Here is a 144,179-nt window from a genome sequence, read left to right as displayed (position 1 = left end):
CAAAACCAGTCTTAAGTCGCTTTTAAAATCAAATGATCTGTTCATCCAATTATTTATATCTCTTATCGACAATTAATCGATCATTCAATAAAGCTAATATTTGTGTGTAAATTGTGCAGGAATTTTTATTAAAATAAAAATGACAGCCAAGTTTAGAGCCACATGAAACCATGTGTATGCAGAAGTCATACACTCTTTGTTTAATTGTTCATCTTTCTGTATCAGCTCTAATACTCACCCATTTGTTTTTCTAGATCAGAGATCTTGCGCCGATAGTGAATCACAACAGCAGCTACAACTGCAGCCGCAAGTAGAATAGCTAAAACAATCCCTGTTGTAAAACCTGTAGACTGAGTTGAATCTGGAATAGCTAAAGACAGATTTGTGTGGGTGAACATACTTGGCAATAAAGCTCTTACTTATTCTGATTTTCATACAATGATTGTGATTATATGAAAACACTGAAAAGATCATGAATAAATAGGCAAATTAGGTCATCCGGGGTCAGTGAAACATTTTATTTTTATAATTAAAATTTACATTTCAGTTTATGTTTTTAGTCAATTTGTTTTATGCTTTTTTAATATAGCTTTTAAATATTTTAACCTCAGAAGTCATTTTAGGACTTAAATATAAACTTAATGTATTTATTTCAGCTACACTGTTGTAAAAGCTGTAAAAAAAAAGGTTAGTTTATTTTAAGTTTTTCCAAATTTTAATTCAATTATGCTATTTGCCATTTTTTGTAAGTGCTTGTGAAATTTACTAGCAATTTCTGAGTGAATACTGTACTGATTTATTTTTCATTAAATGTATATCATTTATTTTATTTCATCTTTATTTCAACTACAAAAAAAAAAGTTGTAATCATTCGAGGCTTATTTAACAATAACAACACTGAAATCGACTGAAAACTTTTGTAAGATTTAAACTACCGTATTTTTCGGACTATAAGTCGCACTTGAGTATAAGTCGCATCAGTCCATAAATACATCATGACGAGGAAAGAAACATATATAAGTCGCACTGGACTATAAGGCCAGCGACACACTGGATGCATGGCACAAGCGTCTCAGCTGTGTGGCGTGTCTGTTTTTAATTCGGCTCCCATGTTAACAGGTTAGAGCTTGCAGACTGCCTGCGTGAGACGCGCATCTCAGGCGCAGCTCGAGCCGCGCGGAAAACGCGTGCATGCTAGAAATAGAACCGACGCCTATTTTTCACGCGACACACGCGCGTGTTGGAAGCATTTCAAGGCAAAATATACTAGGAAAATATGTTTATATGTAATTTTGTACACAAATACATATTAATTCATGACATTTTGATATTTGAAAGTCTATAGGTTGGCATAAATTCAGATATAAATGTAATTTAAAAAATAAAATATATTATTATAGATTTTCAAATATTGCACCTGTCAAACAAACTCTATTTTGCTGTCAATACTGTTGACGGTGTACTATCAGTAGGCGTGTAAAAAAAAAGTTGATGTTGTCATGAAGACAATAGCCTGGATTTTCGGCGGCCTCCCTCTACGTCACCTACAGCAGCAGCAGCGCACCAGCGCCGCGTGCAGGCACGCTTGTGGTGTGTAAAGACACAGAAATCGCGAAGCAGCCACCACGCTTCTGGCACGCAGCAGAGACACCATGCATCCAGTGTGTCACCGGCCTCAGTTGCATTCATTTAGACCCAAGAACCAAGAGAAAACATTACCGTCTACAGCCGCGAGAGGGCGCTATATGCTGCTTAGTGTAGACTACAGGAGCACTGAGCAGCATCTCTGGCAGCATAGAGCGCCCTCTTGCAGCTGTAGACGGTAATGTTTTCTGTTAGTTCATTTCTCTTGGTTCATGTCAAATTAATTTTGATAAATAAGTCGCACCTGACTATAAGTCGCAGGACCAGCCAAACTATGAAAAAAAGTGTGACTTATAGTCTGGAAAATACGGTATTTACATTCGAAAAACATCATATCATCTTATCACCCAGTTCTGTCAATTATTTGTATCTGTAACCATATAACAGTTGATTAAGTTAATCAAACACCAAGTATTCCTAATCGGTCCAAGTATTCAAATGCTGACCTTACTAAAGTCTGCCAATACTTTGAAATGTTTGCTTTATAAAGACTCACCACTGACAGAAAGAAGGAATCGCTGCGAGCTCTCGCTGCCTCTGATCTGTACTTCATAAAGTCCAGAGTCTGTGGTTCTGGTGTTCTTGATAGTTAGGGATCTAGATTCACTGAGCTTCAGTCGGTCTCTGAATCTCTCATCAGCATCATTTAATGAGATGTTGTTTGATTCCACATCAATCTTAGCCAGGAGGAGGCCTTTATCTCCAAACCTCCACACAATCAGATCATCTCTCTGTACTTCAGAAACATCATACTGTAGAGTGACAGAATCTCCCTCCATCACTGACACCGACTTCACTCCATCCGTCTCACCAACCACATCTGAAAAACAAATAAAATCACAGCTGGAATATTTTAACACTCCTTTTACAGTACAGTTTTACAGCAAGTGACTAACCAATGACCGCAACATTAAATATCTTGATCGTAGTCTGTCTTCTAGAGATGGAGAGTTTATATTGGCCTGAGTGTTTGATTCTGGTCTTTCTGATGGTGAGAGTTCCAGTCTGTTGATCCACCTGCAATCGGCCTCTGAATCGCTCATCTTCGGTAACATAAAATGAAGTCAGATCACTCTTTCTTGTTATTTGAGATATGATGGAGTCTTTAGGTCCAAACAGCCACAGTATAGTATCATCGTTCAGTATTTCAGTGAGATTTGTGTGCAGAGTAACAGAATCTCCCTCCATCACTGACACGGTCTCATCTGTTTCTGCACCAAACACACCTGCAGAACAGAAATGAACAATTATAGATATAGATATTGATATAGATATTGATCTGGTAACCTAAGAAACTCCTAGGAAACCTAAGCCTTTTGAAGCTTGTTCTGGGCAATTAATAAAAAAATATTACACAATTCTGACTTCTTTTCTCACAGTTTAATGATATAATTCACAATTCTGACCAATTCTGAAGGGTAAGATTGTGAGGTCAGGCCTATATCCTGCAATTCACAATAGCACTCTATTTCAAGTTTATATCTTCTGTGAAAAGGTCAGAATTGCGAGTTTGTCTCAAAATTCTTTATTTTTCACAATTGCAAGTTCTTATTGTGCAATTCTGACTTTATAACTTGTGAGTATATATCCTGCAGTTCTGAGAAAAGAAGTCAGAATTGTGACTGTAACGGAAAATTTACTTTATTTCATACAATTGGCAGTTTATATCTTGCAGTTGCAAGTTAATATCTTGAAATTATAAGAAAGAAAGTCAGAATTGTGAGACATAATTTTTCAATTGTGATTAAAAATTAATTCGAGTTGATGCATAGACTTTAGTCAGTCCACAGAACTGAAAATTATCTATACATACTCATCTATGCTGAAGACATTATGTAAATTAAACAATTTGGGGTAAATATAATGTACTTTAATGAAAGTGGTGCTCTCTCTACTTTCCATTTAAGATTATTTTGCTTAATACTTAATCTTCTGTATCTTGCAGTGTACTACTATTCATCATAGGATATACATTATCACAGCTGCATGTCAAGATTACTTAAACAAAATGTGAAGTAAAATGTCAATCAGCAACAAATGAAAAAATATATAATTTTTTTTAAATAGTTAGTTGGTGCCACCCTGGACACCTCTCCACTGCTAATATTGCCTGCAGTATATGCATGATTAAACCTAATGTATTAATACAGACACATTCCACATTTTCTTGAGTTTTTTGTTTTGTTTATTTATTTGAACACAATTGCATACAAATTTCAGAATCATCTGTTCGACTGTATATAGTATGCGCCAATAAAATGTAGGTAGGATATAGTAAATTTGGTTCTCTGTTTACCTTGGTACTTTAAACCACATGAAACATTTTCTGCTGCGTCTTGCTGCATAACACAGGATGTGTGCGTGAACATATGTAAGAAATTTTAGCAGATGTTGACAGTGGCTAAGTGACTGGAATGCATAACAGTACTTGCATTGATGTCTAAAACAAATCAAAAGTTGTTTAAAAGTCAAAGACAGAAATCCACTTACCATCCAAAAGCAATGAGAAAAGATACTGTAGTTACATTCAAATAATCAATGAAGGTTTAGGCAAGATATAATTTGGTTTCTCTAATCTCCACCGTGGTAGTCTTCAATGTGGCAGATACTGTGTTTACTTTACATGAGCTAAATATCACTGTAACCTTTGACACTGACTGAACTGTGTTTTTTTCTAGCACAGATGTAAACATAGTGTATGTTAACCTAAATTTGGAAATTTCTTATTTCACTTATCAGATCAACTGTCTTTTAATGGAGAAAAAGACTGTTAACTTAAAGCGTAACATTGTTAAGGAAACCTAAGCCTATGAAAGCTTGTTTCAAGTTTTTATCGCACAATTCTGTTTTTGTTCTTTTCACTCACAGTTGTCTCACAGTCATCTCACAATTCTAATGTATTTCCACACACTTCTCTGGCTTTTTTTCTCAGAACTGCATGGTATAAACTCGCAATAACTAGTCAGAATTGCGAATTTGTCAAAAAATTTGGACTATTTTTCACAATTGCACATTTTTATTTTGCAATTCTGACTTTATAACTCACAATTGTGAGATTATATTCTGCAGTTCTGTGAAAAGAAGTCAGAAAGGCAAGTTTTTGCAAAAATTCTGACTTTATATTTCATACAATTGCAAGTTTATTACGGTGGCTGAGAGAGCTAAACACGCTGCAACTTAAGAAAACACCAGCAAATTAAGAAAACATCTGCAAATCCTCACAACACATACATATAACGAAACGTGCTGCGAATCCTCACAACACAAGCACATTAAGAAACAATTAATGAAGCTTTGCAAATTTATTTTCATTAACCTTGAAATTATATTTAGCTGAGGATATTAAAGTTAGCCATCTTAAGTAACGTTTTACATTTAATCATGTAATTATTCTGCTTATTTAGGCTAATAATATCCAAAAGATAAAGGAATCATGCAATCAGGGTGTTTAAAAAAAACAGAAACAAAAAAACTCATCTTTCAGTTCACCAACAACTCCACTGACCAGTAACCACTGCACGATAAGCAAATCCCAGCCGGGTCTGACACTTTTTGGGGTCTCCTTGAAACATTTCCATTGTGGTCAGTGCTATTTGCAGCACGTTTGTTAATTTGCATGTGTTGTGAGGATTTGCAGTGCGTTTCGTTATATGCATGTGTTTGTGAGGATTTGCAGCGCATTTAATTGATGCAAGTGTTTTAAAGATTTGCTGCATTTCTTAATTTGCATGTATTGTGAGGATTTGCAGCACATTTCATTAATGCATGTGTTGTAAGGATTTGCAGCGTGTTTTCGTTAATGCATGTGTTGTGATGATTTGTAGCGTTTCTTAATTTACATGTGTTTTGAGGATATGCAGCGCGTTTCGTTATATGCATGTGTTGTGAGGATTTGCAACACTTGTGTTGTCAAACTGATGAAGATGTTTTTTTTTTTGCTGGTGTTTTTTCTATTTGCATGTGTTTTCTTAAATTGCAGCACGTTGATCTCTCTCGGCCACCGTAGTTTGTATCATGATATCTTGCAATTCTGGGAAAAGAAGTCAGAATTGTGAGATTTAAACTTTCAATTATGAGGAAAAATTCTGAATTGTGAGTTGTTTTAAAATTCTAATTTTATTTCTTGCAATCCTATATTAAACAATTTCACAATTCTGGCTTTATTTCTTTAATTCAAATGTATAACTTGTACATTTTAAGAAAAACTAAAAGTCAGAATTCTTGGATGTAAACTTGCAATTTTGAGGGGGAAGTCAAAAACCACATGTCCTGCTTCGTCTTGTTGCAGAACACAGGATGTGCACATTAACATATGTAATACATTTTAGAAGCTGTTGATGGTGAAATGCGTAAGGTTGCTTGCATTGATGTCTAAAACGAAACCAAAAGTAGTTTAAATTTAATAGAAAGAAATCCACTTACCATCCAAAAATATTAAGAAAAGATACTGTAGTAACATTCTCTGTTTGTTTGTTTTTGTAGAGCTGTGTAGATTCCTTATGTTGCTAATACAGATAATCGATGAAGATTTAGGCAAGATATAATTCGGTTCCTCTAATCCCCACTGAGCTCGTCATTCATGAGCCGCACACAGGTGACTGCAATGACTCACAAAACACACTAAACTAACGGAGAGACAACTAAGAATCGCGACTTTTCTAAAATATGTGAATGACACTTAAGCAGTGCATTTATCTTTGAAAGACAGTGACGAGCAGAGCAGAGCACTCGCCTGCTGCAGACAGACCAATCAGCATCCGAGTGGGCGTATCCGCATGCATGTAATAGCCCCGCCCCTTATTGAACTTGGTCAAAGGCGTTGGCTCATTTGACTTTTTCAACAGATATATTGTACTAATTTTGATATTTAGGCACTTTTGAAATTGTGTTTTAATACACTACCAATCAAAATGTTTTGATCAGTAAGATTTTTTAATGTTTTTTAAAGAAGTCTCGCCTGCTCACCAAGCCTTATTTGATCCAAAATAAAGCAAAAACAGTAATATTGTGAAATAGTTTCATTAAAATGTAATTTATTCCTGTGATTTCAAAGCTGAATTATCAGCATTATTAATCTAGTTCATTATTATTTCAGTGTCACATGATGCTTCTAATTCTAATATTTTGATTTGCTGCTCAAAAAAATTATAATAAATTATTTTTATTATTATAATGTTGAAAACAGATTTAGTTTCTTTCATGAATGGAAAAATCATTAAAGCAGTATTTATCTGAAATAGAAATCTTTCGTAACTTTATAAATGTCTTCATCGTCACTTTTGATCAATTTAAAGCATCTTATTGTTACAGAAGGGTTTTATTTTCAATAAATGCTGTTCTTTTGATTTTTCTATTCATCAAATAATCCTGATGTACTTGACTGTTTTAAATATTGATAATAATAATAATAATAGCAACAACAAATATGTTTCTTGGACAGCAAATAAGCATATTAGAATGATCACTGAAAGTTCATGTGAAACTCTGAAGACTGGAGTAATTATGCTGAAAATTCTGCTTTGAAATCACAAGAATTAATATTATTTTGTCTGCCTGTTAGTTCATTTATATGAAGGACATTCTTCTTTTTATAAAGCTGATCATCATTCACACAGATTAAAATCAATGTTATAATATTCAACATGCATTTAAGCTCATTTAATTTTCTCAGTGTACAATTGTCCATGATCCAGTCAGTAACTGTAACTGGTCCACAGATCGTGGTTTATATTTTACTTCTGTTTACACATGAAATAAATACTGAAGACACATTACTGGAGAGGAACAAATCAGTTCAGTACCGCATCAGCTTTTTAAAGCTACATGAGTTTCTACTCAGAGTCTACGGTAAGAGAATTACAGTATAATTAGCCCTTCGTTTGAATAATATCTTTGCCGTTGTAATACTTTACATTGTTCGATTCATTTCAAAATTACTTTAAGATACCAATGTGTGTGTTAAATGTATGAATGGAAACACAACAAGCATCTCAGGTCTAAACAATTATTGTTATACATAATAAAAATAACAATAACAACTGCTGTGATTAAGAAACTAAATTTTGAAGAAGAAACTATTGAAGTACTAAATGAAGTTAAAGCAGCTCTGATCCACAGATGAGTGTTTTATGTTTCACTTCTGTTTGCACATGAAAGTGAATGTTGAAGAAAACACAAACTGAACTTTTATTGTTATTCATCTTTTATAAAGTCTTGTTTAACTACAATTCATTAGACATTCATATTAAAGAAAACATCAGCTATATAGATTTAAATACAAATTAAAACACGTCCATGAGACCATGTATATTTTTTGTGTGTGTGTGTTTTCATTGCCAACTCTATCAGCCGACTTCAGGTATGTCACGTCAAACGTTTATTTATAAGAACAGAACTCTCTTGAATGTGTTCAGGCATGTCAGTAGCTTTTGTTAAAGTGCAGAAGCTAAAAACCACTGTTAATGCATAATGCAATCACAATCCACACACCTGTAAAGAGCTCAAGCATTTAAAAAGCACTTAAAAGCTGAATAAGCATAACATTGTCGTTGATTGGTAAATGGACAGTCATTTAGTTATCAATATCATCGTTCTTGTTGTGAACAGGTTTTTAGTTTAAGGAGACACTGAATCAGTTTTGGGCCAAACATGGTGTTGATTCATGTTACCGCTTGTGGGTGCGTGATAATTGACAACATATTCTAGTTAAGTCCAGTAAAAATGCTTTTATCAAAACTTACATTGTATTTACAGATACTGTATACAGCATGACCTGTTTGTGCTTGAGGACTGGGTGAATTTGCATGCATTTTCTTCTATGATTTAACAGGAACAGAGAACGCACAGCAGATATGTGACAGAGAAGTGCTTCTCTAGAGATCATGAGTCCTCAAGGCAACAAAACATAATGGAGAATCACATAATCAGAATTACCTATAATTAATTAATTTTTAATTACCTAAAAATTACCTATAATTGTTTATGTTAGCTATGCAATCTTAGCTAATGTTATTTAGCTAAGCAAGGGAAGTGTCTTTTCTGACCCCAATGTCAATAATTTCACAATTTCATATAAATACTATTTCTTATTTAATATTGATAGGCTACTTAACCAATTGGAAAAAGATGGGTTTTGAAAAAAAACTGTGATGTATGATACTGTTGTGGACATCTGTTGCTTATTTTGCTAAATTTTTCCTATTCAAGTCTCCTTGCCATTCTGACGTGTTAATGAAAATTACACCAAAACCCCAATTTTCAAAGCATGAAATTGCAGTTCTTTTGGAGGAGGTGGAAAATAATAAAGCCCAGCTATTTTCAAAGCTGAAAAACTGCATTACAAATGCTGACAAAAATCAAATCTGGGCAGAAATCACTCAAAAAATAAATTATGCTGGATAAGGATACGAAGAAAGCCCAGAATAAGTCAGGAATAAGTGAAGGGACTTTGCGAGGGAAGCAAACAAGACTGATGGGGTATCAATTCAGTTCGTCCTCTCCCTACAGTGGAAGAGAACGTTTTGGCCATCCTGAGGCCTGTTGCAATGGAAGGGTCCTTGATGGTATAGATGTGCATCAACCAGGCCTTTGCCTTCAAAGTTCAAAGTTCAAAGTTTGGTTGGCTGAAGAGGGTGCATGGCTTTGGTGATAGCTGGCTGCTTGGAGACAGAGGATATCCTCTTCGCCCATACCTCCTTACACCTGTGCAGCATCCAGCCACCACTGCACTTTAAACCATTTGTTTAATATGATATAATTTCTGTTAAATATTTGGTTTATTTGCCAATATGCTATATGAGACATATGTCTTTTGAAATGTTTCTACAAAGATAACTATTTGACAACTCTTTTTTTTCCACACAAACTAAACGATAGCTGCTTTCCAATCAGTCCATTAGTCCAATTCCTGAACGAATGATTTAAGAGAATCGGTTCTTCTTAGTGAATCGAAAAACTATAGGTCAAACAGTGCAGTCTGACTCCCTTTTATCCAAAGTGACTTACAAATGAGGACGAGAGAAGCAATCAAACCAACAAAAGTGCAACAATATTTAAGTTAAATAATAAATATGTTGCACAATATTATAGGTAGATTCAGCTCCTGGAGGGTCACCTGCAGCGTTTTGTTCTAACCCCAATCTAAACACACCTGAACCAGCAAATCGAGATCTTCAGGATTACTAGATTACTTCAGACTGGTGTGGTCAAACTGGTTGCTGCGAGACTCAGGACACCGGCCTTTCAGAATCAGAGAGAGAGGTTAAGATATCACAGTTTTTCAAGATCAGCGCTTACCACTAAAAAAACCCTCAAAGAAATCACTCTCATACCACAACACTTATAACAGACAATTAAAAACATATTTTTAAAAAAAGCTTTTTCCCACAAAAGAAAACGCAAGTTTTTGTTGAGCTTTGTCACGTGCATGCATGATTTCTGCATTACTGTGAATATTTTCATCATAAACAACAAACTGCAGATACAATGGAAGAGATTAATTTCGCTTCATAGCCAGCTTCACTGGTTGTAATGAAAGTTACTATAATTTGTGTGATAAACTAACATCATAAGCTGACATGTTTGTCTGAAGACAGAATATGATGTGGTGTTTGTCCAAGCATAGACTGTTTTTTTTTATATTCTCGTAATCGACATTAGTAGTCATTATTACAATATTAAGAGCAATAATTAACAAACAATTTTGTAAGATTATAGAAGCCAAATGAGTCCCTGTTTGTTTTTTAAAGTATATACCACTTTAAAGAGTTTGTTGTTATTGGTAAAAGTCTATATTTGATCGATTTTAGTAATTGGCTTAAATTTAAGTATTTGACTTAAAAGATAACACAAACACAATTAATAAGGTAGCCTAATTATACAAATGATAAAAATGAAGATTCAGTCCCATGGGGCAAATATTGCCCCTTAATGGCAAAGTGTGTTTCTGCAGAAGTAGGCTAAAGGTGCTTTCAGGGTTTGTATATACAATTTGGGAAGCAATGTTTATGATGTCAGGTGTGTTCAGGTGTCATCTTTATTTTAAAAGGTTTTCCCAAACTTTGAAATTAGGGATTTGTTCATGTGTAGTGTAGCTGAAATATTAATGTTGTTTCAACATTAACTTGGTACATCAGATGGCAACACTCTTTTATTTTGACATTTCAGTTAATTGTATTTTCAGTGTTTTAGAGTCAACACATTGATCCAGCAATATTATTATTTTTTTAATTAAATATTGATTCAGGAAACAGTGATGTTTAATGAACATCACAATATTAATTTGTTCATTTCAATGCTGATTCAACAGTGCTGTAGACTGAGCATCACTGATTCAATATTCTGTTGAAATCACAACCTTGTTTCTGAATTAACTTTGGATGCAAAAATGAACCAACATCACTTTTCTTGTAATATTAATTCAATGCAATTAGCATTTGTGCATTAACATTGACTTAATATGTTTCAATGATTTCTTGCTATCTGGGGAGCGTTTTGAGCCTCCTTTCAGCAGGAACACAATAGAGATTGTATGGTAAAAATATATAGTATTAGGCTGGAGAGGGAAAATGACCTTTTTTTATATATTTGCCCGTTCTAGCACAAAAATAAACAGTGGTGGACAGTAACGGAGTAGCTTTACTTCGTTACTGTACTTAAGTAAATTTTTCAAGTATCTGTAGCTACTTTACTGGAGTAGTTTTATTTTGAGTAACTTTTACTTTTACTTCACTACATTCCAAAGCATAAGATCGTAATTTTAACTTCACTACATTTCATAAAACATATCGTTACTCCCTATAAAATATCACGTGCTCCGACACGCAGAAGCGGTGTCTGATTCATCATGAACGAACTGAGTCTTTTCAAAATAAACTTTAATCGGATCGCGAATCGCACCAAACGATTCGTTTACGAATTAGAATGATCCGATTGCAGCTGTTCAGGAGTCGACCACTCACTGATTCAAATGAACCGTTAAGTGCGAGTCTACAGAAGTAAGAAGCGGGAGATCTTGTGAGTGCGCGTGCGTCTGATGTTGCTAAAAGTAAGTTATTAATGTCGAAATTTAGGATTAATTATTGTAACTGAAAATCATATTTAGGTCAAAATTGTCAGTTGTTTGGGAACTAAATCAGCTGTAAAGAGTGATCTGTTTAAGCCCACTGAAATGCTGACATGCAGACACATCAATCAGCGTCTCTGTGTTTTAGGTTAAAAAATAAAATAAAATAACCTTAAACTAACACAGATAAAATAAAATAACTCATGCATGTCCAAATTCCCCGCTACCGTAATATTAACAGTTTTATTAAAATGCTACCATGACATCTGTTTTTATATTGTGTATTAACAGTAACGTTGTACATATGTATATTGTTTGGATTAACTAGACGAGTAACGTTAGACAGACATGAATGTTTATTCATAACAGTACTGAAAATAAGTAAATATTGTAGCTGATGCTAAATGTCTAGCTAACAAGCTGGTGCTAACTTGAGGTAATTTTTATAAATAATGTCCAAATATTTTTTGTTCAACCACCTATATATATGTATATAGATTACATCTAGGGACAAAAGAAAGGATGTGATGTTCAGAACATGGTAACTAGTAATTATCAAAGAGGGGAAGAGATGCACCCCGTTTGGCCAGGGGTGTTTTTACACCACAGACAAGGTTTGAGAAGGAAAAAATCATTATGAAAATATATTTATATTTTCCTTAAAATGTTCTCCCTAACTTCAGGCCTTATTATCATGTCATATATAACTGTGATGTTCTGTAAAACCACAAACTTTAAAACACTTTCACAGATCACAGATTCCAAAATAATATTTGCTAGCACAACTATTAATAGTTCTAATAATAAATCATCATATTTTCATGATGCTGAAAATACAGCTGCACATCACAGAAATAGATTATATTTTAAAGAATATTAAAATAGAAACCATTATTTTATATATTTTATTTTGATAATTTAGAATTATTACTGAAATACAACCTTTTTTTTGTTTCAAACAGTTCAATGAACAATAATAAATGAAGTACCTGGAGCTGACAATGAAGTAAATGTATAATAATTGGCAAAAGATGATTAATTTAGCGCTGTAAACGCGCGTGTGAGTGGCGGAGACACGCCGCAGAGCGTCAGACGCGCGTGAGGACCAAACACAGCAGAACGGTAGGAAACTTCACTCCTCTTATTATTTATCTTTTACTATAGCGATTTATTTTTAGACACGTGATCTGAGTCTTTCATAGATTTGTAGAGTTATTATAGTATAGAGTTATTAGAGAAATTGAGTTTTTTCTTTGGTCGAAGTTTTCAGATCGGCAATTCGGAGCCTGTTCGCGACTCGGTTGATTCAGATCGGCACTTCGGAGCCTGTTCGCGACTCGGTTGATTCAGATCGGCACTTCGGAGCCTGTTCGCGACTCGGTTGATTCAGATCGGCACTTCGGAGCCTGTTCGCGACTCCGTTGATTCAGATCGGCACTTCGGAGCCTGTTCGCGACTCCGTTGATTCAGATCGGCACTTCGGAGCCTGTTCGCGACTCGGTTGATTCAGATCGCCACTTCGGAGCCTGTTCGCGACTCGGTTGATTCAGATCGGCACTTCGGAGCCTGTTCGCGACTCGGTTGATTCAGATCGGGACTTCGGATCATGTTCGCGACTCGGTTGATTCAGATCGGCACTTCGGAGCCTGTTCGCGACTCGGTTGATTCAGATCGGCACTTCGGAACCTGTTCGCGACTCGGTTGATTCAGATCGCCACTTCGGAGCCTGTTCGCGACTCGGTTGATTCAGATCGGCACTTCGGAACCTGTTCGCGACTCGGTTGATTCAGATCGGCACTTCGGAGCCTGTTCGCGACTCGGTAGATTCAGATCGCCACTTCGGAGCCTGTTCGCGACTCGGTTGATTCAGATCGGCACTTCGGAGCCTGGTCGCGACTCGGTTGATTCAGATCGGGACATCGGAGCATGTTTGAGATTTTTTTTTAATTCAGATCTGGACATCGAAGCAGGAAGTGTTTGTCAAACAGTTAATTGGTCATAAATTAATATTTGGACTTGAGGCTTTTTTTTACTTGTCGATTCAGCATGTACATGGACCCACACACAAAGGTGGACACACTCTAGACTTAATCATCAGTAGAGCTCTAAACTTTTCATCCATTGTTATTAAGGACGTTATTCATAACCGTGCTGAAAATAAGTAAATATTGTTAGCTGATGTTAACTGTCTAGCTAACAAGCTTGCTGGTGCTAACTTGAGGTCATTTTTATAAATAATGTCCAAATATTTTTATTCAACCACCTATATATATATATATATATATAGATTACATCTGGGGAGAAAAGAAAGGATGTGATGTTCAGAACATGGTAACTACAGTAATTAGTATGGCCGTTTGGCCAGTGGTGTTTTTACACCCCAGACAAGGTTTGAGAAGGAAAAAAAATCATTATGAAAATATAATTATATTTTCCTTAAAATCTTCAGGCCTTATTATCATGTCATATATAACTGTGATGTTCTGTAAAACAACAAACTTTAAAATACTTTGTTCTTACTGGTGAAAATCAGATGGTCATCTCTGTTTTCTCTCAGGTACATCACAGTGTAAGCTTCACAGTGAACATTACTCTCGTAAACGTAGTCCATATCAACAACAAAAATATATCTTGACTCCATATAGTGGTTATTTTGGGGAAAATCCCAGGTATTTTGAGCAGTAGGATTATAAATTTTTTTTTAAAAAATGTGCTAATATAAAATTAAATTAGCCTATATAAAATTGCAAACATCTATCTTTCAGTACTTTTTTTACTTAAGTACATAAAAAATTTAGTACTTTTGTACTTTCACTTGAGTAAAATTGAAAAAGGAGTTCTTTTACTTTTACTGGAGTAATATTTTATTATACGTATCTGTACTTTACTCAAGTACTTGATTTGTGTACTTCGTCCACCACTGAAAATAAATTATGATGTTAATTTATTATGAAATACCTTATGCTTAGAAACAGGGCTGAAGTGGGGCCTATTTTCAGTCCATGATTTTAATGCCCAAGACCAGTATATGGTTGGCGCAGTGGAGAATACGCATGCCTTTGGTGTGAGAGACCCGAGTTCGAATCCACTGTGAGACACCAATGTGTCCCTGAGCAAGACACTTAACCCCTAGTTGCTCCAGAGGCTTGCGACCTCTGACATATATAGCAATTGTAAGTCGCTTTGGGTAAACGCGTCAGCTAAATGTAAATATCACACTGAACTTTTAGAAAACATTCTAAAGTCAAATGTTTTAATAGGCACAGTGGAAAGTGAAGTGAAAAGTCAAATAAATAAAAATGAATATAAGATATGGATTAAACAATGTGTGCTGCTCATCTATAAAGTGTCATAAACACCACTTTATAAAAATTACCAAGAGTAAATGGAGCAGACCGAATCTATTTTGGGAGTCCACTTAACCCATAAATAAACACACCTGAACAAGTTACTCAGGGTCTTCAAGATTATGGATAGCCTCAGGCAGGGGAGTTTCAGGGCTGGAGTTGCGCCAGACCTTGGATCTTTAAAAATGCGGTTTCATGAAGAGCTTTAAAAGCCTCCTGATGCACCAATTCAGTCCATTGTGAGACTGCAGGTCGAGAAGATGACAGCTCGAGTGTGCTGCGCGTTGATCATTGTTTTGTTGTGTCTCTCTGTATTCTTGAACACAACAGATGCCAGAAGTCTAACCACAGGTGAAATCTTTTAACTTCATTAGAAGAAAATATGAAAATGAGTAGGCTGCACATACAAAATATGACTTTAGGCACATGTCAGAACAAAAAATAGTAGGCAGATGTCCAGCTGAAGTTAGACTTGGTATGTTGGTGTCATTTAACTAGCCTAAAAAGTTTATATCTAAACACAATGTTGAAAATGGGCATTGTTTATTCATTTATTTATTTATTTACAGTAAAACAACCCGCTCCGTGTTATGAAGACAAACTAGGCATGTATGCCATCACTACTGAAGTCTTTGTTGAATTTTCTAAATGATTTGTTTAACAATTCTATTCAATTTAGCATGGGGGCTAATTATAACTTATAACGTTAATGAAGTACTACTTAACAAGCCACTTGTTCAAATAGTCTGATCGCATGGTTTTAATGTGTTCTGTCTGTTTTGCTACAAACTTACTTTGATTAATTTTTTCTTTTTGTGTGTGTATGAAAATGCTTAAAATGTGATTTATATATATATATATATATATATATATATATATATATATATATATATATATATATATATATAGGTGCTATATACTGTAGCATCTTTGTCAAATAGATTCAGAGGTGCCATATTTCTTCAACAAAAATGGTGCTCATTTTGGTATTATATGGCACCTATACCTAATTATTTGACTATATAACAGGAGTTTATATATGAACACAGGGCCTCATTCATAAAACACATGCAGAACGTTTGTGTGTGTAAAAGCCATTCTGACATAAAATTTTGAATTCACGAAAATGCTCCTATTTTCAAAATATTACGAAAGACACCATGTGTAAACGGCCTGTAAGACGTTGGGTGTTGTTTTTTCGCTAAACTGATGACACTGCATTTTGCCATTTTGATGCAGTACCATAATATTTCACAAGTTCCTTTCTTTTTTTTTTTTTTTTTTGATAAACTGAAAACTGTTCAACTGTAAAAGTACTTACAGTAAACCCCAGCGCTCGCCCTATTCAGATAGTAATTGTTTCTCAGGGGGGAGGTAAGTGATTTCAACGCTATCTCACGACCAATTCATAGGGTAGAGTGGGGGAAAACGCCCCCCTTAAGGAAAATGTGACATCATAGTGAAACAAAACATAAATGTGACTAGAATTGCCATCCTGGTTTTGAGTGACTATGGCAGGAATTATTCACCAAATATTAAAATTGCTCAGCCTTCATAATTAATTAGTTTTTGGCTGAAAATATTTTTTGTACAAAGGGGGCGTTTTGCCCCAGCGGTGGGGTAAAACGCCCCCCAAGGTGGGGTAAAATGCCCCCTTTCTTACAAACCAGTTTGCTTCATAGATCAACAGCAAAATGAACAGACTAATTTTTAATCTCTAAAAGTAAATCGCTCTGATGGCATTTTGTATAGCTTGCTCTGTATAAGCACCACGGTTACGTTTTCTTTTATATGTCCGCATCTATATGGAGAGAAAAAATACATATATGAGGTTGAGATTTCTACACTAGGCCTTTAAGGGGATTGATAATTGATGTATTTGTTCACCACTATCACCAAGAAAAACAGAAAACATAAATAAATATTAAACTTATAAATTTGTATATTTATGTAGTGACATACATTCAATAAATGCATTAAAAGACACTATGTTTTATCATTGGGTCACCTAACCACCTTCCATCACTGAGCTAACTGTGCTATCAAGCTAGCCTAATGCTCACTTGAGGTATTTTTTTTTTCTTTTGTTCAAATATTTTGATTTTACCACCTAGTTATACTGCATTAAGTGTAAAACAAAGGATTTGATAGAAAGAAATATGTTATCATAGTAATTATGATGGAGAGAAACTATGCCATCTGGGGGGTGTTTTACCCCTCAGCGTAGGGGGCGTTATACCCCACAACCTATGACTTTTTCAAAAAATTTTTAATTTTTTTAATATAATTATATTCCTTATAAATAGCATATCTTCTCAAACTACATAGTTCACTATTCATCTATCATATATCACTGTGATATCCTGCAGAACAATATTCTCTTAAACACTTGTTTACTAATATCTGAAAATTATAGCGCTAACCATGTAATCCTCTTCTCTTCAAATACGTCGCTGGTGTCAGCTTCTCCAAGGAGATTTGTTTATCCCCGTAGTCAAACGCAGTGCATAGCAACAGTGGAAATGTATATTGACTCCCTCTAGTGGTTATTTTAGGAAAAACAGGTGGGGGGCGTTTTACCCCATGGGGGCGTTTTCCCCCACTCTACCCTACGTATTTTACGAGGTGGCTTATTCGTACGAATTTGTACAACCTCACTCGTATGATTTTATAAAATTTGTGTAACGTTTAGGTTTAGGGGAGGGGTTAGGTGTAGGTCATTCGTACAAATTCATACGAATTGTGCAACTCGTAAAATACGTACGATTTGGCAAAAATTGTATGAAATCCCCGGCAAAATTACCTACGGTTTCTTGACAAACACCGACGTCGTGTGGTAATTTAATTGCCATCCGAATCCACATCTCTGAGTTTACATGAAGAAATGCATTCAAAATTCAGTACTTAACCCCCTTTTGAGCACTCCTGAACACTGTAAGTACGTTAAATGTGTATTATAAATGGATAGCCTATATAGATCGCGTATAATGATATGCAACTAGTGCGTCTTTTTAAACAGGAGATTTAAATAATCAAATAATAAACAGGATTATATATTATAAAATATGCTTGGAAAAATACAAATTACAATTACAAACTGAATCTTTAACAAATAAAGCAGTGGATTTAAAACAAATGATTCATTCACAAAACGTTAAATATTAAATGTTATTATTCAGATTTAGAATTTAACAGTTGATAAAAGTAGGCTAACAAATGTTTAGTCAAATCTGAGGTCCAGTGTCTTTGATTATGAAAACCCCTGACATATATGAAAACCTTTCAAACATAATTACTTTTATTCGGGTTTTGCATTTGGATATATATATTTAGACATTATCAAAGACTACATAAATACATACAAACAAACAAGTAAATATATATACATACATGCATACATACTGACCTTAATGCAGAGCAGTGAAGAAACAGCAAAACAACTCTACAAAGAGAGAAAAGTAATTTGCGAGTCCAATAACATCTCAGAGATCCTGTCTGGTCCCCGCCGTAAGCAGACAGGGATGGATGATTACGCAATGGATTCCACTGGCAACCAACTTAAACATCATCTTTCGTATCCATGTCTTGACCGCATGATAAGTGAGCTGAGCAACAGATTTTCTAGTGAAGCTCATGAAGGGCATTCAAGCTTTCAATCCATCAGCTGATGACTTTCTTAGTGAGGAATCTCTAAACCCCATTCCAACACATTACAAAATCCACCTTTTGTTCTTTGCAAAGCTGAAATTCTGGTAGCAAGTAACAGGTAAGAGTTCCTGGCAAAAAAAGAAGAAAGAGGGTGCTGTCTCTGACATGGCCAGTGCTTACAAACTTTTTGATCGCGACATGTTTCCAACCCTGAGCTCGGTATTTCAAGCAGTTCTTACAATACCTGTCAGCAGTTCCAGCTGTGAGCGGTCATTTAGTGCATTTCTGTCGTCTACATACATGGCTTAGGTGAACAATGGGCCAGACGAGACTCAATCATTTGGCTTTCTATCAATTGAAAAAGTAAAACAATCTTGAAGTAGCAGTGTTTGGAGTGTGTGTCGAGTCGTGTTCTCATGACAGTGACGGTCCAAATGATGCGAAGTGCTGCAGCAATGGATGTGGACATCACTGTATGGCTTTATCTAAGATGTGATACTAATGCATTGGCCTGCTTTTCTTCCATTACAGTGACCTTGGATAAGGTGTGTGCCAATCAAAGTGACTGTCTAGGTTTGATGTGCTGCAGAAATATATGTACACGTGAATGTACACCTCTATTTGACGTAAGTTACATTGATGCACCACAGACAAAGTTTCTTAAGTATTTTATCATTTCTCCTTGGCATGGACCTGAATTTGGCCCATAGCATCATTTAAAGCACATTTATTTTCAAAATAAAAACTAATGTATATAACTCTATTTTAAAATAAAGCTTGTTCTTGCTTTGAGTGTTTTGTGCTGTGTGTCTGAGATTTGACGGCCACTAAATGGACAGACTAAATCTGACTAAATCTGACTATCTGTATCCTTGCAGTGGTCCTGATCCATAACTGACTGAAGTGCTGAGATCTCATCCATGATGATCAATGTCCCGTCAGACAGAAGAGCTGCCCAACCACCTGTGACCATGTAGCAGCTAACCATGTCAATTTAGCCATCAGGAATAAGTCTACGATTTGGTGGTTGTGCTTTCTTTTTTCTTTTCTTTTTTTCCTCCATGCTATACAGAGTTGTTAACTGTAAATGTCTTTTACATTCATAAAGATCTGAGTTTAGTAAAACTTCTGTGTGTATGTGGTTGGGGTGTGTGGCATGGATGTATCTAATGCAAATGAAAGGCAGTCTCCAGTTGACTGGCAGAGATGATAAAAGGTGATTGTGATGCCAATAATACCCTGTGTGAGAGTGCTTTCACTGAATTTAATGGGACTATAGTTGAGGAAATAATGGGTAAAATGGGATTAGTTTGTCGTATCAATGGTAGCAGTACAAGACTGGATGTAGTGGATAATTGTAACTGCTGTATTTTTCAGTTTTCTTGGTTTTTATTTTGTGTTTATGTAACTCATGTATTATTGCAAATCAGTTTTTACCATGAAGATTAGATGCTGACATGCCAATAACAATAAAGGACTACTACTACTGGATGTAATGGTCAGAATCATCTGTTTTTGTTCAAAAGAGATTATTCTCACTATACGTATTTCTAGATATACATCTATATATCTATATGATTTTATGTTTACTCTCATTGTTAATCTGCATGTTATTTTCACTATTAAAGAAGAAAAAAAAGCTGATGAATGGTGGAATATACCACCATATGCATAAAACCTGAACACAAAACAGTGTCATCTGCATTCACTTATATATCAGTAATCACTAATTTGTGCAATAAATAAAGAGAAAAAAGTAAAGTATATATAATATTTATGAATAATATATATATTATATCCGGGGACGGATTAATGCACGGCTACCGGGCACTTGTCCATGGCATTAGACCAAAGTGGGGCACAGCCGAAATACTGCTCCTCCAGGAATGCGGTTTCAACTGTGGCCCCTCAGGATTTTATGCAAAGTGGATTTTAGATTTTTTTTACATTTTATTAATCATTTTTATAAAATAAGTGCTTATTTACACTTACTTTTTAATGTCTTGTTGGCAGAGGCTATTGAGGCTCCACCAGCTCCACCCACAAACGTGGCCATTTCATTCATAAACTCAACAGAATCTTGTGATTGGTTATATCAATTGGTTAGATCAGCACCAGCCAAAAAAAAAGCTGATGCCGTGCCGATCATATATATATAAAGAGAAAAAAGTAAAGTATATATAAAATCCACTTTGCTTAAGTTCCTGAGGGGGCACGGTTGGAATGTGTGTGTGTGTGTGGGGGGGGTCATTTTGGCTGGGCCCCATTCTGAACAAGTGCCCGGCAGGTAGCCTGTACGGTAATCCGTCACTGGGGTGGGGTATGCAAGCATATATATATATATATATATATATATATATATATATATATATATATATATATGCACACCGGTTTGATTAAATAAAGTTTCTGTTCAGGTTTTATGCATATGGTTGTGTATTCCTGACAGTATTTTTTTTTCATCTAAAATTAGACCCCCTCCTTAAAATAAAAAAAAACAAGCAGAGAAATATCGCAATGTTTCACCTTTCTTACAGTATCATCACATATTGCAATATACTGTATCATAACCCATGTATTGTGATACATATTGTATCTACAGATTATTAGTAATACACAGACCTAACGAACCCTAACAATATTCTTTTCCATCTTCAAAGTTTAAGCATCAGCTTTTTTTCTTCTTCAATAGCTGAAAATAACATGCAGTTTAACAATGAGAGTAAACATAAAATCATATAGATATATAGATGTATATCTAGAAAATACCTATAGAGAGAATAACCTCTTTTGAACAAAAACAGATGATTCTGACCATTACATCCAGTAGTAGTAGTCCTTTATTGTTATTGGCATGTCAGCATCTAATCTTCATGGTAAAAACTGATTTGCAATAATACATGAGTTACATAAACACAAAATAAAAACCAAGCAAACTGAAAAATACAGCAGTTAAAATTATCCACTACATCCATTCTTGTACTGCTACCATTGTTAAAACAAACTAATCCTATTTTACCCATAATTTCCTCAACTATAGTCCCATTAAATTCAGTGAAAGCACTCTCACACAGGGTATTATTGGCATCACAATCACCTTTTATCATCTCTGCCAGTCAACTGGAGACTGACTTTCATTTGCATTAGATACATCCATGCCACACACCCCAACCACAAACACACAGAAGTTTTACTAAACTCAGATCTTTATGAATGTAAAAGACATTTACAGTTAACAACTCTGTATAGCATGGAGGAAAAAAAGAAAAGAAAAAAAGAAAACACATCCACCAAATCGTAGACTTATTCCTGATGGCTAAATTGACATGGTTAGCTGTTACATGATCACAGGTGGTTGGGCAGCTCTTCTGTCTGATGGGACATTGATCATCATGGATGAGATCTCAGCACTTCAGTCAGTTATGGATCAGGACCACTGCAAGGATACAGATAGTCAGATTTAGTCAGATTTAATCTGTCCATTTAGTGGCCGTCAAATCTCAGACACACAGCACAAAACACTCAAAGCAAGAACAAGCTTTATTTTTAAATAGAGTTATATTCATTATTTTTTATATTGAAAATAAATGTGCTTGAAATGATGCTATGGGCCAAATTCAGGTCCATGCCAAGAAGAAATGATAAAATACTTAAGAAACTGTGTGTGTGGTGCATCAATATAACATACGTCATATAGAGGTGTACATTCAAGTCTACATTTATTTCTGCAGCACTTCTGACCACCTGGACAGTCAGCAGCAGTGGCACACACCTTATCCAAGGTCACTGTAATGGAAGAAAAGCAGGCCAATGCATTAGTATCACATCTTTAGATAAAGCCATACAGTGATGTCCACATCCATTGCTGCAGCACTTCTAATCGTTTGGACCGTCACTGTCATGAGAACACGACTCGACACACACTCCAAACACTGCTACTTCAAGATTGTTTTACTTTTTCAAATTGATAGAGTCTCCTCTGGCCCATTGTTCACCTAAGCCATGTATGTAGACGACAGAAATGCACTAAATGACCGCTCACAGCTGGAACTGCTGACAGGTATTGTAAGAACTGCTTGAAATACCAAGCTTAGGGTTGGAAACATGTCGCGATCAAGAAATTTAAGCACCAGGCATGTCAGAGACAGCACCCTCTTCTTTTTTGCCAGGAACTGTTTTGCTACCAGAATTTCCTCTGGACAAAGATGGATATTGTAACTTGTTTTAATGAGATTTAGAGATTCATCTGCTGGATTGCAGCTGATTTGAAGGAAGGGATCAAATTGATGCCGGAGCTTCATTAACTCCAATAAGTTCCCCTGATTTCCACTAGAGTCTGCTTCTTCATGTCCACGAAAATAAATATCCTACTTCCCTAGAAAGCTGATCACAGCAACAATTCTGTTAATAATTTTAATTAACTTGTTTAATTCCTTATTCCAAAGTCCCTAAATCATCTTCTTTCAAACTGCCTTCTGTGCCTAGCTGCTTGCCTGCTCTCTCTAACTCATCTGCAATAGAAAAGTAAATACACAGAATAATGCATTCGTATATAAACAGCTAATTTCTGACGATAATAAAATGCTATATTATCTTTAGTTTAAGATAGTCCTACATTAAAAAATTAAATCAAATGAAACTTTACACACAAACACACAGACACAAACACACACTGTACCAGTGTCCAATAACTGAATCCGTAGCAGCTCATCTCCGTTGCCATCCATGCCACTGCCATCTGGAAAAAAAAGTGAAATTTACTTGTTTGTTTGTATGTTTTTATGTAGTCTTTGTTAATGTCTAAAATATATATCCAAATGCAAAACCGAATAAAAGTTATTACGTTTGAAAGGTTTTCATATATATTTACTCAGGATACTACAGTCATCTAGTGGTTAACTTTGACATTACAATTGCTTTTCTTAACTTATTTGCACTTAATATGCCTAATCTAACAAACGTTTGAGATTTTAAATAGATTTGCTCAATTTTTTACTTGTATACTGCATTAGTTGAATAATAGAAATGTCTTATGCCTTAGGCCTTTAACAATTTATATTTTATTTAGATCCATCTTTAGGTCTATTTATTTTAAGGCCTTTATGTCTTGGGTAGGGAATGATATTACAGGCAATATTTAAAAAACTCACATATATCAGGCGTTTTCATAATCAAAGATAAATTTGACTCAACATTTGTTAACCTATTTTTATCAACTGTTACATTTAGCAGAAGCTTTTATCTGAAGAGACTTACAGCGCATTCAGGCTATACTTTTTTTTACAGCTTAAGTCATTTGTGGATTAATGTGTATTGGTGACGCGAACCGTTTAAAACGATTCAGTTCGATTTGGTGAACTGGTTCGAAAAGATCCAGTTACATCATATTCAGATATCACAAACTGCAGAGTTTTGAACTCTCTCATAACAGACATGGAAGAGAAGACAATGCTGAATAAAGTCTATGCTATTTTTAGACCAAAATGTATTTTCGATGCTTCAAAAAATTCTAACTGATGATGATGTTTTTCTTACCTTTCTGGACATGGACAGTATACCGTACATAGGTTTTTCTGTCTGGAGGGACAGAAAGCTCTCGGACTAAATCTAAAATATCTTAAACTGTGTTCCGAAGATAAACGGAGGTTTTTGGGTGAAGTAACCCTTTAAAGTGGTTTTCCTATTATTACAAGCCAATGATCCACTTTCAGTGCCATTTAGCACCATTTTTGTTAAAAGAGTGTACCATCACAAGCACATGCACATTTTAAGCATTTTCATACACAAAAAAAGAATCAAAATATAGTACGTTTGTAGCAAAACAGAGAAAACACATTAAAACCATCCGATCAGACTATTTGAACAAGTGGCTTGTTAAGTAGTACTTCATTAACGTTATAAGCTATAATTAGCCCCCATGCTAAATTGAATAGAATTGTTAAACAGGTAAAGTACAAATCATTTAGAAAATTCAACAAAGACTTCAGTAGTGATGGCATACTGTACATACCTTGTGAATCTCCATCCAACGTAAAGGGTTGTTTTACTGTAAATAAATAAATAAACAATGCCCATCTTCAACATTGTGTTTTCCTTGTACAATGAAAAAATATAAAGACCTTACGATTTAGATATAAACTTAGATATACTCATTTACATGTTTTCTTCTAATGAAGTTAAAAGATCTCACCTGTGGCAAATGCTCTGGCATCTGTTGTGCCCAAGAAAACAGAGAGACACAACAAAACAACGATCAACGCGCAGCACACTCGAGCTGTCATCTTCTCGACCTGCAGTCTCACAATGGACTGAATTGGTGCGTCAGGAGGCTTTTAAACCTCTTTTGAAACCACATTTTTAAAGATCCAAGGTCTGGCGCAACTCCAGCCCTGAAACTCCCTGCCTGAGGCTAGCCATAATCTTGAAGACCCTGAGTAACTTGTTCAAGTGTGTTTATTTATGGGTTAAGTGGACTCCCAAAATAGATTCGGTCTGCTCCATTTACTTTTGGTAATTTTATAAACTTTATAGTGTTTTATCTCAGCAGCACACATTGTTTAATTCATATCTGATTTTCATTTTTATTTATTTGACTTTTCACTTCACTTTCCACTGTGCCTATTAAAACATTTGACTGTAGAGTGTTTTCTGAAAGTTCAGTGTGTTATTTGTTATTTATCTGTAAATCACTGGGCTGGTCTTGGGCATTAAAAGCATGGACTGAAAATGGGCCCCACTTCAGCCCTGTTTCTAAGCATAAGGTATTTTCCTAATAAATTAACATAATTTATTTTTGTGCTAGAACGGGCAAATACAGAAAAAAAGGTCAAAATTCCTGCTTGCCAAGTATTCATGCAAATACAATTAGTTCCAGTGATGCAATGCCCGATTGCGCAAATGCTAATTGCATTGAAAAGTGATGTTGGTTCAATATCATTTTTGCATCCAAAGTTAATTCAGAAACAAGGTTGTGATTTCAACAGAATATTGAATCAGTGATGCTCAGTCTACAGCACTGTTGAATCAGCATTGAAATGAACAAAACTAATATTGTGATGTTCATTAAACATCACTGTTGCTGAATCAACATTTAATTAAAAAAATAATCATATTGTTGGATCAATGTGTTGATTCTAAAACACTGAAAATACAATTAACTGAAATGTCAAAATAAAAGAGTGTTGCCATCTGATGTACATATTTGCCCCATGGGACTGAATCTTCATTTTTATAATTTGTATAATTAGGCTACCTTATTAATTGTGTTTGTGTTATCTTTTAAGTCAAATACTTTAATTTAGCCAATTACTAAAATCGATCAAATATAAACTTTTACCAATAACAACTGTTTAGAAGGGCATATACTTAAAAAAAAAAAAAAAAAAAACAGGGACTCATTGGGCTCCAATATTATGAAAACATTATTCTTAATTATTGCTCTTGATATTGTAATAATGACTACTAATGTCGATTAAGAGAATATAAAAAACAGTCTATGCTTGGACAAACAACAATATTCTGCCTTCAGACAAACATGTCAGCTTATGATGTTAGTTTATTACACAAATTATGTAACTTCCATTACAACCAGTGAAGCTGGCTATGAAATTTTATCTCTTCCATTGTATCTGCAGTTTGTTGTTTATGATGAAAATATTCACAGTAATGCAGAAATCATGCATGCACGTGACAAAACTGGAATTTTCTTTTGTGAGAAAAAGATTTTTTAATTAAATTGTCTGTTATAAGTGTTGTGGTATGAGAGTGATTTCTTTGAGGGTTTTTTTAGTGGTAAGTGCTGATCTTGAAAAACAGTGATATCTAAACCTCTCTCTCTGATTCTAAAAGGCCGGTGTCGTGAGTCTCGCAGCAACCAGTTTGACCACACCTGTCTGAAGTAATCTAGTAATCCTGAAGATCTCGATTTGCTGGTTCAGGTGTGTTTAGATTGGGGTTAGAACAAAACGCTGCAGGTGACCCTCCAGGAGCTGAATCTACCTATAATATTGTGCAACATATTTATTATTTAACTTAAATATTGTTGCACTTTTGTTGGTTTGATTGCTTCTCTCGTCCTCATTTGTAAGTCACTTTGGATAAAAGGGAGTCAGACTGCACTGTTTGACCTATAGTTTTTCGATTCACTAAGAAGAACCGATTCTCTTAAATCATTCATTCATGAATTGGACTAATGTCACTGTCAAACGTCACTGTAAATGGTCAAAAAGTGTGAGATAAGATGTAAGTAAAACAATTAAGGGTTTACATTAGAATGTTGAATAATCTATATGCAGTGATGGAAACGTTTTGAATTAAAAAGACATATAATTTAATCTTGGTATTTTTATTTCTGGTTTATTTTTATCCTCCATCTCAGACACCTGAATCATGCCCTCAAGAAAAGGTCATTCAGGTTGACTACACTGAAACAGATCCTTGCACAATTTCGCTCTGGAGACTGAAGCTTCGGTTGTCATGACAGGCAAAATGACAGCTGATGGATGGATGTGACAACTTCCTGTTGCAACGAGCACAGCAGGTATATTTACCTCATAGAAAAAAAGCACATAGATTGAATTTCATGTTGTGTTTTTATTCATCTTGGTTGTTCACAACTTGTGGGCTTTTCCTGGTTGAGTTATACTGAAATGCTTTGCTAATAAGAGTCTCATGAACGCCCATTCATGCACAGAGACCAACAGTCAAGTAAGTAATTTTTTTTTAGTGGCGAAATAACCCTTAAAACAAATTTTTCACCTGAATTGTCATTTTCTTATACTCATGCTGTTCCACAGACACCATGTATCACCATGTATGACAACCACACAAGAAATAAAAAAAAAGACTATTATGAGTAAACTATTATTGTATTGTAAATTGATACTTGTTTCTGATATTTCACCTGTTAATAGTTTTGATAAATGGATGTGAAATGATTCAGTTTTTATCCCCAATTTTACAGGAGCACTTTTACTGAAACCATCCACAGATTATACACAATGGCGAGAGACACACCCCAAAGCGGATGAGGTTCTGGCATCCTGAACAGCTCTGAGGAGGGACTTGTCACTGCAGCAAATGCGTTCCGTTAAACCTCGAAACTTTAATGTATGTTTGGCTCCGAGAGGTTACCATAGGACAATAAAACGAAAAGATTGGCTGTCGTTGCTGTTAATCGTTCACAAAGTCTACAAACTCTCAAACAGCTGATGACGCCGAATCTTTTACCAGTGACTGGAATTTGTTTTGGAATTGTACCACGTGACCAGCAACAAGCGCAGTAGACAGAAAAACATTGAAAGCCTTTCAAACACTTCTAATTGTTCTTCTTATCGCACAAGACCGCCGCACGTAAGTTTAATTTAATACCTCCTCGATTACAGTTATTTGGCAAAACAGGCGGAATGTGATATGCGTCATTTAGGCCTGTTTTTATTCCGGAGGATTAAGAACATGATTATAGTTTTTAGAACCGGTGATGTTCAGATTTCTTTTGGCTATAAATACGCAGTGCGCTGTCATAGACATGTAAACAATACCGACGCTGTATTTTGGGCCGAAATGTTTTTTTGTTTTTTTTTCGTAGTGACTTTTATTTTTATAATGCCTAAACTCCGAAAGTTGGACACTTGAGGAGTGAAACCGGTGTCATCTTCACCAGCTTGATCTGTGATTTTTTTTCACAGCAAAGCTCTTGTCTGTAAACCCCTTGGTAAGTCCGCCAGTAAGAAATGTGAAAGAAAGGCGTATCTTCATGTTTAACGTCTATTACCAATAAACACGCAGACTGCTGGAATAAAAGAACATTGTTTTAAATTGAGCTCGATTTGTGAAAATTTTCACAATAGCATTTTATCACGTGGCCGTGTTTCTCTTTGCTCTACCCCCCGTTATTTGTCTAATATTGTTATATGGTTGCTGTTCCAATGAATAACGGTTTCCAATTTATTAGGTAAATGAACTATGCATTTGTACTTGGCTTTTAACTATTGAACTATACTAATAACTATTGAACTATTCTAATCAGTCTTAAAAATTTGGTCAGTTAACCATCCCCTGATTCATTTACTGTACATCACTATTTCGATTCGTGAAAAACAGTGCAGTTATGGTCAGATAACATTTTCCCAGGGTCACTAACATCACTTTTCTTATCTGTGAAAACTTTCAGTTAAGTACAGATCAGAATTGGTAGGGTTATTTTAAGTGTGAGCCAAAATCATCACAATTAAAAGAACCAAAGACTTAAACTACTCCAGTATTGAATTTATTTAATACATGAGTTTCACAATTTGAGTTGAATTACAGAAATAAATGAACTTTTCCTCGACATTCTAATTTATTGAGAAGCACCTGTATTCATTTTAAGCTTCTATAATACAAAAATGTATCATTTAATTTCATGGTTCTTACCCTGTCTTTATAATGATACGTATAAGGATTTTTTTTAAACATCTGTATACAAGTATATGCATATACTGTTGTTTATTTAAATCATATTATTACTTTTATATATTCTTATTCTGTTTTTTATTTTCTTAATTATTACTGTTTTATCCTGCAATGTATCTAAATCAAATCAAAATCAAATCAAAGTTTATTTATAGAGCACCTTTTTAAAACAGCAGGTGTTCACCAAAGTGCTGTACATACAATAAAAAGTAAACAGTAGAACTAAAAAGCACAAAAAGAAATAAAATATTATAAATAAAAACACAATAAAATATGCAATAAATACAATAATGATTTATAACACACACTTAAAAGAACTCCTAACAGGTAACTCTCATACTGTGTTATATGCTGTACTATACAAATATGTTTTTAAATGTAATTTAAAAACAGCAAGTGAAGATGCCTGCCTAATGTACAAAGGTAAATTATTTTAGAGTTTCGGGGCCGCTACTGCAAAGGCACGGTCACCTCTGCTCTTTAATCTTGCATTGGGGGAGACTAAAAGCAGTTGCCCAGCAGACCTAAGTGCTCTGGATGGAGCATATGGCTGTAATAGATCTGAGAGGTATTTAGGAGCAGTGTTATTTAATGATTTAAAGACTAAAAGTAAAATCTTGGAATCAATTCTAAAATGAACTGGCAACCAGTGAAGGGAAGCTAATATAGGTGTAATGTGGTCTCGTTTGCGTGTCCCTGTCAATAAACGTGCAGCCGCGTTTTGTACCCTCTGCAAACGTGTTAGAGATGCCTCACCAATGCCTACATAGAGACTATTACAATAGTCCAGGCGGGATGATATAAAAGCATAGATGACCCTCTCAAAATCAGTAAAAGATACAAATGACTTGACTTTAGATAATTGCCTTAACTGATAAAAACACGATTTAACGAAATTAATCTGTTTATCTAGTTTAAAGTCACCGTCCATTAAAACACCTAGGTTTTTTACAACGGGCTTCACATATGGCTTTAAGTCACCAAGATCTACATCAGGGGTATTGATGGTACCACCAGGTCGAAACAAAATTATTTCAGTTTTATCTTCATTGAACTTTAAGAAATTGGAGGCCATCCAGGCTTTAATATCCTCAAGACATCTCAGCAAAGGTGCTATAGAGTTTGCATTGTTTCATTTTTAAGGCAGACAGAGTTGCGAGTCATCTGCATGACAGTGAAATGAGATGCCATGTTTCCTAAATATGGACCCTAAAGGTAATATATATAAGGAAAATAAAATGGGTCCAAGAATGGAACCCTGAGGGACTCCACATACAAGAGATGCAGTAGAAGACACAAATTCCCCAAGACGTATCGAGAAAGTTCTTTCACCCAAATAAGATCTAAACCATTGTAACGCGGCACCATTTATACCAACACAAAAATATAGTTTATAAATCAGTTCCTGTATTTTTTTATTATTTTTGCTTATTTAATATTCTTTTATTTGCTTTACTACACTTTATTTTTCTTTCTTCACCCTCTTCTTTGTTTATGTATGTATGTACAGTGGGTATTGAAAATAATCTCTACATTTACATTTTGTTGCTATGCAGCCTGAAATGAAGATGGACAGTTTTTGATTTGTTTATTCATTGCAACTTATAACATCCAAGTGTAAGATATAAATCCAACATTTCAGAAAAAAACAATCACACAGTTTGAAAAGGGATCATCGCGTTGGGTATTGTTTTCGTCTCTTTAATTACATCTACTTTAATATTTGTCCACTCACTCTTCTTTGCAGAATTGCTCGAGTTCAGTTAAATTTCATGATGACCATGGGATTTCACTTCTCCAAACACTCTGTGAGCAGTTTTGCTGCGAGCTTTGTGTCATTGTCATATTAGAAGGTAAACCTTGTTCCCGTTGACAACTTTCTGGCAGAAGGCAGTAGATTTTCCTCAAGAATTTGACATTATTTTCCCCCATGCATTTGTCTTCCATCCGGACAATTGCTCCAGTCCTTGCTGCAGAGAAACACACCATAAAAGGATATTACCACCTCAGCTGTCACATACTTAACTGTGAAAGTTTTCACAGATCAGAAAAGTGATGTTAGTGACCCTGGGAAGGGTAAGCTGACCAAAGTTCAACTGTGAAAGTTTTCACAGATCAGAAAAGTAATGTTTGTGACCCTGGGAAGGATCAGCTGACCCGAAAGTGAACTGTGAAAGTTTTTACAGATTAGAATAGGGATGTTACTGACTCAGGGAAACCCTTATCTTACCACAACTGCACTGTTAATGTTTTTCACGAATTGAAATAGGGATGTAAACAAATAAGATGATGGTTAACTGACCAAATGTTTAAGATCAGAATAGTTAAGGATCAAGAAGGGTAAACTGACAAAAGCTAAACTGTGAAACTTTGGCAAATCAGAATATTGAAGCCAAATACAAAAGCAAAGGCACAACAACCAAAACTTTATTGTCAAACAAAGTGCACACGTATATATATAAAAATGCATATATACAGTACAGACCAAAAGTTTGGAAACATTACTATTTTTAATGTTTTTGAAAGAAGTTTCTTCTGCTCATCAAGCCTGCATTTATTTGATCAAAAATACAGAAAAAATAATAATATTGTGATATAGCTATTATTACAATTTAAAATGATTGTTTTTAAATTTATTATACTTTAAATTATCATTTATTTCTGTTAAGCAAAGCTGAATTTTTAGGATCATCATCACATGATCCTTTAGAGATCATTGTAATATGATGATTCATTATCAAAGCTGGAAACAGTTCTGCTGCTTAATATTTTTTCAGAACGTGTGATACTTTTTTTGCATACTTCGCTTTGGACAAAAGCGTCTGCTAAATGAATAAATGTAAATGTACTTTCATGAATAAAAAGTAAAAAAAAAAAAGTTGTTTTTAAATATAAATATTTTGTAATAACAATATACACTACTGGTCAGTAATTTGGGGTCAGTCATTTTTTTTTCCTTCTTCTTTTTAAATAAAATCAATACTTTTATTCAGCAAGGATGTGTTAAATTGATAAAAAGTGATAGAAACATTTTATTCATCAAATATATTAGACAGCAGAACTGTTTCCAACACTCATAATAAATCAGAATATTAGAATGATTTCTAAATGATCATGTGATCGACTGGATGTTACATGTGACACTGAAGGCTGGAGTAATGATGCTGAAAATTCAGCTTTGCATCAAAGGAATAAATTATTTTTTTAAAGTATATTCAAATAGAAAACTATTATTTTAAGTTGTAATAATATTTCACAATATTACAGTTTTTTCTGTATTTTGGATCAAATAAATGCAGGCTTGATGAGCCGAAGAAACTTATTTCAAAAACATTAAAAATAATAATGTTTCCAAACTTTTGGTCTGTACTGTACTGTGTGTGTGTGTATATATATATATATATATATATATATATATATATATATATATATATATATATATATAAAATGTACTATATAGTATACATATATACTGTATATGTAAGTTCATTTACCTAATAAATTGGAAACCATTATTCATTGGAACAGCAACCATAGAACAATATTAGACAAATAACGGGGGGTAGAGCAAAGAGAAACATGGCAACGTGATAAAATGCTATTGTGAAAATTTTCACAAATCGAGCTCAATTTAAAACATTGTTCTTTTATTCCAGCAGTCTGCGTGTTTACGTTAAACATGAAGAACGCCTTTTTTTCACATTCCTTACTGGCTGACTTACCAAGGGGTTTACATACAAGAGCTTTGCTGTGAAAAAAATCACAGATCAAGCTGGTGAAGATGACACCGGTTTCACTCCTCTAAGTGTCCAACTTTCTGAGCTATAGGCATTATAAAAATTAGAGCCACTACGAAAAAAAAAAACAGATTTTGGCCCAAAATACAGCGTCACCAGAATTCAGAAATCATAGATATTTGGTATTGTTTACATGTCTACGACAGCGCACTGCGTATTTATAGCCAAAAGAAATCTGAATATCAAACGGCAAACTATCTTCATTGCGGTTTCGAACCGAACTTTCGAATGCCACAGATATTAAAACTTTACGTTTATTGAAAAGCGTTACTGTTAACGAATAATACATAAATGTTGTTCCTTCATTATCTCTTTCATTTCAGGCTATTTATGTGAAATCCAAAGTATTTTTAAATCAGACCGTTAGATTTAGACAGACATATGTGTATTTAGTTTTTGTAAAAGAATCATGTAACAAAAATCAGCTTTGTCTAAATGTAAAATTTTGCAGTAGGCCTATGTCAGAGGAGCAAGGAAAAGAGTGTCCTTGTGAGATGAGTCTCTCAGAGAAACAGAGGTAAGACTGCGTTTTATACACAATGTCACATTTAATAAAAGACTAATGTTCTGCTTTTTCCTGTAGATGTTTTGAGAAGTTTTTGTTCATTTTCTCACCCACTCATGCACAAGTAGGACTACATTCAGTAGGCTATTACGGATACAATAGTTATAATGTTTTTAGTATTTTAGTTGATTCTTTCTAATATACATCTGGTCACACGATTCGTGGTAAAGTGGAAATTGAGCAGTTATTAGGATGTGTGAGTTCATGTACAAATTCAGTTTAGAGTCTATAGAAGAATAAAAGCAGGAATGATTTAGGAAGGAAACTTGTCTAGAGTCAAACAGAGGAATGCAGGAAATAGTTGGTGTGCCTTTTTGCCTTGTTCTGTTTGCACAGCAAATGTCTTCAAATGAGACTCAAGTATCTCCTGTAGTAAAGTGTTTTGCTCTTTGTGTCATTAGTGTGCGATCAGGCTCATATGTGTTCAGCTCTGTGTCTATAAAGAGTGACCAATCAAAAGGTGAACCACCGGCATTCAGTGAGAAAAAAACATCATCTACCAAAAGGTATTTTATGTCTTTTACATTACATCATTGTGTTACTTAATTTCTCCTCCAAGTTTCATGTGATCGAGATTAAATAAAATAATAAATCACAGAAAAAGACTGGTAAGCTTATACTCTGTAATAAACTCTATAGAGCTTCTTTCCTTTCATCCAGTTACACAGGGAACCACTAGGGTGCGTAAACTTAAATGGAAAGACACCATGCAAGCAAACTTAAATACATAGCATTTAGCTATGAGAAGCACAAGTGTATGACTATACTGACTTTTTGTCATTAGTGAAATATGCAAACACTGAAATTATTTAAAATAAATTATATATTTGTTTGTATACCCATTTAATTATTGTGTTCTGAGCTGCTGAACAACAGGTTAAAATACCTGTTATCAAATGCGTAATTTACTATTACTTACCAGCCCCTTTGTTTTTTGTTTTTTGTTTATAGGAAAGAAAATAATATAATTAGAGAACTAGTTTATAAAGGTATAGTTCACCTAAATTTGAAAATTGTCATTTACTCACCCTTATATCATTCCAAAACCTTAAGACGTTCATTCATCTTCAGAATGCAAACAGTGGCGGCTCCAGACAATTTTGATTGGGGGGGCAATGGGGGGTCCTGGTCTTTTCAAGGGGGGTCTCATGAAAACCAACAAAAAACCAACAAAAAATACAGTGGACATGGCTAATAACTGCATATTTCTGCTAGTAAACAACAAAAACACCTTTGCAATGTAAACAAATGACAGGCTACATTTGTTATTCATATCCTTCACACTGCACTTTCATGTCAGGTATATTATGCATTTTTATTGACATTGATATTTTTACATTTATTTCCAGATAGATATTATTGAGTTTACAGGTTAAAGTGGTCTTGCTGTTGTAAACACTGTTGCTATTGTAGAAAAAATATTTGCATCACATTTAAAATATAATTATATTTTAATTCATTTCTGAATTGTTTTTATTTTTAATGATAATTCAGAGAATGAGAAAATCTGAATAAGCCTTTACCAGTGTTGTGATAATTATTTTTACGTGTTAAAAATAAATAAGTACTGTAATATAATAAAAGTTTATTCAAATAACATAAAAAAGACCAGACCCCTCGATGCCTGTGAAACTTTTCTCCCTCAAACAGCAGCACGCTAGCGTTACTTCTACACTACAGGCTACACACAGCAATATAAACAACATATCTGCATGTTCTCACATCACATTGTTCTTGTAAAATAATAATAAGTAAATAAACACCAAAATCACTTCGCTGAGAATGAAACACCACTTACCAGCTGCCACGATGTTTAAAATATCCTCTAGCAATTAAAAAATGCGCGTGCAGCATGAGGAATCTTCCCGGTTGGATGAGGTCGTAGTCAGGTGAACGGTCATCATGTTGGTCATTTTATTTACGGCTAAATTATTATTAATAAATTGTACTAATATTATGATTGGGCGTGGGCAGGCATTCACAAAAGTGTATGTTATTACAAAAAAACAATTGAGGAAATTTTGCTTTGACAAAAGGGCACTTAAGGGGCAAAGGAGCAGGTGCTCAAGTGAACCGGTTCTTTCGGACAATTCGATCAAATAAACCAGTTGAAAAAAAAATGGTTCACCGGTTCTTTTGCGCTCGATGTAATGCGGTCATTGGCGATGATTGCCCTTCATTCAAGCCTTTGGTTTACCCGCGCTTATAACATTAGCACAGAATCAGTTCAGAATCAATCACCAAAAGAATCAGTTCGGTTCAGATGCGCTCTGTGTCAGTCTGCTTCGCGCTGAATCACGCATGCGCAGTTATCAGCTCATCGGTTCTCGAATCGGACGCGTCCGACAGAAACGGTTCTCGGTTCAGTGTATGAATAAATGTCGAAATAATTATTATTTATTATTGTTCTGCGTAGTTTTAAGAGAAACATTTTTGGATCTTTATCCCGAGTATATATATTTTTTAATCAGGAAGAGGCTGGGGGGTCAAATGGGGGGTCAAGGCATTTTTTGGCAGGGTCTTGAGACCCCCCAAGACCCCCCCTGGCGCCGCCGGTGAATGCAAATGAAGATATTAATAGTCTGTAATTTTTGTCCATCCACTGACAATCACTGAAAAAATATTTAAGTTTTAAAAAGTAAAAAATATATAAATACATCTTAAAACTAATACATATGAACTGAACAGTTTAATCCAAGAATTCTGAAAAGACACAATTCCTTTATGATTAACAGATATTATTTTATTCACAAATCAAATTTTGCATTTTTATGTATAGGAACCAGCAAGGTTTGTTCTTGTGTGTACGACTGAGCTGCTGTTGACCATATTTGATGTGCTCAAAGTATGTGCATTGATCAATGTTTATATGTGAATAAAAGCCAAAATTACATGTATGCACCATATAAAGCACAGCAACAATGTGAACATAAACAGCTAATACTTTCCTTTTCTCTTTGTTAAAATAAGTTAAATAAGAGAAAAAGACTTCTCTAATATAAAAATTCTATTTTCTTTTCATTTTACAAACTAGCATTCAGTACGAGACATTAGGTTTAGGCATCCAGACTCACAAGAACCATTTCAAAGAAAACCTCCTGTGGATCTTCCAGGTAGGAAAGAAATACGTTTTCAAAAACTAATAAATTTATAGCATAATAAGTAAATATTTTATTGAACAAAGCATCCCATTTTAGTTTGATTTTATATGTGTGTGTGTGTGTGTGTGTTTAATGTATGAATATGTAATTTTGTTTGTTTTGTATCTTTTTCTTGCATTGTTATTAGGATCTTGAGAGTAAAGTGATCAAGTTTCTGAAGGATGAGCTAGAAACGTTTAAGAAAATATTACAAAAAGAGAACACACAATACTTTGTGAAGGACTTTAATGAGAATAGATGCATTATCAGTGAAGCAGCTCTTGATCTCACACTCTACTTTCTTAGAAGTATGAAGCAAGATGAAGCTGCTGATACTCTAGAAGGTAAGAGACTCATGGACATCTGTCATATTGTCACTTATAAATGTAGGAAAATTAGTATAAAAATATCTGAATTTTATTCCTGTGTTTAGATGAGCTGTTCTTCATTCATCAGCTAAAATGCAATCTGAAGAAAAAGTATCAATGTGTGTTTGAAGGAATTGCAAAGCAAGGTGACTCTATACTTCTGAATAACATCTACACAGATCTCTATATCACTCAGGGTTGTAGTGAACAGGTCAATACTGAACATGAGGTAAGACAGATTGAGTCCTTTTCAAGGCATAATGAATCACATGAGATACAAGTTGAATGCAAAAATTTATTTGAAGCAACCGAACAAGACAAGGAGATCAGAACTGTAATGACAAAAGGAGTTGCTGGTATTGGAAAAACCATCTGTGTGCAAAAGTTTGTTCTGGATTGGGCTGAAGAAAAAGAAAATAAAAACATCAGCTTCATATTTCCTCTTCCATTCAGAGAGATGAACTTAAAGGAGAAAGAAACACAAAGCTTGATGGGTCTTCTAAATGAGTTTTTCCCAGAGACAAAAGGACTGAACCTTACAAGAAAGAATAAATTTAAAGTTTTGTTCATCCTTGATGGACTGGATGAATGTCGTCTTCCTCTAAACTTTGACAGTAATGAGACATGGCATGATGTATCATCACCAGCTTCTCTAGAAGTTCTCCTAACGAACCTCATCAAGGGAAATCTGCTTCCTTCTGCTCTCATCTGGATCACCACCAGACCAGCAGCTGCCAGTAAGATTCCTCCTGACTGTATTGACCGGCTGACAGAGATACGAGGATTCAATGATGCACAAAAGGAAGAATACTTCAAAAAAAGATTAACAGATGAAAATCTGGCCAAAGAAATCATTGGTCACATTAAACAATCAAAGAGTCTCTTTATCATGTGTCACATCCCAGTCTTCTGCTGGATTTCAGCCACTGTTCTCCAGAATATTTTAGAGGAGAAAAGAAAGAATGATTTGAAAAACAATCAAGCTGATGGTGCCTCCAAAACACTACAGGAATCAAATACTGAAGACACTCCCAAGACCCTGACACAAATGTACACACACTTTCTTCGCTTTCAAATCCTGCAGAGCAGACGAAAGTATGATGGAAAATACACTGCAGATGTTTCCTGGGATAAAGACGCCATTCTTTCACTGGGGAAACTGGCATTTGATCAGCTGGAAAGAAACAATGTGATCTTCTATGACACAGACCTGGAAGCCTGTGGTATTGGCATCTGTAAAGCATCCGTGTATTCAGGCATGTGTACCCAGATCTTTAAAAAGGAAACAGGTATCATTCTTGGTACCATGTACTGCTTTGTTCACTTAAGCATTCAAGAGTTTATTGCAGCCCTTTATGCACATCTGTTTCTAGACATCAACAAGAAAATTGTGTTTGTTCATGAGTCTACAGAACAGGAAAATAAAGATGAAACCATGATTGATTTGCTTAAGACTGCAGTGGACAAAGCACTCGAGAGTGACAATGGACACCTGGACCTTTTCCTTCGCTTCCTTCTTGGTTTGTTACTCCAATCCAATCGACAACTCTTACGAGGTCTGTTGACACAGCAAGGCAACAATGACAAGAGCAAAAAGGAAATAGTTCATTACATCAAGCAGAAATTAGAAGATAATCCATCTCTAGAGAGATCCATCAATCTGTTCTACTGTCTGAATGAACTGAACGAACAAACTCTGGTGAAAGAGATTCAGATCCACCTTAACAAAGGAAGTCTCTCATCTGCTGACCTTTCTCCTGCCCAGTGGTCTGCTTTGGCCTTTGTGTTGTTGACATCAGATGAGGAGATGGAGGAGTTCGAGCTTCAGAAATTCAAGAAATCAGATGAGTGTCTCATTAGATTATCAGCAATCATCAAAACATCCAAAAGAGCTCTGTAAGTCATTTAATAAAGTCTTGTTTTTGCACTCATCTGGAAAACATTTCTCTACATTAATCAATGGTTATTCTTAATCATGTTCCATGTGCAATACAACTATTTGAAAATCTGGAATCTAAGTTTGCATAAAAATCTAAACCCCCTAAGTTGTCCAAATGAATTCTTAGCTATGCATATTAAAAATTAAGTTTTGATGTATTTACATTAAGAAATGTACAAAATATCTTAATGGAACATGATCTGTACTTAATATCCTAATGAATTTTGGCATAAAAGAAAAATCTATTTTTTTCTTTGGCTATTGCTTAAAATATACCCCAGCGACTTAAGACTGGTTTTGTGGTCTAGAGTCACACACACACACAAACACACACACACACACACACACACACACACACACACATATATATATATATATATATATATATATATATATATATATATATATATTTCTTTATGTATTATGTAGAAAATTATGTTCTTCAGCAAAACATGCACTTTAGTCAGCAGTGGAAGAAGCATCACATTACAACACTTTGGTCCATAGTTATTTCCACTCCAGCAACGCAGTTCTCTTCAACTCTGCAATAGAGGACATATACTTTTACAAAATCTTAATCCTTAGATTCTGTACTTCAAGATGCAATAAAACTAGCACATTCAAATGTATACCTTATTGTTATTAAAGCTTAACACATATTTTATTCAGACAAAGTTGCTTGTTTTTATCTAACAAGATGGTCACAGAATAATAAAAGAAGAAATACAGAAAATATTAGTTTTTAAGAGTAATGCCAGTAATGTTCATGTATAACTATTAGGTGAAAAAAATGTATTTAGTATTTGTATTATTAAGTATTTTTATTTACTAAATGTATGTATTCAGTCTTTGAATTCTGTGATGTGATTTATTTCCTTTGTAGATTAAATGAATGTAACTTAACAGAAAAAAGCTGTTCAGCACTGGCTGCAGTTCTTGGATCAGATACCAACCTGAAAGAACTCAACATGAACAATAATAATCTGCATGATTCAGGAGTGAAGCTACTCTGCACTGGACTGAAAAATATACAGTGTGAATTGGAGATATTGAGGTAAGTTGTGGGAAAACAGATCATTTTTATTTATATAAGATATTATTTCTAAAATGTATATATATGTATGTGTTGTACATTAAATAGACAAATTATGAATTTTACATTTTATCTCTAAAAATATGTTTAAAAATATGTGTAGTATTAGGGACAGTTCACAGAAAAATGAAAATGAAAAACATATGTGCGTATGTAATCAGTTAGCTCCAGACTGGATAGCTGCTTTATCACAGAAAATCTAATTGTAGTTCTAACTTAAAGCAACACTTGCCGCATTACCGCCGAAATTACCCGGAACATTTGTATCAGGAACTTTTTTCCCCATGAACTTTTTTCCCCCCAGACCTGTTGCTTTCTGCGTTTCCACCACGGTGTAAAGTACCGGGAAGGTTAGGCAAATAGACTGGTGACGTAGGTCTGTGCGCGTTTCTTAATACTATAGTACGCAATTTTGGACATGCATCCTCGGTAGTTCAGACTTTGTGCATTCGACTCTGGAGTGTGATGTCCGCGATGACGCAAATCCGGTAAATCTGCAAACAGCAGCGTACTTGATAACATCAGTCAGCTCGCCTTGTCTACTGCTATTTTCCTCATTGCACATTTACAATAACGAAAATAGGATATCAAATACCACTGCCTACTTTCGTTTTCATTTAAACATAATAACAGCGGCAGAAATGTACTTAGTTCAGGGAAATGTGTGTATATATATATATACAGCCATTACAATGAAACAAAATATTATATAAATTTGCCTTTTTTATTTTAATTTTAACATATAGATAAATTGAATATAGACCAAAGATAACCAGTTAAATTTACCCAAAATGAATTATATTTTATGTTTAACCACTAGAGAGACAGAGGTGAGAGTGCTCTAGGCAGATACATGAGGACTGAGCTCCTGCTGATCGGGTGGAGCTCACCGTCTCCGAGATCGGCGAAAAACATTTCTAAATAGGCGTTGTCTTTTTCAATAAACCACAGATTTGAGTTTTAAACAACTACATTCTCACCCGAAATACTTTTAAAATTACATTTCATGACACAATAACAGTAATAATTTGAAAATAATCCGAATAAATGGTGGTTGAACTCAACCAATGCTGCGTGAATTCAACCAATCAGGATGTTTAGCGCCCAAGTCCCGCCCCCGAAAGTTCCGGAACTTTGAAAAAGTACTACCTCGCCAGCAGGGACTTTCTGAGGGGCATTTATTTTACCCGGAGCTTAATTTAGTTCCTGCGGTGTAAACACACAGAGTACCAGGCCAAAGTCCCTAGTTCCTGGATAAAGTTCCTGTGGTGGAAACGTAGCTGCTTGATTTAAGGCTATCTATTGCATGAAGTACTAAGTTATATAAATAAACGTGACTGGACTTTACTGGAGTACCTCATGCAAACATCCACATCGCTGTAATCAGATGTGTTTTAAACTGCTGTTGTTGTTTGTTGTTTAATTCATTATTGAGAGGAAAATGCACAGTATATATTTGGATATTCATCCAAACACTACTCAGCACCCTCAGGTTCAGATCTGCTCCGTTTTCTGCTCTAAACTGAAGCGCTGTATTTTTCTTCTCTTGAATTGCATCAGGAGACCTGAATTACAGTCTTGCGCTACAGCGCCACATTGGTCAAACCGAGTCATTGCAGTCTCTTACATTATTTATGAGTTCAAACAACTGCTGGGCAACAAAAATATTTGTACACATTTTTTTTTTTTTTTGTCGATCAAACCCATTAGACGTTCCTTCATCTCTGAAACACAAATTAAGATGTTTTAATGAAATCTGAGACTTCTTTCCCTTCACTGGACGTCCATGAAACCACAATTTTGATGCTTCAAAAAGATTGTTAAAGTAATCCATATGAACTGAGCATTTCATGTGGGTCTTCTGAAGAGAAATTATCATGTTATATGATCAACAAATTCAATTTAGTCACATATATGGAGCACATCAGATATGGTAAATAGAAGCTCAGCTTATTTTAATAATGTTCTAGAATAACTGGTAAGTTGAATGTTACATTTTTGTTTCTGTTAAGGCTTTCAAACTGCGGTATCACTGAAGAAGGTTATAAAGCTCTGGCTTCAGCTCTGAGATCCAACCCTTCACACCTGATAGAGCTGGATCTCACAGGAAATGATCCTGGACAATCAGGAGTGAAGCAGCTTGATGATTTACTACAGGATCCAAACTGTCAACTGAAGACACTGAGGTGAGACGAGATGAAGTAATACATAATACGTAATATGCAGGCAAATTATTTCTAGAAATATTATTTCATTAATACCATCTATTACATCAAAGGGACTTTACGATAAACCATTTTACCTTTGATTTGCTCATTAAAATAGGCTGCTATTGTTTGTTGCACCGAGTTTTAGAACTGAACTGAATCTTGCTTTATCTTCTCTTTCTGCAGGTTTTTGGGTCCTGTTGCAGAGGAAGCCTGTCAGTATGTGACTGGAATTGTGGGTAAAAACTTGTTACTTTTGAGACAGCTGAATCTAAGTGAAAGTGAAATAGGAGACACACGAGTCAATCAGATTGCTGCTCTACTGCAGGATAAACACTGTAAACTCAACACACTGACGTGAGTATCTAACATCTTTCATCAGAACTTTTTACATTTTAGGGTTGTATTGAATAATTTGCACTGTAAACATTAAGATGTTTTTTTTTGTAGCTGAGTGCTAAAAACACAATGCCTTAATAACCAGGGAATGAAAACATTGTACAACGTTGTACAACATGCGTACACTTTGCTTATTACACACACACAAATGTGAAGTACACTTTTTACATTTTTATAAAAAAAATTAAAAGATTTAAAGTGTAAAACATTATCATTGTGTATGTAAATATAAAAATCCCTACATGTCATAATGGATAATCATTGCATGCATCAGAATTACATGCACAAGCAGATCCGTTCCCTCACAAGAGAAGGGTTCAGCTTTTCCACTTGCCAATTCCGCCTTGTAAATAGTTTATCCGCCATGGCAATGGGAGATGACACTCTGATTGGTTTATGGCACTCTACTCCAAATCACACCCATTACTCATTAAAGAAGATTAGTCTGTAATGTTTCTGTTTGAGCATAAAATAGATCTGCAACGTTACAAAGCTCAAAGTCTCCTTCATTCAGAAGGAGATATTTTATTTAACAGAAATAAAATAAAGTAGTTTTCAAAAACTACAACAAACAACTCGTTTGGACTATAACGCATATTTTCCGGGATTTGTGATATAACAAATATCAACGAATGAGACAAGACCTGGTTGAGATACACTAGAGAAGGCAAAGAGTGTTATTATCACTATGTTGGAGACATGCTAGGCTTTCCCAAGGCAGTCAAACTTAGTGGTTACAATCATCTGGGTTTAAATCATGCTCATTTATTAATATGATTTTGATGCAATATTTACAATGAGCTGGCAGGCGCTATGGTAAGGGGAATGACATTTCCCAACTAGGCGCCAAGTGGAGCCAATAATAAGACACACTGGCCCAGCTAAACATTCAGCTGCTCAGCTGTTTTGAACTTCTTTGTACACCTGAGCGATGAATGAATTTTAGGCTCAATATATCTCAGGGCTTTCGTACTCAATGACTTATAAAGAGCTGGAGTTCACATTAAATTTGTGGAAATTTTTTCACTTAAGTGATTTTGTGATCTGGCAAAATAAAGATCAGTCTTGTTCTCTGTTTGTTATGAAGATGTTATATCATCACCATAATGAAGAGTTTGTTTGTCTCATTGCTCCAAATGTAGGTTAAGATTCTGTTATTTGACAGATGAAGGTTGTTCAGCTCTCACTTCAGCACTGAAATCAAACCCATCACAACTGAGAGAGCTGGACCTGAGTGGAAATCAACTAGGAGACTGTGGACTGAAAAACATTTGTGATCTACTGATGAACCCACAATGCAATCTGGAAAAGCTAGAGTTAGTAACATTATACTGTACAGCAGTTACAGTGTGATTAAAGTTCACTGTTATTTATCTTAAGTACACAGGGTCAAAATTGGCATTTCCTCATTGTTCACACTGTATATTAAGCATCTTTGACTAGAAAGTAATTATTTAATTTAAAGACTTTAATACAGTGTACTGGTTGTACATTCTGGTCTGCAGAAATGTTATGAAATACACATCTGCTGCTACAAAAAACAAGTCATAAAAGTTTATTTTATGATAACAACTGACGGGGATGTACATTTTGACTTATTTATCATCATAGATCTGAGTCATTGCTCCTTTCTCTTCAGGCTGTGTGGATGCAGTATTAAAGAGAAACACTGTTACCTTCTGAGTTCAGCTCTGCGTCTAAACCCATCACATCTGAGAGAGCTGGACCTCAGTGGGAATGAACTAAAAAACACAAGAGTGAAGCACTTATGTGACGCACTGAAGGATGCACACTGTAAACTGGAGAGACTGAGGTGAGGAACATTCACAACACATAAAGTGTTTATATATCTGAGTGAAACAATGAAGTGTTTGTTTCATTTCTCCCAATGCAGGTTAAGGTACTGTGATATGACACATGAGTGTTGTTCTGCTCTGACTTCAGCTCTGAAATCAAACCCGTCACACCTGAGAGAGCTGAACCTGAGTGGGAACAAACTAGGAGACTCTGGAGTTGAAAACCTCGGTGATCTACTGATGAACCCACAATGCAATGTGGAAATACTAGAGTTAGTAGCATTATACTGTACAGCAGTTACAGTGTGATTAAAGATTACTCTTTAGTTATTTAATTTAAGACAACATGGCCAATTGCATCATGTATAGCACTGCAACTTGCATTTCACAAACTCTTTTTTAACCCGTGAAGATGCTCAAGACTTGTATTAGACTCGAACACGCAACCAACTCTCAAACCATTAGACCAAAACATTATCAGTGAGTGTGTGGTGTTCAGTCCTGAAAATTTACACATGAGCTTAATATGGATCTGATTCATTGTCTTTTCCCTTACTGTCTTCAGTCTGTGTGAATGCAGTATTACAGAGGAACAGTGTCTCACCCTGAGTTCAGTTCTGAAATCAACACACCTGAGAGAGCTGGACCTCAGTGGGAATAAAATGAAAAACACAGGAGTAAATCACTTATGTGACGTACTGAAGGATTCACACTTTAAACTGGAGAGATTGAGGTGAGTAACAAGCACACATAAGAATGAAAATGCTTGAAATCATCAGTCTAAACCAGACATTTCAAGGCCCTTGATGTGGTTTCAAAGAACAAACGGGTGTGATGTACTTTCAAACAAAATCTTGACTTTGTCTTGGTTGTTTGATACAGCTCGCAAGCACAAAATTTGAGTGAAGCATGAGTGGATATTTTTTAGTGAATGGGATGCAAAACTACAGTTCATACTCCCAGTGCAAATGCTGTATTCTGTTAATATAGGTGTATATACAATGATTTTGCGATGTGGTGAAATAAAAAAAAATCTCATTCACTTAATGTTTCCATGAAAGTTAATATAACTGTACAGAACATTACTCTGATTTCTCTTCATGTAGGTTCAGAGGCTGTGATTTGACAGATGATGGCTGTTCTGCTTTGACTTCAGCTCTGAAATCAAACCCATCAGACTTGAGAGAGCTGGACCTGTGCGGAAATCAACTAGGAGAATCAGGAGTGAAAAACCTCAGGGATCTACTGATGAACCCAGAATGCAATCTGGAAATACTAGCGTTAGTAACATTATACTTTACACCAGTTATAGTGTGATTAAAATGTATTATGGATTGATAGTTCAGTTTGTGTATCAGTAAAAAGAGCTTAAAAATTGAAGCATTTGAATCTTTGTGGCTATAAAATTTCATCCGCTGAAATCTGACAAATCTTTGCCGTGAAACGACAAAATTTAGAAAAGACTAACATGAATGACAACAGATTTCTTTGACATAGTTGCATGGTTTTTACAGTACTTTTCACTAAATAATAAGCAAAATGTGTATTTAGTAATGGGTAAACTAATCTCTAAAATGACAAACTTAATTGTGGTTACTGTACAAAATGAATGTGATCACATTAAGAACTGAATCATTGTTCTTTCTGTTTCTGTCAGTCTGTGTGGATGCAGTATTACAGAGAAACAGTGTCTCACCCTGATTCTAGGTCTGTGTTCAAACGCATCACACATGAGAGAGCTCGATTTGAGTGGGAATGAACTAAAAAACACAGGAGTGAAGCACTTATGTTACTTACTGAAGGATTCACACTGTAAACTGGAGAGACTGAGGTGAGGAACATATTTACATACAAGAAAAAACGTTTAGCAATTGCCTCAAAAAGAGAATTTTGAACTTTGGGTGAAAGTAAAATGATCACTCTTCCTTTGTCTTTATGTTTTATCTCTTTCTAGTCTAAATGACTGTGCCATTACAGATGTTGCTTGTTTGGCTCAGTCTTTGGCTGAAACAAAAGCACTACCGTTTTTAAAAGAGCTTGATCTGAGTAACAATAACATTGGAAACTCAAAGAAGCAGCTCAGTGACGTGCTACGAGACTCCAACTGTAAACTGAGGTGTGTAAACATCTTTTAAGCCACAATCAAACACTAATTTGAAATTTATTCCACAATCTCTTCTGATGCTCCCTTACAGCCTAGAGAGAGAGCACTGGTTTAGCTGGAGAGCTGGTGTGAATCTCATAAGTAGTTTTGGTGGATGGATTACATCATTATCTAAAGCACGGGGACCTGTGAAATCAGCAGTACATGATCAGTCAGCATCAGGTGAGGATCCTCGGAAGAGCTTTACTATAGTACTGTGTACATGAGGAAAGATAATTATATGTGATGATGTGACGTCTGTAACCAGAATCTAAAATGTTCACAACTTAGTATATGAGCACAAAAATGAAAATCTGTGTTTGTATGAGTTTTAAATCTTTGAGAATAGTAATGGCAGAATGAGGATTTTTGGTGAGATGTTGCCAAACAATTCATGAATTCAAACACTCTAAAAAAAACCTACAGCTGCTTCAAATGTAAAGACATTATACTAGCTCTTATATGTTAATATTTAAAAGTATACTATACAAATGAAAATATTTTGCTTTAATGGAAACATACAAGTATCACATATGTGATGCTGCATGAGTAATGTTGTTTACAGTAAGTATTCACACAAATGATCATTTATTTATAGGTGGAGCAGAGGAGGAAGAACAGCTTTAATCAATCATTTAGTGCGTGGACAAACTGATTTCTTTTGCCCTCAGAAAAGACAAAGTAAGGCTGAATTTCCTAATAATCTGACCTCAAGAATCTTCATCCTGGAATAAATCAATAACAGTCTCTGAAATCATTCATCTGTAGAAGAGATAACAAGGAAAGAACACAGGACACCATCTGGCTCAATCCTTTCTTAATTTCTTTCTTGTCTTCTTCAGTGTTATCCTTTTTATTCGTATAGGTATAATTAAACATTTTATTTTAAGGTGAGATCTTTCTTTATTTTAACCTACACATTTTAGAACAACACAAAGCTGTGTCTAATACAAAGTCAAGAAATTTGTCACAAACTTCTCTCACAATGCCTAATTCTTGAATTATTTTGAGAATAATTCTTTAGGATTATGAATTTTGTGTTTCATGCTGATCCTTTATGTAACCATATTTCTATGTCAGACCTTGCATTTTACTGACTACTGACAAATTAAAAAGAAATGATACAAGAAAAACATGAAAATGTAATAGTGTATTTTATTTAAAACTACATATGCGTTGGTGGATTTTTTTTTTTCTTTCTTTTTTTTTCTCAATGTTTTAGCACGGTTTAATCCCTGCATAGTAATGTATATTATATATATATATATATATATATATATATATATATATATATATATATATATATATATATATATATATATAATACAGTTAAACTGTTATAAAAATGTTTCAGGGAATATGTCTTATTCAGAGTGTTTTCACAAACAGGGTTTACAAGCAGCATTGCTTTAAAAATCTAAAGAATTCAGTCTAAAAGCATATGTGTTTTTTTTTTATCATCAATGTGAATCATAATAGTTTATTTGCAATATCCATGTAAATTTAGTACACTGCCATAACTGTTTCACAGCATATTAGGATACCCATTGTCAATATGGAACAAATGTTCAGGACAGATAATATTACAATAAGAGTGACGTTTCTTTCCCCATTGAAACCTAAATCATCTAAAGCCAAATCAATGCCCTGGATAAATGACCATACACTTTATCTCAGATGAAAAAGTAGACAAGCAGAATGTAAATGGAAGAAGTCCAAACATAAAGTTGAGGATGAAGTCTTGCTGGTTGCATTGGCATTTATTTTAAAAAGGCAGATACTTTTCTGAAATGTGAAATATATATCATTATTTTTGTTTTATACATGTACAAAAAGTATTTTCATCACTTCATAACTTTATGGTTGAACCACTGATGCAGATGGATTATTCTGATGATGATTTTCATACTTTTCTGGACCTTGACAGTGTATTTTACTTGGCACTCTATGGGACAGTCTCAAGCCTCCCGGTTTTCATTCAAAACATCTTAAATTGTATTTCAAAGATGAACAAAGCTTTTACGGGTTTGGAACAACATGGGGGTAAGTGATTAATGACAAAATTTTAATTTTGGGTTGGAGTATCCCTTTATGCTAACTGAGACTTGTTAAAACACTTGTATATCATTGCTCTTTTGTTGATTTTAATTGGTTCGATTGTGCTCCTTTGTAAGTCTTTGGATAAAAACGTCTGCTAAATGTAAATGGTAACACTTCACAATAAGATTCATTAGTTAACATTAGTTAACTAGTGTAGTTAACATGAACTAAGAATGAACAATACTTCTGCAGCATTCATTAATGTTAATTTCAACATTTACTAATGCTTTATTAAAATCAAGCCGTTTGTTAACAGTTAATGCACTGTGTTCTAACGTGAACTACAAATGAACGACTAACATTAAAAAGATAAATAAATGCTGTAATACATGTATTGTTCGTGCTCATGTTAGTTACTGTCGCTTGTCGCTCAGTTGTTGTTGTTTTTTTCTGTTATTTGGCGCAAAGTATATTAAGATTGAGCGCTTCTCACAAGCTATTACTGTGACTTGACAACAAACACTTCTCCCCTCTTCAAATACAAAAAAACATTAGCCCTTATAAATATAGTGTTTCTTGATAAAAGAAAACGCTGTACTTATTCAATCAACAGTTCTTTTATTTACGTTAGACTGCAAACAAGCTGAGACGCTCCAAACTGTGCGCCGCACTTCATTTGCTAGAGAGGCGGGAACTCGGGAAGAATAATGAGGTTTGACTGACAGTTTGAGGAGCCAATGATGTTACGAGGTTTATTGGCGGTGGCGTCACTTTTACCGGTCCAGGATCAGTGATCATTAGCAGTTATATTTCCGATTTGAGCGTGAGTTTCAGAACTGCTTTCGACAATGTATCGTTAGAGACTACTTGTCTTTTGTTGATCAAAAAAGAGCTTAGCTACTGTAAAGCTGTTTTTACGCTACCACTACGCTACTGAGAAATGTTTTTAAACTATAGCGTCACTCGGCTATACTTGTAGCTACTGCCCATCACTGACAAAGTATACCACAAGAACAACATACAGTATGTTCAGTATCTTAAGGAAAGAAATTACAGAAATGACAGGGTAAGTTGCATTTTCGAAATAAAACTGTAGATTTAGGAATTTATTATAGGGATTTGAAGTGTGTATCTTTTTCTTTGTGGGGAAGGGACCTGTTAAATAGGCTATTAAAAATTATTGAAATGCTATTTTTCTGAAATATTTCATAAAAGGATTTTATGTAAATATGAAACAATGGATTGAACAGTAGGAAACATTTACAATATGTGTATCTTTTAAAAATGATCCAGAAACAGGGACAATAATAAATGCCATGTTGACCATTGTTAGGTTAAGAATGAACATTTAGACATAGTAAATTATACTGTATATACATAATACTTTATACATTCCAGTCCAGTGGATGATCACAAACAGAACTTTGATTTTGTCATGTGATCTGCAACAATCTAGAATTTGGCTGACAGAGCGAGAACAAAACCAAAAGTTTTCAAAAAAATCTGGATTCAGTTCCCTGAACACAAGTCCCTCTGTACTTCTGCAAGTTACCTTTAATACTTACATTTTAGTTATTTGGAGTATGAAGGGATTTCAGCTTGATTTAAATTTCGAAATTGTAGGCCTATGCCAGTTCCAGGAGTAGCCTATACCTTTTTTTTTAATGCTTTACTAATTAAATGCAATAAGAACATGTGGTATTACACATTATCAAATTAACATTAGCTGCCAGAGAAAAATAGAGAGGATTTTAAATTTGTTTGTTTGTTCCAAGAGATTTACATATAATTTAAAATAGTGGAGGGCGATATGACCAAAATCTTATATCATGAATATTGGACAGCTTCCCCTTTAAGACCGAAGTCCGGATCCAATTTACTGTTACATATGCACTTTCTCTAGCAACTGTTTACATTCCCTTAAGACCTAAATTACTGTGTTTATGAGGATACTTGCATTTGGATGCATGTAAGTGTTTATGCAATCGTTTAATGCCAGTAATGTGGCAAAAATGCTCACAAGCTCTATTAGCAGCTGATGCACGGCTTACACACTCCTCTCACACAGAAACAAAGACAACATACATTTACATTGACTTAACATTGAAATCATTTGCGCCAGACGCTCTATGCGCATTTGGTCTGAACGAAGCATAAGAGGTCGCTTTCGACATCACTGGTCTTTAGCCGCTTAAAATTGCTGGTATTTTCTGTCTAGCTTTCGCAACGCATACTGCACTGCACGGAATTCTTTATTTTCTTTTTCTGCTTGGTTGTGAGTTTGGTTACATCTATATTTTTTAATTGTTTAATTATTTTAAAATTAATAGTGTACATATTTGGTTAAAGTCGATTACCTATTTTCATTTTCGAAACTTTTTTGGTTGGTCTGATCGATTGCGCAATCGATTTTCGAACTAAAAGTGACAGCCCTAGTCATTAATGACTCACCCTCATGTCGTTCCAAACACGTAAGACATGGAGGTTCATCTTTGGAACACAATTTAAGATATTTTGGATTTAGTCCCCGAGCATCACACAAGGTCCCCAGATAGTACTAATCCCATGCAGAAAGGGCTTATGATATGGTTTTACTTTACATAATCATAATCAGGTGTTATAAGGCTAAGTATCACTCAGTGTGGTTAATTACCTAAACATTGAAATAATTTAAAAACAAGCAACTTTGCTCCCATTGAATTGAACCTCTGTAGATTGACCTGATTTTAAAATTTCTTTGGCTTTTGTAGTAGATCAAACATCAAGAAAAACGTGTCCAAAACACTGTCTCATTATAGTTTGAATGGTTTTTGTTTTGATTAAAGGGGGGGTGAAATGCTCGTTTTCATTCAATATCCTGTTAATCTTGAGTACCTATAGAGTAGTACTGCATCCTTCATAACTCCAAAAAGTCTTTAGTTTTATTATATTCATAAGAGAAAGATAGTCTGTACCGATTTTTCCCGGAAAAACACGACCGGCTGGAGGCGTGACGTGTGGGCGGAGCTAAAGAATCACAAGCGCCAGTAAGCTTTTGCGTTGAGAGCGTTTGGAAGCTGTGACATTACCGTGAGGAAAAAAACATCCAAAACAAACCATGGCTAACAGTCAGATTCAGCGTATATTTATGATCCAGAATCAGATCCAGAGGCTGAAATTTAACAAGAGCAGCATCAGCAACGACGTCTCTATGTGGTATGTACTGAGCGGTTTTGGAAAATGACTAAGTTCCACTTTATGTCGTCTTTTTTTTTTCTTTTTTTTTTTAAGCTGTACATGTGGAAAGTGCAGTTTGATGACAACATTGCATGTTGTTTACTTGATGTGCTTTCCCGCCGATAGCTAAGTTAACAACACAGAGATATTTGAAGCAGTTTTACTCACCGCATGCGCTTCCAACACACGATCATGACGCTTTTTCGTTGGGACTGCATTATCCTTAAGAAATAAACGATGTGCAAATCCGGCGTCAAACTGTGCCTTTTTTGTTAAACAAGCATCTTCGAAATGCAGGGAACAAACAAAAACACTTGCACAACTCCGTTGATGCTCTGTAAAAATAAACTCCATCCCCTGGTCCCTTAATGCAGTTTTTTTTTTTTTTTTTGGTAATCTGTGCAGGGTTGTCTTGCCCTGGCAACCAAAAACACACTTCTTTTGTGACATTTTGCGACGCTCTCGCTCTGATCAGTGAATGCCTGTGCTCTCAGTGCTCTGCTATACGTGAGCGCGCGCTCTTCCGGCAGACGTGCCCTCAGGACCCATATAAGGAAATTCCGCTCCATCTAACGTCACACAGACTCATACTCGAAAAAAACTTTCCGAAACTTGTGACAAACCGGAAGGAGTATTTTTGGAACAGAAATACTCCTTCAAACGTACAACTTAATTTTTGAAACTTTGTCCATGTTTAGCATGGGAATCCAACTCTTTAACAGTGTAAAAAACTCAGTATGCATGAAATAGCATTTCACCCCCCCCCCCCCCCCCCCTTAAACTTTCCTCCACTTAATTTTTGACAATACTCTTGATTACTTGATTTCATAGACATTATTTTAAGAGAACTGAACAGAACTGGACGATGACGTCAATAAATCAAAAATTGACTTTATAATTGACTTTTTAGAGCTAATTTACAATAGAATTTAATTTTGTTTGCATTATTTACAAACTATTTTCCTGTTTAACACTGAAAAGCTGTTTTGACACAATCTGTATTGTATAAAGTGTTATAAAAAAGTGACTTGACTTGACTAAACTGTAAACACAAAACATATTTATATAGGATGGAGGGACTTTTCTGAAGTGTTATTTTTTTCCTTTGCTATTTGTTTCAGTAGGAAAAGATCAGTCTCAGAAACATCCAGCTCTGTGTCTGTGGAGAGTGATCATTCAATAGGTGGTGTACCAGACTTAAGTATGGAAACAACATCCCCTGCAAAAAGGTAATTTCATGTGTCTGATAAGCTACTTCACTCTTTAATGAACTCAACCTGGAGATTCTTTCCAGTAATACAATTGCAACTAAACCGAAATATATAAATCCATCTAGTGTTGTCACGGTACCAAAATGTCAGTATTCTGTACCAATAAGAGGTGAAAATCCACGGTTCTCAGTACCAATTTTGGTACCAATCCAAAACACAAAAATATGCGAATATAAAAAAAATATTTTTATCACTAAAAATAAAAAAAATAAAATCAAAGATGAACTTATTTTGACTGAAAAAATTGACTGTTTATTATTGTCCTCTTTTCAGAGCTGCTTTACAATAGATTTAAATTTTGTTTGCATTATTCACACACTATTTTCCTGTTTAACACTGAAAAGCTGCTTTGACACAATCTGTATTGTATAAAGTGCTATAAAAAAGTGACTTGACTTGACTAAACTGTAAACACAAAACATATTTATATAGGATGGAGGGACCTGTATTCTGAAGTGTTATTTTTTTCCTTTGCTATTTGTTTCAGTATGAAAAGATCAATCTCAGAAACATTCAGCTCTGTGTCTGTGAAGAGTGATCATTCAATAGGTGGTGTACCAGACTTAAGTATGGAAACAACATCCTCTGCAGAAAGGTAATTTCATTTGTCTGATAAGCTGCTTCACTCTTTAATGAGCTCAACCCGGAGTTTCTTTCCAGTAATACAATTGCAACTAAACCAAAATACATTAATCCATCAATAGTTGTAAAAAGTAAAAATTCACAGATATGTGTTTAATTAGCATTTGTAGCATTAACTTATAGGGCCCTATCATACACCCGACACAATGCGACGCACGGCGCAGCACAAGTATGTTTGCTAGTTTCAGTCCATCGCTGTTTGCATTTTCCCATCCAGCACCACGTCGTTTAATTAGCAAATGCATTTGCGCAAATTTGTGCACCCATGGCGTGCTAGTTTGAAAAAGAGGTGTGTTCAGGTGTGTTCAGGCGCATTGCTGGCGCATTGCTATTTTATTGAGCTGAAAATAGACCGCGCCATAGATCAACTCAAACCTGGTTGACTCAGACCTAAAGTCTGGCGCAATGTTTTTTCGAACATGTTCTGTTTGCTCAAACATGAGCAGCTCCATTTAATCTCAGTGACGTTTTCTGTCTTAGTGCTTGCCAAATTCCGCTGTGTAAATAGCAAATCCATCATGGCACGAGTGCAACTGGCTCTTAAAGGGAATGGAAGATGAGACTGATTGGTTTATTGCACGTTACGCCAAAAAAACACCCATTACTCATTAAGAGTAATAGGGACACCTCATTGAAAGTAACGTGACGTGACATACAGCCAAGTATGGTGATCCATACTCAGAATTTGTGCTCTGCATTTAACTCATCCAAAGTGCACACACACAGCAGTGAACACACACACACACACACCGTGAACACACACCCGGAGCAGTGGGCAGGCATTTATGCTGTGGCGCCCGGGGAGCAGTTGGGGGTTCATTGTCGTGGTATTGCCGGCCCAAGACTCGAACCCACAACCCTAGGGTTAGGAGTCAAACTCTCTAACCACTAGGTCACGACTTCCCCCAGTATACCATGCGCCCTGGTGCACCTACTGTTTTTCCATCGTTAAAATAGCAAAAATGGATCTGGACACGCACTGAGTGCACCTGCGCTGTGCGCTTTACACTTTGCGTTTAGATCGTTAAAATAGGACCCATAAAGTGACTGAAGTACCTCTCTGTTCTTTGTGTCTTTAGTGAAAGTTCAAATTCAGAGTTTCTTTTTTTTTATGTTCCGGGAAATTATGGTGGAAACGCATCATTGGATGCAGGAGTGTCCGGCTCCACTGGAAATAACTTTCCAAACAGTTCAGAGATTGGTGCCTTTTTTGCTTGAGGATTATTATTGCTGAATGCCACATCTAACTGCTTCACGTCATAGTTCAGACGCGGGCCGGGCCTCCCGCCTGTTTTAGACTTCTCCTTACTTCTCGACTTCTCGAATTTCGGTTCCTTGCCGCTTGCTTAGTTGGGGTCACTTCATCTACAGCGATATCGTTGACTTGATTGCAAATAAATGCAAAGACACTATTTAAACTGAACAGAGATGACATCACTGAATTCAATGATGAACTGCCTTTAACTGTCATTTTGCATTATTGACACTGTTTTCCTAATGAATGTTGTTCAGTTTCTTTGACGCAATGTATTTTGTTTAAAGCGCTATATAAATAAAGGTGACTTGACTTTTATATTTTAGACATCCATCAAATAGTAATGATGGCCTGTCTAGCCATTTCCTCATTAGACACGCAGAGAAGAGCATCTTCACAGATTATGATTATAATGAAAGTTTTTGTTTTAGATTTGTTTTATTTGGTTAAGTAGTCATTTAAAGCTTTCTATAGATATATTTATTATGTCTGTGAGGCATGTTTTCACTGAGTGTTGGTTAATTTTTGTATGAGTTATGAAGGATATCTGTCATTCTTCACAAGGGAAAGCGGCTGCATATCTAGTGCCATGAAAACATCTATTGCCTTTGTAATTGTTTGAGCACAGTCAGAGTTAGCTTGTAGCTTCATTCTGAAGGCAGTGGGAAAAGTTACCTGTTTTTGATGCTTCTTACGTGCGCCGCTAATATCAATGCTGAGGTGATGCGCTTGCATCTTAGACATGTTTCCTGTCGTATAAGTAAGTTTTGAGAAACAGTTACGACAGATTGTGTGTGCTTTGTCTACAACACAAATTCCATTCCTGTACTCCACTATAAAACCAAAATGTTCCCACACAAGAGACTTAAATGTGTCCGGGGGATCTGCAATCTCAGACGGAGCAGCCATCCTGCGTATACTGTAGGTAACCGAGTGTGACGCTCATTCCCAAGTCACGTGACATGACATGCACTTGGAAAACAGTAACTTTGGAATATAATATTTAGAACAGCATTTAAAAAGCTCTTATTAGTCGTTACCAATACAATTTAATCACAAAGTGATCCAAAAAAAGAAAAAAGGAATTTACATAAACACCCTTCATTTTCTGCTTCATGTAAAACACCTCACTCAAAAAAAAAAGTGCTCAAAATACTTAACACATTCACATGTTTCAAAGCATCAACGTGCATAATGAGTACAAAGGTTGGCTGGCAACATGAGGCTGGGAAGTGATGTACAAAATAAAAAAGTAAAAAATAAATGTAAATAAAACAAACTTCTAGCCAGTCAGTTTCATAACCATCATTTAGTCTTAATTGCGCTGGCCGCTAAGCGGTGGTACAGCAACTGTGTCGACGGGATGTGACGTCTCTGTTCCCTCCTTCAGGGAACGATGGATACCATATGAAACAGAGACTTTCCCTTTCAGTCGGTCACTGTTGACATCACGTTGGTGACCGACGAATTGGGATCCCTACCAACGCACTCTAAAGCTATATTGTGGACTATACACATACAAATACTGCTTAGGTCTCAATATGTAACCCAGCTTTCCACGGTTCTCACAGATTAATTGTGAAAGGCCGGAGCCAGACGTTCCACCATGTCTGGCTCCCGAGTGTGATGGGGGAACTTAACAGGGTGTACAGTACGGACACTCTGTAGCAGTTTTAGCAAGCCAACACTAACCAGGGCCTCTCGGTGCCACTACCCGTTGAGAACACAGGAGGATACCGGCTCTACACGAAGGCTATAGAATCTAGTGAACTTGTTAGATGTCGCCCAGCCCATAGCTTTACTAAAATCTGTCAATGAAGCATTACAAGCCAGCACCCAGGAGGATGCAACACTCCTAGTTGAGTGAGCTCACAACATAAATGGGCAGGGCACACCCTGTGCCTGATAAGCCAGGGCAATGGCATCCACAATCCATTAGGTGATCCTCTGCTTAGAGACGGCATTCCCCTTCTGCCGGCCTCTGTAACAGACAAAGAGCTGGTCAGAGGTCCTGAAGCTTTGTCTCCGGTCTACGTAGCATCCTAATGCTCGGACAGGACAGAGCAAAGCCAGCGTTGGATCTGCCTCCTCCAGGGGCAACACTTGCAGGTTCACCACCTGGTCTTTGAGACTTATAATGGGAACCTTAGGCACGTAGCCAGGCCGGGGCCTCAGGATTACCTGGAAGTCAGCTGGCCCAAACTCTAGGCACAAATAACGGAAATGTAATGGCGGTGAGACTCCGGACTATGGATCACCGCTGGGACAGTTGTGTCACGATAATATCAGAAACATGGCTACATGAAAACATCCCGGATACAGCTGTGGAGCTAGCAGGTTGTGGTGTTTATAGATCAGACCCCACATTACAGTCTGGTAAGACGAGAGGGGGAGGATGTGAGTTTATAAATAACAACTAGTGTAAGGATGTTACTGTCATGGAGAGGCATTGCTGTGCAGACATGGAATTCCTACTGCTAAAATGCAGACCGTTTTTTTCACCCTGGGAGTTCACTATTGTGTTTGTGGCTGCTGTGTATGTCCACCCACGGGCTAACGCTAAGTTAGCCATGAAAAAACTGTAAAAGGCTATCAGTGCACAACAAAACAGGCTACCTGACAGTTTCTTCATTGTGGCGGGAGACTTTAATCATTCAAATTTAATGTCAGTCCTACCTAAGTGTCACAAAAATATTAAGATTGGAATGAGGAAGGGAAAAACACTGGATCAGGTGTATATGAATATAAAGGGGGCCTATAGAGCACTGCCAGCCCCCCACCTCGGTCAATCTGATCATCTGGCTTTTTTCCTGAGACCAACATACAGAACTGTTGCTATCAGAACTAAATGCTAAATCAAGACTGTGCAGATCTGGACTGAGGAAACAGAATCTGCACTACAGGACTGTTTTGAAGATACTATGTAGGAGCTCTTTGATCATGCAGACATTGAGGAATACACCACCACAGTACTGTCATACAGTACATTAAGTTCTGTATTGAAAATACCACCCAGACTAAACATGTCAAACTGGTCCCTAACCAGAAGCCCTGGTTTAACAGAAATGTATGTACTCTTCTGAAAGCTAGGGATGCTGCCTTGCGATCTGGGGACTAGGAGGCCTACAGGAAATCCAGAGTTGACCTCAGAAGAGGGATCACTTCTGCAAAGAAAAATTACAAGCTGTGCATTGAACAGCATTTTAAAGAAAATAATCATCACAGCATGTGGCAGGGAATCAGGACAATAACGAACAATACAGCAAACTATAGTCCACACTCTTCTGCTGACCCTTCTCTTCCAGACCAGCTGAATCTCTTCTTTGCCCGCTTTGAGGATGGAGCCAGTGTAGGACAGACCATCGTCAGTGCTCATGTGGACAAGCAACCAATCGTACTAGATCAGCACCAGGTCAAGCGGGCCTTGCAGAACATTAACATCAGAAAAGCACCTGGACCAGATGGGGTCCCAGGACGTGTACTAAAGGTATGTGCTCAACAGCTTGCAGTTGTTTGGACTGACATATTTAACAGGTCACTGAAGGAGGCTATAGTTCCTACCTGTTTAAAGACTGTTACCATCATACCTGTTCCAAAACAGACAACTGTTGCATGCTTGAACGACTATAGACCAATAGCATTAACATCAGTTATAATGAAATGCTTTGAGAGATAGGTACTGAACAGCATCAAGACCTTCATTCCAGCTAATCTGGACAAACATCAGTTTGCCTACAGAGCAAACAGATGCACCGATGATGCCATCTCACTTGCACTTCACACTGCCCTCACTCACCTGGAGAACCCCAATACATATGTCAGGATGCTTTTTGTTGACTTTAGTTCAGCTTTTAATACCATCAACTCCAGCAAGCTAGTCAACAAACTGCTGTTGCTTGGCCTGGACTCTCACCTCTGTAAGTGGATCAAGAACCTTCTTACTGACAGACCCCAGCATGTCAGACTTGGAAATATTACCTCCTCCTGGCACTCCCCAGGGTTGTGTTCTTAGTCGGCTCCTTTATTCGCTGTTCACCTATGACTGTTTTCCCATTCATGATTCAAATTCCATTTTCAAATTTGCAGATGACACAGCTGTGGTAGGGCTGGTAACCAACAATGAAGAGACCGCTTACAGGGAGGAGGTCCAATCACTGGTATCGTGGTGTAGCAGAAACAATTAAATCCTCAACATAAAGAAAACAAAAGAAATCATAATTGATTTTAGGAAATGCAAAACCAAGAAACACGACAGTCTTGAGATACATGGAGAGGAGGTGGAACAGGTCCAAAGTTTCAGATATTTAGGGCTGCATCTGATGGAGGATCTGACCTGGGGAAGGAACACGGTCACCAAAGAGATAGGGAAAAAAGCTCAGCAGAAACTCTTTTTCCTGCGCACCTTAAGACGTACTGGTCTCCCGCAGACACTCCTCAAAATTTTTTACAGGTGCACAATAGAGAGTGTGCTGGCATATGGTTGTACAGTGTGGTTTATTAGCTGCACTATTGAGGAAAAAAAAGATCTGCAGCAGGTAATTAAAACTGCCCAGAGAATCATTGGTGCACCTCTTCCAAGCCTTGAGGATATATATTCTAGTAGGCTGCAGAGAAGAGCAGCAAGTATCAGGGCAGATCCTACACATCCTGGCTATACCCTCTTTGACACCCTACCCTCAGGCCAGCTCAGGGTCATGACGGCTCAGACAAACCGCATGAGAAACATTTTTTTTTCCAAAGGCCATAAATGAGCTGCTGAAAGGCTGAAAGCATGGAAGACTAATTAAATTTGGACTTGAATTATACTGTGTATTTTTAAATGTTTATATATATTTATTTATTGCCTGTTGTTGATAGTGTCACTTTTTATCCTTTTAGCTGCTAACTGAGTGATTGATGTCATCTTAATTTCATTGTGTAGAGATATGCAATGACAATAAAACTAAACTAAAACTAAATTGTCAACTGAAAAGCTTCTCTGGAGAACCAGCTTCTCTGGAGAACAATGTTCCACCAGAGGAAGTAAGTGAAGTAGATCAGGAACACCTTTTATACTCTCTGCCCATAACATCTTTAATTAGCAGTGATAACTCATTTTAATTTTACACTGCCATGCACCAACAGAAAAGGAAAAGAGGGTATGTCACGTTAATATAAACAAGTTGCTGATATATATTTCTTCTGATGAATGCTGGATAAAATCCAGGTTAACAGTGTTAAGTTGCCTTATTATTTTGCATGTGATTATGTGATTATTGTTACACATAGTCAAGGCTTGAAAACCCTTTAACCCTCTGGAGTCTTAGGGTATTTTTGGGCGCTGGAGAAGTTTTGTCATGCCCTGATATTTGTGCTTTTTTCCGTTTCTTATAAATATCTAAATGGGTAAAGTCTAAAATCACTGTAATCAGCACAAACTGGGCTATAATAATATGTGAAAATGCATGTATGTACATGATTGTATTTATGAGAAAAAAACTAAAAATGTTAAATCACTTGAATAAGGCCATAAAACACTGTTCTTGGGATTATTGTGAATGTTCATCTTAACAATAGAAAAAAGGGCAGCAGGATGGCAGGAAGCATGAAACATCAGGGTTTGCTTTTGTATACTGGAAGTTTTTGGTAATTACATTCAGATAGTATTATAAATATCTTTAGTCACCCTTCATATCAAAAAGTTTATAAATTACATTGATTTATTATTTGAAATAAATTTGGTGCAAGAGAGCTTATTCAATCTAGGGTTCCTAATAAATGAGCCATAGTTAATGATAGCAACAAGATAGCTAGTAACTTAACAGAAATATAGATTATTATATGGGTTAATTTAAAAAAGACAGCAGCAGTGGGATATATAGAAATGCAATGTAACATAACTGTGTAGCAGGCACATCTCTGCTTTTTGATTTAGTCAATAAGCATTTGATTTAGTCAATAAACAAAAACTTTATATGTTCTGTTCAGATAGATTTATCAAATGTATGAAATTAGCAGCATATTTTACTACACGTTTACCAAATAGGTACATTTGAGCCACTGAACTAGAATGACAAACTTTTTCACCTTGTAAGTGCACATTTCTGAGAAGGACTAAAGAGAGCATGTCTGGAAATCAGTTACTGAGGAGCCTCCTGTAGTAAAGTGTTTATTTCTCCCTCATCTTTATGTCATTAGAGAAAGATCAGGCTCACATGTATCCAGCTTTGTGTCCATGAAGAGTGACCATTCAAAAGATGGTGGAACACCAAATTCAGTGAGAAAACAACATCTACGAAAAGGTATTTATTGTGTTTCTTGTTGTTGGTCACAGGTAGGCTGTCACTATCATGAAAAATAATTTCCATTGAACCCTTTTTCTGAATGGATTAATGCTGGGTTTCCATGAGATTTGTTGTTTTGATTGATCTAGTACAAAGGACATAAGACCACAGTAAATATTGGTTCAGAAATTACACGGTGGGAAGCTCTAAAAGCACAGAAGGGAATGAGAAGTGATGTGGAACTGGCAACTTTTCTTCTCAACAAGTAAGAACACCAGCACATCTTTTAGATACCACAGTTTTCATTTTAGTTTAATTTGCAACATAAGTAATCAACTATACAGTATTGTTCAAAATAATACAAGTACAATTTGACTAACCAGAATAATCCAGGTTTTAATATATTTTTTATTGATACGTGGCAAACAAGTTACCAGTAGGTGCAGTAGATTCTCAGAAAACAAACAAGACCCAGCATTCAGGATATGCATGCTCTTAAGGCTGTGCAGTTGGGCAATTAGTTGAAAGGGGTGTGTTCAAAAAAATAGCCAGTGTGGCATTCAATCACTGAGGTCATCATTTTGTGAAAAAACCGGTGTGGATCAGGTGGCCCCTATTTACAGATGAAGCCAGCACTTGTTGAACATGCATTTTAAAGGCCTGAGGAAAATGTAAAATAAAAATTAACAGAAAATTTAATTAAAAAGTTGATTGGAGAGGGGAAAATCTATAAAGAAAATTATAGGCTGTTCAGCTAAAATGATCTCCAATGCCCTAAAATTGAGAGCAAAACCAGAGAGACGTGGGAAGAAAAAAAAATGGTTTCTCACATATTTATCTTATATCAGAAATGTTGTATTTTATTTCATTTAATATGAACAATGGCCAAATTTATTTTGCTTACAGAATTCAACATGAGCAATCAGACTTCCAGAATTATCGCTTCAACATAGAAAATCTTGTCTGGATCTTCAAGGTAGGGTAAAATAATTATTATTCAACAAATGTTAGACTGAGTTCTTTTTCTATCCATTTAATATATATCGTTTAATATATATATATATATATATATATATATATATATATATATAGATAATATTTCATGTTGATAGAGGAATAGCTTATAAAACAACCTCAACTTTATACAGCTTTATAACTGCATGTGTTATGTGTGACGATCGTGACCCAAGTAAGACACAGGAGAGGGAGAGATCCAATTGCAGGTATGATTTGAATGGGATAATCCAAAAAAAAGTCAAACAAGCCAAGGTCAAATCCAGAGAACAATCCGAAATAAAAAGGAACAGGAAGGGAACAGGAAAATGAGGAATCTCGGAGGACGAGAAGACTGGGATCACGAAGGGTAAGGACTCCATCCAGAAAACATGAAAAGACTGTTAAATATAGGGAGGCTAATGACAATTAAGTGAATTCACCTGGTGCAATTAGCAGGAGTGCAATTACTGTGATGAAAGCACAAGACTAGTGGAATACTAGTGCCTAAGGGGAAGTGAACCCACTAGTGGACACCCAGGGAAACAGAGACTAGACAGCGTGCCATTACCCCCTCCTCCAAGGAGCAGCTGCCAGATGCTCCACCCGAACCCAAGGGAAGACCAAAGACACAAAAAGACCAGGAAGGAGGTGGAGCGGCGGAGGACCAGGGGGAGGGACGGAGGGCCAGGTAAATGGGGAAAACAGAGACAAGAGGACCAGGTAAAATGGGGAAACCCGAGACAAAGGACCAGGTAAAATGGGGAAACTGAGACAAGAGAAGTGCAACACAAAACAAGGAGTCCAGGAGGGAGGTGGACTGGCAGAGGATCAGGGGGAGGGACAGAGGGCCAGGTCCTTAGAGGGAAACGGAAAGAAAGACACAGACAAGAAACCCAGGAGGGAGGTGGACCGGCAGAGGATCGGGGGGGGGGGGGGGGGGTTGGGGGGGGGCGGAGGGTCAGGTCCATAGATGGAAGAACAGACAAAACAAAACAACCACAAAAACACAAGTCCAGGAGAACATAACGTGATGCCCACCAGGGCGGAGCAGAAGACCACCACATCTGTGTGGTCGAAACGGATGCCCCCCAGGGCGGAGCAGAAGACCACCACATCCGTGCGACCGCATAAACAGGAGGACAAGTCTGGGTTGGGCAATGCTGAAACAGAAAACATGAACAAGTTAAGGGTAGCCTCCGTGGCCACAACAGGATCAGTCGGGTGCTCAGAGAGTTTCGACTGAGATGTGACAAGACTCTGGAAGTTCCGCAGAGGCGAGGAGAGACTCTAGTAGTTCAGCAGAGACGTGGAATGGCTCTGGTAGTTCAGCAGAGACATGGAGAGGCTCTGGTAGTTCATCAGAGACGTGGAGAGGCTCTGGTAGTTTCACAGAGACGTGGGGAGGCTCTGGTAGTTCCACAGAGAAGTGACGAGACTCTGGTAATCCCATGGTGTTTTACTGGATTCCAGAAGATCAATGCTGACTTGACTCTGCTTATCAAGATTATTGGTGAATTGTATTTGTTCATGAAGATCAATGGTGACTTGTATTTGTTTCATGAAGATCAATGGTGATTTGCCTTTGTTCATGAAGATCAATGGTGACTTGCCTTTGTTCATGAAGATCACTGGTGACTTGAATTCTCCCATGAAGAACCCCGGTGACTTGACTCTGTCCCTGAAGATCACCGGTGACTTGACTCTGTCCCTGAAGATCACCAGTGACTTGACTCTGTCCTGAAGATCACCAGTGACTTGACTTTGTCCCTGAAGATCACCAGTGACTTGACTGATCACCAGTGACTTGACTCTGTCCCTGAAGATCACCAGTGACTTGACTCTGTCCTTGAAGATTACCAGTGACTTGACTTGACTCTGGAGGGTCAACGGTGACTAGCCCTGACTCTGGAAGGTCAACGGTGACTAGCCCTGACTCTGGAAGGTCAACGGTGACTAACCCTGACTCTGGAGGGTCAACGGTGACTGGCCCTGACTCTGGAGGGTCAACGGTGACTAGCCCTGACTCTGGAGGGTCAAAGGTGACTAGCCCTGACTCTGGAGGGTCAACGGTGGCTGGCCCTGACTCTGGAGGGTCAACGGTGACTGGCCCTGACTCTGGAGGGTCAACGGTGGCTAGCCCTGACTCTGGAGGGTCAACGGTGACTGGCCCTGACTCTGGAGGGTCAACGGTGACTAGCCCTGAATCTGGAAGGTCAACGGTGACTAGCCCTGACTCTGGAGGGTCAACGGTGACTAGCCCTGGCTCTGGAAGGTCAATGGTGACTAGCCCTGACTCTGGAGGGTCGACGGTGGCTAGCCCTGACTCTGGAAGGTCAACGGTGACTCACCCTGACTCTGGAAGGTCAACGGTGACTAACCCTGACTATGGAGGGTCCACGAGCACCTGACTCGACTCAGGAGGGTCCACGAGCACCTGACTCGACTCAGGAGGGTCAACAGGAACCTGACTTGACTCTGGAGGGTCCACGGGAACCTGACTCGACTCTGAAGGGTCCACTTGAACCTGATTCGACTCTGGAGAGTCAACTGTGGTTGTCATTCTGTGCAGAGGTGCTGGACAAGCAGCCATCTTGTGCCATGACTCTGGACCGGCTCCGATCCGTTCCACACGAGCCCGGGTTCGAAGGGGGGCCATGGTGGAGAGCGATGCTGAACCTCCTCTCGACCACTAACTCCTTTGCGACCTCCCCTGGTCCCACGGAAAACAACCAGGCGGGTTCCCTCAAAACCACTCCTATCCCGCTCGGTGGGTGGGGAGGAAACATGAAAAGACATACCGCTGGATCTCAAAGGATGGAGTCCTTCTGTGACGATCGCGACCCAAGTAAGACACAGGAGAGGGAGAGATCCAGTGGCAGGTATGATTTTAATGGGATAATCCAAAACGAAGTCAAACAAGCCAGGGTCAAATCCAGAAAACATTCCAAAATAAAATAAACAGGAAGGGAACAGGAAGACAAGGAATCTCAAAAGGACGAGAAGACTGGGATCACGAAGGGTAAGGACTCCATCCAGACAACATGAAAAGACTGGTAAATATAAGGAGTCTAATGACAATTAAGTGATTGCACCTGGTGCAATTAGCAGGAGTGCAATTCAGAGAGCTGCACGGGTCCGATTTTGTAAATCTGCACCCGTCCATACCCGCAGTGCTTAAAACCGCATCCGACCCATTTTCAGATAGCAGCACTAATTAAAATCCGCACCCGACCCGCTTAAAATAGAAACGACACCTGACCGGCACCCGAAATCAAATCAGTTAAGCCAATCACATTAGACACACTTTTTTTCGAATTTTATTGCCAGGTCATGCAGAAGTTATTTATGGAAAACTCTTTTTAAAAGATATTCGTTTTTTATACATTTTATATTAATTTTGATCAATGGTTTAGCAATCAATTGCTCGTATTTAATAAATAAGAAGCAAACATATAGCAGATTTAATATTTTGCTACCTAAAAGTTTTTTCCCTCATATAAAACGCATGTGGACTGATATTTTTCCAATGTCTGGACTCCTTTATTAGATTAGATTAGATTAGATTCAACTTTATTGTCACTGCACATGTAGGTACAAGGCAACGAAATGCAGTTAGCATCTAACCAGAAGTGCAATAAGCAGTAAGTACAGAATAAAGGTCTATAATATGTACAATAACTATACAGGTAAGTATTATGGACATAATTTACAGATATTAATACTATAAGCACAATATACAGATAGGTGTACTATGAACATACTATACAGATGGGCTATGTAAAAGTGTATGTACACTATAGGCAGAACTATGAACATAATTTACAGTATTGCAATGGACAGTAAAGTGCATAGAAAATATTACAATGTGCAAATGGATTATACAGTGTTCCTGGATGAACAGACAGTAGTGCAAGTAATAACAAGTTACTGTTTTTTGCTTGTTGTGAATAAATAAATAAATCAGAGTGTTGAAGAAGGGGGAGGAGTCTATGTGTGGTGTGGGGGGTGTTGAGGGGTGTCAGAGGGCAGAGTTCAGCAAGGAGACAGCTTTAGGGAAAAAGCTGTTCCTGAATCTTGTGGTCCTTGTTCGGAGGCTCCTGAAACGCCTGTCCTGTCCAGGTCTCCAAGTTTTGTGGTCAGCTTGGAGGGAATGACGGTGTTAAATGCTGAACTGAAGTCAACAAACAACATCCTAACATACGTGTTGTTATTGTCCAGGTGTGTGAGTGCAGAGTGCAGCACTGTGCATACTGCATCCTCTGTGCTCCTATTTCTGCTGTAGGCAAATTGGTGTGGGTCCAGTGTGGGTGGGAGGCAGTCTTTGAGGTGTGCTAGGACCAGTCGCTCGAAGCACTTCATAATGATGGGTGTGAGTGCTACGGGGCGATAGTCATTCAGGCACGTTGGGGAGGAGTGTTTCGGTACTGGCACAATGGATGTGGACTTAAAACATGTTGGCACAGTTGCTTGGGTGAGGGACAGGTTGAAAATGTCTGTGAAGACCCCTGCAAGCTGCTCTGCACATGCCCTAAGCACACGTCCAGGAATGCCATCCGGGCCAGCAGCCTTGCGTGCGTTGATCCGGCTCAGTGCAGTGTGGACATCTGAGGGGGTGAGTTTAAGGGGTTGGTGGTCTGTTGAGGGTGAGATTTTGGTGGCCGTCTCCTTGCTGTCGCTGTTGAAGCGAGCATAAAAGTCATTTAGCTCGTTAAGGAAGGAGACGTCCGTGACCGTTGAAGTGGAGTTGCTTGACTTGTAGTCACTGATGATCTGGATGCCCTGCCACATGCGTCGGGGGTCAGAGTTGGAAAAGTGTTCCTCTACCTTCAGCTTGTAGCAGTACTTGGCCTTTTTGATGCCCCTTTTCAGGTTAGCCCTGGATTTACTGTAGGCCTGAGCGTCATCTGACCTGAAGGCAGCGTTGCGGTCTTTCAGCAGAAGTCGAACCTCCTTGTTCATCCATGGCTTCTGATTAGGGTATGTTGTTATCTGTTTTTCTGTTGTTACACTGTCAATGGTGGAGTTGATGTGATCCAGTACAGAGGAGGTGTAGATATCAATGTCCATGTGAGAGCCACAGGCAGCCTGTGAAGCAAACATACTCCAGTCAGTGTGTTGAAACCTGTCTTGAAGTAAAGAGTCTGCTCCAGTTGGCCACACTTTGATGGTCCTCACTGATGGCTTCACACGGTTGATGAGGGGTGAATACTTAGGGGTGAGAAACAAAGAAAGGTGATCAGACTGTCCGAGGTGGGGGAGGGGGCTCGCGATATAAGCTCCATTGATGTTTGTATAAACATGATCCAAAGTTTTGTCTCCTCTGGTGTGGCAGGAAACATGCTGGTGAAATTTGGGGAGTACTGTTTTTAATTTGCAGTGATTAAAATCACCCGCGACAATAAAAGCAGCCTCTGGGTGAGCAGTCTGTTGTTTACTAATGGCTGCATGAAGTTCGTTCAAAGCAAGCTTGGCATTAGTATCCGGTGGAATATAGACTGCGGTTATTATGGTGGAAGAACTCCCGTGGCAGATAAAAAGGTCTACATTTAACCATGAGAAACTCTAGGTTAGCTGAGCAGTGTCTCCCAACAATGACAGTGTTTGTACCCCAAGCTTTGTTGACATAAATGCACACTCCACCACCTGTTGTCTTGCCGGAGTCATCTGCCGTTCTATCTGCCCGGAACGTGTAGCGTCCTGCTAGCTCAATAGCATTGTTGGGTACGTCGCTGTGTAGCCATGTTTCCGTGAAAACCATGACATTGCAGTCCATAAGTCTCTTACTGTGGGTGATGCGGAGTCGTAACTCATCCATTTTGTTCACCAGTGACCACACATTAGCGAGGAAAATGCTGGGTAAAGAGAGCCGGAGCGGTGTTAGCTTTAGCTTGGCTCTTAGACCTCCGCGCTTCCCCCGCCTTTGTTTACGATCTCGATGCCGCCTGCGAGCACTTCCGCCCGGCCGGGTAGAGTGCGAAGCCTCGGTTGTTCTAGCGATCTCAGGGATGAGTCGAAGATTGGTGATAAAACTGCTGGTAAAGTCCTCACCGATATCCAAAAGCTCCTGTCGGGTGTATGATGTTAAAGCAAAGCTGTTCAGTACGAACAGACCCGAGATGAGCAGGAATAATACTGCAAAATTGCAAAAACTGGAGAGACGCTGAGCCTCGCGATGTGTTCGCGCCGCCATCTTGGTCACTATTAATGGAGTATATAAACAGACGTTTCAATATATTGGTATTAAATGCATTTTCTGAGAATTTATATTTCACGTTTTTACTGTTTTTATCCGACACAGTTCCCCGCGGGTACCCGAACCCGTGCAGGAATCTAGTGCAATTACTGTGATGAAAGGACAAGACTAGTTGAATACTAGTGCCTATGGTGAAGTGCCTAAGGGGAAGTGAGCCCACTAGTGGACACCCAGGGAAACAGAGACCAGACAGCGTGACACTATGCAGCTAACAGTAGGAAGATAGACAAGATCACTTCTAACTTGATAGCTTAATAAATTATTAAATTAGAATCTTAAACGGTATTTAGCAACTTCAGAGCTATGCATGATTTAGGTAACAGTCATGTAGTCATTCGGAAATGTTCATTTTCCCTACCTCAGTTCTGGTACTTTTTGTTACAGTTTTTGTCTGATAAGTTTATTAGTATTCAATATTGCATCAAAGCAGTCTTGTGATCTTTTAGCAGTGATGCTAAAAAGTCCGTAGTTACAGTGTGCCTGCTAAATTGCATATAGGGGAAACACTGGTGTGACGTTTTCTCAGGTGCTCTCTGTAAATGTTACTTAAAATAACTGCATGAAGTTTGTTCATGATAACTGATATTCTAAAATGAGACTTTTTAATGTTCTGTTTTTTCTGTACTATTGAACTGCTGTTAAATTTCTAACATTATCACAGCTTTGTAAATGCTTTTTACTCTCATCTGTCTAATTTGTTTAACCTTATTTTTCATATGTGGATGTAAGATTTAATAACGTTTTGTTATTGTACCCTCTTTGTTTTTATTTTTTTGATTTTAGGATCTTGAGGACAAAATTATTATATTTCTGAAGAATGAACTGACAAGGTTGAAGAAAATATTAAAAAAAGAGAACACACAATACTTTGTGCAGGATTTTATAAAGGACACATGTGAAATCAAAGAAGCAGCTTTTGATATCGTACTTTATTTTCTAAAAAGAATGAAGCAAGATGAGATTGCAGACACTTTAAAAGGTAAGAGGCTCGTGAGTCTGTTTAAAAAAAATAATTATAACAAGGAAAGAAGAGTAAGATTAAGTGTTTTTGTTGTGTGTTTTTTTCATAAGAGCTGATCTTCATTCATCAACAACAACTTAAATCGAACCTGAAGCAAAAGTATCAATGTGTGTTTGAAGGAATTGCAAAGCAAGGTGATTGTACACTTCTGAATAAAATCTACACTGATCTTTATATTACTCAGGGTTGTAGTGAGCAGGTTAATACTGAGCATGAGGTAAGACAGATTGAAGTTGCTTCCAGGCAACATGAATCACAGGAGATACAGGTTGAATGCAATAATTTGTTTGAAGCAACCGAACAAAACAAGATGATCAAAACTGTACTAACAAAAGGAGTTGCTGGTATTGGAAAATCCATCTCTGTGCAAAAGTTTGTTCTGGATTGGGCTGAAGGAAAAGAAAATCAAGACATCAGCTTCATATTTCCTCTTCCTTTCCGAGAGATGAATTTCAAGGAGAAAGAAAACTAGTTGATGAGCCTGATAAAACTTAGTTTGATGAGCCTGATAAGTCAGTTTTTCCCAGAGGCAAAAGAACTGAACCTTACGAAAAATAAATTTAAAAGTCTTATTCATTCTTGATGGACTGGATGAATGTCGTCTTCCTAAACTTTGAGGGTAATGGGACGTGTCGTGATGTATCATCACCAGCTTCTCTAGATGTTCTCCTTACGAACCTCATCAAGGGAAATCTGCTTCCTTCTGCTCTCATCTGGATCACCACCAGACCAGCAGCTGCCAGTAAGATTCCTCCTGACTGTATTGACCGGCTGACAGAGATACGAGGATTCAATGATGCACAAAAGGAGGAGTACTTCAAAAAAAGGTTCATGGATGAGAATCAGGCCAAAGAAATCATTGATCATGTTAAACAATCAAAGAGTCTCTTTTATCATGTGCCACATCCCAGTCTTCTGCTGGATTTCAGCCACTGTTCTCCTAAGAAAAATGCATTTTCTACAGAACAGGAAAACAAAAATGAAACTCTGTTTGATTTGCTCAAGACTGCAGTGGACAAGGCACTCGAGAGTGACACTGGACACTTGGACCTTTTCCTTCGCTTCCTCCTTGGTCTGTCAATTGCATCTAAAAAAACACTCTTACGAGGTCTGTTGACACAGCAAAATGGTGATGAACAAAGCAAAATGGAAATAGTTCAGTACATCAAGCAGAAATTAGATGATAATTTGTCTCCAGAGAGATCCATCAATCTGTTCTACTGTCTGAATGAACTGAATGATCAAACTCTGGTGAAAGAGATTCAGATCCACCTGAACAAAGGAAGTCTCTCATCTGCTGACCTTTCTCCTGCCCAGTGGTCTGCTTTGGCCTTTGTGTTGTTGACATCAGATGAGGAGATGGAGGAGTTTGAGCTTCAGAAATTCAAGAAATCAGACGAGTGTCTGATTCGACTATCACCAGTCATAAAAACTTCCAGAAAAGCTAAGTTAGTATTTTTCCTATTTTTGCACTCATCTGTAAAACATCTTTGTCAATAACATTCTTTAATTTTCTGAATCATGTACCACCTGCAATTAAATTCTAGACAACATGACAAAATGATTATCCTTATATAGTTTAATTGATTATACCCATGTTAAATTTTTATATTCATTTTCTTTTAACAAATTTAATCTGAGGCCACATCCGTCATGCCCATGGAATATTTTTTGTTTGTTTTCCTCCACTAGGAGCTCCATGTTCTAGTTTTCGCCCATGTTTGATTATGGCCTTATTTGGTCTTTCCTGCTCCTTTTCTCATTTTGTTCATTTTATTTCAGCTGTGTCCCATTTATTCCCCACTTAGTTCATGTTTTTAATGTAGCCCTGTATTGTCCTGAGTCCTACGTCCAGTCTTATACCTCAACCCTGTGTCCTACTTGTGTGTTCCTTCATGTAAATCTTTATTTTGGATTAATAAAGACTGTCCATTGTGTTATTCCCCGTCTTCTCCACACTCCTCTTTCCTACACAGTAGGCAAACTGTGGAACATCCACACGAAGCCAGAGCTTTCCCTATCCAATCTTTTTTTATGTTCTAAAAAAAATTCCGTAAACATGGAGTTGTCTCAGGAAATATATACATACAAACAAAACCACTGAAACCTTACACCTCACTCCCCTGATCTCAAGAGATGCACTAGCAATTGATGCTAGAGGCTGCAGCCATTAAACCTCCTTGTTAGTGTGTCAACCTCCCATGCCAGAGACCCGGGTTTGAGGCCCACTTGGAGCAAGGATTAGGTGTGGCGGTGAGGACCCGGTAGAGAGGGGTTACATTGGTAACCCAGATGGGAGTGGGGTTTAGGGGGGTGAGTGTAACAGAGGTCCGGGAGAGAGGGGTTACACACGTGCATTATCTTTATGCGCTGTATACAAACATTTTTGCTATTGCAATTTTTTTTCTTCAGTAAATATAATAGGCTCAGTAGCTTCTACAGCACGAACACAAGCATGTAGTCTGCCATTGCTGTTTTTGTTGCTGTTAAGTGACATAGCGGTGTATGACTAGGGTGAGACATGGGGTGAAGACATGTATATGGTTAAATACTATCAGTATGATTGGACAATATTATTGGACAGATTGGACAGCTACAACAGCTGATCAAAATTTATAATGAAAATTGTATTATTCATAAATCAAATCTGTGCGCTTTGCACTGAAACCAGCTGCTAGTCATGTCACTTTAATTTAGTGAATTACACATGGATAAAAATGCATCTAAAATATAGTGGAATGCTCTATATTATGCAATTCAAACAAACTTAGAAACATATAGTTAAAGTGGCCGTATCAGGAGCTCTGACAGATATTTGTGTTTAATGTATGTTTACAATGCTACATGTAACTTAATTACATTTAATGAGAACATTAACTATTATTGAAATGGGGTATAAATATAATTACTATTTTCACATGAGTGAATGTTTTAGATTAGAGGTGTTAAACTCTGGCCTAGTCCTCACGTACACGAGTATTTTTTATAGTGTAGTGTGAGTATTTCCTCATTTGTCTGAAAAAAATATTGTCCACATGAAAATACAAAAACACGATATGAAGTTCTGACAAGAGCCTAACCATTGAACCCTAACTGATAAGCGATGTTGGCCAATTAGAAGCCAGAAAAAGTTATTACCAGTTGTTTCTGTGCTCACTGTGATATCACAAGCCAAAATGTCCAGTTTCACCAGCTACATGACAACACTGCAAACAGAGTTTCAGGAAATCTTCACCCTGGCAGGAGTTTTCAAAAAGATTCAGTTTCAGTGACCTGATACTGCCTTTGCATGTGGACAAATGGACAAACTGCATTGAAAAAGCTGCAGTTTTGAAAATACCCATGTTCGTGTGGACAAGGCCTGAGTTCCTGGAGGGCAATAGTCTTGCAGAGTTTAGATTCAACCCTAATTAAACACACCTGATACAGCTAATCAAGTCCTCAGTCTTATTTGATCAGTTTAGTGTTAATTTATCAAATTAACATTTTACAGATTAATCAAATATCAAAATAATGTTAGTTGCAGCCTTAGATCAAAACCATAATCCAAAATTTTTTTACATGTCTTTTTATTTACTTAATGTTTTATTTTATTTAGCAAATATATGCGTCTGAAAATTACTAATCACAATATATGTAATATTTATGTATTTTTTTATTTAACAAATCTAATTCTGTGATTACATTTCTCTTGTAGATTAAATAATTGTAATTTAACAGACAGAAGCTGTTTAGCTCTGGCCACAGTTCTTGGATCAGATTCTAATCTGAAAGATCTGAACATGAACAATAATAATCTGCAGGATTCAGGATTAATTAATCTCTGTTCTGGACTTAAGAGTGTAAAGTGTGAATTGGAGATACTAAGGTAAGTTGTGTGACGACAGACAAAGATTTTGTTCAAGATAAGCTGAAGGTGTGATTTGTTTTAGAAATTATATACAAAATATGTTACTATATTTATTGGTTTAATGTTAATACATTAAAGGGCTAACAATTACTATCCAGATATATGGACAATATTAGAAATGCTTCATTTAAATATTTTTATGTTTACTCTTGTGCCTTTACAGTTATAAATTTGTAAATCTTTCTTAATATCTTCTCTTGGATCTATCTTATTTTTTTCTATAAATACACAAGTCAGAGATCACTAAACATCAGTATGCAAAGCAAGACAAAAACTTTTTTGTTTTTGTGTTTTCACTCTGCTCTTTTTACATTTTCATGAATAGAAGTAAATGGCTTTTCTTGTCTCTGTATAATATACAAAAACATGATGTTCTTTGACTCTCCCTAATTTGTTTCAGACTCATGTTTTACATTGTGCATTATAGAACATAAATTTAAAAAACTTTTTTTCAGTCTCAGAAATTGCGATCTAACAGAGGAAAGCTGTTCAACTATTGCTTCAGTTCTCAGTTCAGACTCGAGCAGTCTGAAAGATCTTGACCTGAGCAATAATAAATTACAGGATTCAGGAGTGATGCTGCTCTCTGATGGACTGAAGGAGAACTGTAAACTGGAGAAACTCAGGTGAGATGATATCTGTTGATTTGATCCATATTGAGTAATTTTTTTATTAATTGTAATTAATTTGTTAAAGGAACAGAATTCATTATTTATTTTATGGGTTGATATTTTTTAATTTCTTCAATAACTGATTCATCATCTGAATGTTACATTTTCATTCCTGTTCTAGACTTTCAAACTGCAGTATCGCTGAGGAAGGTTATAAAGCTCTGGCTTCAGCTCTGAGATCAAACCCTTCACACCTGATAGAGCTGGATCTCAGAGGAAATGATCCTGGAGAATCAGGAGTGAAGGAGCTTGATGATTTACTACAGGATCCGAACTGTCATCTGAAGACACTGAGGTGAGACGAGATGAAGTAACACAACAACTGAAATGCAGATTATTTATACATACAGATTAAACATATTCTTTTTCTAATACAATTAGAAGCACAGTCTATTACTGTTGTTGTCATCAGTCTTAACACAAAGATTTAAATAAAAATGTTATGGGATTGGTTACCTCAAAATATAATTCACTCACTCAGGTTTTTGGGTCCTGCTGCCAATGAAGCCTGTCATTATGTGACTGGAATTTTGGGTAAAAACCCATTACTCCTGAGAGATCTGAATCTGAGTGACCGTGAACTAGGAGACACACAAGTAATTCAGATTGCTGCTCTTCTGCAGGATAAACATTGTAAACTCAACACACTGAAGTGAGTATTGTACATGGATTAATATATAAGATGTAAAACCTGTTGACAAATCTTTAAAATATAACATTTTTATATTATATTAACCCTCTGGAGTCTAAGGGTATTTTTGGGGCCTGGAGAAGTTTTGTCATGCCCTGACATTTGTGCTTTTTTCAGTTTCTTATAAATATCTAAATGCGTCACGTCTAATCTCACTGTAATCAGCACAAACTGGGATATAATAATATGTGAAATGCATGTATGTACATGATTGTGTTTTTGAGAAAAAAAAATATTCATGATTAGTGAAAAACTAAAAATGTTAAAACACTTGAAAAAGCCCATAAAACACATAAAGACCAATGGTTCATGGGATTTTTGAGAACAGGAGCTTGTAGCCTAGAATTTTTCTTTCTAAATTATGTGAAAATCATCTTGTTTACTCACACACAGAAAACAATATATTGCTTTAAATTTTCTAAGATACTTTTTGTTGGTAAAAGTCATATGCGAATAGGCGTCAACTATCATGAATATCATTGTGATTTACACCAGAGAAGACAAAGGCTCACATAATGAGCTGCATAATGAGCCTTTCAGTCAGCTGTGCCACTGTGAGTGAGGAGTTACAAGAAAGAATGTGAGAACAAAATAAATGTATATAATTTTATGTTTGTAGTTTTAAATATATTTAATTATCCCACAGCATAATTTAATATCCACTTGGGGGATAAAACAGTTAAACAGTTTATTAGGAACAATCAAATCTGACTTTCAAACAAATTGGTTGGCATCATTACTCCAGTCACACAATTCTTCACAAATCCTTTTAACAATCTTATTTTCTACAAAAAAAAACAAAAAACATTTATTGTTATTATTATTATCAATATTATTAATGTTGAAAAGAGCTGAGAATATTTTTCTGGGTTTTTAGGGGGAATAAATTGAAAGAAAAGCATTGTTTTTACATTTGTTACAGTTATCTATATGCTACATTTATATTATTTACATCAAGCTTTTGAATGGTATAGTATTGTATATTGTTATTGAAACTTCATAATGTTTCACTTGATTATACATTTAGTCAGGAATTATAGTTTGGAAAAAGTATTTGGAAAAAGTCTAACTAGTAAAATGTTTACACGTTATGTGAAAACTAGTACAAGTATATAAATAAATAAAAAGAGACTTACTCATGTTTATGATCTCTGCTGAATAAAGTGCTTCATTCTTTTTTTTCTGAGGAAATCCATTTCTCAAATCCTCAACCACATCACATCTTTTTGGGGTGATTTATGTCTTATTCCTCTCATCGCGAAGCAAACAGTAAAATAAAAAAAACTTGAAGAACAGTCTCGCTGCTTTTTCTTCTGTGTGGGCATATTCAAGCCACGCGCTTCAGTTTGAATCTGAATAGCACGTTCGGTGCGGGGGTGTGGTCACATTAGATATAATATAACTTGTTTCGTATAAAAATAGACATGTCAAGCTTTCTATAGATATCTCTCTCATGTCTTTTCGTTGAGTATTCACGGAGTTACAGTTCATTTTAATGACGTGTTTGTAAAAGAAGATCAGCGCAGACAAAGGCTGCAGACAGCGCACCTTGTTTGCTATCTTTATTTTATAAGTGCACACAGTTTTGTTGTCATTATGTCTGTATATCCAAAAAAAGTAGACCCTTTACATATTCGATTGATCTATTGCTCTTATCTGTACGATTAAAACTGAAAGTGTAATTTAAGTTCTTTTCGGGGTTATCAGGAGAAAATGTACAACTGAAAGTGTAATTTAAGTTCTTTTCGGGGTTATCAGGAGAAAATGACTCAAAACGCGTATTCATGATAATCAACTCCAGAGGGTTTTAAATAAGGTTTTCAGGTAAACTGAAGAATGTGTGCGAGTATGCATTTGTTAATGTGTAGTGTTTTCTGTATCTTTGTGCTTTTGTTTGATTCACTGAACTTTAATATTAACAAAAATAAATAATTAAGATAAGAAGAAAAGAAACTTTGGTAATTTGGGGCAGCTTGAGCAGAACTGAGAAAACCAACTATACATCCATTAATGGACAACATTAGACAATGAATACAAAAAAAACAAAGGCTTAAATATGTGGGGAATTAGACTGACAAAGGTACAGGTGCAAACAATCAGGGAGTAATGAATGGAAACACAGGGATGGTAAAATTTACCAGCTAAGTTCACAAAATCATAAAGATACAGAATACAGTATTGAATTTATCTTTGATATAGCAAATGATTAAAATTTAGACAACTATGGAGACTAAAATGTAATTTTAATTTCGGTTTTAAACTTTTGTTTGACTACAACATTTTCATACGAAATATTTAGAAATTTAAATGAAGAAAGTAATATCATTTAAAACATTTTTTTATATATATATAGACTCTCGGACTGCAGTATCACTGAAGAAGGTTATAAGGCTCTTGCTTCAGCTCTGAGATCAAACCATTCACACCTGATAGAACTGGATCTCACAGGAAATGATCCTGGAGAATCAGGAGTGAAGGTGTTCGTGGATTTACAGCAGGATGGATGCTGTAAATTAAAGACCATCAGGTGATGTCTTCAAATGTTTAAAAAAAGCCACACAATAGAAACTGATACTTAAATTCTGAATAAAAATTACACAAAGTAGAATTTGTTGAAATTCAATTTAAAGAAATGCTATACCATCTGAATTTCAGTAGTCTGGATCTCAATCTGGATCCTAATTTTTATTAGGGGTGTGCATTGGCACTGCCCTCACGATTCGATTCGATTACGATTCACCAGGTAACGATTCGATTCAATTCGATTCTACGATGCTTTGCGATGCATCAAAATTCTACTGCACACAAGGCAAATTTTTCATCAGTCATGAGGCAATACAAGCAAGATATTAAACAACAGATTTTATTGGCTGCTATGTGTCTCCTGTATCTTTGACATAAAAGTTATTAAATTAAATAAAATGTAATTAAAATAAAATAAAATGTAATTAAATAAAATGTAATTAAATCAAATTAAATGGTACAGGGTATTGGATATGGCATTTTCATACCTGAAAATTAAAACAATTAAAATCACAGCTTTCAGTGCTTTTTTTTTACACACAGTAAAATAGCAGCTCTAAGACAGGATACTTCCTGAAGTCCTGTGCAAATATTAAAATAATAAGTATCAATATTTTAACAACAACCACCCAGGAATAAAAATATTCAGTGCAACAACACACAGTAACCACTTATTACTGTGAAACTTTTTTCAAGTAGTTAAGTAAAGTGCAAATTATTATCAACAAAACAGCAGCTTAGCAGCTATATGACAATGACAATTATATATGCCTGCCCCCTGATCCTACCATCACATCAGCTGCATACAATCGGTAGCTTATACCGGGGCTCAATTGTTTCAAGCATGTGGCAAAACCCCACATTTTCTAACACAGAATAGGGTCCTAGATCCTTCGCAATAAAACATGCTACCGATCGTGTGATCCTCTTTGCTCTCTCGGAGTTGTGTGGCAATGTTGATCAGGATACCAATGATCAACATGGTTCGTGAAGTTAGTTGTATTGCCAACGTGCTTAATTTTAGTGTGGCAGATTTTACACACCGCGTAAGACGTGTCTAGTTTCCCATTCACTTCATAAAATCTGAAATGTGCCCAGATGTCCGCTTTCCAAGCTTTGGGTGCGTTTTTTATAATCCGTCTATCACGGTCATCTCCCTCCGCCTCATCCATCTTGCTTGTTGTTGTTGTTATTCTCCCGGAATCTGAAGTATTTAAACTTCACAACTTTTTTGTCCGCCAGAAAATAAACAGTGACATAATCGATTATGGCACTTTGCCGCATCGATGCTGAATCGTTCATGCCCTGCATCGCGATGCATTCCCGAATCGATTATTGTTGACACCCCCAATTTTTATATATAATTATATTTTTTCCCAGTAGAACTGGAGGCAGTAATTATTATAACTATGATGTTAAAACTATGCTGGACCCATAAGGAGGATGAGAGATGCAAAAGACATGACATTTAGCATGAATATCTAATCTAGGTTCTTTTTTACATCCTTTAGGTTTTTGAAAAGTCCTGCTGCACAGGAAGCATGTGAGTATCTCACTGAAGCTCTGGGTATAAATCCATTATTACTGAAAGAACTGGATCTGAGTGAAGATAAATTAGGAGATCTGGATGGGGAGAAGCTCTCTGATCTTTTGATGGATTCTCATAGCAAACTGGAGAAAATTAAGTGAGTAAACATAATTTCTACATAACAACATCTCTCTTTAGTCATTATAAAAGACTTCCAATAAAGTGTGAGCAGATATGAAGATCTGTTGATCTAATGTGTGTTGAATATGTGCTGAATAATACATAATGCTGTTTTTGTATTCAGGCTGAATAATTGTGAGCTGACAGAGAAAAAATATTCAGTTCTAGCTACTGTTCTCTCCTCCAAAACCATCCTGAAAGAGATGGAGCTGAATAACAGCCGTCTGCTGGACTCAGGAGTCAAAGAGATCTGTGAAGGACTGAAGAATCCTGTGTGTGAGCTGAAGATACTCAAGTGAGTACATTTCACCAGCAGCTACACTGGTAACTGTATGTTGTCAGATATATACTGTAAACATAACCACAATATTATTATTTTTTTGCTGAACACAGTCATGTTTACATGCTTATTTGTTAACATAAGAATGAATGTCACTAACATATTGGCCAATTGTACTGCTTCTGTCATCTTGTCAGTATTGTGGGTCAGAGAGGGCAATCAGGCAGCTGCTCCGAAGACTAATTGATGTTGTTAATTAAAAACAGCTTAGTTTCAGCAGAATTCCATTAATTAAATCAAATTCTTTGAAAATAAGAAAATAAGACAACCCTTTTAAAATAGTAATATTTTATACATTTCTTTGAAACTAACAATTAAAAGGAACACAGTTTTTTAAACCATAATGTAGGGAATTTCTATACATACTCAATGCTCATTTCTTTTAGCACACTGCTTATTAAAACACATATCTAATCAAACAAACACAAAGCAGCAATTCAAAAAAATTAGTCATGTAGACATTGTGTAACCCAACTGGTGAAGTCCAAACTGATCATCGGAATGGAGAATAAAGGTAATTTAAAGCTACATTTACACAGCAGGCCAGTGTGGCCAAAATTCATTTTTTGTGCTCACGTGACTTAGATCTGTTTTTCTTATGACAGTTGGAACAGCACGAACCACATGGAATCTGATCTTTTCAATTCCCATTTGTGTCACTTCCATATCTGGTACTAAATCTGATACATGTCAGATGTTTTGCAATGTGACCGCAGTGTGAACGGTCATCTTGGATTGCATGCAGCTTTTACGTCACTCTAGATCAACATTTATCACGATTCTGTGCTCACTGGAGTCACTTCAAATATTTTACATACCCAAGGTTATCAAGACAGGTTTGAAAGGTAGTCAGTGGAAGTACAGTGAAGTGTCAGACCCAAAATTATTGCAGTGATGATACTATATACAAGCAAAACATTAGGCCTCGTATCATAAAAGTTTCAAATCTGCTTTCTTGTGTCATATCCTTGACTCAATTTTCACATTGCCTGCAAATAATTTTGCTGGCTTCTACTGCAGAAAACACTATAAATAAATGAATAAATAATTTCTTACTTCATGTCCCCCATGTTTACTTCCATATGACAGCTCACTACGCAAGTGTTGCCAATTGCAAAGTTTTCCCACAGAATTAGGATACTTTTTAACTGTTGCCACGGGTTGTTTTTTAACTCTGTGCATTGAAGCGACCTGACTAACACAATATTTACCCCCAGAACATGATTGGGCTAGTTTTGGACTAGTTTTGTTTTGAGAATCAATTTGATGGATTTTGTTGAGAAAACCTGGCAATCCTGTTTGTATCGTTCATTTGCACAAGCCAGTCAGTTCAGAACCATGATCTGTTCACACTGGAAATCTGATATTGGCCACATCTAAAACAATAATGTGAACAGCTATACAGAAAAAAAAATCACATAGGTGTTTAAATCGAGATTGTGATCTTTTAATATTACAACTTAATAGAATATTACAATTATTTTATTTTATTGATATTTTCATATTAAACCATAAAAGCAAGATAAAGCTTTTATCTTGGTGGAGATCCATTGAGTTCTTAAAGCTTCTCTTTTGTTCACAACAAATGTATCAAATGATTAATTAAATATTATAATTTGGGATGGTGGTTGGCAGCTCTTTGCATAGTTTAGAGTGACAAACTGTACCAGCAAAATTGGAGGTCAAAATGCAAAGGGGTTGGATGGTCTGTAGTGAAGTGACATTCAGCTAAGTATGGTGACCCATACTCAGAATTTGTGCTTTGCATTTAACCCATCCGAAATGCACACACAGAGCAGTGGACACACACACAAACACACACACACTGTGAGCGCACACCCGGAGCAGTGGGCAGCCATTTATGCTGCAGCGCCCGGGGAGCAGTTTGGGGTTCGATGCCTTGCTCAAGGGCACCTAAGTCGTGGTATTGAAGGTGGAGAGAGAGCTGTTCATGCACTACCCCCACCCAAAATTCCATCCAGCCCGAGACTAGAACTCACAACCCTTCGATTGGGAGTCCAACCCTCTAACCATTAGGCCACGACTTCCCCATGTCTGATAACATTCACACCAGTGACAGGAATATTACGAGTCTGATAATGATGCAAATGTTATGCATTTACATGATGCAAGAAATGTAATGAAGAATTATAAAAATATCAGTTTCAGTAAGGCTTGGAAGTAATAGTTGTACACAAAAAGCAGCATAAGTTTTACAGAGAATTGTAAAAAAAAAATTACAGCTAGTTTACTCAAGTTTACTAGTGTACTCAAGGTTGATAAATTGGCAAACTGAAGTGAAATCATGGAATATATTTTATATAAGATGTACACAATCATGGAAAAGTAAATATTTAAAACCTAGAATTGTAGGATTGAATCTGTCTGAGATACATTACAGTATGAGTAAGAGTGTGCTGTTTTACAGAGCTGTTTTTAGCTGATACATAATGATAATTGGCATTTAGCTTTATTTAATGAACATTTGTTACTGTACAAATCATTCAGTCTAAAACTAGAAGCTGTGTTTCTACATGTGTTATTTGTTTATCTGCATATATGGTCATTTATTCAAATGTGGTGGGATTTAGTCACACTGTAAAACATTTCTTGTTGTTTTTTACAAAAACTTTTTGGCAGCTGTGGTTGCCAGAATAATTTTGTAAAAATACAGAAAACTGTAAACACATTTACGTCAAAAACTGTTAATTTTACAATATAAAGCTGTAATTTACAAACAAGAAAATGTGAATATAAACCAGTAAATTCAACAACACACAAAATTAAATCTGTTTTGTACCTTGAAAATACTGACAACCACCATAATAATAAAGATGGTACTGTATAAGAGAAAGCCACATGAAGTATCAAAGCTCATCACAAGTAGCTTCACCACAAGCAGAAGTATATATTAACATATAGAAGGTGCACATTTATGGAAACACAAAACACCATCATGGTAACACACGTGATACTTAAATAATGCAAAAAACTTTCATTAAGCAACAGAAGATGTAACATAAAGCTCAAATGTACATAACTGATAACAAGAACTATTTAAAAACATGATTATTTAAACAAAATACTTTCAAACGTGGAGTGTCACGCAGGGAATTCTGGGAATATCAGTTTACAGTTTTAGACTGTAAATTATACATTGATTTGTTCTTTTTTTACTTCTAAAAGCTGTATAATTAACAGAATTTTACTGTAAATTTACATTAAATGCTTTGTTAGATCTTTTACAGTTTTTCCCTGTATATAGTACGGGAACTTACTGTTAACCTATTATCAGTTTTTTTCCGTAGCGTTTTTTACAAAATTTTACAGTTAAAATTACACTTATTTTTTACAGTGCATGTATTGTAATTGTACTACACTGTTAATTTTAACTCATGTATTTATTTATTTCTAGACTTTCAGACTGCAGTATCACTGAAGAAGGTTATAAAGCTCTGGCTTCAGCTCTGAGATCAAACCCTTCACACCTGATAGAGCTGGATCTCACATTAAATGATCCTGGGGAATCAGGAGTGAAACAGCTCAGTGATTTACTACAGGATGGGTGCTGTAAATTGACCATCAGGTGAAGAAATTGTACTTTAAAATTAACTTTCTGCATTGAATTGCAGATACAAACAATGGTTATATGAAACATAACTCAAACAAATCTAATTAAAATATTTTAATTAATGGAAAATGGTTTTCCATATCAAGTAGAGGAAAAAAATATGGAATCATTCAATATAGAGGAAAAATTATGGAATCAGCTTGTAATTTTAATTTCTACCCCAATCGCGGCAGATATCTAAAATGCTAATTAGTCACATGTCAAAAGTCAAAGAGCTAGGAAGGGGTTTGGTAGTCTGTTAGTGTTGGTACTCGTTCCCCAAAACGTTTCAACGCAGCTTGAGTTCCTGAAGAGGAACGTCTCTAGGTTACGTATGTAATCCTAGTTCCTCGAAGGAATGAGACGCTGCATCTCGAGGCCATACCCCAGGCACCCATGCTGGCGTTTGCTGGTACTCGAAGCTGACGCCAGCTGCGCGGTTCGTGCCTTTATAGCTTATAGCTATATTATATTATATTATATTCTTAAATATTAGGAATGCTTTTAACTTGAAGTCTGGCTTACCACCTGAAAAGAATCTCCTCAAGTTTGTCTCAATTTAAATTGTCTCGAGCCAATCGTTACTCTTACTTTACACTGTTGTCTGTCTTGGTGTATTGTGGCAAGTCTTGGAGTTTTGGCTCTAACTTGTGTTACAGATTCAGATTTTATTTTTCAACATTAGCTTAACACCGTCTGACTAAACCTTCTACAGCAGCCACCCCAAACCAAGGAGAAAATTATGTCTGTTGTCCCAAAACTTACTTCCTTCCATTTTAACAATAATATCTCATTTAAACTGTCTTCTAATCCATTCAGGTTTTGAAAAATCCTGCTGCACAGGAAATATGTGACTAAAGTATCTTACTAAAGTACTGCAAATTAGTCCATTACTTCTGCCAGAGCTAGATCTGAGTGAAGATAAATGAACTATGATAAATATCTATGATGTTAAAACTACACTGGACCCATAAGGAAGATGAGAGTTACAAATGACGTGAAATTTACCATGACTATCTAATTTAAGTTTTTCTTTTTTTTTACATGCTTAAGGTTTTTGAAAAGTCCTGCTGCACAGGAAGCATGTGAGTATCTCACTGAAGCTCTGGGTATAAATCCATTACTTCTGAAAGAACTGGATCTGAGTGAAGATAAATTAGGAGATCTGGATGGGGAGAAGCTCTCTGCTCTTTTGATGGACTCTCATAGCAAACTGGAGAAAATGAAGTGAGTAAACATAATTTATACATTATAAGGTCTCTCTTTAGCCATTATAAAAGATTTCCAGTAACATGTGTTAGCAGATATGAAGATATGTTGATCTAATGTGTGTTGAATATATGTTGAATAATAAATAATGCTGTTTTTGTGCTCAGGCTGAATAATTGTGAGCTGACAGAGAAAAACTGTTCAGTTCTAGCTACTGTTCTCTCCTGCAAAACCATCCTGAAAGAACTAAACCTGAACAACAGCTGTCTGCTGGACTCAGGAGTCAAAGAGATCTGTGAAGGACTGAAGAATCCTGTGTGTGAGCTGAAGATACTCAAGTTAGTACATTTCACCATCAGTTACACTCAGCAAAATAATGTAAGGTCCACCCAATTCGCACAACGATGGTATCCAATGGTGGCTGAAGGCTGCCTGCATGTTTGGTATTTCACTGCACAAAGTAATTTATTTTAAAATATATTGTAATCTGATTTTTTATTATGACCTTGAATTCATCTTGAAATGCAAAACATATTTGTTTGTCCATTTCTAATTCTTCTTCTGACATTTGATTATTCTCGTTTACACTTTTCTTTATATTTTACCTCTACATTAGGAATCTGTGTCACTCAGAGTGTCTTGCGTCAGCTGTTTTAAGCAGACCACATGGTCACAAACTCTCCAGTCTTATAACTAGTGAGAGGTTATGGCTCCTTTTCAGTGGGCTGCCTTATGCTTGCCATTCTTTAAATAGTGGTTTAGTTTAGCTTCCTACAGTCACCTACTGTATGTAACAACTTAATGCTCAGACAATAATCAGAGTTTATGGCTAGTATTATGAAATATGCTGCCCCATACTTGACAATGCTTCAGTAATATTTTTATCTAGTCCCCTGTAGTTAATCTAACTATATAAAAACTAGAATAAAGCTGAGACAATAACAAGAGGTTATGTCTAGTACTATGAAGAATGCCGAACAATTTATTATTAGTCAGTAAGATGTTTTGTGCCAATTACATAGTCAGTTCAGAGAAATCAAAAGATGCATTGGTGCGCAAAGAGATTTTCCACAACTTCTCTCAGTGAGGTGTGGAAACAGATGCCTCTATGTTAATGCACTGTTTTTGTATTTTCCATATCTCAGGAGATCAAAGTTTCTGGGTTTCTTCAAGTCTTACAATAACAATCAGTCGTGGATTATTGGATATAATCTTTTTCCTCTCTACTTCAACTTCTCTCAAAATTTTTGGATTTTATTTAATTTACAAATTTTGCTAATTGTAACTTGAATTGCGATATGTAGCAAGTCGTTAATAGTCTCTAGGGAAAGTTCATTAAATAGTTACACCATTTCAGTTCCTGAGATTTCAGTGCAAAATCTTTTCGTACAAACCACATGCCAGTCACTGTCATTCACTTTTTGAGGGAAACAAAGTAATTATTATGCAAATTAACATATGCTAATGAGTCATACAATATACAATATTTACAAACGTAAGCATTATTTGCTAAAATCAGTTTACAATGCATTACTACTGCCCACAGAAAGGTGGTAAACAGTTTTATGAAAAAGAGATGTTTGTATACCTGTTGAAGTAAGCAAGAAGTAGAAATGGAAAACTTAAACATCTGCTTCCACATTCTACTTAATAAAGGATCAGCCATTTCATTTCAGTTCACTTATGTACAGTCACTCATGAGAACAGATTTATTACAAATTAAAGTCCTGTCATCTAAATTAAGTGAATAATTTTTTCGGCTTTAACATTAATTGTCTTAAATTTTTATGTACATCGTAAGTAACTCCGCTGTCTCTCAAAATACCTGGATTTTTATATAATCTCACAGACACTAATTATAAGTGCCATTTAGGGAAGTAGATGACCACAACACAATAAAAATATGTATCACTGGAAAATACATAGACGCATTGCTTGTAAAAAAAAATGCAACAAAGCTCAGTGCAACTAGCCAATTCATGCAACACACATGAAGATCAGTTTCTTGACCACTGTTATTCCTCCTTCTGAAATGCATGCTGAGGAGAGCACACGGCTCAAGAAGTACTGAAGTCCTGCACTCACATGAAAACAAAGAGAAGACAGGTGTGTCAAGGCTCAGTCACAAAACCATAAATAACAATAGACCGAAGTGACAGAACCCTGACAATTACAGGTTATTTGCGAATTCAGCCATCTGTTTTTGTATGGATTAATGTTGTTCAAGGCATTTGTGGTGTATGTGATTGAATCATCTCAATTTTACAATTCCTGTTAGAGGAAATCACTGAAAATTAGTGAAGTACTTTGTGTTTATAATTTCTCCCTCTCTTCATCATTTTAGGCTGTGTGATTGTGGTCTAACAGAGGAAAGTGGTTCTGCTCTCGCCACAGTGCTGAGATCAAACCGCAGTCTGAAAGAGCTTGACATCAGCAACAATAATCTGCATGATTCAGGAGTGAAGAAACTGCAGGATGGATTAGAAAATACAAACTGTACACTGCAGAAACTCAAGTGAGTAAAAATGAACCACTGTTTGATTTTAATAATAGAAAATGGCCACAGGGACAATATTAAACTTGTATAAAATCTATATAAAATGTGTTATCCTGCTAATATCTTGAGAGAAAAAGCCCTTTTAGTGTGATATAGGGTGAACATACCTACTAAGCTCACATACCCATTAAGCACACTACCATGTTTGAGCTCAGATTAAAAAAAAGAGAAAATAATATATTATCCTACTTTATGTCTTAACCAGTTGATTTGTTTGTTCCTACATACCTCCTATAATTTCAAAGAAATCAGATCATTGCACACTGAGATATTAGTATCCAAGTTTTCACACTGTCTGGCAGCCATTTTGAAAGCCGTCTAAAAACTTTCACCAAAAGAGGAGCCCCTCAAATCTTCTTCTTCCTTGGTGATTATTGGCGGTTGGCAACCCAACTTGTAGATGAATTATCGCCACTGACTGGACTGGAGTTTAGAACAAAATACATGCTTATGGGATTCACATAATGCAAGAAAGGAAACAAAGGAACAATTTTTAATAATAATATTCATAATAATAACATGAAAACAATCTAAAATCAAGCCCCCTGAGATGTTTAAGTATTTATTTTGAGTAAGACTCACTGCTTACTATAAAATTAAGAGATTAATATTTAGATTTGTGCATATTATTATCTGGATGTGCCAAATAATTACAGTTAGATCCAAAAGATAGTTTTAGCAACATAACGCAGATGCTACTGAAAAAAGTTGGGTGTCTAGCTGTATAAGACTATGTGCTAAACTAATATATTACTTCCAGTGTTGGGGAGTAGCTAGCTACAAGTAGCAATGCTACTAGCTTAATTTTAAGTAGTGTGACGGTAGCTACGCTACTTTTAAAACAGTGTACCTTTCCTGTAGCTGACTACTTTTTCCGTCAAGTAGCAATGTAACGCGACCAAAAGCTACATGCTGTTTTGTTTTCTGGCGAGTCATGAGCCTTTAATGCATTAAAGCAGCACAGTGTATTCTGACTAGATCACAAACTAAAGTTGTTCATAACCGCCATCTATTGTGATATCATGTATCTTGCGGCTTTACAGTCTGTCCATCGACAAGAGATCCTCTGATGATTTTGCTGATCTTGCTTCCGACTTGTGGTGCTAGGATTCAATTTATTACATCGTGTTGTCTTTAGCATTTCTATGGAATTCGGCTCCTCGTGTTTCAATCATGCTCCTGATTGAATCTTTAATTTGTCTGGTTTGGGTCTGATACCCTACATAAATATTTTTAAAAAATAAAGCTTTGCAGATGGATCCACACATCTCTCATCTCGTTCGCCCTGTTACACCAGCCTAGACTTGAGTGGAAAATGAAATCAACCGCAGTTGTGTGAGAACTTGTTTGCACAGCATTTGAACTTTTTGTAATAGTTGCATATGAGTACCTCAGTTGTCCTCAGTGTAAAGTAATGGATCGTAGTCTTTGTTGGAAAGGGTTCAAATATGCAAAAGATGCTGTAAAACCAAAGAATTCTAAAGATTAACAGGCAGTTTAGCTGTTTAGGACAAGCAAGGGACTCATGAACAACTATCACCTAACCAAAAAAAAGAAAAAGAAAGAGACCGCAGTGGATCATCCAGGTATCAACACAATATTACAAATCAAGATCATGTAAACTTGAACAGGCTCATTATTATAAATTCAACTTATTTTCTCTTGTGAACTTTATGTAAATGTCTTTTATGTAAAATATCTTATTCAGGTCAGTAGTAAATAAAAAATAACATGCATTTTGTATGATCACTCATATTTTGGTCAAATAATTAACATTTAGCATTTTATGCAAGGTGTATGTAAACTTTTGACCTCAACTGTAAGTACTGTAACAAAGTTTTATTACTTTTGTTTTATTACATTACACCATAACATACCCTTTGTCCAATGTTAAATTACTCCAGTAAACAAGTTTCTATCAGATTAAATATGTTTTTGACTTGTTTCCTATAGACTTTCAAACTGCAGTATCACTGAAGAAGGTTATAAAGCTCTGGCTTCAGCTCTGAGATCAAACCCTTCATACCTGATAGAGCTGGATCTCACAGGAAATGATCCTGGACAATCAGGAGTGAAGCAGCTCAATGATATACTACAGGATCCAAACTGTAAACTAAAGACACTGAGGTAAGACGTGAAAATATGTACAAAATAATAATGATGATAATGAGAAAAAATATTTTACTAATTCAGTATAATAGATAAAGCTTGGCAATATTTATTTCTTTTTTCATTTTATTCAATATCAATATTTATTACGATATTTATTTAATACTATTAATGAGGAAATAAATGTATTACACATTTGTTAGACCATCAGTTAGGCTCCATCAAATTCAGTTTTTTTTCTGCATTCTGTATTTAATCAAATGTAGTCAGTCTTTTAAAATATTATCAAAATATGTATATATAATTTACAAAAAAAATGCATTCTAATTATTTGTATTATTTATTTTTATAATTTGTATACTGAAAAATATGGATGAAAAATACACCACAATAATCAAATTGACTTGATTATGTGTAGTAGACAAAACTTATGGTTCACACAGAGGCATGCAAAACATAGACTTTTTAGCATCAAATTATTTTTTCTGAAGGTGTAGGCTAAATATAAAAATTATTTTGTATAATTATTTTATAATTTATAATTTATATTTTAAGTTTATCAATATGATGTATTTATTATTTTCAATATCAATATATCACCCAGCCCTACTGAGGCATTGAAGATAAACAATTTCACAACGTTTTCCATCAAAGTCAAAGACAATTTCCCCTCATGTTTAGTAGAGAACTGAAAATAATCCTGCTTCTTCTTACCTTCTGCAGATTTTTGGGTCCTGTTGCAGATGAAGCCTGTCAGTATGTGACTGGAATTGTGGGTAAAAACCCGCTACTCCTGAGAGAGCTGAATCTGAGTGAACTTGAACTAGGTGACACACGAGTGAATCAGATAGCTGCTCTACTGCAGGATAAACACTGTAAACTTAACACACTGAAGTGAGTTTTATTACTATGATGACACTTTTTCAGACCTTGCTGCTGGGTGTGTTCTATCTTTTACTTGAGAGCGCTTACTGAATAATCAATAGATGCTTTTGTAATGTCATAATCATCATTGAGTAAATTTTTTCTTAACGCAGTCTGAATAACAGTGACATAACAGAAGAAGATTGTCAAGTTCTGGATGAAGCTTTAAATTTAAACCCTTCAAATCTGACAGAGTTGAATCTGAGTGGGACAAAACTCAGAAACTCAGGAATGAAGATCTTCTCGGCTTTGTTTAAGAATGAACAGTGTAGACTGAAAAAGCTGAAGTAAGTATTTAAGCAATATGTAAAACAGGCCAGCTACTACAAAACTAATGCTATCATTTGTTATATTATATTATATATTTGTTTTTCGTTTTTACAGGTTGAATTCCATTTGTATTACTGAAGAAGGTTGTACTGCTCTAGCATCAGCATTCAATTCAAACCCTTCAAACCTAATAGAGCTGAATCTGAGTGGGAATAAACTAGGAGACTCTGGAGTAACTGAAATCTCAAGTCTATTGAGAAATTCACAATGTTCACTTCAGATACTCAGGTTAGTACTTTGGTAATCTTAACATGAATCGGTAGGGGCTTCGCACCAGGTAGTAGAAACAAAATCTTATGACAACTTATCATTGAGGCAGATAAAAGAACACAACAGTGCAGACAATGGATAAATGACGTTATTGCTGTTTTCCATGTTTAAGCAGTAAATATGTTTACATAGCTTTTTTTTTAAATGCTGATGTTTCGTATGTGTTTAGCCAATCTGTGTACACTTACATCACTGGTAGATCCTATAGAATTATTTTAGAATATTTATTACAGGAATAATTATTACAGTTTTAAGACAATTTGTTTCTTTTTGTCTTACTCTAGACTCTCAAACTGCAGTATCACTGAAGAAGGTTATAAAGCTCTGGCTTCAGCTTTGAAATCAAACCCTTCACACCTGATAGAACTGGATCTCACAGGAAATGATCCTGGACAATCAGGAGTGAAGGTGCTTGATGATTTACTACAGGATGAATGCTGTAAATTATCCATCAGGTGATTAAAACCTTTAAACATTTTAGTCTTTTTTTCCTTCCCTTTCTAGCGTTTACTTATTTGAGCAATGACTAAAACTTGGTATTATGAGCACTTCCTGTGTCTGTTTGCCTCTCTAAAAATAATTGCTTTATGTATTCCCCAATTTTAAGTCGCTTTGGATAAAAGTGTCTTCAAAATGATTTAAAGAAAATGTCTATGTAAATGTAAATGAAAACAGATTTTATCATTCCATAAACAGTAAACAAATTAAGCAATTGGCAATAAACTAAGTAAATTCTTTACATAAATGCAATTATTATTCAAACAACACATAATGTCTTCTAAACATTATAATTCTTTTACATATATCCATCTTTTCTTTTATTGTCTTTTCATTTATATATATATATATATATATATATATATATATATATATATATATATATATATATATATATATAAACTTGGCTATGCTTTCTGTACTAGACTTAACAGAGACTTGTCATGGCACTTGTATACTGTTGTTGTTCTCTTGTTGACCTGACTGCTTCTATTGTTCTCATTTGTAAGTCGCTTTAGATAAAAGTGTCAGCTAAATGATTAAATGTAAATAATTTAGTAGGGATTGTCACTTATCTCCTTTTTCACACACCAAAAAAGTATTGTTTACATTGACTAATAATAGGTTCTCTTCCATCTGTACAAACTGAAAATAAAGTTGACATCTATAAACAATTATTGATTAAAGAAAACATTATGTATAATTTTTGGTTGTCACAAAAATTACTTTAAATCCTTATTTTTGTGAGCATTACTTTATGGGTATAAAATTAAACCTAATAGGAATGATTAGAAACCAATTCCAAACTCTAGGAATGACTAGAAACCAAATGTAACATCACAATAATACACTACCTATGGAAAGATATTAGTGGGTATGATCTGTGTTTGAAGAACTGTACAACAAGATTATTCAAATTAAAATGTATCTTCTACTTCCTGTAGGTTTTTGAAAAGTCCTGCTGCTGAGGACGCATGTGATTATCTCACTAAAGTTCTGAAAATAAGTCCATTAATTTTGAAAGAAGTGGATCTGAGTGATGATAAATTAGGAGATCTGGATTGGGAGAAGCTCTCTGCTCTTTTGATGGACTCTCATAGCAAACTGGAGAAAATGAAGTGAGTAATTTATACATTATAACCACTGTTTAGCCATTATAAAAGACGTCAATGTGTGTTGAATATGTGCTGAATAATAAATAATGCAGATTTTGTGTTCAGGCTGAATAATTGTGAGCTGACAGAGAAAAACTGTTCAGTTCTAGCTACTGTTCTCTCCTCCAAAACCATCCTGAAAGAACTGAACCTGAACAACAGCCGACTGCTAGACTCAGGAGTCAAAGAGATCTGTGAGGGATTGAAAAATCCTGTGTGTGAGCTGAAGATACTCAAGTTAGTACAATTCACCATAAACTGCTGTTCATTCAAACTGACAGGAACATTCACATGCTATCAGTGTTTTCTTTCTGATATTGAGCAGCTCTAGTGGTGAAAAATTCAATTAAAAAAAATACATATGATTGGTTAAATAGTATGAACTGTTTAGAAACATGTAAGTAATGTTTGTGTATTTACTTTTTATTTTAAGGTTTCCTTGTTAAAGTCTAACTATACATTGAAGTACTGAGTAATATTAATTAACTACTTGTACTTTCTAAATGGTTAGGATTAAGGTTTAGATTAGGGTTTTTTATATGTAATTCTGTATAATTTATCAGTATTATAATCAGGGCTCGAATTGAGGGGTGGAAAAAATGTAACAAATAGATTAATAGTTCAATTCAATTAAATTCAAGTTTTATTTGTATAGCGCTTTTTACAATACAAATCGTTACAACAGCATCTTTACAGAAAATTATGTTTCTACAATATTAAGTAGTAGCTAGTAGTTTGTGCACGTTTGACAGGATTTTAGAAAAAATTAAAAATAATAATAATAATAATATAAGATGTAATCAGCTAGACAATGAACTATCAATATTAGTAATTAATAGTTATTATATGATGCAGTCACACATTTAGCAATAATTGTTAGTTCTTTTTGTTGATTCAAGGTTAGCATTTCTCAGGTGTTCTGGATCCAGACTGGAGCTTGTGTAAATCCTAGTTACATCCCGTGGCAAAACATAGAAACAAAATAGAGACATCATTAGCATAGCTGCTGATTCAACAAAGTAAAATTAGTTTAACCCAAGCTCATGAATAAAAATACATATTTGATCAGATGCAACTACACGCAATTTAAAAGATACATTATTCGTATGCTTGGCGAAAGAGATGTGTTTTTAATCTAGATTTAAACAGAGAGAGTGTGTCTGAACCCCAAACATTATCAGGAAGGCTATTCCAGAGTTTGGGAGCCAAATGTGAGAAAGCTCTACCTCCTTTAGTGGACTTTGCTATCCTAGGAACTACCAAAAGTCCAGCGTTTTGTGACCTTAGGGTGCGTAATGGGTTGTAGCGTGGTAGAAGGCTAGTTAGGTACGCAGGATCTAAACCATTTAGGGCCTTATAGGTAAGTAAGGATAATTTGTAACTGATACGGAACTTAATAGGTAGCCAGTGCATTTTGGACTACCTGTAGCTTGTTTATTGACGAAGCAGGACAACCACCTAGAAGTGCATTACAATAGTCCAGTCTAGAGGTCATAAATGCATGAACTAGCTTTTCTGCATCAGAAACAGATAACATGTTTCGTAGCTTGGCAATGTTTCTAAGATGGAAGAATGCAGTTTTTGTAACATTGTAAATATGATTTTCAAAAGACAAATTGCGGTCTAATATAACACCCAGATTTCTGACTGTAGAGGAAGTAACAGTACATCCGTCTAGTTGCAGATTGTAATCTACAAGATTCTGTGTAGTGTTTTTTGGTCCAATCATTAATATCTCTGTCTTATCCAAATTTAATTGGAGAAAATTATTTGTCATCCAATCTTTTACATTTTTAACACACTCTGTTAGCTTAGATAATTGGGAAGTTTCATCTGGTCTTGTTGATATATATAGCTGAGTATCATCAGCATAACAGTGGAAGCTAATTCCGTATTTTCTAATAATATTACCAAGGGGCAACATGTATATTGAAAATAAAAGTGGACCTAGGACGGATCCTTGTGGCACTCCATATTTTACTGATGATAAATGAGATGACACCCCATTTAAGTAAACAAAATGGTAGCGATCGGACAGGTAGGATCTAAACCATCTTAGAGCCTGCCCTTGAATACCTGTATAGATTTGTAATCGATCTATGAGTATGTCATAATGTTGTGTATTAAGTTGTGTCAAATTCATCATGCAAATTAAATGTAAACATTCTCTACTTATAATTCACGAACTAAATAATGGCAATTGGCTAATTAACTCTGTACTGTAACAAGCTGCAAACAAGCAGAAGCAAGTTTCTGTAATTTTTCGTGCAAAATGTTTCAAGCGCAATTTTTGAAGTTCTTTAAAAGCAGACAACAGAATGTGATTTTTCTTTCATTATTATTTAAAGACATTCCCCTGACATAATTGTGCTGTATGTGTGACTGTGAGGGACTGAAAGATGATAGTAGGGGGTGGTGTTAGCACAGTGAATAAGACACATGCCTTTGGTGTGAGAGACCCGGGGTTCGATTCCACTGTGAGACATCAGTGTGTCCCTGAGCAAGACACTTAATCCCTAGTTGCTCCAGAGGAGTGCGACCTCTGACATATATATAGCAATTGTAGTCCGCTTTGGATAAAAGCGTCAGTTAAATGAATAAATGTAAATGTAGTAGAGCTGATATTATTGAGTCACCAACAAAAACACGTCTTGAGAGTCCAGTTGCATTCATTGCACAATTGTTATGAATAAACCTCAGGCTGAAGGAAAAGTAAATTTACGTCTGTACAGTAGAACACAGGAGAAGAAGGTTCAACAATCTTCAACAATAATAAAAAAAACAATGAAGCACAATTATTATTTTATCTAAAGTAATTTTTGCTTATTAGTATTGTTGAACTGGATCATCAAATGTCAGCAGCAAAGACATTAGTGAATAAAATGGTATTAGATACATTTCTGTTATTTAACATTTAATTATTGAAGTTTTGCGTCATATTCTGAGATTGTATTTCACTATTTTAATTCATTTTGATGAATACTAAATATGTTTTTTTACGGGACAAGCGGGAATCCACCAAAGCTCCACGTGATAAGTCAGTTAATATATGTGTGTGTATTGGCATGATTGTTCAATTAATTTCGTCAATTTCATTCATCATTATAAGTAGTAATAGACCGAATTGCAAATAGGTAGCCTAATTCTAATACATGCAATGACTATCGATCATTAAATTTTTATATTTATGTAGCCTACACAATAATGTTATTTGACACTGTAATCCTTTTGTTTTTAATATTTGTCATGTTTGTGTGATGTGCATCCCTGTGTGTAATAAGCAAAGTCAACACACACTGTAGACCCGCCCAGAGGTGCATTTTCTACCAACATGCTGTTTAATTAACAAAAAAACATTGCGCCATTGCCTTTAGACCAGGTTGGAGTTGGTCTATGGCACAGTTTATTTTCAGCTCCTTAAAATAGCAATGCGCTAGAAATGCGCCTGAACACACCTCTTTTTTAGACCAGCATGCCCATGGGCACACAAATGGGTGCAAATGCATTTGTAACTTAAATGACGTGGCGCTGGAAGAGAAAATGTGAACGGCACCGGACTGCCACTATCAAACATACTTGCGCTGCGCCTTGCATCACATTGCGCCGGGTGTATGATAGGGCCCTAACAGTAGAGCATAAAAGTACAGATAAATTCAGATTAAATATAAAATACAAATATACATACAAACCCGATTCCAAAAAAGTTGATAAACTGTACAAATAGTGAATAAAAACAGAATGGAATGATGTGGAAGTTTCAAATTTCAATATTTAATTCAGAATAAAAACATAGATGACATATGAAATGTTTAATCTGAGAAAATGTATAATTTTAAGGGGGAAATAAGTTGATTTTAAATTTCATGGCATCAACACATCTCAAAAAAGTTGGGACAAGGCCATGTTTACCACTGTGTGACATCTCCTCTTCTTTTTATAACAGTCTGCAAACGTTTAGGGACTGAGGAGACAAGTTGCTCAAGTTTAGGAATAGGAATGTTGTCCCATTCTTGTCTAATACAGGCTTCTAGTTGCTCAACTGTCTTAGGTCTTCTTTGTCACATCTTCTTCTTTATGATGCACCAAATGTTTTCAATGGGTGAAAGATCTAGACTGCAAGCTGGCCATTTCAGTACCCGGATCATTCTTCTACGCAGCCATGTTGTACGCATGTTGTAATTGATGCAGTATGTGGTCTGGCATTGTCATGTTGGAAAATGCAAGGTCTTCCCTGAAATAGCCTATGTTTGAATGGGAACATATGTTGTTCTAGAACTTGGATATACCTTTCAGCATTGATGGTGCCTTTCCAGATGTGTAAGCTGCCCATGCCACAATCACTCATGCAACCCCATACCATCAGAGATTCAGGCTTCTGAACTGAGAGCTGATAATAACTTGGGTTGTCCTTGTCCTCTTTAGTCCAGATGACATGGCATCCCAGTTTTCCAAAAAGATATTCAAATTTTGATTTGTCTGACCACAGAACAGTTTTCCACTTTGCCACAATACATTTTAAATGAGCCTTGGCTTTTTTCTTTTTTTTTTTGACCAATAGAGTTTTAGCCGGCAATGGCAAATTGCATGGTGAATCGTTCACCAGCAATGTTTTCTGGAAGTATTTCAGAGCCCATGTTGTGATTTCCATTACAGTTGCATTCCTGTTTGTGATGTAGTGCCGTCTAAGGGCCCGGAGATCTTGGGCATCCAGTATGGTATTCCAGACTTGACTGGAGTTTGTTCCAGATTCTCTGAAAATGTGGAATATATTACGCACTGTAGATGATGATAACTTCAAACTCTTCGTGATCCTCTGCCCATCTTGACTTCTGATGGACACTGCCACTCTGAGAGGCTCTTTTTATACCCAGTCATGTTGCAAATTGACCTAATAAGTTGCAAATTGGTCCTCCAGCTGTTCCTAATATGTACATTTAACTATTCCTGCCACTGTCTTCATCTGTAAGTCGCTTTGGATAAAAGCGTCTGCTAAATGAATAAAATTTATTTTATTTTATTTTTAAATTTCATTGCTTCCTGTCCCAACTTTTTTGGAATGTGTAGCTCTCATGTAGTCCAAAATGAGGCAATATTTGGCACGACATTTCAAAATGTCTCACTTTCAACATTTGGTATGTTATCTATATTCTATTGTGAATAAAATATAAGTTTATGAGATTTGTAAATTATTCCATTCCTTTTTACTCACAATTTGTAGTGTCCCAAATTTTGGGAATCGGGTTTGTATAAGGGCATGTAAAAAAATACAGTTAAATAGAGCAGCACAAGTCAGATAGAGTGCTAACCAGTGGAGTAAACAAACAGTGCAGATATAATGATTGTAGGGCAAAAGAGCTTATTCAAACTGATTTAATGTGACAAAAAGCTCAGAGAGCTGTTCTTTATTAAAACTGACTGAAGTGGAAGTTGAATGAGGTAATGAGCAGACCAATGCTGCACAAAGTTTCTAGTGCAGGCCACAGTTTGTTAGTGAGGGGGGGGGTGGAAGGATCTGGGGATGTTGGAGCTGTGGGGGGGGGGTTAAAATAGGGGAGGGGGTTCAGAGTTCAGTGTTGCCTGGAGCAAAAGAGGGGAGGCAGGTAAGGTTGGGAGGGAGTTCAGCTTCCTGAAAACCTGATGAATGAAGCTGTACTTTAGTCTGCTGGTCCTGGCCTGGAGCAGACTGAAGAAGCTGCGTGACGTGTGGGTGGGATCCCCTGCAATGCAGACTGCTTTACAGATGAGACGGGTTCCATAAATGTCCTGGAGGGAGGGGAGAGAGACAACAACAACCTTCTCTGCTGCTCTTACTATGCTTTAAAGGGTCTTCCGGCAAAACACGGAAGATGATGCATCTGTAGAAGGTGCACATGATGGTGGCAGGTGCTCTGGCTCTTCTTAGTTTGCGGAGGAAGTAGAGATGCTGCTGTACTTTCTTGGCCAGTGATGTGGTGTTGTCAGTCCAGGAGAGGTCCTCTGTTAATTGTCCATTCACTTGTTTCATTTTTTATTGAATCAGCTGTTTTGAACAAATAGTTTGATTTGAATGATTAAAAAAAGGGGGATTTGCTGCCACCTATGGGCAGTTTTATTGTCATCTTTATTTATCTATGAATGTCCTAAACCAAACAAGGTACCAGCACAAAAACACATTCAGCAAAAAATTGTTTAATGAGCAGTATTTACCCAAATTCCTCCATTTCAGGCTCCAGAAGGAAAAAACATATAACATGTGTAACAAAGACACCTTAAAATAAAGTATTAAGCTAAATTTTAAACAAACTCAAATCACACTTATTCAAAACAAACAGATTCCTAGTCATCATTAAATAATTAATATTGCACTTTAATGGCAGAATAAAACTGTGGCATATTTAAAAAGGTAAACTGTAGTGTGATTTAGTCATATTTATTGATATTATTGTGATGAGTTAATCTCAACTGCAATGTTACTTTAAATTAGTGTTTTTATTTATTCATTTATTTTCTGTAGGCTTTCAGACTGCAGTATTACTGAAGAAGGTTATAAAGCTCTGGCTTCAGCTCTGAGATCAAACCCTTCACACCTGATAGAGCTGGATCTCACATTAAATGATCCTGGAGAATCAGGAGTGAAGGAGCTTGATGATTTTCTACAGGATCCAAACTGTCAACTGAAGACACTGAGGTGAGTGTTATACAAATTAAAACATTCAGCAGTCTTTATTAAAATATTTTAGGTGCAAGAAAATGTAACTGTCAAAAAGATATTTATAAAAGGTTTGAAAGTCCCTTTCACAACAATGTGAACATAAAACAATATATGACAGATAATGTCCATGTACATCTACTATGTCCAGGTTGTTACAAAGTCCTGAAGCAGAAGCAGCGTGTAAATATCTAACTGAAGTTCTTCAAATCAAAAACCCGTTACTCCTGAGAGATCTGAATCTGAGTGAACGTGAACTAGGAGACACACAAGTAAATCAGATTGCTGCTCTACTGCGGGATAAACATTGTAAACTCAACACACTGAAGTGAGTATTATGTTAATATATTTTATAATTTTAAAGTATCTTGAAGAGATGAGAAACTGCATGGTGACCAAGAGACAATAATAAAGTGATTTATAATTCTCCCTCTCCTGTTCATCATTTTAGGCTGTGTGATTGTGGTCTAACAGATGAAAGCTGTTCACCTCTCGCTACAGTCCTGAGATCAAACCCCAGTCTGATAGAGCTCGATATCAGCAACAATAAACTGCAGGATTCAGGAGTGATGAAACTCCAGAATGGATTAGAAGATAGAAACTGCACACTGCAGAAACTCAGGTGAGTAAAAATTAACCATAGTTTGGTTACATGTAGCATGAATTTTTTTAATACAATTTATAATTCAACATTAAGAAATGTGTTTCTAATTCTACAAATCACACAATACTTTTTGATTAATATAAAATGGTTTCCATTTAGACTTTCAAACTGCAGTATCACTGAAGAAGGTTATAAAGCTCTGGCTTCAGCTCTGAGATCAAACCCGTCACACCTGATAGAACTGGATCTCACACGAAATGATCCTGGAGAATCAGGAGTGGAGCATCTCAGTGAGTTACAACAGGATCAGAACTGTAAGCTGAAGACACTGAGGTGAGACATGATAAAATTATACAAAATAAATTAAAGCTGCAAGCAGCGATGAAATGGCCCTTGCACCCGGGCTCTCTGACACCCGGTGGCTTTAGGAAAACAGCAAACGGTGAGCAACATACATTTAAAAAAAGTAAACCTTTACAGATTCGATTGGTGTATTGTTCTTATCTGTACGATTAAAACTGAAAGTGTAATTGAAGTTATTTTCTGGGTTATCAGGAGAAAATTACCCATAACGCTTATACGTGTTAAGGGTTAAAGTAGAACAGTATCTAAAGCTTGTTATTAGGAACAAAAATACATTTTGTCTTATCAACGTTTTGTATGGTAGTGTGCATTTAATTCAGAATAAAACTGAATTCTGTTTTACCTTTTGCAGGGTTTTGAGACGTTCTGATGCAGATGAAGGGTGTCAGTATGTGACTGGAATTGTGGGTACAAACCCGTTACTCCTGAGAGAGCTGAATCTGAGTGGATGTGAACTAGGAGACACACGAGTGAATCAGATCTCTGCTCTACTAAAAGATAAACACTGTAAATACAACACACTGACGTGAGTATCTTACATAATTTAACAATACTTGATAATACCATTTTCTAATTCTAATTCTAATTTTCTAAAGGCATCGCAATGTGAAGTATAAAAATTAAACAGGCCATTAAAAACACAAATTATTATAAAATGACATTTAGTTTTAAACAGTAGGCCAAATCAGTGATCGTGGGCCATTAATTATTAAGTTGGCTTTAGAAAGCCAACTTACTGATATACTATTTAATCTTATTATTATTATTAAAAATTTCGACACCTATCTCCTCGTAGAGCTTTCAAGTAGAGACATGCGCTGAATGGATTTTTCAGTCCCTCTCCCACAGAAAAATATCTTATTTGGTCCCGCTCCCGCTCGTGACATTCATGTTTTGACCCTCTCCCCCCTGCAAATGCCTGCATAAAAGCAATATAAATAGATTTTTATCAGCCAATCAAAGGTATTTACATTAAATCGTTCTGTATCATCTCCTAAGATCCACAACATCCCAGCATAAATGCTCCCAATTAAATATTTTTTATTTAGGCTAAGCATCAACATTCACAAACCACTGTTATTTACAACATAAAAGCGAGCATGGGCTGCTGCGTGCATGGTTTGGCATGGCAGAATGCGAGCTGCGCTTCCTTTATTATCACTAAAAGCTGACATCTCAGTTCATTACGATTTTATAAAGCTCTGTTATAACATAATGAACATAGCCTATGCACAATAAGCCTTTCACAATCTCTAGACTTTGTGTGTTAAAATGTTCAAATAAGTTGTTCTTTTTGCTTTTGTGCAGCACATTGATAACAATTTATCCCCGGTTTCACAGACAAGGCTTAATCTAACACCAGATTAAAATGGATGTTTGAGCTGTCTCAACTGAAAATATTTTGCTCTGACATATCTAAAAATGTGTCAGTGTCATTGTTCTGTGTTAAGTTGCTATACATACATACATATATATATATATATATATATATATATATATATATATATATATATATATATAGTGGTGGGCATAGATACATTTTTTAATCTAGATTAATCTCACTGTAAACTTGGAATTAATCTAGATTAATCTAGATTAAAATGGCTCATCTGAATTCTGCCAAAGGCAATCAGAATATGTGTGCTATAAAATAAAATAATGACTAAAAGTAACGTTAAGTCTTCGAGAACGGGTTTCTCATGACAGGTGGTACATTAGACCACGGGCTTATTTCCTGTTTCCAAAATGCATCACAAAGTGCTTGAGAAAGCTGTAAACTAATTCCACATTGCACAAGGTGCAAACAACCTTATGCCTGTTTCACACACACTCCGTCTGCAGTGCAAATGCATTGCGGGGGTTTTTTTACACACCCATGTTAACGGATTCCAGCGTTCACAGGGTTGCGGTCTGTCAGTGTGTTCCAGGGGCGTTGCGTTGCGTCTGCAGCAGTGCAGCGATCGTTCACGTACCGAGAAGCGGACTGCAAACACGTCCTGTGTGAAGGCACAATGAGTATGAGTCTATGCTGCTTCTGCACCACATACGAAATGAACATGGACTGCATACGCACTGCAGACGGATTATGTGTGAAACAGGCATGAGTCTTGTCGAGGTTTTCATTGGGAAGCTTCTTTTCTTTTTTTTTTTTTTCTGAAGCAAACCCGGCGGCTTCAGCTGCATCCATGTTATCACGTCACGTTTGATGTGGTAATTTCTATTTGACATCTGACAGGAACAGGAAGAGACATATTGCAGATAAGCAAGCACTCTTAAAAATAGATCTTGTATATGTAAATGCAGACATCAAATAGACATTTCTGGATGTATGTACATGTGTGATTTGGGTGCTTTACTGTCAGGTGCTTGTGCCACCTTCTGTAGAACTTAATGGCAATGGTGCTGGTTTTCCTCAAATGTTAGTCTGGAGCCCTACAGTGTTCCTCAAAGTCAGAAAAGTCATAATAGTTTTAGAAGAATGTTGTCTGTGGTATATTTTCACTACAAAACACTACGAAATGGCGCAAATATCACCGCAAATTTTAGGCCGCAAAAATCTGAAAAAAGTTGAAATTCTGGAGGCACTGACTAAGGAAGCTAGGAAAAGCAGACCTAAACAAATTTGCCCCGTTGAGCAAAAGGGTGACATTGATGTAGAATTACTGGTTCTAAAATTGATGTCAAGCATTTTCTGCGCATCTGGAATAGAAGTAATGCTTTATAACATAAAAGCTGTTCGAGAGAATTTCAAGTGTGACTTTCAAAAGACAAATTACAGTCATGAAAAAAATCCAAAACCTTAGTTGATCATTCTGGATCTGAGTCTTTGTCTTTTCTCTTTCTGTCTTCAGTCTGTGTGAATGCAGTATTACAGAGAAACCGTGTTTCATCCTGACTTCAGCTCTGTGTGTAAACCTTTCACACCTGAAAGAGCTCAACCTGAGTGGAAATAAAATAGAAAACAAAGGAGTAAAGCATATATGTGAAATGCTGATTGATTCACGCTGTAAACTGGAGAGATTGAGGTTAGTAACATTAATATACAAAAATCTGAATGCTTTAAACAGTTTTTAAACTAAGACACTTCATATGTGCTATACTGTAAAGAGCCTGAATATTTTGTGATCTGGTGAAGTAAAGGTGATTTCTCTTCCTCTCTCATTGTAGGTTAGGATCCTGTAATTTGACAGATGAAGGGTGTTCTGATCTGACTTCTGCACTGAAATTAAACCCATCACATCTGAGAGAACTGGACCTGAGTGAGAATCAACTAGGAGACTCTGGACTGAAAAACATTTGTGATCTACTGATGAACCCTCAATGCAAGCTGGAAAAACTAGAGTTAGTAACATTATACTGTACAGCAGTTACAGTGTGTCAGTAAAAAAAACTTTAAAGAATTTGAAACTTTGTGGCTATAAAATGTTCATCCTTTGAAGTCTTTTCTGCAAAAAGAGATAAAACTAAAAGCGGACTTTAAAAAGCAAACGTTACATGAATGGCAGTAGGTTATTATGATAGTTATGTAGTTTTTAGTTATGGAGTTTTGTGAGAATTAATTTTACCTATACAATACATATATTTTATACTTACTTTGCAATTAAATAAAAAAATCCCAACATGAAACATGAAGAATTAAAAGGATTCTGTCAGTAATACAAATATCCATGCTGCATTCACAGCCACTATTTGGGATTGACAACTGCATTTGCTTACAGGTGTGAGTCTTGAAATGTTTTTTTTTTTTTTTCATTTAGCAGATTAAATACATATGTGTATTAATGAAGTTAAAATATTCACATGTGTGTGTGTGTGTGTGTGTGTCAAAACATATATATATATATATATATATATATATATATATATATATATATATATATATATATATATATATATATACATACACAGTACACAAAAAACTTTTATTTTGGACGCAATTAATCATGATTAATCATTTGACAGCAATAATATAGAGAAAGAGAGAGAGAGAGAACTTTAAACATGACAGTACTTTTGAAAATACAATAAAACAATACAAAACTGTGTAAAATTTATCAACATTTTCAAACAGATTAAACCGCAAAAGAACAACGATATAAAGTTATTTAGTGTTGTTATTAAGTATTTAGTGTTGTTCGATAAACAGCAAAGCTAATACAAAAAATCTGAATGACTGTTTGAAAACAGGTAAAAACTTTTTGAAATGTGCCTCTCACAAACAAAGTAGTGCAGTCTATTTTGTTCATGTGGGTTTCTGGGGAAACCGCTGTTCCATGAGCACCATCTACTGTCAAGAGAGAGAAGAGCATTTTCATTCAGCCTGTCTCCTTCACTCATGCTGTGTCACTGACTGACTGGGAGTGACACATGCATTGCTAAAGCAATAGTGCAAATTTAGTGATCTTCTATGCTAATTAGAACTTTCAAATATTTTTGTTTCCTTATCAATCCATGGTGGGACAAATTATATTACGGCAGGCTGCTATAGTTTTCCAGTGATTAATGAGAAAAACAATGAGCATTTCTCTGCCACTGGAAATCCATTATAGGTGAAATTCCTCATCACATGGTTTCACATTGAGGTGACTCTGATTCTGCCTACAAAATTATGCTAAGAAAACGCAAATGTGACCGTGCCCTCTAGGTTAATATCAACTATGGGTGAACATTAAAATAACACTTCTTCCTCTGTTTGTCTTTCTTTTTCTAGTCTAAATGACTGTGGCATTACAGAAGTTGCTATTCTGGCTCAGTCTTTGGCTGAGAATAATGCACTGGTATTTTTAAAAGAGCTTGATCTGAGTAAAAATAACATAGGACACTCCAAAACGCAGCTCATCGATGTGCTACGAGACTCCAGCTGTAACCTGAGGTGAGAAAACATCCATTTGTCACAAAGACAAACATCATGTCATTTGTTTTAAATGTATTATATTTCAAACAAATATTTTTTAAATAATAATAATTTAATATCAGTAACTAATATGCTTACAGAAATGTTATATGTTAAATGTAATGTCATGTTAGTTACAGGCCGTTATACTTTGTACTCAAAGTAGCTGCAATATAACAACTGATTTGTTCCACTCAACACTGTTGTTCTCTTCTGATTTCTCCTCGCAGCCTGTAGGAAGAACATTCGCCTCAATCCTCAGAACAATCCGAACAATCCTCAGAAGGTTGTCAGTTTAGTACTGGAATAAATCAATATGTATAATGGTAGTTTTAGTTAGATACTGCAAAACAGCAATTAAAGAGCCAGTAAGATGAAAATTCTAAGCCTCCTATCACTGTTTATAAGTCCTGTACAACAGGTTTAAATCCATCCAAGGTTAAAAAACATTGTCATTTTGTCAAAATATCATTTTAGAATTACCTCAATTCTCAGAGATCCCCAAACGGTTCGCGCGAAGCTGTTCAAAAGATTCAGTTTCCTTAAACCCCACCTTTCGGTAGCATACTTTGTTATGATTGGTCAACTAACATAGTCAGTTTTGATTGGTTGTTCCGCACACAACGTCACGGTAAACAATGCATTAGCATCTGTTTGGGGTGAATTAAGTCTTATTCCTCTCATCGCGAAGCAAACAGTAAAATAAAAAACTTGAACAGTCTCGCTGCTTTTTCTTCTGTGTGGGTGTATTCAAGCCCCGCGCTTCAGTTTGAATCTGAATAGCGCGTTCAGCGCAGGGGCGTGGTCACATTAGATGTAACGAAGGGAGATGTGAAAGATTGGACATCATGTTGTTTCATATGGATTACTTTATCACCGAATATCTGTTTTCGGCAGCACTTGTTTAGTCTTAAAGTAAACATGTCAAGCTTTCTATAGATATCTCTCTCATGTCTCTTCGTTGAGTATTCACGGAGTTACACTTCATTTTAATGACGTGTTTGTAAATGAAGATCAGCGCCGACTTTTTCGGGGTTATCAGGGGAAAATGACTCATAACGCGTATCCGCGTTAATCGACTCCAGAGGGTTTTAACATATAACTGTTAGTGCTAGCGCGACATACTGATAAGACGCTCAAGAGAAAACAAACACATAACTTCATAATCATACTTCGCATTGTGATTCGGAGATGCTTGTTGGTCTAAATAAAGTTGGTAATGAACCCTCTTTTATGGCCAAACGCTTTGAAAATCCCACCTTGAACTCACCGAGATTAGAAAAGCAGTCATCAGTGAAATGCCATTGGTTCTTCTGATCTTCATTCTTTGGCAGTGAAAATAAAACAAACTTGCCTTTACAATTAAAAACACACTGTCTCCTCGAAATGATGCTCTCACACCAACCAGAGCGTCTGTTTTGGGGGGTGGGGCAGGTCAGAGTTCAGTTTCTCTCAAGACGGTAGGCGGAGATTATTATGTAAAGTGTCCCTAGTGACGTACATAGAGATGGGCAAAAGATTTGAAATCTATAACGACTCGTTTCAGCGATTCAGAGTCGACTCCTTACTTTAGAAGCCAATAACTTTATAAATCGTGTACTTTTTGGTTTAATTACTTTGCACATTGTTTACACTGATGGACAGCTACATCATACACTGTAATACAGGTCATTTTTGATTTCCCATCTGTGTGGCTCTTTAATTAATACAAACAATGCCATGTTGATCTTAGAGCTTCAAACAGCACTGCTTTATCAAATGTAATGTTGATTATTCTAGCTCTTATGTATTACCGTACTAATGTATAAGTAAAACAGGATTAGACCTTAAAATTAAATCATAATCATACACCAGTTCAGATAGTTCAGATGATTTAAATATTTTCTTCTCATGTAATGTGTTTGCATATTGTAAATTTAAAAATAAAAAATCTTGATCATTTAATTTTGTTTGAAGAGTTCATTAGTTCAACAGCCAGTTATCAGTATTATTGATTCAAAGATTCTCCTGTTGTGGACCTGAAACTGAAATGTGTTTCTCAAGATCACCACTAGAGGTCAACACACCATCACATGATGTGTAGAACAAGCAACAATTTTAGCATGTCATCATCAGTCCAAATCTTCAGCACAACCAGTATTTTCCAGCTCTGTGTGAGATTGCTTTTCCTGCTGTGATCCATTATTCCTCTCTGTGCTCCACTATATTCCCTGACCACCACTGCTGAGACTTTCCCTGCCAGTGTACAGATTATATAATGAATATGAATTAATCATGATTATGACACAAAATTGTATGCACACAAATAGATACAAACATTTAGTCTACTAATTATTTGATTCATACTTAAGTGTGTAACATAACTGAATTAAGCAAATCATCCATAAATCCAACTACTATATGTAGAATATTTCCAAATAGTTACAAAATGCTCACTAAATATCATATATTTTTGTTAATTCACACTCTACCATTCATTTTATTTTGGAACATGAGGTTTGTTATTGTGCTTTTATTTCATAAATATGAATAACAGTGTATTCCCTCCTTTTATATATATAAAGAGTTAGTATTTGTATGAATTTATGAATATTAAGAGAATGTCTTTTCCCAAGGTTTGTGTTTCAGTGTCTTTGGGAAATTAATGGGGTCGCGCGCAGATCTGTGGGGTGTTGCGAGCGCGCGTGCACGTCAGCCTCATCACGCGCAGCATCTTTCGCCCACCGATATCCCGTAATTTCACTTCATTGTTACTTCTCAGACAAAAAGAGCGTTTACTACCGCGTCGTGTCTGGATATTCTGCTCTCCTGGATAACCGTAATAGTGTTTGCTCGGCCGGATTGGGGTGTTTTTCATGGAAAATGGCGAGATGGGCTCACGCGTGTCTGCTGCTGATGATGGGGATTTTCAGCGGATCGTGGACCGCAGTGGACGCGCTCACATTTCCCCAGCATTACACGTAAGAAACGCTCACATTTTCACGGGATTACATGAAGGAATCATTCATTTCCACAGCGTTACACGTAAGACACGCGCGTAAGATGTCATTTTAAACAACGCTACACGTTAGAAATTGAATTATGCAATGCACCTATGAATTATTTTTACACAACGTTACGTTTAAGAAATGTTCATTGCTCATCAAAGAAATACACACAAGAAAAGACAGTTTTCAAAATATGTAATCATTTCCACAACATGTAACAAATGCTCATTTCCACAGCATTACACGTAAGAAATGTACATTTCCACAGCGATGCACGTAACGTTACAAAAATAACATTTCCACAACGTTAACGTTACGTGTAACAGATTCTGGAAAAGAAAAGCTCATATCCACAACATTACACCTAAGAAAGTAATTTACACACATTATTAAACATAAGAAAATCATATTTCCACACCGTTATACTGAAGAAATAATAATTTTCACAGCATTACATGCAAGAAACGCTCATTTTCTAAACGTTACAATTATTTCCACATTATTCATATGATAAATTCACATTTCCACACACTTAAATGTTTGTTAACATGAACATGTTCGTACAATGTGAGTTTACTACTTTGGGAAAAAAATTGATCCACCTGAAGTTAGTTAAATATGGCGGCTAATCGTTATTTTTTTATTTTGGGGGGGGGGGGGGGGTCTAAAATAGAGAAAAAAAAAATTATATGTAATGTTCATGTTTTTTATATATATATAGTCAGCTTTACATATGACAATGTATATTAACTCATTCTGGCAGGCAGACATCAGTGACCTATCTATCTATCTATCTATCTATCTATCTTCAAAGACTGTCTTCTGTGGCTTAAAGTTGATCTTTCTCTCTAAAGTGAATATGGGTCACAGCAGCCTTTCGTTCCCCTGTATCTGTGTCTGCGTCAGGGAGTGTGTGTCAGGTAGGCAGCAGAGAAGATCCCAGCTCTGCGTGTGTGTGTGTGTGTGTTTCTGGGCATGCTCAGATCAGCTGCTGAGAGTGCATCAGATCGTCTGAATCACTGACACACACACCCTGATACACTCTCACCTCTACATATTGTGTAACACATGCCGCTAAACGTGCAGGAAACCAGAGCATGTGTGTGTTTACAGTCGCTGCGATGGAAAGCCGAGACGGAAATCATGCTGCATTCCACAAAAATAATGAAATGTCATTTATGATATTAATTTAACAAGTGACCTTTATCCTTTTTCCAGTGAAGTCCACAGATATAATATATATTTTTCAATCATTAGTGGCATTTGATAACTCATCAGACAATGTGAAAATATAGGCCTTATCAGTGTGTGACTATGGGCAACAACCAACATGATGGCTGATATTTTCAGTGTGTGTGTGTGTGTGTGTGTGTGTGTATGTAGAGAGAGAGTATCCAAAACTGTCCACTCGTCTTATCCTCTCAATTAACACAGATTATTAAAAGCTCAACCTGTAGGGATTTCACTAAGCGATCGCTCCGTATGATCTTCTCTTGTTAATTGACAGTTGCGATTTAATTAGGTTCGGAGTGTGGATGCTAAACGACCTGAACTTATGTAATATAACATAACTGCAGTCGAGCTGTAATCACGTACAAATCTGTTGTCGTGGAAACAGGTGATATTTATGATCAGACTGCAGGGTTGTGATTTAACCGTACATGTTGTTCTGTAACAGAGCCGAGGGCTTAATGAAGCCGAACGGACCCCACAGATGCTAAATAATTCATCTTCATCTGTAGACCAGGACTGTGGTGCATCGAGCAGCACGGTTTGATTGTAGCCGGTGTGTTTGTGGACGGTATAAACACATCGCTTTCTGTACATCGATTATATCGATCGGTTTAGCCAGCTGTGAGGATATTATATCATGTTCTGTAACTGATACTGTGTGTGTAGTACGAATGAGGACAGTTCAGTTGAGGTCATAAAAATAAAATGACATTACATTACAGTATTGCAGAGACATACAATCCATGGTATTGGTTTGAGATCATCATCATTGTATTGTTTTTATTATATATACAGTCAGTCTGGTAATTTGAGTTGACTGAATGTATTTTTTTTATGAAAAATCGTCTGATTATCAAACACACCGGCAACCCAGATACTGATTTACGTTGAAATTTTATCTCCTAAATATGTTGATATGTAGCTGTTAAAGGGCTCTGTGTAGAGTACAGAAACCCTTGTTATTAGCAACACTGGTAGCCATTAAGTAATCTGTGGTCAGCAACTCATTGCTCGTGTTCTTGAAGACACTCCATAGAAATGCAAGCGAGCGACGGACAATGTGATTTATGTGCTTGGATTTCCCCAGCAAAACTGAGTCCTTCACATAATAATAAATCTATATGCTCTCATTTTTTAAGTTTCCTTACATGCTGTTCACACATTGGCAATAAAAGGTATTTAAACCTTGAAAATTATTTCATAGACGCTTTAAATTTTAAATTTTGTCCACAGAAACAAGTAGCTAACTGTAGCTAGCAAGCTAACGTCACTTGTCAGCTAGCAAGCAAAGTTGTACAGCTGCACAGGTTTTCCTTGCGCTCTGTGATAATATTCAGTGAGCAAATATCTGATAGTAAATATTTTATAACATACCTAGCCAGTTTGCACTGAGCACCAAAACAGCTTCTTTCATTACTTGTTTTTTTTTTCCTTTTGGAAGAGGGAACCATGGATGGATTAACGTGTTAGTTCACCCAAAAATGGAAATTCTGTCATTAATTACTCATCCTCATGTTGTGTCACACCCGTAAGGCTCTCGTTCCTCTTCAGAACACAAATTAAGATATTTTTGATGAAATCCAAGAGCTTTCTGTCCCTCCATAGGCAGCAATGCAACTTACACATTGAAAGCCCAGAATGGTAGGAAATGTAGTCCTCTGAGGTAAATTTTACTTAACAAATCAGACGCAAGTTACACGGCAGTTACAGAGAAGAATCCACTCAAAATACTAGGTCTGCATTGCAATTTTCAACAATTGTTTGTTTTATAGAAATAATGTTTTCTCTTATTTTTTACTTAAAATGTTGTATTTCTACACTTTTTGACATTGTTTGCTCTGCTCCGTTATCAATCATATAATAAACAATCAAAAACGTGATATAAATTCTTGATTTCTGTCATGAAACCTACAGCAGTGGCTGTGTTCGTCCATTGTATAACGGTTTTGCTCGTGTGTGTTGTGTAGGATCATGCACTGGGCTCGTCGCATCGAACAGGAGATTGACAGAGTCCTGCAGCACATCAGTGGTGCTCAGCAACTTAAAGGGGTAAGACTGTGTGTGTGTGTGGATTTTCCAGTATCTCTGTCAAACATGTGCTCAGAACCGTGGGTCTGGCTCGCATCTCAAACACCCACGAACAATGAAGAACTCCGACACTCCAGCAGAATCCATGCTGGAGAATATAATGATCCTGCCATTCCACCATCGAGAGGCGACAGCGTCTGAATGCATCCTGAAGCTTTGTGTGTGCGTGTGTGTGTGTGTCTGCTCACATCACTGAGAGAGAACAGATGGTTCGCCCCTCATTCATTTACCCAGAATGCCACAGTGCTGCAGACAGAGCGCTCCACTGCTGATGATGATCAATACAGGCATATAACCAGCACGTTTGTAAAAGCATTTTTTGTTCGGTCATCATTATTATTTAGGATAAACATGTTTCTAATGATAACTAACTGATCTTCTCATGAAGAGCCTCTAGAGTTGGGATAAAAACCGGTGGGATTTTATTCAGCAGAAATACACATCATGTGACAGCCGTGTCTTCTGAACCATCCTAATGCTCTTGACCCTAACACTTGACCTCTGACCTCGACTTTCATCAGTCTTTGGAAGAGGAGTGTTTGATTGCCTCTCCATTGCTACAGACTCATTATATTTATCTCAGAGTGTGGATTTGTGCATTTGTTTAGTGAATTTTGTGTTCACAGTTTCACCATTAAATATCACTGATAATGCATTACAGTTCTTTGTTGTGACCGATTTAATTTATGAGGAGTAACATCATAGTTGGAAAAACTGAAAGTAAAATGAAATGCAGGATTGAGAATTGTGGTGTGCAAATTGCATTCAGTTCTTATTTTGTGCCGTTGTCACATTTGCATATTTCAAATTCGAGAACCAAAACAATGCAAACAGATAAACACTGCTAAATAACAGCTGGGTCTCGTTTTATATGCAGCAGGACTAGATTGGATTGCATAAATGCTGTAACATTGATTTATTTTGTTTTTGTCTTTTCCTGGGAATAACAAGTTCACGGGCTTTGTCTTGACTCATTGTCTTGCTTTAAATGCTGCGCCTGAAAGTTCAAGTTGTCAGTGTGTAAGTGAGCGTGTGTTTGATGCTCCTGTATTGATCTGAGCTCTAAACAGCTCTTGTTCTGGACTCGGAGGTTATTTTCTGGGTTAATGAGGCTTCAGGCTTCAGTCACGCCACTGGATTTTCAGCAGCTGTTGTCTCACACCTCACGCTGGAGCGCAGACACTCATTTACAAAAGGTAGAATCACTGCAAAATGAGTTTTTTATTCTTAGTGCGTCACATCTGACAGGAAGTTACACGGGTTTCCCAGTGATGAGCATTAATAATGCAAAACACACACATGCAGCTCGCTCACCATTTCCCCCTGCTGATGCATCCTCTTGATGGTATATTTAATACATCAAGAGAATATACGTGTGTGCCATTCAAATGTTTGGAGTCAGTAAGTTATTTTTTTTGTAATACCCTACTTCTATTTAGCAAGGATGCACTCAATTTAGGGCTGGGATAAACGATTATTTTTTAAACGATTAATCTAGCGATTATTTTTTCGATGCATCGATTAATCTAATGATTAATTTTTCCAGACCGAATCGATATCTCCCCATTAATTGACTACTAACAATTTATACATGATGATTTACATATCTGAATGAAAAAAAACATGAATTCCTTAACATTGCAATATATGTTTATTGCTCTTACAATTACAAAATAAAAGACTGACTAAGAATGCATTACTTTGCACTTTTATAGAGATAGCATTCAATAAAACCCTGAAGCCTTGAAAACACAAAGCTTACTGAAACAAGCTTACTGAACACATAGGGCCTAGTTTACTGAAAAAAAGTTCTTCTTTCAGATGAAAATAACAACAACTTGATGTCTAGCATTCAATAAAAAAGGTCACCCAAAATACTTGTTTAGAGCAATTGAAAGAATACAGTAACCAATGTAAACTTGAGGGCTTTAAGCTAATACAGACAGTGCTTTTCCAAAAAATAAAAAAAATTATTAACAGTGGGAGCCAGCATGGAGAAAAAAATCTCTGAATGCTCCACCTGAAACTTTGGTGTTCCGCCCTTTTTCTATCGTGTCTAATAATTTTGGTTAATATGCACGAGGGAGAGAGAGAGAGAAAGAGCAAGACAGCGCTCGTGTAGTTTGAAGACTGTGAGTGCACGAGCGCGCGTGAAACTTTGGTGTTTCGCCCTTTTTCTATTGTATTTAATGATTTTGATTAATATGCACAAGGGAGAGAGAGAGCAAGAAGAGCTCGTGTTGTTTGAAGACTGTGAGTGCGCGCGCAGCCGGGGCGCTCTCTCGTACGCGCCCTGTCAGGTGCAGCAGTCATTCACTCACCAATCAAATAAGGCTTTGACAGCCGCCAAAAGAAAAAAGATTAATGCAGAAAAACCCCTGGATTGGTTATATAACGTTGGACAGAATGTTGATCCGGCCATCGAGTATATTCAGCGCACATAAGGTAAACGTTTTGCAAATGTTTTTTAGAGAAATAAAAACAGGTTGACGAATCGATGCACATATTTTGAGTCAACATCATCGATGACCTCAACGCGTTGTCCCAGCCCTAATTCAGTTGACTCTAAAGACATTTATAATGTTACAATTTTTTTATTTCAAATCAGTGCTGTTCTTTTGAACTTTCTATTGATCCAAAAATGTTGAAAAAACTATAATAATCAGAAATGATTCTCGAGCAGCAAATCAGCATATTAGAATGATTTTGGTAACTTTTTACCCAGACATCTGAATGGTAGTAGTGTATAAAGATCATCAAGAGGATGTTTTTGATGTTGTTTCAGATCTACAGTGAGAAGAGAAGGCAGTTCAGTCTGGTCAGAAACAACCCTCGAGAAATCGTAGAGAAAGTTGCGACTGACATCGAAAGACTGCTGGCCAAGAAACGCAAAGCGCTTGAGGTAATACAACACACAAAATCACAATCGCTCTTCCTTAAGGATCATTTTTGATGGTTCTGGTCTGTATTTTCCTCCAGAAACTCGCAAGTGAAGCAGAGCGTCTTCAGAAAGATCATCGGTGGCAGGATGGGATCAAGGTCAGATGACTTTAACCTCACCACTTCATGGTGTTTACGTTCACTTATGTGCATTACGCAATACTTTTTGCTCGGTTTGAAATTTAATTTATCACATTGCTTTTGCATGTGTGAGTCGATTCAGATCAATGAATCCTATTTTGTTTCAACTGATTCATTAAAATGAACCGCACCTCTCAAGCGTTTCATTCTTGAATCAAACGCTACGGTTTTTGTTTTCTCCATCTGCGATACTTGATGCTCTTTTTCCTCTGACATTCACATCTATGTTTCTCTGATCCTGATACGAGCTTTACAGACAAACACACGCGCTGTGAGTCATGATTTCTGTGAGTCTGTAGCTGGAGGGTCTGTTTAAACCCAATAGACTGCGACGTCTTGTTTTTCTGACTGATTTGACTCATTAGAGCTAGTCAGCTCGACTGACCACACACGATCATACGAGTGAACTGTGCTGAGCTAAGAGTTTGTTTTGTGGAGGACATCTGTATTTGAATCTTCAGGTTCTCGAACTGATCTTAAACAGCAGATTTTTGTATCTCTGTTCTGTGTGTGTTTATTTCAGGAGGAAAATATTGAATATTATAACTCTAAAGCAGAGATGGACTATGTGAGTACATCTCTATTTATCGCCTATGTGCAAACGACCGTAAAAATTACAATGCAAGACTTTCAGTGTAGATTTTCATGGTTTAAAAGTGGGCCTGTGAACTATTTTAAGAAAAGCATATGTAATGTAAAGGAAAATGATGCTTTTTATGGTATGTTTCTAAAAAATATTCATGCATTCATACACCATTTCTTTTTAGAAGCTGGATTCTCAAACTTCTAACTCCGAAAGTACTTTTTTGCATGTTCATTTATCACCACATGACAATGATTTTGAAGATCAGACTCGAGCAGAAACAATGGACTCTGATTATATCATGATTTTCATCAGGACGGTGAGGACATTGATTCCCAGATGTCGTTGAAACTGGAGTTTGTGTACGATCCAAACTTCAAAAACCATGTCAATTACTCACACACCGCCGTCCAGATCCCCACAGACATCTACAAAGGCGGTGAGGATCCAGACTGATGCTATTAGATCTCTGTATGAGTCGATGAGGGTTCATGACGTATCTGTCTGTCGGTAGCTCCGGTGATTCTGAACGAGCTGAACTGGACGCAGGCATTAGAGCGAGTCTTCATAGAGAACAGCAGAGACGACCCGTCGTTGCTCTGGCAAGCGTTTGGTAGCGCCACCGGTGTCACAAGATACTACCCAGGTAACTCTGTGCATGATGAGGCAGATCACAGGTTTTTTTGCCGTGAATTGTGAAACCAACCAATCAGATTGCATCCTGAGACCAATAGAGGATTTTGCCTGTATCCATAGTCAGGTTGGACCACACTGGCCGATACAATTGATCATCCAGTATATATAACCAATATTTTTTTTACAATGGATTCTAAACATAAACTAAAATAGTGCTTCGCACTAGTTCCAGCAATGGATTATTGGTGCCGATTAATCGGCAAAACCGATTAATCGGTCGACCTCATATGTGCCAAATAAGTAATATATTTTCTCTTTAGCTGCTCCCTGGAGGGCGCCGGATAAGATTGACCTTTATGATGTACGACGCCGACCCTGGTAATGCATTTTCTTTCAAGTGTTTGATTTTTGTTTCTTTCAGTCAACCAGTAACTGCGTTTGGAGACTTCTAATCATTGGTCAAACTGTCCAATAAACCTACAGTAAATCAACTTTTTTGTCCATAGTCAAACCTGAGCTTTGATTGGTCAGGTTAGGTTTGAGGGTGGGACTTAACGGCTTTTAATACTTAAACTTGTATCACTGATTTCCTCAGGTACATTCAAGGAGCGTCCTCGCCTAAAGATATGGTCATCCTGGTAGACGTGTGAGTAGTTGTTTGTCTTGTTACAAGCTGCTGGTCTGCTTGGTTTTGTTTAACATTGACATTGTTTTCATTCACAGGAGCGGAAGCGTCAGCGGACTCACTCTCAAACTGATCAAAGCTTCGGTCATGGAAATGCTCGACACACTCTCAGACGACGATTACGTCAACGTGGCCAGGGTTAGACAGCTACCTTTGATTGCTGGATTTTGAAAGTAGTTTTGATATGATAGCCCACTTTGCGTTTTCGTGGACAATATCTAGCCAAGCTGTCCAAAGAAAGGCATTATTTTACAGGAAATGAAACATTTTAAAATAAATGCTGGATTTATTCAATATTTTACTCAAATTTTAAAGTGCATCGTCCATTAAAAATAATGACCCTTTTGACATATTTTATCAGCTGATAAAATATTCTAAAAATATTTGCAGACATAATGGAATAAAAATGCTTTTATTACACTAAATAAGTTAGTTATATGTTCAATTATCATTTGAGTTCATGAAGCTGTATATTTACATCTTCTCTCTCTCTGCTTCTTGTCGTAGTTCAATGAGAAGGCCGAGGCGGTGGTTCCCTGTTTTAAGCACCTGGTTCAGGCAAACGTGCGCAATAAGAAGATCTTTAAAGAGGCTGTGCAGCAGATGCAGGCCAAAGGAACCACCGATTACAAATCCGGCTTTCACTTCGCCTTCAACCAGCTGCTCAATGTAAGTCTGAACACAATGTACACAACATCTCAGTCGACAAAATCTGATGCATAGTATGCAGGTTACAGTCAGCAACTTAGAATGGAAGTGGATTGGGCCAATTGTAATAGTTCAAATGCTGTTCAAATACAATAGTACAGCCATAATATAAGTATTAACATGATTTTAGTGCAGAAAAATCACTTACTAACCATTTTCATGTAGTTATGTCCATTTTTACAACTTCATTTTATATACTTAAAAATCAGCTTGAGTCAGTTTTGACATGGTGTAAATTTAATCTTGTAAAACATCCATAAAAACCATATAGTACCTGATTTGTAAAACTTAAATATGCAAAATATCACAAATAAAGCCTCAGTTGATACCCAGGGTGAAATTATCCCATAATTTTTTTTTTTTTTTTTTAACGTCTGTTGGAAAATTCTTTCAAAAAATGTGGAACATATTTATTTTGGTTGTTCGTGACACATTTCTGATGTTTGGTTCCCGCACTAAAACTATGATTTTTTATTTTTTTTATTTTATGTATGCAAAATTTGAGTTAAATAGCTCTTCTGCACAAATAATAAAATCATTCAAAAATGGGTTTTAAATTGCATTTTAAGAATTGCACTATAATGTCCTTAAATAAAAACACGTTCAAAACAAAAAACAGCTCATTTGATTAAAGAAATGTGCTGAATTATTTCTTTGCTTCGCACACAGTATTCCAATCCTCTTTCTTTCTGTTTCTCGTTCTCCTGCAGAAGACGAATGTTCCTCGAGCCAACTGTAATAAAATCATCATGTTATTTACTGACGGAGGGGAGGACCGAGCTCAGGACATCTTTGAGCAGTACAACTGGCCCAATAAGACGGTCTGATCATCACCGCCCATACCATTTCACATGACATGATATGATTTATATCTTCTTTCTCTGTTGAGTGTCTTTTATTTCTGGTGTGCCGTTGTTCTCTGGAAGTGCTTGTTCCTCATAATTAGCCCTTTCCTCCAGCGAAACCGCTCGTTTCCTGTCTAATTCGCCAGGGTAATTGTGGGATATGTGATGGTCTCTGCAGGTCCGTGTGTTCACGTTCTCAGTGGGGCAGCACAATTATGATGTCACTCCGCTGCAGTGGATCGCATGTGCTAATAAGGGTGAGACACGTGCTCATTTGGAGGACATGCAGTACAAAAAAACTGCCCGTACTGTGATCATACAAGTTGACTAGTGTGGTGATGCATGTTGAACTATACATAAATTACATGTGACATCTCACCGAGTGTCTCACTGTCTCGGCAGGATACTATTTCGAGATCCGCTCCATCTGTGCTATAAGGATTAACACCCAGGTGAGTTACACACACACACACATATTAATGTGTGCACGTTTGCATATCATGGCTGGCAATATAAAATGAATGAAAAACATTGTTTTGATTTACAATTTTTATATAACTATTTTCATTATTTAGTGTCTCGCAAATCGCACATATGAGGCGCTTCAGTCGTATATTATAAACTGATTCAAATTTAAGAAGCAAAAACAACATTTGAATTTAAAATGTTATTTATTTTAGTAAATCATTTTATTTCAGTGAACTGATTAGTAAGGGATTTGTTTTTTGACAATGTATGCACTTCACTGATTTGATGATTAAAAATTCAGTGAACCGATACTAGTAGACTAGAACCGATAGAAGTGTTTGGCATCAAATTTATGATGGGAGTCTCTGGTTGTATAAAAAAAATATATATATTGGTAAATATGTAATGTTTATTAGTATGTATTGTCACATTGGTTTCTATAAAAATTGAACATCTACATTCCTTCTGTTCATTTAGTAAAACAAAAGCATGCATTGATTGACAAAAGCATCATCATTTTATGTTCCTGTGAATAGACACAAATTTTTATTTTATTTCAGTTCAAATACATAAATATTGAGATATTCCATTTAGAAATGATCAAAAATCTATATATTATATTTTTGCCATATAACCCAGCCCTAATACAAACTCAAATGGCGTGTTAATGAAAGGTAAAATGCTTTAATGTGTGTGGCAGGAATATCTGGACGTGTTGGGCCGCCCCATGGTTCTGGCGGGAAGAAGTGCCAAGCAGGTGCAATGGACCAACGTCTATCAGGACGCGCTGGTGAGAGCCGCTTCGACCCGCCTGCTGTGTGTGAAACATACGGCCCGCTCTGATTCCGTCATACTCTGATGCCTCATGTGTGTGTGTGTGTGTGTGTGTGTGTGTGTTTATTAACAGGGGCTGGGGCTGGTGGTGACTGGAACGATGCCGGTGTTCAACCTCACTGTGGACGGAAACTCTCAGGTGAGGCTCAGTCCACGACAGATCAGCACTGAAAACAAACTCTGGTGTGTTCATCTCGTTGACGGCAGTGTCTGTGTGTTCAGAATCAGCTGATTTTAGGGGTGATGGGGGTCGACGTACATCTGGATGAGCTGAAGAGACTCACGCCACAATACAAGGTGAGGTCATTTACCCTGAAAAACCTATGACTGGTGCCCTGAGCTGCCTCAACAGTTCGGTTTTTACGGGGTTTTTACATGTGTTCAATATGGTTTTTTCTGATATAACATATATTTTGAAAAAGTCTTGTTTTCTTGTGATAGACTGCTCGACTAATCATTAAAAAATGTGTTGGCTCCAAAATCTTTATAACAATTGAAGACATAGTTACTGTTTTGTCAGATATTTCGAGTGGCTTCTAAGTTAATATTATTGGCTACTGAAGAACTCTCTTTTAGTGTTAGTATTTTTATCCCTTCACTATGAGAAGTGAAGTATTCTTTTTCTTTCTCTCTGTGTGTAGCTGGGAGCAAACGGATACATCTTTGCCATCGACCCAAATGGATACGTGCTGATGCACCCGAACCTGCAGCCTCGAGTGAGACTCTGATTCTTCATCCGCTCCATCAGAAATCACACTCATTCGTGTTTTTATGATTTATTTGTCATGGAAATAATGCCACAATGGTCCATTTTTGTATTACATATTATTTTGGGGATGCAGTATGACCTGGATGGGTTCAGGATGGGTTTAATCATGCTTATGATTGTGTGTTTGCCTCAATGCTATTTTAGTAACATACATATACGTATAAATTAGTGCTGGGCAACGGTTACATTTTTTTATTCGCTATTATTTACATTATTGTCTGTGATTAATCGTAATTAATTGCATTGTTATGCACAAAACTAATAATGCAAGAAGTGTATTGTGCACTTTTTTCATTTTAAAGTATTATACTGCTATTAAGAACAAAAGTGTGATAACATTCGGTTTGCAAACACTTTAATTAAACAAATAAGATGCTTTTTACAGCAGTGTTCCTTTTACATAGTAGCAGTTAAAATATTTATTGTAGCCTAAATCTCAACTTATAACATTAATGTAAATATAAAACAAGCAAATTTGTCACTGCCAGGACATTAATGTTTTTATAGAAAACATTTTATAGTTTGTTATAGATCATACTAGCCTTGATCATAACAGACTTTCATAATAATAAAAAACTTGTTGCTTTAATGCGTTAACGCAAAAATAACACTTTTACTTTCCCTGCCCTAATATATATATATGTGTGTGTGTGTGTGTGTGTGTGTGGGTGTGTTTCATTTTTATATCTTTTGTTTTTTGTTTTCAAATAAAAATAAGATGTAAATAATGTTTTATTTTATAAAAGAAATGTAAAAAATTATTTAAAGAAAACAAAATAAAAATAAGCTGAAATAAAAGTTTATTATTATTTTTTTTTGAAAGATATTATTTTAGTTAACTTTAACTTTTTTCGTCTTTTTTTTTAATGGTTTTGGAGGAAGAGGATTTGCCGGAGCCCGTGACGCTGGACTTCCTGGATGCAGAAGTAGAAGACAGCAGCAAACAGGAGGTAAAGTGCTGACTGTCCTCGTTGAACTTGCATCTTCCTCAGTTGTTCATAATAAATGAATCATTGTTTTGGGTGTGGGCGGCACCAGCACACTCACTTCATGTGTTAAATATGACGTTTGGCTGAATCAGTTCTCTTTCTGTTAAAACAGCAGCAGCTCATGGATTCGTTTGAACATCTGCTTTCTGTCTTTTTAGATCCGTAGGCAAATGATTGATGGCCGATCGGGAGAGATGACAATCAAAACTCTGATTAAATCAATGGATGAGGCAAGTGTGTGTGCTATTAATGTGTCAGATGAAACTAGGACATGTATGATATCTGGGACATGACTTTCTATAAATGGCTCAGAAATACAGATTCAATCTTCAGATCTACATGCGTATGATTCCTCAAGTGATGTCACTGATAGGCTGCATCCCAATTTGCATAATTGCATTACAGACTGGTATTATTTCACTGTTAATGTTAAAGTACAAACTTTTAAGTATGTAGAAAGAACGGATTTGGAGAAATGTAGCATTGCATCACTTGCTCACCAATGGATCCTCTGCAGTGAATGGGTGCCGTCAGAATGAGAGTTCAAACTGATAATAAAAACATCACAATAATCCACAAGTAATCCACACAAGTCCATCAATCAAAATCTGCATGTTTGTCCATCATTAAGATGTTTTTAAAAAGATTTCCATTGCTTCCAGTTAAAACACGAGTCCTCTATCCGTAATATTGCTTTCTCAAGTGAGGAAGTCATCTCTTCTGAATCAGGAGAGAAATATGCACCGGTCAAGCACCGTTTACATGCAAAAACGGTTTAAAACAGTAATAAATTATATGTCAATGAATATTATATTTGGTCAAGAGGACAACAGGAGATGGACTTATTATGGAGTTATATTTTGGCCAGAATTGACAGTTTAAATTGAAAATGCCTTAATGATAGTTGCTTTCTTACAAACCCGCAGCTTTTCGCTTCACAAGATGATAACTGATGGTGATGTTTTTATCAGCTGTTTAGACTCTCATTCTGACGGCACCCATTCACTGCAGAGGATCCATTACTGAGCAAGTGATGTCAAGCTACATTTCACTAAATCTGTCCTAATGAAGAAACAGATTCATTGGATGTTTTAGATTTTAATACGAATGGTATTTTCTGCTACATCCTACGAAATGTCAAAAACTTTGCATGAAAAATTTCCGATAATGAAATGTTTTCCCGCAGCGCTACATCGACGAGGTCACGCGTATGTACAGCTGGACGGCCATTAACGACACCGATTACAGGTACAGGAGTCGATTTGGCTGTTCAGATCGTAAGCTTTGACGCTAAACATGCTAAACTCGTGTTTGTTTTCATGTGCTGCCCCCTGCAGTCTGGGTCTGGTACTTCCTCCGTACAGTGAATATTACATCCAGGCCGATCTCAGCGATGTCATGTTACAGCTGCAGTGTGAGTCTTTCATTTCACATGAATGAGGCTTTATGTAATGTTTAATCTTAAATAATCTCTCCCGCATTTCCCCTCAGATTTACAGTCTCTGCTGCCGAACTCGTTTGAGTCGGCTGGTCACGTGTTTCTAGCTCCCAGGTATACACCTCTATCCATCCGTTATGATATTAGCTCTGGTAAAGCTTTGAGATATTGTGTGTTTTGTGTAGATTTATGGTCATCCACTCTCTTTCTCTCTTTATGTATAGAGAATACTGCAAGCGTCTGCAGATGGCTGAGAATAACACACAGTTCCTGGCCGACTTCCTGTCTCTGATGGTGGAGATCTCACCTGAATCTGAAGACTGTGAGTAACGCTCACCTCCAGACTATATCACCAATATTACAAGAATAATAATTCAACATTAAGTACTCGTTATTAAATATTACTGAACTATAATAAAATATTGAAGACACCATTTTTGAGCCTCTGATGAATTATAACAGCAGCATTTGTTATGAAATGTTACAGCCCTAATTAAATATTACAGTTTTGATTAAAACATATTACAGCATGCATTACTAAATATATTTCGAATGAAATATTCCATTATTGATTGATGAATATTTATCTATCATTGCTCAATTTATTACAATAGTGATGAATAAACATTTCAGCTTTTGTAAATATCCCAACTCTAATTATATATTACAGCACTGATTAATAAATATTACAGCTTTCATTACTAAATATAATACGGCATTACAATATTGATGAATAAATATTTAAATGTTGATTATTAAGTACGTCAGCTAATAATTGAATATTACAAAATTGATAATACAGTGATAATACAGCTCTAAATAAAATATTTCAGCATTTATTAATCAATTTTTATAGAATTTATCACTTATAATATTAATATTAGAAGTATAAATAAATGATAAACCTTAATGAAAAAATTTAATGTTAATTAAAAATAAATATGACATGCAGTACTGATGAGTGAAATACTTGATCTCTTGTAATTACATATTACAGCACTGATTTTTATATTATTTTTATATCACCCATAATTAAATAGCAGTATTTTATTGGCAAAAAACAATTACAGCAGGCATAATGAATTAATGACTCATCAAGAACTTATAATAAAACTTATAATAATTGAATCAGTTTTATATTCTGGCCATCTGAAATGTGAAGCTGCCTCACACAGATGAACTCAGCGAACTGTTTGTCTCCAGTCATGAACTGTGAGGAGCTGATGAATGAATGTTTTGTGATGGGGCTCACAGGTGATCAGGGTCTCATTCATAACCTGATCTTGGATTCTGGGATCCTCTGGAATCTGGCGACACGCGTTTGGCAGAACAAGGATCTCAACACGTAAGATCCGAGCCGTCGGAGACTGTTGATTTACCTGGTTCAGTGCATTGAGATGTTGATCAGAAATCTCTGCAGGTATGGCTTCCTGGCGCTGTTCGCATCTACCAATGGAGGCGTCACACGCGTTTACCCCAACATGTGAGTGACCGAGCTTCTGACTGGGCTAATGGACATTACAATTACAATCAGCTTCATCTGCATATGTGTGTGTGTGTGTGTGTGTGTGTTTCAGAGCTGCTGAATCATGGGACGAGGATCCCGAACCTCTGAACTCAAACTTCTACCGTCGCACTCTGGACAACAAAGGCTACATCTTCAGGACACCGACTCGAACCTGTGAGTCCTCGTCCGAACCAAACAATTATCCAGTCAGTCACTGATTAGCATTGAGTCCTCTGCAAAACACCTAGATCCAATGATATAATGTAGGATACATTTTTTCTAAAAATAATTTTGTGAAATGTACGTAATTGTTTTGGAAATTAAGATTGACAGAGAAAATATTTTGTAAAATACATTTAAAAATCAGAAATTCTTTGTACATTTTTACATTTAATAAATACAAAAAAAATTGCTAAATAATACAGCTCTAATTAAATATGACAGCATTCATTACTAATTATTAAGCTCTAATTAAAGCTGCAGTCGGTAACTTTTGACGCTCTAGCGGTTAATAAACAGAACTGCTTGCGTCTTGTGGAAGAACATCGTAGCCGGAACTACTTCTCTCTGTTTATGTCTATGAAGAATCACAAAGGTACTGGGTTACTCCGCCGCGGTACCCCCGAAGCAATCTAAAATAGTCCGAATATAAACACTTATTATAGGTGCACCCTAGTGATTCAGGACAAGCCAAAAAACACGGTTTGGAAAATGGATTCATGGTGTACTCGCTTATTATATACATTTTTCTACATTTTGAACACAAACAAAGTTACGAACCGCTGCTCTGATTGGTTGTTTCTTACCGGGAGCGATGTATTTCTGCAAATGGCAATAGGACACTGGGAGGAGCCAGAGGAGCTTGATTTTTTCACAGATTATCTGTCTCATATTCTACTGTCAGGACATAATGACAGGTTTAATAAATATGTAAAAAATATCTTTTTACAAAAGTTACCTACTGCAGCTTTAAATCGTAGAATATTAATTACAAAAAAAAAAATACAGCATTGATTATTAATAAATATTACAGCTCTAATTAAATATTACAATATTGATTAAAGGAATATTTCAGAATTCATTATAAATATTACAGCTCTACTTCAATTATTGTAATATTGATTACTAAATATTACAGCATTGATTACTAATGCTAATTAAATATTAAAAGAATTTCAGTATTTATTACTAAATGTTACAGCATTCATTGCTAAATATTACAGCTTTTCTTTAATTATTACTTTATTACTTTATATTACAGCATTGATTACTAAATTTACAGCTGTAATTTAATAAATTGGAGTACTGATTAATAAATATGATAACGTATTTTAATATTGATTACTAAATATTTCATTTCTAACTAAATATCACAGCTATATTTATATATTTTAGTATTTGTTAATAAATATAAAAATATTTGTTACTAAATTTTACAGATTAATACATTAATATTACACCATAGATTAATTAATTAATATTTCAACATAACTAATCTCAGCAGTCATAATGAAATGTTATTCAATTTCATATTATATATCAGGCACCCTATATTAGGCAACCACTATTGCAAAATTCATAAAATTATGTTTTAATTTGATCTCATGTTGACTTTATACATTAATTCAGCCTGTATGAAAGTGTTTGACTGTTTTAATGTCTCTGGTGTTTGTGTCTAGCTATGGATGATCTGTTAATCTCAGAGAACGGCACTTTGGGGATTTTGGTCACCACGGCCGTGGAGGTTGTGATCGCGGGCAAAACCATGAAGCCTGCAGGTGTGCTTCTGCAAAAATAGGCTGCTTTTGTCATTCGCTTTCTGATAAACCAGCAATCAATCGCTTTAGAAACTGTTCTGGGGTCTGTTTTCATCTGTGTTTGTGATTATAGTGGTCGGCGTTAAGCTGGATTTGGAGGCTTGGGTCGACAAGTTCAAGATCCTCGCCAGCAACGTGTCAGACAGCAGACAGGCCGCACATAAGGTAAGATTGTTAGGGTTAAAAACGGAATTACGGAAGAAAACCATCATCTTCTAGCACTCTGTTCTTCTGTACTGGCATGAGTGTGGTGAGATATCCTAACTTCCTGTTTGTGCCGTGCAGTGCGGCCCCTCCAGATCCTGCGAGATGGACTGTGAAGTGAACAGCGATGTGAGAGAAACAGCACACACAAACTCTGCATGATGACTGAACATAGTGTCAGTTGATCTGGTCTTGAATGTAGATGGTATGTTTCAGGATTTGCTGTGTTACTTGATCGATGACGGCGGTTTCCTGGTGATGTCCAATCAGAGAGATCACTGGAAGAAGGTGGATGCTCCGATTGTTTCCAACTTTTGTTAAGTGCATAAAAAATCTTAAGAAGAAGCTTTGTATTAATCTGCTTTCCTGAGTTTGTGTGTCTTCGTGTCCACGTCTGCCTCAGGTGGGGTTGTTCTTCGGCGAGGTCGACCCCTACCTGATGTTCGCCCTCTACAACAACTCAATCTACGCCCGTCATCAGACCTTCCAGTATCAGTCGGCCTGCGAGCCAATGGCCAGCAGCCACACGGGAGCCGCGCACAGAGGATTCTACGTGGTGAGAACCGATACGTTCATCGTGAACGATCACATGATGTTAAATTATATTTATGACCCTGGAGCACAACAAAAGCAGTCTTAAGTCGCTGGGGTATATTTGTAGCAACAGCCAACAATACATTGCATGCATCAAAATAATAGATTTTTCTTTTTTGCAAAAAATATTAGGACATTAGTTGAAGATCATGTTCCATGAAGATATTTAGTAAATTTCCTACTGTAAATATATTAAATCTTAATTTCTTATTAGTAGTATGCATTGCTAAGAACTTCATTTGGACAACTTTAAAGATGATTTTCTCAATATTTAGATTTTTTTGCTCAGATTCTAGATCTGCGATTTATTGCGATATGAAATCTAATCCAATTTCTTCTTACAAACAAAAATGGGGTGAGCACACTTATATTCTCATTTTAAATGATTTAAACATCGACACCATCATGTCAATTGATTAATATGCGACAGGGAGAGAGAGCAAGACAGCGATCATGTTGTTTGAAGACGGTGAGCGTGCTCTCTCTCTCTCTCGCTCTCTCTCTTGTGCTCTCTCTCTCACGCTCTCTCTCTCTCTCTCGCGCGCGCTCTCTCTTGGGCTCGCGCTCTCTCTCTCTCTCTCTTGCGCTCTCTCTCTCTTGGGCTCACGCTCTTTCGCGCGCTCTCTCTCTCTCTCTCGCTCTTTCTGTCTCTCTCGTCGCTCTCGCGCTCTCTCATTCTCTCGCACGCTCTCTCTCTCTCTGCAAAGGATAAACTTTCACTCTTTGATGGTTAAGCTGTGCAATTAATCTGCAAATCACATTTGTCAAGGGCCGTAAAGTTAATGAATAACTGATCAACTACGACAGCCTACATCGCACATCCTGCGATGTGACTATCATGGATTCGTACATCGCGATATTGATGCTTAAACGACACGTCGTGCAGCCCTAGTTGCATCTCAGATTGCCAAATATTGTCCGATCCTATCCAACCAAACAACAATAGAAAGCTTATTTATAAAGCTTATGTAATCTAAATTAAAAAAAATTACAATTATGATTGGTTTTGTGTTGAATCCACATGTTTTATTCTCTTCAGCCCTCCATTGCTGATTTTCTCAGTCTGGCCTGGTGGACGTCAGCAGCGGCGTGGTAAATATATCTACACTATGTTGCTAAAATGATCCCTGTTGGTTGTTAGAGCAACATTAAGAAAAAATATGTAACATCTATTATCTATGGTTTCGTAAGTCAGTTCATGCCCCAATAACGTTGACTCAGATACTCATGTAGTAATGTCACTGGTTTCTTTCAGGTCTGTTCTGCAGCAGTTCCTGTATGGACTCATCTACAGCAGCTGGTTCACCTCAGGTTCTTTCTTAAAACAATATCTTAAACCAGTCAAGCTGTTTTTTTCTGTTTTTATAGGCCACTCTTTAGCTGTTCATAATGAAAGACCAGTTTTAACCAGCGGAGACCAGTTTAGGCTGGATTAAGATGTGGTTGTTTTTTAGCAGGTCCTTCCAAGACAGCATTCTAACCATAATGCAACAGTGCACAAGCACACAAACAACATTAGCATGCTGTTAAACTATTGAGCAAATACTCCAAACTCTATAAATACACAGCTCATACATTTGAATTTGACATTCTCTAGTGGTACTTGTATTTATAAATGAGCTGTTAACATTCTGGGATTGCATTATGCACAATTGTATCTTTTAGAAGATGTCTGGGCTGAGAGTTCGGACACTAAAGGGAGCAGCAGCTGTGTGACGGTTCACAGTCAGTTCTACTTCACCAACACCACCAACTCCTTCAATGTGCTGCAGGATTGTGGGAACTGCTCCAGGTGTGTGTGTGAAATTGATTTATGAATATATTAACGCACATTTTTCCCAACACAAACTCTCTTTCTGTCAGGTTGTTCCACGCCAAGCGTATAGAAAACACAAACCTGTTGTTTGTGGTGGCTGAGACGCTGCCCTGCAGCTCCTGCGAGATCGAGAAACTCCTTCCTGTCAGAACAAAGTGTATCCTTCCTTCCCATAATCCTCTGCTCACAAAGCAACACTAACAGATGCTTTCATCCCTGAAATACTGCTGTCATCTGTGTTTGAATGATGGATAGATGACAGACGGAGCTTGTGGCGTTTCCTTAATTTGTATTCTCCAGCTCAAGAAGAGAATCCATGTGAGGTGTTAAACTCCGCCCGCTATCGGAAAGGCCCTGACAAATGCTTCGACTACAACTCGGAGGTGAAGCGATGCCTGTTGCTCTGATCAAACACAGTTTGTTTGCTTCCATAAATGATGTTTTGTGGACAACATTCACACAACCATCCAGAACACTTGAGTAATCACATAGCAACATCCTTGCAGAACAGCCTAGCAGCCACATGGTCAAAAAGCCAAAACCCTCAAGCAATCACCTAGAAATGTTGCATTCAAACACATAGCAACTTCCTGGCAATTACTTAGAAAACTCAAGTAATCGCATAGTAATGTCCTGGCGACAGCCCAGGACACCCTAGCAACTGAATAGCAGATTCCTGGCAACCACCCAGAGTACCTATTAACCACATAGCAACATCCTGGCAGTCGCCCAGAACACTTGGGGAATCGCATATATATATCTGGTCAACAACTCAGGATAACCTAACAGCTGCATAGCAGCTTCTTGGCAGCCAATCTGAACACTCGAAAAACTGCATAGCAGTATCCTGCCAACCATCCAGAGCACTCAAACAGTCGCATAGAAATGTTCTGTCAACTGTATCTCCACAGCCATATCACCCTGGAGCCCAAGACCGGTTGCCCACTGAAGCTAAGCAGGGCTGAGCCTGGTCAGTACATGGATGGGAAACCTCTTGGGAAAGCTAGGTTGCTGTTGGAAGAGGTGCTAGTGAGGCCAGCAGGAGGTGCTGACCCTGTGGTCTGTGTGGGTCCTAGTGCCCCAGTGTAGTGCCTGGGAAACTATACTGTCAAAAAGTACCGTCTTTCGGATGAGACGTTAAACCGAGGTCCTGACTCTCTGTGATCACTAAAAATCCCATGGCACTTCTCATAAAGAGTAGGGGTGTAACCCCGGTGTCCTGGCCAAATTGCTCCCTTGGTCTTTGTCAGTCATGGCCTCCTAATAATCCCCAACCACTTGATTGGCTCTATCTCTCTTCTCTCCACCTGTAGCTGGTGTGTGGAGAGCGCAGTGGTGCTGTTGCCCTTTGGCTGCCGTTGCATCATCCAAGTGGATGCTGCACACTGGTGGTGGTTGAGGAGAGACCCCCCCAACATGAGTGTAAAGCGCTCTGGGTGTACAACAACACACAATAAAGTGTTATATAAATGCATAATTCATTCATTCATACTCAAAAAACTCTAGAAACCGCATAGGGACATCCTAACGACTACAAAGACTCAGCTCAAGCAATCGCATAGCAACATCCTGGCTCCCACCCAAAATTAACACGTAATGTCCTTTCAACTACCCAGAACAATTTAGAATCCATATAACAACATTTTGACAACCACCCAGAACCCCCTAGCACCACCTAGAACACCCTATCAACTCCATAGTGACACCCTAAGCAACTACGAAGAACTCTCAAACAACCACATCTTGGTAAAACACCTACAGACATCCTTGCAACTACCAGGAACACACGAACATCCACATAGCAACATCTTGGCAACCACCCAGAACACTCAAGCGATTGCTTAGGAATGTCCTATCAGCTACCCAGAATAATTTAGAAACTGCATAGCAACGTCCTGGCAACCACCCAGAACACCATAGAAACCAAAAGTATCACTGCCCTACAAAGGCAAAGTGCAGTAACTACGCAAAAAAATGAAAAGAGAAAAATGAAAATGAAAGAAAAATGCCCTTTAAAGTTTTTACATCAACCAGTCAAACATGTTGCGGGTAAATTATTGGCAATGCATTAATTTAAAGCCTTTTTATGATTAAATTTTTTATAGATAAAAAACATGACCATTGATGTGACCTTTGACCACTAAAATGCAGATACTGCACTCTGACTTTGTATGACCTTATACAACTAAAACACTATTGCAAAGCAATGTGCAGTATCTACAAACTAAATCAGATTTTAAAAAAAATAGTTCATCCAACTTTCTTTGTGTGTTTCTTACCACATGTTGATTGTTTATAGTAACTTTAAAAGTTTTATCGGTGTTTGCATGTTGTGAATGTTAAAATTACTCTGTTGTAAGCCTCAAGATCATCTTATTACAATGTTACTTTCACCACAAATAATTATGTTCATTTTATTGAAAAAGTAATTAATTACAGACCAAGTAGTTAAAATCCGCACATTTTAAACTTTTCCTAACAATATAACTAGGGATGCCATAAAGGAAAATGAGGGACAGAATAAGGGATGCTCAAAATATGTGTACTGTACCATTACCATATCTCCAGTTAAGTATATAAAAGGTGTATAACATTTTCTCAGAAAAAAAAATAATATTATAAATCAGATTATTATTACGTTATCAGGGTTCCTATGAAGCAATGCAGGTAGGCTGTTTAATTTGCTAGCGGCTGGCTAGTTAGTGTTAACTGATTATAAAACTGTAATTTACCTTGCTAGGAGCTAATATTTTGCTATCTACCTCACCCGTCTTTGGATATTTGTGTTTAAATGCTAATTCAACCATCATTTACCACGGAATACAAAGGCAGACCGCATAGTATCTGTGGTGTCTAATGGGAAAACAAAGCCAGAATGCAGTAACTTCACTTACTGCGGTTTGCCTTGGTATTAGTTTGGATTTTGTAGTTACTGCAATTTCGACACTATCGTTTCTCTGAAATGGGACAAAATTGAACAGGGAGACATTGTCACAAGACAAAACAGATGTCACAAAGCTCAGGACTTAACTCAATTTTGACCAGATGTGTAGTTACTGTGCTTTACCTTTGGACGGCAGATCATCCTAGCAAGTGGAGCAACTTAAAACTACATTGCAACACCCGAGCAACCTGTGACAAACTACTTGGCTTTGTTTATGGTGAATCTATAGTCAATGTTAACATTACCGTTTTCTGTTTCTCTGTTTCCGGCAGGAGAACACGTCGGAGTGTGGCAGCGCACACTCTTTACACTGTCCGATGGGAGTTCTGCTCTGGATTCAGTTATTGTCGCTTTACCTCATTCTACAATCGTAATCTGAGTCTCACTGCCTTCGATGTTCCTGTCCCTCATCCGTACTCCTCTCCGGTCCTGATTTTCCAGCTCTCTGTCTCATCGTGAGGTGCATTCCAGCTCTGTGCTGTCACAGCAGAGCATGATGGGAAAACGTGTCTTAGTAACCCCAACATTGTGCAGATCCCAAAAAAAAAAACAAATCATTCAACCTTTATATTCGTAAAACGTCCAAAAAACAACAACAATCTTTCTGCTGCCGTAAAGTATTTTTGCTTGCCAAAAACAGGAAAGGACCTGGATTGTTTCAAAATACTGGAACACGATGGTTGTTATCACAATCTCGCATTGTGTGTTTATTAGAGTCTTGCTTCGTTCTCGATTTAGTGCCAAACCCTGACGTATGTGGATGCTCAAGCGCTGGGGACTCGCAGCCTTCGTTGAAATATTGTTTTTTGAAGCTTCCTTACCAAGAGAGAATGTCGTATAATCGCAAACTGCTTCGTTTAGGGAAAAATAAAAAGATTTAGAATTTGTTTTGTGTTCATTTAGAGCTTTTGTCGAAAGTTTTAAGGGCAAATATATATTGTGTCTAAAAACTGCTGCCTGGTTTGTTACCCAACAGTGCCTTGGCGCACTTGTCCGAATGGACCAACAATAGCACTGGACGTGGATTCGACTGACCCTGAATGAATGATGGAGAAATATACAGTATTGAATGTTTACAGTTTAAGGGTGAATGTCATGAAACCTGGCAAAAATTCATATTTCACCCCAAAATCAAAAGATATAAATAGCAAATCTCACATAATGAAAATGAAGCACATTTTTACGATCGTTAAGATTTTAAAAGCACATTTTCCCTCCAAATCTCATTACCGTAATGAGAAAAAAAAAACTTTTCTTATTACTGTAATGTGAGGACAACATGGTAGCATTTGTTACAATGCCTTAATTTATAATTATTCAAATAGTAAAAACAGTGAAATAGTGTCACAATGCGAAGAAGTATCCACAATGTTCCTACAAATACCCTTCATTTTCGTCTTAAGAGTTTTGGGGTATTTTTCTGTTGATTTTGGGGTGTTTTCTCGTGAAACTCGCCTGTGCATGTATTTTGGCGTTCAGTATGGGTTTATTACACTTATTCTACTGATTCAGTCTTTAGAAAGTCACTCAAATGGTTTTAACTTTTTCTGATGTAAATATGATTATTCCACACTGACTTGATCTAGTTCAGTGTGTTTTAATGAAATGGAATGCAAGCTGATGTTTCGATGTCCCGCTGCATGCTGGGAAAAACAATAACTGCTGTTAAATTTCATGATTTTAGAACATTTACTGGAAAGAGAGTCGACCCTTTGAGCCATTGAACAGACCAACTTTATCTTACTCAACGAGTCGGTAGATGTCATCCAAGGGTCGATATGTATTTATTTTGATTTACTTTAAAAGATACGGTGTGTATATTGCTTGCGAAATGTATCAAGTGTGAATTTTGAGACGCTTTCATGCTTTTATTGAAATGTTTTGGATTTTATCGCAGATGTTTTGTTGCTTTTCAGTGATTATATATAACATTTTAAAGGTCCATTTAGCTAAAAAAATTAAAATAATTAGTTGGTTGTATTTCATCTTCCAAACTTCCAAAACAAATGGGTAGAGATTCTTCTGAATTGAACTGAAAGGGTTTCGCTTGACGTATTTTGTATCGTAATGGCTTGAGCAATACTTGGAATTATGTCAACTACGCTGAAATGCAAGTGAGCGCTACTGAATTAGTGTAAAGAGAGCATGATATCAGTATTGAGCCGCTTTCTTTGGATGACTTTGATTCATGCTTGTCTTGGAATATCGGCTTAATGTTTGTATGTGAGCTATGAGCGTTCTAACAGTGTTATTTCATGCCAATAAGAGTATTTATACTATTGTCTTTCTGTAAAAACTATTATCAGTGTTACAATGAACTTGATGTGAATTGGAATGTTTTAATTCTTTTTTTGTTCGTTTTTTTTTTCTTCGTCCTGCAGATGTTTGTTAACTATGTGGAAGGGTTTTTCCTCCCTTTCTGCGGTCTTCCATATCACTTCATTTTGTACAGATGGCACAAATCTGTCATGAAAGGTTAACTTTGTATCATATTGTGTCATTCACTTCTGGGAGATGTTTATAAGAGATTTGGTGAGATAAAAAGACATTCATATTTTTCACGTCAACTGGGTATGGATTTTTTTTTTCACTCCAGAATTATGTATTTGATTATGAAAGAGAACAGCAGGTTTTTAATTACAGCAGTAAAACAACTGCAAGTCATCCTATTTTATGATTACTTCGTGTGGTGATCTAGACTTGAGGCTTTACTCAGCTGCTTCCTTGCTCCGTAAAGAAAAAGAAATATTCATGTCAAAGTCAATGCTGCATTACGTCGCGAAAGTGTGCACTCGGAGGAAGACCGTGATGGTTTGGGGTGCGATTTGGGACGGGGCCAACGTATTGGGTCGGCACCAATGCTTTGATCCACTAGCGACCCCTGGTGGGCATTCATGTAAGTCACGACAATTGCATCGTGAAACAAGGTCTGAAATGGAGATTCAAAGTCTGAAAGGTCTTAAGTGAACTCGGCAGAAAGCTAACACTATTTTATCAAGAAAACTCTCAGAAAACAAAAAGGTACAACAGCTGTCACTGGGGCTTTTCAGAAGGTACATTTTGGACCTTTTAGTTGTGCTTTTGAAAAGATACCGCCCCAGTGACAACTTTTGTACCTTTTTTTCTGAGAGCACTTTTTCTCTTGAATTACCTAGCATTGTTTTCGTAATATTAGTATTAATTTATGGAATTATGTAAATAAACAATCTAATGTCACAATCTCACATACTGTTTTTAAAGCCAAAATAGCAGGCATTACAAACAACTGATACACATTTGCACACTACTCGTGGTGTACTGTGTACTTTTATCATGATTCATAAATAAATGAATGCATATTAATAGAGTTGGCTATGTTTTATTTATTTACTATGATTATTCGGTGCCATTCCTAATCGTTTGCTCAATCATTCAAAAAAATATTAGTTAAATTATTTTTTTTAGCCCAAAATGGTACATTTAGTGGACAAAATTTATTATATAGTTCAAAAAAAAATAATAATAATAATAAAAAGAAAAGGAAAAAAAGGCAAGATGAAAAATGTATTTAACCATGTATTGTTTGCACTGCATCGTGGTGCACTTTGAGATGAATTGGAGATTCAAATGAAAATCCTTTTGACTGGTCAAGTTGAGAAATCAGCAACCGTGCAGTACTTTAACATTGTTTTCCCTATATTCTTCAAACCTATACCAATTAAAATGTTTAAATCAAACCATAAAGTAATTTGTATATTTTCATTTCAAAGATAAAAGTAGATTCTTTTCGCCGAACAAAAACAGCAACTGATTCTGTTATTAACAGATGTGGTGAAGACATTACATAGATGACATTTACAACACACCTGTATAAATATAAAATACATGCTCATGTTTATATATAGGCCTATATAAAAAAAAGACAGGTGAATGCTAGGGTTACTGATCAACACAAGCAATCTGATTGTAGGAAGGCTGTCATGCACTTCCATGTGACAACTTTTTTTAAGGACAAAAAAAAGTTTAAGAGTTGTTACTTTTTAAGAGTCTTTATATTGTTCCTTATCTCTTACCTTATAGACTTAAAATACAGTGATTAAGTTTTATTGTGCCACCATATATAGGCTACACACTTTAAACAACATGCTTTTAACAGCAAAACAGATGAATATTAGACAATATTTATCAGCTGTTGGTCCATTAACTTGTAGCGTATTCTAATGATAGTTTAACTCTGGCAATCGTTGAATAAACATATAACATGGGAAACCATTTAACCTGTTAACTGTCACTCACATTTTTGAACATAGACTTGAAAGTGCATGATCCAAACCTACATTTTTATAATTCACGACTGAAAACATTTTTTAACATGTTTTTGATATATCATTTTCATGGTAATGCAATGTTTGAATTTAAAATGAGTTTCAAAGGATGGATTTAGAGATTTTAAGTTTTCAAGTGATATATAATTTCTGATGATTTCTAAACAAAGAAGACTTTTTTGACAAAACTCAGAACTCCTGTTATGATGTAGGTTCTTGATTTGCACTCTTGCCATAATTGAATCTATTATTTTAACTACATAATTTTTAACAAAAAAGATTGGTAAAATATATATTTAAGAGTCATAGACCTTTCCAACGATATATAGTTTGTCATTATTAGATTAATATTTAATTTTAATATAGTAATGTAAACGTAGGGGGCCAACCGAGGGGCCCAGTGGCAGTTAACAGCATTTTGTGCACAAAGCGAACAATTTTATTCTAAGCTTGCCCAAACTTCGTTCGAAACTTAAATGTAATCACCTTGTTGAAAAGTTTTTGTGACCTGGTGAAAACCGTAATATTTTCAGAGTCGCTTTAACACGAAACCGGAAACTCATGAATATTCATGTTAACTCCGCCCAGTGACTACGCCCACATTACGCAGACGCCGCATAGTTCAGAACACCGGAAGTGGAGTGAAGATGGAGGGTGTCGGTTTAAGCGCTAACAACAAACAGAAACAAAACCAAATGTTGCCGAATAAAACGCGCGGCGAGTTCACCAGAAACCAGAGGAAAGACTCCGAGGTAAGAGTCCGACGAAGCTGTGTGAATCCGTTTGAATGTATGTTGGCAGTTTTGCAGTCTGTTTTGACAGCCAGTGTTAGCCTAAACATCAGCAACATGAAGAAAATCATTAATCGAGCGACGCGGATTAAACAAGCAACAAATATGAAAACAGCATCATTACTCCAGATTATTCCTGAACGTTTAGTGATTGAAACTCATAACCAAAGAAACAGTTACTAGTGAATATTCACAAAACCACTTAATGATTGATTCCTGTAAAAAACATCGCCATAAATGATTCATTGTGAAGTGAATCTCTTCTCCTGTTGATTGTGATTATTACTTAAGAACGTTTCATATATGAACTTTAAATGTAACGTTTAATAGCACACCACAATTACAATAATGTTAACCGGTTACTTCACGTGTGTTTTAATATGCTAGTCAACACACCAAAATAACTATACAAATGGTCATTTAATACAGTTATTCACTGATAAAGACAAATGTGTTGCGTTTGTGTCTCAGGGTTTATCAGAAGCTCCTGATCTGGAGTTTGAATATTCAGATGCCGATAATTGGGCTGTTGAACTATCAGGTGAATAAAATATAATTCTGAAATAATATCACAAAGCTTTTAACATTCATTAACAAACTGCAAGCAATAGTATTTTGTTGTCTTCTATTAAATGTTGTTTGTAGAGTTGTACAGCTACACAGAGGGACCAGAGTTTCTGCTCAACAGAAAGTGCTTCGAAGAAGACTTCCACACTCATAGTAAGTGCTGAGCTCTTTATTTTTCACTTGACTGTTTTATAGTAACACAAAACGGCGGGTTTCATCATGAAAATGGTGTTTTCGTGCATTTAAGATGATCAGAATGTCATAAAAAGATCATATACATGTGTTCCTGCAGTGCCCGATCAGAAATGGACCAAACTGGATTCGGTTCAGCACAGAGCTCATGCCATGCGTCTGCTGGACGGACTGGACGTGATCGGCCGAGAGCACCGCCTAAAAGTCGCCAGAGCCATCCTGTACATGGCTCAAGGTAAGAATCTTTATTCATGTGTTAATTGACATGAAGACACCGTGTACATTAGATCCGGTTTGTCTGTTTTCAGGGACGTTCGGCGAGTGTTCTTCAGAAGTGGAGGTGCAGCACTGGATGAGGTATAACAGCTTCCTGTTGCTGGATGTGGGAGCGTTCACTGCACTGCTGGAGCTGCTCAACATGGAGATCGAGTGAGATGACCCGCACGCGCTCATATTCATAATACACATCTGTAAGCTTAAATATCTCAACTCTGTGTTCAATGTCTCGCAGTAACAGTGCTGCATGCAGCAGTGCGGTCAGGAAACCTGCCATTTCACTGGCTGACAGCACTGACCTCAGGTACAGCAGTACACTTTATACACAAACACACACACACACACACACTCACTAGTTGTTGACTAATAAGGCAGAGAGCGTTCATTTCCAAATTTGTAAAGAGGCATTTTTAATTTAGCTGATTTAGCATGTAGAAAAAGTGACTAATGTAAAATTTTTCGTTACATTAAACGAATATTTTAAATGATTATTTAAAGTTAATTAATATATTGTGTTATTGTAGAATTTATTTTGATTTAAAAACTAATTTATTATTTTATTTTTACGTTTAGCTACATTGTTATAATTAACTACATTTTTGAACAAGAATTACAATATTTTAAATCTCTATTTTTCTATTGTTAGTAGACTTTTTATTAGAAGCTTTTTTTATTTTTTTACTGTTCAATTTAACTATATTATTTGTTCATTTGAAAAGTGATTTATTATTGTATATTGTTTAAAAAAACTTTTAAATGTCTATTTGTCATTTTGTTATATTGTTACATTTAACCACCCTATTTGACAACTTGAAAAATTATTGCTCTTTTTAAACCACAATTAAATCAAATGTAAAAAATTGTCAGATTATTTATTATTTTACCGTTTCATTTAACTAAACTATTTTTGTCAATGTGTAAAGTGCTTTGTTACAGTTAACTACATTTAAAAAAAATATATATATATATATATGTACTCATTTGTCATTTGTAATTTATCTACTTAAGTTGTACTTTTTTAAAACTGATCATTGGTTTATTTAATTTTTAAGAGCACTCCCAGTTTTCCATAACTCTGTGCGTTCGTGTTTTCAGGGTGCTGCTGAACATCATGTATCTGATGGTGGAGACCATCCAGAGTGAAGAACCCACAGACAGTCCAGAGTGGAGAACCATCAGAGAAACCTTCAAGTCTGAACTGGGTCTGCATGCGTTTCAATTGATCTAAAACTGGATGATTTATTTGAAGATATGCGTTGAGTATGGAAGACTACAACTGTTTCGGATGTTTCCTGGCAGGTTCTCCTCTCTATAACCATGAGCCCGTCTCCGTCATGCTGTTCGGGATGGTCACCAAGTTCTGCAGCGGCCACGCGCCCCATTTCCCCATGAAGAAAGTCCTGCTGCTGCTCTGGAAGACCATCCTGGTGAGTTAGCGTCCGGTTCTGAACCGATTCAGACCGGGGGATTGTTGTCTGAATGTTTCCTGTCTCAACCCAGTTCACTCTGGGAGGGTTCGAGCAGCTGCAGTGCAGTAAAGTCAGTAAACGGGCAGAACTGGGTCTCCCTCCGCTGCCCGAGGACAGCCTCTGTGTGGTGCGGAGCATGAGAGCCGCGTCCCCTCCGGCGTCCGCCTCCGACCTCATCGAGCAACAACAGAGACGCGCTCGGAGAGACCACAAGGTGCCCGAACCCAAACTTTGACAAACATAAAACTAGGGAACGTAAAATGATAAAGAGAAAATTATAAACCTTTGACATCGTTTCCTCAGGCTCTGATAAAGCAAGACAATCTGGATGCATTTAACGAGAAGGACCCGTATAAAGCCGATGACACCCGTGAAGAAGAAGAGGAAAACGATGATAACGACAACTCTATGGAGGCGGAGCCTTTCCCAATAGAGCGTGATGAGGTCATGCCGCCACCCATCCCGCATCCCCCCACTGAGAGGGTCTGCTTCCCCAAGGGTCTACCCTGGGCTCCGAAAGTCAGGTAGGAACTGTTGGATATGGTTTACTTATTAAATATACGTTTTTACTCTATTTCTTTTTTAACAGGGAAAAGGACATCGAGCAGTTCCTGGAGTCCAGCAGGAGTAAATTCATCGGCTACACATTGGGAAAGTGAGTGTGTTTAATGAAGCGTCTATGTTTATTTCCTGTGAGCCGCAGTGATGCATGAGTGCGTTTGTGTTGCAGTGACACGGATACTGTAGTCGGTTTGCCCAGACCCATACATGAAAGCATCAAAACTCTCAAACAGGTAATTAACATATCAGTCACGGCTGATTAACATAACCCCACCCCTGCTCATGCATATTTAATATGTGGTCTTTCAGATTTCTCCCCACATCCTTCATTATGAAATTAATGGCTTAATTCAGATTGGATTATGCTAGACCAGTATTCAGTTTGACTGATAAAACATTTGTCTGTTTGTTATTTTATGGTTCCATTTACTAGATTTTCCAACATTTAATTACAATAGTTTTAAATATATAATCTTGTTTGCATTTTGTAATTTATTTACATTCCTATTTTTTAATTAATTAATTAATTGAACATTGATTCCAAAATTTTAAGAATCATTTTTAATCCTCTATAATAATAATAATAATAATAATAAGTTGTTGTTATTATTAACAGCAAAATGAAAATTAAATGTAAAATATTTTTAAAATAAGTTTATAATGATATACTTCTAACCCCTTATTTTCTTTCAAGTTTTTAGATAAACAACCAAATTTATTTTTATTGGTTATAAATCAATGTCAAATTTATATTATTAAAAATGCAAGACTAATGAATGATATTAGTTGCTGGAAGAGCTATTTATCAAGATTGATAATATTAAACAATTATCAAATATATACCTTATGCGTTTTTAATGAGCTATTAATAATTTAGTTGAGTTATATAATTATAAAATATAGTTGAGTCAGTGTGTGTGTGTTGCATTTGTCATGAATCAATGCTATGTTTTTATTAGTTAAAACTGATTATTATATTAATAGCTGAGTTATAATACTTTATAAACACATTAATTTGTTTATTATTGATAATTTATTGTAACTTTTATTTCATTGTCTTTTATACTTCTGTTGGCACTTTTATAAAAACAGTAAACCATTTTACCAGTGAATGTTATATAGAGTTCTGTGGCTAACTGCTGTAATGAAATGCATTAATGTCGTAACATTTAGTTTGTGTTCACTTCAGCACAAGTATGTGTCCATCGCTGAGGTCCAGATCGCTAAAGAAGAGGAGTATCAGAAGACCCCTCTCTCCGGCGTGAGTCACTTTACACCGACAGAGCTTCAGTATGACGTCTGATGATGAGCTTATAACACACACTGTCTGTGTTTGTGTGTTTAGGGTGAGGAAGAGCTGGAGTTGTGTGCCATAGAGCTCTTATACCAGGGTATTTTACCCAGTTTACCACAGTATATGGTGAGATACTGTCCCTTACACATCAGTCCCAATGCATTTGAGCCATTCTCATACTGACAGGCTTCGTGTGCATGTGTGTGTGTGTGTGTGTTCAGATTGCTCTGCTGAAGATCCTGTTGGCTGCTGCTCCCACATCCAAAGCCAAGACCGACTCCATCAACATCCTGGCGGACGTGCTGCCCGAGGAAATGCCGTAAGACACTGTTAAACAGCATAGCTTTCCCTGAATCTAATGATCTGTATCAGTCAGACAACTGACTCACTGATCCGAGTGATTATCTTGGAGAGTCAAATCAAAACACAAGCTCACCTCATCATCAATCCGCATCAGTTGTCATGGCAACAGCGCGCTCATGTCTTCAGATGCTGTAAAAATATCCCCTGCGTTATCAGTATTCATCTCATTCTCTCTGGAATATGTATGTGTGTCTCAGGGCTCTTTTAGTGTCATTTTTTATCGTATTTTACGTTTTATTTTTATTTTAAATAGTTTTAGTGATTTTCTTGTGGTTTTGTCATGTAAAGTTTTTTAAATAAGTCTATATAGTTTTTTTTATTTCGGTTTTACTTATTTTAGTACAAGTAAAAGAAATGTTGTCTTGGCAGCTAACTGAAATTAAATGTTTCTATATATATATATATATATATTTTTTTTTTTTTTATGTTTTATGAAAACGTTTCAGTTAACTAAATACCCTGTTTGAAGTCAAAGTATTATTTTTTTTCTCAAATGTTTACCTTTTTTTTTTTATAGATGCGTCTTTTTATTAAAGGTGCGGTCACATATTTACCATTGCTCTTAAAAATTTCATGAGCAAAATTCTGTCATGTCAGTAGAATCCGTGAGATTTAGGGTTTAATGATAGAGTAGAAACTAAAATGTCAATAAATAGTTTAAAATGAACTTTAACCACTTTTAAGCCCCGTCCACACGGAGACGCATTTCTGTGAATATGCAAAAAAAAAAATTTAGCGGATAGGTGTTTTGTCCACACGGATCCAGCGTTTTCGGAAGATGAAACCGCTATTTTTTTAAACCGGGTCCCAGTGTGGAAAAATCTGAAAATGCAGTCTTCGCGTTTTCATGTGGACATCGAATCCATGTATTTTCTGAAACGATGACGTCATCAGCCCACGTTTCGCCCCGAGTCAAACAATGCTACGTCACACAACAGCAACAAAAACATGAACAAACACTGAAGGATTGTTTTTTTATTATCTAACATTAACGCAGATTAATAAATGCAATGTTCCATGTTTGTTGGTGTACCACGTGCAAAGTTTATGAGCATAGTCCATGTCTTCTCCATTTTTAGTGTATCTCTGTGGCAGAATTACAGCGCCATATGCTGGTCTGGCATGTTTACTACATCGTTTTGTGTGGATGCAGACATTTCTTGAGACAAGGGAGAAAAAAAAGTTCAGATAGGGAAAGCTCTGGCTTCGTGTGGACGTAGCCTTAATAGACTTTCATAGTATCTTTACTAAAGATGTGGGCACATTTGCTGTTGCTCTACAAAGTTTCACAGGTGAAATCCAGTAATTACAATAGGAATTGACTTCTGTGTGAGCAATGCTTCATACATTAAGCTAATGAAAATAGACAATGGATATTATTTGCCCCACAACATTTTGATGCAACTTTGCTAATGTGAGCATACCTCAAGTGTGCATGGTTTGACAGTCTGTCTGTTACCTCTCTCTAGCACTACGGTTCTCCAGAGCATGAAGTTGGGCGTAGATGTGAATCGCCATAAAGAAATCATTGTCAAAGCCATTTCAGCCATACTGCTGCTGCTGCTGAAGCATTTCAAACTCAACCACGTCTATCAGGTACACAGACAAACAACTTTGAAGATGTGTGTCCAGATAATTGTCTTACCCTAACGGTACCCCACATTTTACACTTGCAGTAACTGCTTGTGCTTCACAATTATAGGAAAAGTTTATTTTGTGCGTACACTTACACAACTTTCCTGCTCTAGTTTGAGTACATGGCGCAGCATCTGGTGTTTGCCAACTGCATCCCGCTGATCCTGAAGTTCTTCAACCAGAACATCATGTCCTACATCACTGCTAAGAACAGGTGAACCTTCATGTCAACCTCTGTTCACCCTCAAAAGATCTTTTCATGTGTCAGAATGACCTGGAGTATGAAGATTGCACTTCCTTTAACCGCTGTTAACTCCTCATGTGATGCGCTATGAGTAATGACATCTGTCATATATCTTTCAACAGTATCTCGGCTCTGGATTTCCCTCACTGCGTTGTTCATGAGCTTCCTGAACTCACTGCTGAGAGTCTGGTGAGAACAAAAATACGCACCTGAATGTGTCTAATGCTCATGTGAGTGAGTCTTTGAGCTCTTTGATGTGTTTTGGTCACAGGAAGCTGGTGATAACAATCAGTTCTGCTGGAGGAACTTATTCTCCTGTATTAATCTATTGCGTATCCTGAATAAACTCACCAAATGGAAGCACTCCAGGACCATGGTGAGACGCCACACACACAAACCAAACAGGTTTTGCTTTAAAACAAGTGTTATACCCGTAAAGAGTGTTTATTAAAATTTGACGCTTTTCTAGATGTTGGTAGTATTCAAATCAGCTCCGATCCTGAAGAGGGCGCTGAAGGTCAAGCAGGCCATGATGCAACTCTATGTGCTCAAACTGCTTAAAGTCCAGACAAAGTATCTAGGAAGGCAATGGAGAAAGAGCAACATGAAAACCATGTCGGCGATATACCAGAAAGTGCGCCATCGCCTCAACGATGACTGGGCTTACGGAAACGGTGAGTAGGTGACGAACCTAGGGGTTTATAATAAATGATTGAAACTTGAAACATTTGTAGTGTCAGAACTAAACAAGTTCTGTCTCTGACAGCAGACCTGGACGCTCGCCCGTGGGATTTCCAGGCGGAAGAGTGCGCCCTACGTGCTAGCATCGAACGGTTCAACAGCCGACGCTACGATAAGAGCCAGAGCAACCCCGAATTCCTCCCGGTGGACAACTGTCTGCAAAGCGTGCTGGGACAGCGGATCGACCTTCCGGAAGACTTCCAAATGAACTATGACCTTTGGCTGGAGCGGGAGGTCTTTTCCAAACCCATTTCCTGGGAAGAACTCCTGCAGTGAATGAATGGTGTTACAGCACTTCTTCACTACAGCGGTTGTGAAAATGAACCAGGCTAAAACTCTGTCGACTACACTACGCTTACTAGAGTCCAGCAACAGGGACCATCTCCTGCGTGTCTGTGTAATATAATGGCGCGTCTGTAGTAAACCTGCAATTTTTATTCTTAGAAAGGGAACTTTGATAGTCGGAGGTGTTAAGAGGTCATTTTTATGTTTATTTTATTGTTCTTGCTGCTTTTTTTTTTTAATTGTCTGTAACAGAATATTAAACCTGAGGTTATTGTGAAAGACTGTAATTATCCCGGAGTGTTTTTTTGTGTGTGTTTTTCATTGTTTGACTTTGAGCATTACATTTTTTTTGTTTTACCTTTGATTATTCAAACCAGTTTATTTTGTAAACCACACCCAACCCACTCCAATCCAATCAATAAAAAAACACCTCTACATAAAAAAGAAAAAAACGAGTGGAATAATTTTTGCTTGGTCACAATACTTTTTTCTACGATAAAATTAATGTCTTTACATTTAGGTGTAGGTTGAAGTTAATTTTGCTGACCACATTAAAACGTTTGTGGTATCTTCTCTCCTGTTCCAGCATTTCACAGAACACTCAAGAATAACATTTGGTA

The 144,179-nt window shown here is 36.5% G+C and overlaps 6 protein-coding genes and 2 long non-coding RNA genes across 19 annotated transcripts in view; 7 read left to right on the top strand and 1 right to left on the bottom strand.

The window, feature by feature from the left end:
• LOC113092167 (uncharacterized) overlaps nucleotides 1-6,382 on the bottom strand; it is an 8,478-nt gene extending 2,096 nt beyond the window's left edge. The window contains exons 1-5 of one of the 3 annotated variants that reach the window (XM_026257783.1): nucleotides 4,135-4,645; nucleotides 3,941-3,983; nucleotides 2,541-2,870; nucleotides 2,141-2,464; nucleotides 239-370 (exon numbers count right to left, since the gene is read on the bottom strand). In XM_026257783.1, coding sequence (XP_026113568.1) covers nucleotides 239-370; nucleotides 2,141-2,464; nucleotides 2,541-2,870; nucleotides 3,941-3,983; nucleotides 4,135-4,137 — 832 coding nt within the window. In that variant the 5' untranslated portion in view covers nucleotides 4,138-4,645. Of the gene's footprint in view, nucleotides 1-238; nucleotides 371-2,140; nucleotides 2,465-2,540; nucleotides 2,871-3,940; nucleotides 4,646-6,066 lie in introns of those variants that run through there. The other 2 variants (XM_026257784.1, XM_026257782.1) reach the window with 2 other exon arrangements.
• An 8,874-nt stretch (nucleotides 6,383-15,256) lies between these two features.
• Nucleotides 15,257-20,193, top strand: LOC113092171 (uncharacterized). Its single transcript, XR_003287530.1, has 3 exons — nucleotides 15,257-15,405; nucleotides 19,234-19,328; nucleotides 19,581-20,193. It is a non-coding gene; the product is annotated as an uncharacterized LOC113092171 (long non-coding RNA).
• A 7,097-nt stretch (nucleotides 20,194-27,290) lies between these two features.
• Nucleotides 27,291-47,490, top strand: LOC113092156 (NACHT, LRR and PYD domains-containing protein 3-like). Of its 4 annotated transcripts, XM_026257764.1 has the most exons (19): nucleotides 27,291-27,408; nucleotides 27,665-28,053; nucleotides 33,403-33,468; nucleotides 33,918-34,022; nucleotides 36,551-36,629; nucleotides 36,805-37,000; nucleotides 37,090-38,920; nucleotides 39,847-40,017; nucleotides 42,069-42,242; nucleotides 42,450-42,620; nucleotides 43,805-43,978; nucleotides 44,302-44,475; nucleotides 44,557-44,730; nucleotides 45,024-45,191; nucleotides 45,565-45,738; nucleotides 46,116-46,289; nucleotides 46,413-46,574; nucleotides 46,654-46,784; nucleotides 47,200-47,490. In XM_026257764.1, the coding sequence occupies exons 3-19, from the start codon at nucleotides 33,410-33,412 to the stop codon at nucleotides 47,226-47,228; spliced, it is 4,146 nt and encodes a 1,381-aa protein (XP_026113549.1). In that variant the 5' UTR covers nucleotides 27,291-27,408; nucleotides 27,665-28,053; nucleotides 33,403-33,409; the 3' UTR covers nucleotides 47,229-47,490. The 4 variants fall into 4 exon arrangements, 2 of the variants coding, with proteins under 2 accessions (XP_026113549.1, XP_026113550.1); XR_003287523.1 differs by lacking the exons at nucleotides 46,654-46,784; nucleotides 47,200-47,490 and having other exon boundaries at nucleotides 46,166-46,289; nucleotides 46,413-46,555; XM_026257765.1 differs by lacking the exons at nucleotides 44,557-44,730; nucleotides 45,024-45,191; nucleotides 45,565-45,738; nucleotides 46,116-46,289.
• Nucleotides 47,491-49,348: 1,858 nt separating this feature from the next.
• On the top strand, nucleotides 49,349-61,275 carry LOC113092157 (uncharacterized). Of its 2 annotated transcripts, none has more exons than XR_003287526.1 (4): nucleotides 49,349-49,707; nucleotides 52,982-53,086; nucleotides 53,616-53,723; nucleotides 61,203-61,275. It is a non-coding gene; the product is annotated as an uncharacterized LOC113092157 (long non-coding RNA). The 2 variants fall into 2 exon arrangements; XR_003287525.1 differs by having other exon boundaries at nucleotides 52,979-53,086.
• A 170-nt stretch (nucleotides 61,276-61,445) lies between these two features.
• Nucleotides 61,446-70,030, top strand: LOC113092172 (NACHT, LRR and PYD domains-containing protein 12-like). Its single transcript, XM_026257787.1, has 4 exons — nucleotides 61,446-61,553; nucleotides 62,195-62,264; nucleotides 69,321-69,516; nucleotides 69,609-70,030. The coding sequence occupies exons 1-4, from the start codon at nucleotides 61,513-61,515 to the stop codon at nucleotides 70,028-70,030; spliced, it is 729 nt and encodes a 242-aa protein (XP_026113572.1). The 5' UTR covers nucleotides 61,446-61,512.
• Nucleotides 70,031-70,506: 476 nt separating this feature from the next.
• LOC113092155 (protein NLRC5-like) lies at nucleotides 70,507-105,085 on the top strand. Its single transcript, XM_026257763.1, has 26 exons — nucleotides 70,507-71,006; nucleotides 73,256-73,426; nucleotides 73,924-74,094; nucleotides 74,261-74,434; nucleotides 74,621-74,791; nucleotides 77,184-77,357; nucleotides 78,865-79,038; nucleotides 79,186-79,356; nucleotides 82,817-82,987; nucleotides 84,065-84,238; nucleotides 84,388-84,558; nucleotides 86,565-86,735; nucleotides 88,731-88,904; nucleotides 89,610-89,780; nucleotides 89,924-90,097; nucleotides 90,195-90,368; nucleotides 90,695-90,818; nucleotides 98,680-98,729; nucleotides 98,902-99,078; nucleotides 99,202-99,372; nucleotides 99,514-99,687; nucleotides 100,070-100,243; nucleotides 102,570-102,743; nucleotides 102,886-103,059; nucleotides 104,429-104,590; nucleotides 104,842-105,085. The coding sequence occupies exons 1-26, from the start codon at nucleotides 70,705-70,707 to the stop codon at nucleotides 104,846-104,848; spliced, it is 4,275 nt and encodes a 1,424-aa protein (XP_026113548.1). The 5' UTR covers nucleotides 70,507-70,704; the 3' UTR covers nucleotides 104,849-105,085.
• A 2,181-nt stretch (nucleotides 105,086-107,266) lies between these two features.
• On the top strand, nucleotides 107,267-133,404 carry LOC113092159 (voltage-dependent calcium channel subunit alpha-2/delta-2-like). 5 transcript variants are annotated; one of them, XM_026257769.1, is made up of 38 exons: nucleotides 107,267-107,571; nucleotides 110,799-110,880; nucleotides 113,705-113,821; nucleotides 113,899-113,958; nucleotides 114,524-114,568; nucleotides 114,899-115,022; nucleotides 115,098-115,229; nucleotides 115,540-115,597; nucleotides 115,815-115,865; nucleotides 115,943-116,042; nucleotides 116,412-116,573; nucleotides 117,323-117,433; nucleotides 117,636-117,714; nucleotides 117,860-117,909; nucleotides 118,626-118,715; nucleotides 118,833-118,898; nucleotides 118,982-119,056; nucleotides 119,401-119,475; nucleotides 120,407-120,478; nucleotides 120,676-120,747; nucleotides 121,704-121,765; nucleotides 121,855-121,931; nucleotides 122,009-122,069; nucleotides 122,180-122,277; nucleotides 123,210-123,300; nucleotides 123,376-123,438; nucleotides 123,533-123,636; nucleotides 125,142-125,240; nucleotides 125,353-125,444; nucleotides 125,565-125,612; nucleotides 125,700-125,771; nucleotides 125,887-126,039; nucleotides 127,117-127,169; nucleotides 127,333-127,388; nucleotides 127,743-127,869; nucleotides 127,941-128,050; nucleotides 128,194-128,276; nucleotides 131,110-133,404. In XM_026257769.1, the coding sequence occupies exons 1-38, from the start codon at nucleotides 107,474-107,476 to the stop codon at nucleotides 131,209-131,211; spliced, it is 3,270 nt and encodes a 1,089-aa protein (XP_026113554.1). In that variant the 5' UTR covers nucleotides 107,267-107,473; the 3' UTR covers nucleotides 131,212-133,404. The 5 variants fall into 5 exon arrangements, with proteins under 5 accessions (XP_026113554.1, XP_026113553.1, XP_026113552.1 ...); XM_026257768.1 differs by having other exon boundaries at nucleotides 120,404-120,478; XM_026257767.1 differs by having other exon boundaries at nucleotides 120,398-120,478.
• Nucleotides 133,405-135,752: 2,348 nt separating this feature from the next.
• Nucleotides 135,753-143,916, top strand: LOC113092178 (striatin-interacting protein 1 homolog). 2 transcript variants are annotated; one of them, XM_026257792.1, is made up of 21 exons: nucleotides 135,753-135,893; nucleotides 136,404-136,473; nucleotides 136,578-136,652; nucleotides 136,792-136,926; nucleotides 137,000-137,120; nucleotides 137,203-137,271; nucleotides 138,063-138,169; nucleotides 138,267-138,394; nucleotides 138,468-138,650; nucleotides 138,740-138,960; nucleotides 139,026-139,091; nucleotides 139,167-139,230; nucleotides 140,187-140,258; nucleotides 140,343-140,417; nucleotides 140,513-140,610; nucleotides 142,124-142,250; nucleotides 142,403-142,503; nucleotides 142,656-142,722; nucleotides 142,805-142,909; nucleotides 143,003-143,207; nucleotides 143,300-143,916. In XM_026257792.1, the coding sequence occupies exons 1-21, from the start codon at nucleotides 135,789-135,791 to the stop codon at nucleotides 143,548-143,550; spliced, it is 2,445 nt and encodes an 814-aa protein (XP_026113577.1). In that variant the 5' UTR covers nucleotides 135,753-135,788; the 3' UTR covers nucleotides 143,551-143,916. The 2 variants fall into 2 exon arrangements, with proteins under 2 accessions (XP_026113577.1, XP_026113578.1); XM_026257793.1 differs by having other exon boundaries at nucleotides 135,789-135,893; nucleotides 143,303-143,550.
• Nucleotides 143,917-144,179: the final 263 nt, after the last annotated feature.

The sequence above is a fragment of the Carassius auratus genome, unplaced genomic scaffold (genome assembly GCF_003368295.1).
Source record: "Carassius auratus strain Wakin unplaced genomic scaffold, ASM336829v1 scaf_tig00214501, whole genome shotgun sequence".
Lineage (NCBI taxonomy): Eukaryota > Metazoa > Chordata > Actinopteri > Cypriniformes > Cyprinidae > Carassius > Carassius auratus.
This window is presented reverse-complemented; position numbering and strand designations above follow the sequence as displayed.

Excerpts from the sequence above, each read along its gene's own strand:
- LOC113092178 (XM_026257792.1), top strand. The coding sequence starts at position 135,789 with ATGGAGGGTGTCGGTTTAAGCGCTAACAACAAACAGAAACAAAACCAA. Across the intron at positions 137,121-137,202 it reads CTGCTCAACATGGAGATCGA|TAACAGTGCTGCATGCAGCA; the intron begins GTGAGATGACCC and ends AATGTCTCGCAG. Across the intron at positions 138,395-138,467 it reads TGCTCTGGAAGACCATCCTG|TTCACTCTGGGAGGGTTCGA; the intron begins GTGAGTTAGCGT and ends GTCTCAACCCAG.
- LOC113092156 (XM_026257764.1), top strand. The coding sequence starts at position 33,410 with ATGTCAGAGGAGCAAGGAAAAGAGTGTCCTTGTGAGATGAGTCTCTCA. Across the intron at positions 34,023-36,550 it reads AAAACATCATCTACCAAAAG|CATTCAGTACGAGACATTAG; the intron begins GTATTTTATGTC and ends TTTACAAACTAG. Across the intron at positions 37,001-37,089 it reads AGCTGCTGATACTCTAGAAG|ATGAGCTGTTCTTCATTCAT; the intron begins GTAAGAGACTCA and ends TCCTGTGTTTAG.
- LOC113092159 (XM_026257767.1), top strand. The coding sequence starts at position 107,474 with ATGGCGAGATGGGCTCACGCGTGTCTGCTGCTGATGATGGGGATTTTC. Across the intron at positions 120,479-120,675 it reads AAGACAGCAGCAAACAGGAG|ATCCGTAGGCAAATGATTGA; the intron begins GTAAAGTGCTGA and ends CTGTCTTTTTAG. Across the intron at positions 125,613-125,699 it reads ACTGTGAAGTGAACAGCGAT|GATTTGCTGTGTTACTTGAT; the intron begins GTGAGAGAAACA and ends GGTATGTTTCAG.
- LOC113092172 (XM_026257787.1), top strand. The coding sequence starts at position 61,513 with ATGAGAAGTGATGTGGAACTGGCAACTTTTCTTCTCAACAA. Across the intron at positions 61,554-62,194 it reads GCAACTTTTCTTCTCAACAA|AATTCAACATGAGCAATCAG; the intron begins GTAAGAACACCA and ends TTTTGCTTACAG. Across the intron at positions 69,517-69,608 it reads GATTGCAGACACTTTAAAAG|AGCTGATCTTCATTCATCAA; the intron begins GTAAGAGGCTCG and ends TTTTTTCATAAG.
- LOC113092155 (XM_026257763.1), top strand. The coding sequence starts at position 70,705 with ATGGAAATAGTTCAGTACATCAAGCAGAAATTAGATGATAATTTGTCT. Across the intron at positions 77,358-78,864 it reads TGTAAATTAAAGACCATCAG|GTTTTTGAAAAGTCCTGCTG; the intron begins GTGATGTCTTCA and ends TACATCCTTTAG. Across the intron at positions 102,744-102,885 it reads TGTAAACTGGAGAGATTGAG|GTTAGGATCCTGTAATTTGA; the intron begins GTTAGTAACATT and ends CTCTCATTGTAG.